This window comes from Saccostrea cucullata, unplaced genomic scaffold (genome assembly GCF_032062105.1).
Source record: "Saccostrea cucullata isolate Sc308-1 unplaced genomic scaffold, CSIRO_AGI_Scuc_v1 ctg1059, whole genome shotgun sequence".
Classification (NCBI taxonomy): Eukaryota; Metazoa; Mollusca; class Bivalvia; order Ostreida; family Ostreidae; genus Saccostrea; species Saccostrea cuccullata.
Genome location: NW_026933409.1, coordinates 456,210 through 574,720, shown reverse-complemented (window position 1 = coordinate 574,720; position 118,511 = coordinate 456,210). Strand labels below are relative to the sequence as shown.

The window sequence follows — 118,511 nt, the reverse complement described above, 5'->3', positions numbered from 1 at the left end:
TTATCTCATTATTGGTATTATTTGTACATAATTCGATCCTTCCAGTCAACCTATAAGAAATGTTGAAGAACAAAAGCAATGGATCTTTTGTTAAATCAATTGAATTATTTTCTATGTGTTAAAAAGAATGCAATTTTGTATCGAAAATCTTTTTTCTTAGACTTATTGAAATCAAAGCTTAAAGTTTGTCTTTGGAAATTTTATAATTATGTCCCATTAAAAAAATTGAATAAAAGTTATAAGTGATCACACAGATAATGATTTTCCTCTCTAGCTTATTGACTTTCATTCTCAATGACATAAATATATTGTAAAGTTACCGAATTTATTAAATTTCTTTTAAAATGAAGCAAAATAGTCCACCCCTCTCCCTTTGTTATAAGCATAAGAGTGTTTTAGTGATCACTGATCACATTTCATTCGATTGATTCAACAGCTGAACAATTAACACACAGTTAAAGAAATAACTTAATATACAAAATTGTCAAGAAATTTTTCCATTTGCCTGATCATGTCAAAGAACTTTAGAGATAACGGCGGGCGTGACTGGTCTACAGGAAATGCTTACTCCTCCATTGTACTTGATCCCAGCTCAGACGGTATTAGAGGTCTTTAAACTCTACATTAAATCTGTATTGATTTAGATTGACTACACTTTGTTATATCAAAAGTTCTTTGGAGGTACTTAAAGAAAGATATAGAGATAACGAACAGTATTCAATCTAAAAGTCCATAAAACAAATTAGAAGCAGAGCAAACATGGACCTCCGAAACATCAGAGGTGGGATCAGTTGCCATGGAGGAGTGAGCATCCCCTGCTTACCGGTCACACCCGCCGTGTGCTCCTTGTCATGAGCGGGAAGTAACGGAAAAATCCGTTGTCAGTTCAGAAATAAATTAATAATGGACTAACAATTAGTATATGAAAAAAAACACCAGTCAGCATTTGACTAAATGATTAATTGTTTTTGCTGACAGGGTCATTGTTTCGACTACGAAATGATGGTTTTAAACGAGACTGCTGATATTCATGTTTAATCAACTTGCTTGTCAATTAAATTTACTTGTCTTTAGTAATTTTTAATACGTAGAGCATTTGTACTTGTGTATCGAATCAACTGAGATATATACTCCGTATGCAGGTGATGACGCTACATTGCTGCATAAATAAATTCATAGATATTTTTTTTAATTTATAATCATGTTTCAACTACACATAGCTTAGGGTAACCACACACTTTGTTATTTCTGCATTTGGTGTCATCTGTAAAAAAAAAAAAGTATATAGAGTTGAAATCCTTGTGATTTTCAATCAAAAGCAGTATCCATGCTGAAAGATTAAACAAATCATTAATTAAAATATATTTGGAACTTTTGGGAGAAATTCGAATGTAAATATCTTAAATGTATTCGATAAATATATTCTTTGATATTTCTAGAATTCTAAAAAAGACATTTTTTTTTATTTCTTAAAACACAGAAAACGTACGAAGGCATCCATAGACCCTGTTGCAGTGTTCGTCACTTCCACAGGAACAGGCACTCCGACAGCCATGAAGGTAGAATCCCTCCAAACAAAGATTGGTACACTCTAATCCAAATGACCCAAAACATGCTGTTTTTAAAAGTACAATAGTGAATTAAACTTTTCACATATTTTTAAAGACATGCTATTGTTTCAAACACTGATGTTTAATTTCATTATCCCGACAAAGCATTGAAAAGTGAGGGTACATGTATATAGAGCTCGGGATGCCTAATAGGTTTTGAGGTACCCATCTCTTAACTACCGGTACTCCTCTTATAGCACTGACTTTAATTTTAATGAAATTTTCATAGAATTTTAGTTTCCCATGGGCACTGCCATTCTTTCTCTAATTTTGAAGGGTATCCATCTCTTAATCTATTATCCGCTACTCCTCCTATAGCATTGAATATTATAATATCTTTAAAGATACTTTATTACGCAATGCAATTGTGCACGTTCTATTTCATTTTTGGATCCGACACTTATTTCGTGTCTCTCAGAACAAAACAAGGATTTTGCCATTATAATGATATTGGAGGCGGGACCATTTAGTGGGCTAGGTTTGTGACCGGTAAGCAAGGGATACTCACTCTTCCTTGGCACGTCATCCCACCTCCGATGTTTTGGAGGTCTGTGTTTGCTTGCTTTACTCCAAATTTGTTTTGTTTAAAAAACTTTCAAGCTTGATTACTGTTCTTTATCCCCACTCATTTCATATTGCAATGAAAAAATCTTAATTAAATAACTTTAGTGGGTTAAAGTGTGTTCTAGACCTATCTTTTTTGAAAAGTAATTAATGGAGGAAATTTTGAATACGTTTTTTTCAGTAACAAGGCCGTGTCTTCAGAATATCTCTTAATTCTAAGCAAAACGAAATCTTCAAATTTTCATAATGTGACCATTTTTATATATATTTGCAAACAATTTGTAATATTAAAGCTGTTGAAGAGAAAATGGAAAAAAAATAATTATGATAATAAAAAGATAAAGAGAAAATAAAGTAAACCGTATTATAATTAGAACCCCATACATTTTTTGTAAGAATTATTTGAAATGCAAAAATGTTGAAAGTCTTTTGTCTGAGGGATTTTATTATGTGAACCACATATTTCAGGATATTATAACCAAGACAAAGTGACAGAACCAACAACAACAACAGCAACCAAGACTCCAGGTACAGTTATCTAGTAGCTCTGATTGCTCAATTGTAGTGCACTTTATTAAAACAAATATGATGAAACACGATTAGAAAATCATAACAGTGTGACCAAAAACAGAGGCTATTTTGAGAACAAATTTTATTAAAAACTGTATACTTTCTCAGCAAAAATCATTAGCTCGTTGAGAAACCAACAGATCCACATATTCGAAAAAAAATATTTAACAAAATCTAAGGAATAAGGAAACCCTGATATGAAATTTTAACAGCATTCAACTTTGATATATGTACATATAACACGTTTTATTAATAATTGAGTAAACATTAAATTTAACAACTTTCCATGGATATCAACAAGTATAATCCTTACATTGTACACACTTCAGGGCCTGTGTGGATGTTTATAACAACTGTACCGTATATAGCTCAGCCTGTTGACAATCCCAGTTTATGAATCAATATTGTCAAAAAATGTGTGGAAGTTGTACCCCAACACCAATAGCAGGTGAATAGTTTTATCGTTGTATTAATTCGCCTTCAATTCCACTTGATTAATCTGAACTTTTAATTATCATTAGAATAGGGTTTTGTAGATATATGGATGCATACATTTAACATCTGGTGCATCAAGTAAATATGGCACTTTATCATTGCCTTTCATTTAATATCTATTTAAATGAATGGCATGGTTCCATGATTGGCAATATAGAAGAATACATTCCTTAACAGAAAAGAATATTAAATGGCTGCCAGCATTTATTAATGTTATTTCCTTTTATTTCCTGGGGAAGGGAAGATCTTTTGGTGAAGATTAAAAATAAAACGTTTGAAATTGAACAATGTGTCTAATATATATTTTATATTAATCATGTTATAGGATAGGAATGTTAAACTTTTCTATTTTTTTTAATTTATAAATGTATTATCATTAAATTTTGTGCACCTCGCCTACACTAGATTTAAGTAAAAAGGTTCTCTGGATTAAAGTAAAACCATCTAGTAAGATTGTTTTATGCACATGTATAGACCATATCAGTTGTCAAATCAAAACTATTGGCAGAATATTGTAAAAAGGTCATTAATTCGTATGACAATCCTTCATGGAAAGATGACTGATTTGCTAATACGTTGCATTCACGGAATTACTACAGATCAATAATAAACCTTTAAAAGCTAATTCTACAGAGGTTATTGCTGACCAGAAACAAAACCAATCAGATTCTTTTAGCATATTTTATTGATTATAATAATGTTATGTGTGCATCTTATTTAAATTCCCAGCATAGTTATAGGTATAGTTCTAGTTATGAAATGAGTGCAATATTTCTTAAAGGATGGCTGGCCAGTTGTATATAAAGATATTTTATTATAAAAAGAAGAACTGAAAACACTGCGTGATAGGTGTCAAACTATTGGCGTACTTTTAATGGCATAAAAAGAAGAATAAGTGTAACAAGTCGAATCGGTAGACTAGAGCAAGTCTTACGCCGGTTTTCTTTTAAGTCATGTGGTATGGTTTTAAAAAATCTTAGAAAAGTATAAAAAATGATAATTTCCTATAATTGTGTAAAATTTTATTGAGAAGTCTGTGAGGGAAATCCAAGTTCCAGTATTTACAGCTCTGCTGCAAATACGCACATAGGGTTAATAGAATTTTATTTTGAGGAGAGACACGTTTCTAGAACTTTGCCATTCTCCGTGTTCGCAAGATCTCAGTCGATGTGAAATATTTCGTCAATGTAAATAATTATTACTCCGAATCCTATCACAGCAATATTATTTTATGCATTAGTAAGTATATGCAATTTCTTTTTAAAAAGTATTAAACTGTTATTTGAAGTCAACAATTACAAAGTTTCATTAACAAAAATTGAATCTATCATTTTAAATTTCATGGCTTCTCATACATTGTACTTTTTTCATATTGAATCCATAGACTTCATCAATATCTTTCACATTACTTCTTTTTTCAACTTCCATTTGTAATTCATCCGAAGCAAAATCAAGTGCATTTTCTTGTTTGTCTTCTCTTTTGTTTCTATTTTACTTAACGGAACTATATGGTCGCTGTTGTTCCAAACTATCCGGTTCCAATGCTTTTGAATCTGAGCCAAATTCTTGTATCACAGATACATTCCAGGAGAAAGACATTGTTTTGGATAAAAAGAAAAATTGTTAAGCAAATTATTACTGTTGCTACGTCCCATCATGCTTGAAGGTAACAACTTCTCGAAGAACTTACTTGAAACATTTGAATAAAATTTCTGCATTGGAATTCCTTACCTGTTAAGTTTCCATCTTTCTTTTCAGTGCAGTGTCTTCTTCTCTGCCTAAATAAACATTAATTTTAGACAAAGAAACTCGTTCATTGAGATTAGTTTTTCAAAAAGTAAATGTTCGTAAGACTACTTCACTTTTGAAATGTCCCATTCAAAAAGTGAGTGATTTAAACTTTTAAGGTGATTGTAGATGACATAATATAAGATAAAACTAGTGATATTTTGATTTCTTTACAATCATACTTTTAAATACAGATAAAATGCATAGCCCACCATTTGTACAGAATATACAGCATAATCCATAACCCAGAAGAAACACCTATAGACCCAGCTGCTGTTAAAACTAAATGGTGCGTTTGAAGTTCTCCTTTTGTGCCTATGATTTCTTTATCTTATCAAGGAAAAGAAATAAGTTTATGACATAATCAGAGGCACTAAGTCATCAGTCTCGCTTATTAAAATTAAATGTAAAACACTATTTTTCCTATGTTGTTAACTATAGTTTTCAATCTCCAAAGCTAAACGCTATGTTTAGCTACAACTCGCATTGTCAATTATCTTTTAGATACATCAGCAGTCTCGTTTGAAGTCATCATTTCGTAAATTCTATGATGGGTACAATAACCATGTCAGCAAATACAATTTATCATTGAGTCAAATGCTGACTGACGTTTTTCATACTAATTGTTAGTGCATTATTTATACACTGAATGGACGACGGATTTTTCCGTTATTTCCTGATCATGACAAGGAGCATACAACGGTTGTTACCGGTAAGCAGGAGATGCTTACTCCTCCATGGCACCTGATCCCACCTCTGATGTTTTGGAGGTCCCTGTTTGCTCTGCTCCTTTTTTGTATTGTTTAATGGACGTTTGATCTTGAATACCGTTCGTTATCTTCATATGTTTAATCTTCACTGTCTAAACGCATGGCTAAATAAAGACATGCTTCCCCAAGTCTGTTATAGCAGAATGCCGAAACTCCATACAATATGCCTTCGATACATTGTATTGAGAAATCTTATCTATATTTTTTGTGAAATAGGGAAGATACAGTTGAGCGTAAAATAATTTTAGCAATTAAATTATGCATAGAAAGATAGCAATAAATTTAAGGCCAGTGTCAGTGAAAATCTATTTCACCAAACAACCTCGATTAAAAGCCAAAATTAAATTCAACGTTAAAATTTGTACTAATACGGTAAGAATCGAAAATTATTATCATTGTTAAAATATTTATAAGTTCAATTTATATTATTTAATGAATGATACCATTGTTGTTTTAAATCTAACGAATAAAAAAGTATTAGTGTTTGTGTGTGTTTGTAATTAGTTTATTTGCAGATATGATCTCGATATACCGGGAATGTTTTTGCATCACCAGAAAAAAAAGTGCATGATAGTAAAAATTTCGATGAGCAATAAATATGTGTCTGCATATTGTTATAGAGAAAAATGTTATACTGACATGATAACTCATATTTACATTATCTTGCAAGTTAAATACAAGATATCATTATATATGTTTCCCGTGTCAGGATTCATTACATAAAATTAACAAGAAAGCAATTTAATTTTTCTATTGAAAAATACCAGAAATTAAAACATTTATAACTTTTTATACCAAATTTTTGTATACATCACACCAATGAGTATCACTACTGCAGTTACACTTCTCACGACAACCATGTCCAAAGAATCCAAACTCACAAGGTTTAGAACAGTTATATCCACTGAATCCAATACAAGCTGTAAATTAAATTGGATAAAAAACTTTTTAAAGTAAGGTCAATCTCATCGTTTTGATTTATTGCCGAAACAGATTTTTAATTTAAAAACTAATACTCACGTTCGCATGATCCCGGGTCATTTCTATAATAATCTCTACAACATTCATCCTCTGCAGTTATACTTAAACAAAAATACATTGTATTACAGTTTAGATAGTGATGCCTTATACCATTATATCAGGAAGTCTAATAAATGCCCTCTTTATATAAAAATATTGAAAAACTGCTTGTATTTCTTTCTATATACTCGTTTTCCCGTCTTTTTGTTTTCGAATGGTTTGTTACATGACTGTACAATTATTAGACAAAAGGTTAGGTAGTTGAAAAACATTTTACACAACTACATGTTTATATTTTAAAATTATTGCTATCTTAATATTTGGTACATGGCTATCTCTTTTGGAATAATGCATTAAAAACATTACTTACTTGCTTTTGCAAATGCTGATATTTTTCTCTGAAGAGTAAAGGAGAGAAATAAATAAAAATCTGTATGTTTATACATTTTGTTTACTCGAAATGCACCAATCAATAAAAGCGTAGATTTAAATTGATTTAGAGAGTTAGGTATTTGCTTTGTGGTCGGGAGCCAGGGAATCGATCTTTGTTGAAATCTAAATTCTCACTCTTCCGTTGCAAATGATCCAACCTCTGATGTTTTGTTCTGCTCCTTTTTTGTGTGGTCTTATTAAAAGATAAACCATTTTAAACCGAGGTCTCTTGTTACAGTAGGTGATGGTATGATAAAGAACACTCACTGCCCTGAGGTTGTGAATGCTTTTGTATAATAAGTCTAAATGTAAAACACTTTACCGGAACACTTTGACATCTCTCTATGATTAAAATAATTTGCATTTGATATAAAGCTGCATGTAATGAAACAATTTCCATCAATCTAGTTTTGACTTCGCTTTATTTCAACCTGTTATAAATATCAATTGCTGATCTTTGGGCTTATAAAAATTGGGGTTGATTATCAGAGAGCTTCCTTGACACACGTTGAAAAAATGTGTATATCTATTGCGCGCAAAAATGGCATTTACTCTCGATATTTTTTTTAAAGATAAATATTGTATGTTGTACATTTTTAAAAAAAACTATTTTAATCATGTTATATATTTTATAACCATGAACATTTCACTTAAAAATCCATAAAAAACTCCTAGTTACAAGTATGCATCTAAGCGCTTTGCAAAACAATCAGTCAGATTAAAAGTCCTTAGCATGCATTAATCTTCATTGATGACAAATGATAAATATTCATAATTTTAATAAACTCAATTTTCTTACCCGGAAGGGCTTAAACAACAGTTTTTTTTTATATGTTGTGTTTTGCAAGAATTAAAAGAATATAAAACATACAGGGAAGGTAGAATTTTGAGATAGCGGCAGAAATAAACCGAGGAAAAAAATGAGAAAACAGCACTAATTTTGCATGCAATAAATATTTTTAATGGTTTGTATGGTATTAAAATATTTGTCATCCTTCACCAATTTTTTTTCAAAACTTTTCGAGAACAACAAGCTATACAATCTCAAAATGTAGTGTTTTTTTATGGAAATGATACAGTAAGTATTTAACCCAAACTAAGTTTTTAGGGGAGCGATTGAATGCTCTACCGATTGAGCTACATTTTCACACTTGATAGAAAACTGATGTCCTTAATCTTTTATAATTAAAGGATGAAAATATAATTTTTTTAAAATACTTTAATTACGAAACTATGTTCGCGTAAACGTGTTTGTTTTAAACACCTTACGATGCTACTTGCCTGTATGACAGTGATTAAAGAATTCGTAAAATTTTGGTACTAATAAGATTTAATACCTGAAAACATATTATATCAATATTTAGATCTTAGGGACTCTATATCAGTTAAAGAAATAAAGTTTCTGAACATTTGGGAAATGGGGGAGAGGGAGGTCTATTTTGAAAATGTGCTTTGAACAAGGGCGCGTTGCAAAGATGCTTTTTATAAATTTTGTTAAAGATAAATATTATATGTTGTACAATGTTTTGAAGAGAAAAACTTGTATTTTATTCTCATGTTAAAATATTAAGGAATTTAATTTGTTCAGCACTAGAATTATCGATAAAAATTCCTAGGTTACGTGTATATCTAGTCCTGATGCAAAACAATCAGTCAGACAGCATTAAAAGTCCTGTAGCATGCATTCATCTTCATTGATGACAAATGAATAAACTGAACAGTGACTGAGTAAGCGGCTAAATAGGGGTCCTCAGATCCGAATATGGCGAATATATTCCTTTTGATAATGGTGTTCAGTTTTAAGATAAACATTTATTCGGCATTCAGATAAATTAAATAGTAAAGGATGTTTACCATGCAAACAATTCCCACAAAAGGGGGACTCTCATCTTATACGAGGGATGATCAAAAAGTTCGCGAACTATCTCTATATCTACAAAACCACAATTCAGATTAGAATGAAATTCGGTACACACATAACTATACACAAGGTCTATAAATGACATAATTATGCTGAATAAAGTTTTTCTCCTTGTTTGTGACGTTAGAATGTGAATATGACGTCACTATGTAGGTCAATTGTGACGAAAAATGGTTGTCTCAGTCAAACTCGTTCAACAAACGACTCCACAATTCATTGTATATCTTAGAAATCCCTCTACTGTATCATATAATAATCTGTACACGGTTTATTAAGATAATTAAGTTCCTATTAATTCAATTAATGATTAGATTGATCGTTTTAGTGAAGGAAGGCAGATGGTTAAAAATGATACTCGTCATCTTGCCCAGTGAAAGCAAGTTCGAAAAGATATATATATTTAATTAAGCAATTTGCTATCAAAGACCTCCAATTTACACTTTGAAAAATAGTTGAATATTTGAAGAATAATATAATTATTAAATACCTAAGATTTCGTTTACTTTATATTTTAAACATATTAGATATGATGAAAAGGAGGCACCAATTCTCTATCCATCTTAATTAAAGGCCTCTCCTGAGACAGATAATTTGTGTTTTAATGGTCGCCATGCTTATTTTTGGAAGGGATATTCTTATCAAATACATTCTGTTGCCGAGATTTGACCATTTCTGACAAATAAACTGTCTTGTCATAAAAATTAATTCACATGGAAAAAAAATAAAAAATCTTTCAACTTTTGTGACAGAACGCTACAGAGTGCGTCACGTGGCCGCCAATATCAATATTCTGTTGTAACAGAAGTGCAAACCCACAGCTTTTCACCTAGGAAGCGATTGAATGCTCTACCAATTGAGCTACATTTTCATTGATAGAAAGAAATGAAGAAATGATAATATAAAACAATTATAAGGATGTTTAAAAATATAATTTCTTTTAAATACTGTAAATCACTTTTTATCCACGAGAACTTTATTTTCGCGAACATAATAACGCGGGACAGTGTGTTCGCTAAAATTTTGTCTCGCTAAACAAGAGTCAATGACTATCTAGCGAAAATAAGGTGTCGCGAAAATTTAGTGATCTACAGGGACTGTACATGCAGATGGTAGATATTCAGATCACGAAGCATATTAACACATCCACTAACCCGGTCACACCACTGGAAGCTCAAACAATTACAAACAATTACATTCCATCTTACACCCATGGCCATAGAACCCATCACGACAAGGATTGGCACAATCTCTACCAAACGATCCATAGCATGCTAAACAATGGAAGAATTTGACATGAAATTTAATGACATTCTCTAAAAGTAGAAAATACATTTTGAATATTGTAGACCTATAATTGTAATGTTACGGAAGCCCATTTAGGACCTATAAAAAATTTTAGGTGTAGTGGTTGACTTTTGAGTTCTAATGCTTTATAATTTATACATATTACTTTTCCTACATACTTAACACCCAGGTCCGTGTTCTAAAGGAGGTGGGTATCCGTTTTCTAGGGGGTCCAAGGTCACTTTTTACTGATTTACTGCATCAATTTAATATCTCTGCAAATTCCATTGGGGGTGGGGGTGGGGTTCGAAAGATACACGCATGCCTTGTCATGATAGGGAAACAACGAAACATTTCTAGGCAATTCAATCTGTAGATGGTGGCCAAACAATTTGTATGAAAAACGTCTGTCAGGATTTTACATATTGACAGATTGAATTTTCTGACAATGTCATTATATCGATCATAAAACTTGCAAAGTGTAGGCTTCAAACGAAATAATTGATATTTTTGTTTCACCAATCTGTTTGTCAATAGAGTGTCTAATTTTAGAAATTGTCCATTTTAATGCCATTTTAATCCAAAATGTTTGCATAAATGCAATCACTACTTTTCTAGCCCCCGCCCAAAAGAAATTCTCGATGTTTTTTATCAGACATTATACACAAGATACCGGAAACATATCAAAGTACGCATTTACATTAGTAAACTCGAAATATCATTACGTCGATTATTTTGTTTTTAATTCTACTTTGACAGTTTTTTTAACTTTTCTTGCCACTTCATATTATAAATAATATTCTTTTGAGCATTAACTGGTTGCTGAAGTACCAGGTATATGTATAAATAAAATACACTGGTATAAATAACGTACGTTCACAAATACCGGATACATTTCTATAATCTGCACAGCATCTCATTTTCCCCGTAATTCTAGAAAAAAAATTTCAAAGATAATCATTTTAATTCAATTATTCTCCTTTTTTTAAAAATCTCTAACCTAGTGAAGTGAAATAAAAATGAGGAAATAAATGTATGTCCTTGAAAGCAATTTAAACATGAACATAAAACAAATTTTAAATATTGTTCCTTATTTTTGACTTTAAAAAGAATCTTTCAATATAAGAGTTAAATAACAAATACAATTAATATACTCAGTTACTATAAATATCAGAATATACAGTATTCATGTACAATTTCCAACCTTTCATTTCAATAGAGGTACAGGAATAGTAGCAGGAGCTTATTTCCAACAAAAACTTAAATGAAATCCAAGGACATGATAATACATGTACATGTATGTTCCAAGAAGAAGGTATGGTTTCCATACAAATTTTGCCCCGTGATTTTCTAAAAAATGAAACTGGAGTAAAAGTTGAAAACTCATGCTTTTTAAATAATTGAAATTCAATGGAGGAAAATCATACATGTCATTTTTCTCACATGTGTTTTTAAATGCTAATTATGACGTCATAAACATGTGCATTTTCCCGTATTTTCTTATAAAGTTGCAGAAGACACCAATTTTCAATGGAATTTTCTTTCAGATAACATTGTCCACAGGCATCGCCCACAAAGAACTAAAGATATATGATTTGGTATAGAATTTTGCACCAAATATCAAAAAATTAACGTGGGCGACGGCTGTGGAAACAGTTTTCTAAAGGTAAATCACCCTTGAAATGAGCCAATTTTGAGTTTTTTTCTGTTGAAAATAGAGAAATGCTTCACATTAATGACGTCATATTTGCAGAATGGTAAACCTTCATGCCATATTCTTTCCTGATTTATCAGAGTCATTTATTTAACTGATATTTAAGCCAGTTTCAAAAATTTTTGATGTCATTACATTTTAGGGCGCAATAAAGCTAAAACCATACCCTTTTCAATTCATGCAATTCAAATTTTGTACATTCTTTCAGCAGGAAAGGAAAAACCCTAATTATATCATTGTACATATCATATTTAATTTTGTTTACCATAAAAGGAATTAGGAAGTTTGTTTTTAAAATAAAGAATTCTTTTATATATATACCACAGAATCGCTTTTTTCGTAGTTTATTTATGTATTTTTATTAAAAAGGGAAGTCTTGCAGAGTTTATATCGAAGTTGAGGAAGTATGGAGTTTTATTATATAATGATTTTATCATTTTTGTCGCTATGATGTTTCGAATCTCTTAATGCATCGAAAAAAAATCTTCAATCAAAGAAATCGGTAAATTTTGAATGATTTGTAAACTTCATTGGCACATGCTTGGGATCATGTAGAGAGCAAGTAAAGTAATTTGTCTTTCGATTGATTGGATAACATACAAAAGTCGAATTATCATAAGACAAAAACATTTCATTACAATGTTGCTGCTACTTACGGATCTTCGCAGAACTTTTGCTTTGTTATCTGTGCTTGGAGACTAAATATTAAGACATAAATTAAATAGCCAGATAAGAATGCCATCTTGAATCTGTCGTATTAAATATGTAGTTTACACAGACATTGGATCTCATTTCCCTGTGATTTGTATTAATTTCCCTTTTTCGTGTGTTTAATATGTTCATATAGAAGAACAAAGTTTTTAAATGTTGGTTTTTTTTCCTGGAACGAGTGTAAAATAAATCCAAATTAATAGTTTTCTGTTAGACCGGAAAAAACACGCCGTTTAAACTAATAATAACATCAACAACTTTATCAACATTTCGGTTCGCCTGACAAATGTGTTCTTTCATTGATGGTTAGAATATCAAACTAATATCCCCGCTTTAATTGCTCCATTTCTTTTAATTGCAGGAGTCTCTCTTGAGAATTTTTCACTCATTTGGATACACCAACACTTGCAAATTTTTCCTAAACTCGGTACTTAGTAACACTGAGCAGTGAGGGATCTTTTTCGTTCCAATACCTAAACTGCGAGAGGGGACCTTAGTTTATAGGGTCTCATTCGAAGGACCGATCTCCCACATTGGGATTCAAACCCTCGACGTAAGAATCAACTCCTTACTCCGCGACTCTAAAGCAGACGCTTAAACCACTGCCCCATGTGGGCGACCAAATTAATAGACAGCACATAAATGAAGATACATGTAGAAGGGAATCCTTTTAGTCCACTAAGTGCTTATCTAGTTATGAGGGGGTATTGTACAAAACACTTAGCTATAAGTAATGACACTGTCATCTATCATACAATAAACAATAGAGTATAATTATACAACGTTTTGATGAAATTCCACCATACGATAATAAACAAAATATGGGGTTAATTATATTTCTACTTAAATTGAGAAATTCATCTTGAAATTTTTTAATCACTATTAATATTTTAAGAAGCTTCAGGTAATCCATATTTGGATACTTCTACAAAATAGGGCTAGTTTTAGTTATTTTGGATGTTTCACGGCTTTTAAAACCATCCCGAATGATAGAAGATAATAATTTGGTTTCAAATTGTTGGTTATTTTAACCTTGCCTATAATAACTAGATGCTGTGAATATTATATATATTCCAAATAAGAAAAAAACTGACAAGGCAAGAAAAAAAAATCACTGTCAAAAGGCGTTACAAAAATATTAAGGTGGGTACTCTAAGGAACTAAAAATTAAGTGCATATATAACCGTCATAAGTTACCTGTAGGTATGTTCCGCTATATATTTTCAGCATGTCATTGGTAAAGAAACCGCAATGCATGTATTCCTACGTTTTAACAAAAGTCGTTTCTCAACCCCTAATCGCCCTAAGGCTGAAAGTCAGAATTCTGAGACTGAAATGCAAATTTCCAGGACACACCCAAACTTATTCCTGAACATGAACTGGAAGCGTTCACAGAACATGATATGCTCCATAGGGTAATGTTCACATGATTGCGTCTATTTTCTAAATCTTCTGAAACAGGTTTTTTTTGTAATGAAAATAACAACTGTGGAATTACTTTAATTCGTTGTGTTCCATGTTCTAGGGTAAGCAAACTTTTCTTGGATCGTAGGGACGTAATTTCATGGGAAATTCGTATATTTAGAGATTATAAATAATACATATATTTACAAAACAATTTTTCGTTGGGTTTTTACTTCGAGGATAAGCGTAACACACGAGTATGTATGATTCCAGTTATTTATCAAAAGAAAAACCCATTCATCAATAGCATGGTGTTCATCACAACCCGGCTCCTTTTGTTTTAAGTCGTGTATCCACTATGGATCAAGCACTTTTTATCACTTCTGATCTATTAAAAGTCTAAAATGCCAGAATTCTTAAAGGATTAAGAATTATTTTATTGTTAGATATCCTTAATCAGCTTTTAGACAAAATAAAGCTGTGCGATGTAAACTATTCGGAAATCATTAATAGAGGATATATATATTGTGTAATTTGATATTGGCTCTATCCAACGAGTTGAAATGGTGTATATATTCGCGAGGCTTGCCGAGCGAATATACACCATTTCAACGAGTATGAGATAAAAGTCTTTCCTGGAAATGATAAATAAATAATCACACCTGCAGCGAAAAACTGTATGCATTATACCATCATATATCAAGGAAATATCTCTGCGGAACTATTCATTATTCATTATTCGTTTAAAGTGATCGTTTCGTAAATTCTATGGTCGATACAATGACCTTGTCAGCAAATACACTTTATCATAAAGTCAAATGCTGACTTTCGTTTTTCATACCAATTGTTAGTCCATTATTTATACACTGAATTGATGATGGATTTTTCCCGTTATTTCCTGATCATGACAACGAGCACACGGCGGGTGTGACCGGTCGGCAGGGGATGCTCACTCCTCCATGGCACCTGATCCCACCTCTGATGTTTCGGAGGTCCGTGTTTGCTCTGCTCTTATTTTGTATATTGTTTAATGGACGTTGAGATTGAATACTGTTCGTTATCTCCATATCCTTCCCATCAAAAGTAAAAAAAAAAGAAATCCCTCTAAGCTATCTTATATACTTGTAAATTATCTAGACAATCAAGGAAGTTTTAAGATTTTATTATTTTTTTAACATTTTATGATCTTTATTTGATAATTTTCATATTTATTAATTCTTTGGCTTCAACAACAAAGTACAAATCAGGTATTTATGATTGAAATGGTTCAGTTTTTCACATATTATCCTTGGCAAAATCTAATCTTTTTCATTCAACTCCAAGTTACAATCTGCAGAATCAAGTGAATCACTTTGTATGTCAATGTTACTTTTACTAGTGTCAGAACAAGTTTCATCTTTATTGGAGTATGTTGGTAGGTCTGTATTATTTTGATCTTCATTACTTATGCTTTCATTCTCACTCTTAATACAGTCTAGCTTCCTTTGTTTATCTTTATCATCCTGTCCTATGTGCATTGAGTTTGACCTTGCAACTAACAATGTATCCTCCAGAACAAGGGAAACATAGCTACTTTCTTCTTCAAAGTCCTCATGGCTGGTATTTGCGCATCGATGTGGTGCCATTATATTTAACTTGCTGTAGTTTTCATTGGTATCAAGCCTTTGGGGTGACTTGAACGTTTTATGAAAATCTAAATGATTGTAATCGTCTGAGTATCTGTCGCATCGGCCATTTCCATCCAAAAGCGACTGAGACCTTCGAAGCTTGATTCTTGAGTTTTGTTGTGACTTTGTTGATGGCTGAGTGTTTCTTTCTATTCGACTGAAGTCCGTGGACGTTGTAGGAAGTTGATTATCTGGCTCAATATACGATAGTTCCATGAAACTATAACCAGTATGCCCGTGTTCTGAATTATGAAATGTTTCTTAATAAATAAACACATCCATTTATTATATATTTTATTATTATTCCAGAGGATATTTATTATCAGTTTCTTTAAAATTATTAACAGATATAGTACATTAATGGATTGTTTTTGCATCCCTAAATTCAGAACTGTGGTCTTCACAATAGACACTTACATCTTTTAAACAAGCGTTGACTCTATTAATTGTGTTTTGTCTTTATTTTCTTATATTGAAAGCTAGATGCAGTTTTACTTTATTATTAAGAAAAATATTATGCCTAGGGTCACATAAAAGTAGCATATTTGAACAGATTTAATAATAAGCATACAAAGGCGGAAAGTAATCAGGTATAGCAAGCAAACTTTAAAAAATGATCGCACTAATAGATCAAGCTAAGTTCGAAGATATTACCACCCTTTACAGGTTTGTAAAATTCTTGTTATAAACCCATCTTGAGCCATTTTCCATCTTTGCAAATATTGAAATCTGTTTTAACAATTTATATTCTTTTAATTGGAGATGTTTTCATTTTTTTCGTCCACTATCTACTTTACCTTCAGCGTTCCTGTTTCCCTTGCCATTAACGTCTCGACATATATACCTAATAATTATGTAAATATGCGAATATCTTTTAATTCATTTATTTCCAAATAATAAAGGGACAAATAAATAATTCACTGAAACATTTCAATATTAAAGAAGGTAGGTTGTCGTTTTAAATAAATTTTGCATTTGACCATTACTTCATCCTTAGAATGTTTTTTTTTTTTTTTTTTTTTTTTTTTTTTTGTAAATTTAACATACATTTATACTTATTTTGCATTGTAAACTAAGCATTGATTTAAACCTAATGCACATTATCTATGGATGTACATATACCTTTTTGTAAACTGCTAACGTAGAATACAACATACCGTTTACACAAGAAACCCAAAATAATCCAAATAGCTGATGTCACGCCTATGGATCCGGCTCTATGAGAACTAATTGGTTCATTCCAAACGCGTAATTGTTTTCACATGTATCAATGTATCCAGCTTCCTGGTTATCTAGTTATTAATTACACTAGTTCTATTAACCGTGAAACATGATATGCTAGCTATTCAAAATTATTCCACAGTCTGTGTATGACAATGATATAGAGCATATCATATCATGATAAGTATTTTGTGAAAATGATACGAGGGGCGTTCAATAAATAATGTCATTGGGGCTCAGAAAGAAGCAAACGACGTTTTTCAATGATTTAGTCTTCACGATTTTACTTATTAATCTATTTTAATTCAAACACATGTCCGTAACATTTTTTATCCAATTTCTGATTGATTTTAGAACTCATTTTTGGGTATGACCCTTAGTATACTGGAAAATGGCAGATCCAATGATTTCCTGGACTTGTTTTATCCTTCTGAAAGGTGTTTTATTCAAGTTTGGAAATAGAAACAAGTCAAAAGGTCAAAGATCTGGCAAATATTGTTAATGTGAAAAAACATTAACTTACTGTTTATCCCGTAAACCCCTTTACTCTTAAGGGCTTGCGGGTTTAAACGCTGTCATGAAGAAATTCAATGTAGTGAATTCCTGAATCTGGGTCCTTTTTCTGATAAACCTTTCGATTTCTTTGCAAAGAAAACTGCTTTCTAGACACCTCCATATATCAAATTGTCTCCCCGAATACGAATTTGAACAATAATACCACTAATATTTAAGAAAATTGCATATAAATCTGTTTTTGTGATCTTGCATACCTTTGCTCTTGACAGACCTTCGTCGTTTTTATCAAGTACATCTTATGGTAAATTTTGTTTAAATGGTTTTAAGCAATAGATTCATGTTCCAATATCTGTTCGAATATAAAACAAACGTGGATTACTACAATTACTGATATTTTTAAATAATTGTTAAGACTTTTGTACACGCTGTCGTTTTAACTCATTTTTCAAAATACAGGGTGACCCAAGAGTACCAAGCTAAATTACTGTCAAACGTTTCTTAAAAACAGTGTAAACTACTCCCGATATGATGTCTATCAAATTTGCTATGCGTCTTAAAGTCAATCATACAACATAAAATATTATTTGTTGAAATTTGGCAAACAGTACATAAGTTGTTATAATTTTTGTTGGCAAGGAGGGTACCCATTTTTGATGCCCATTATATAATTTTTTATCTTTGAAATCCACCTGCTAATTTGTCTATAAAACAGGCATCGGTTGCTGTAAATGTCACATATTTCAGTGAACGTTTCTTTGGGATTTTTGACAAGTTTTACAGCAGCTTTAATGTAGCTTTTATTTTCACTCTAGTTTACTGATTCTTTACCATTCATTTATAATGCAGTGTCTCGAATAGCCCTCGTTTCCCAGCTTCTCACGATAAAACTATGTGATGAAAAGTGGTCACATAAACTGTTATAAATTCATTAAAGTTTCAATAATGAGAGAAAATCAAGCTTTATGTCATATGACTACTATGTTGTATGTCATCGAGCTATTGACATTACTTATTGAACGCCCCTCGTACATGCAGTTATATTTCACTATCAATGCTTAAAAGAGTTTTTTTTCTCAAACGTTATAGATAAATCTTTCATTTATTTTAGTGTTAAAGAGTCATTTCAGTGTCACTTACATGTATATCTTTTCCCTTAAATATTTGAAACCCTGGTGTTGTTTTCAATGATTATTTCAAGGTAAATTCTTTTCTTTTCCCTCTTTTAAATAAGATTGATGAAGTTTTGAGTCTGTCTTTTTCTCAGTTTTGAAAATTAAAATACATGTATTTTATTTTTGTATCAAAATTCGTTATCAGACTGTATTTGATACAGAGTTATATGATGAGTGATCTGAGATGCAACAGCCGTGAATAAAGGCTGAGCGTGCATGGTTCTTTCTATTTCAAAAACATTTTTATCATCATTTAGCCAAGACCATGTAGTTTCGAGGGTTGTTCGAAAAGTACGTGGTTGATGTCAGTCTTCGTAATACTACTTTAAGAAATTTACCAGCTGTACGACTCGCCTGTGAATTTTTTAATTGTTCCACTTAACCTTCTTAGAGTTTATTCAGGACTTTTTCCCCAAGTATATCATAAAATTGCGACACGAACTTCTGCTCCGTGGGGTTATACAACATCATCCTTTTGTTGTTAACTATGGGGGCTACCTATCTTCTCTAATTGATTTCCTTTTAATGAAGCAAAATATTAAGCCATAATTTTGAATATGAATAAATGCAACACTTCTTTTTTTAAAACTTGAGGGTTTTTTTGTTAAATTTTACATAGAATATGACTACAGACATTATTTAGAGTACTGTTTGTAAATTATTTGATTTGACCTGCATTGCGATCCCATTTTTGCAGACTTTAATTCTGGATAAGTTTGAAAATCATGAAATTGAAAAAAAAATAGTAAAAATAATTTCATTTTCTACAAATTTGGATAACATGTGACGTTTTATAAAATAAAAAATATGACAGAAAACGAACATCTTTCAGAAAAATCCACTTACGTATCTGATTACTATATCTTTCGATACATCCTAACTTGGCGTCACACAAATGTGTATCACTAGTGCAATTACACCTTTTGCGACAGCCATGACCATAAAATCCAATAAAACACGGTGTAGAACAGTTTTTTCCAAAGTATCCAATGCAAGCTGAAATTATACAACGAGTATTAGTTGAAAACGAAAATGTTTTGATCTATGGTCGATATAATGACTTGGTCAACAAATACAATTTATCATTGAGTCAAATGCTAACTAATGTTTTTTGATACTTATTTATACTATTGTTAGTCCATTATTTATACACTATATTGACAACGGATTCTTCTGTTGTTTTCCTGATGATGACAAGGAGCACACGGCAAGTGTGAACGGTCGTTAGGGGAAGCTTAGTAATCCATGGCACCTGATCCTACCGATCCGTTTTTGCTCTGCAACTATTTTTGTGTTGTTTAATGGACTTTGATATTGAATACTATTCGTTATCTCCATATCCTTCATTAAATAATTAAATTTAATAAGATGTAAAAGATATCTACTTACGTTTGCATAAACCTGATATTGTTCTATAAAAATCTGCACAGCACTCAGATATTCCAGTTGAACTAAAATTTAATAATTAACGAGATAATTATAAGCAATAACACGATTTTTTACGTTTCTGATAAAGTTATTTCTGTATCTGTAAAATTTCCATTGTTTATATGAAGTCAAACAATCAATCAAAACAAATCACTGATTTTTAGGAAAAATAAAAAATAATATAAATCGGTTTTCATTTACTGTGAAAAGAGGAAGTGGGAAACTGCACAGCATAACCTTTTGTAAAATTGTCATTCGATGTTAAGCAGGTTTCAGAAAGATAAATCAATAAAATCAAGAAAGATGAAGAACATACGGTAGTTGAAAAATCTTACTCGTTAATACATGTGTCCTCATTTGCATAAGAAAAAGAGATGAAGCACAAAACAAAAATGACAGCAACCCACATTGTGTTGGACAACATCTGCAAATATGCAAATAAATTCTAATGTTGAATCACACCGACTGTGTACTTAATTTATATATATGCGGAAATTCATAACTTTAAACCTTGGACGATAAATCCTCTTGAAATTTAAGCAACAAAAAGATATTGAAACATGAATTTAGATCACTATTCCATTATATTGAAATTTTTTATTTAATTATCAAAAATGAAAGAGGATGACTCCGTATTTATCATCATTTATAATCATTTAGTATAATATAACACATTTTGTGATCAAAAATGTAAACACACCTGCTACTGTTTTTCAAATCTGCGCTGCCACAAAGTTCATGAATAGAAGAATTGCACTTTGAATATCCACCATTAAATTAACAAATTATAAATTGATCAGGTAAACATGACATTCTGTGATATCATTTTTGTATTTAAAAAAATACAAAGGGTCTAGCATTTCGTATGTAGCCTTCAGTTTAACGACCAAATAAAAAATATATGAAATTCAGAAAACCCATCATTGTCTGTCAGAATTCTATCAATTTGTACGAAGACCTAGATACAATGAAGCGTTGTTTTGTTGTTTCATGGTCTTTTGGGCTCGAATTTTGTATTTTATCTTCCTACATGTTTCGTGAAAACGCCACCACTTGCCGTTGACCTATAATAGGTACTTAGGGCCATTGAGCAGTGAGAGATCTTTTTATACCAGCGTCTAATACGACAGAGGACCTCGGTTTTTACGGTATGTTCGAAGGAATGTCTTCCACGCTCCACGCACCGTAGTTGGATTCGATCCCAAGTCTTAAGAATTAACTCCATACACCTCAACTCTAGAGCAGACGCTCTCCCGATTCGCCAAACAGACGTCGACTCTATTTTGTCTCTTATTTCACTGGAATTGACATATGAAAGTTGGTATAATTGTTAAAGATAAAACACCGTCAATAAATCAACATGTCAAGATTAGGGTCACAGCAAGTGTTTTCTCCAGTTAGTCAGCATTTTACTTAATTTCTATTTCAAAAATATAAGCAACGGAATAAAATGATACCCAGGCTAGATATTTAAAATGTTTTATTATTTGGGTAGTTATAAATTTCATAGTTTTTTGTGAAGTCGATGTACAAATCATAAGATTGATTTATATGCTTTATTTTGAAACATCGGATTACTTTTTTTTAATTTGCATTCATATCACCATCTGTGGAATCAAGTGAATCACATTTTATATAAAGCAAACTATTACTAGTGTTGGTACAGATTTCATCCACATATGATATTTCCACACATTTTTGCTTGTGTGCGTGAAGTCAGACCATGAAACAAGCAATATCTCGTTCAAAACAAGTGAAACATACCTATTCTCTTTTATATTTTTTTTCAAACTTGGTGTTTTTGCAGGGATATGATGTCATTGCATTCAATTTGTTATAGTTTAATTGCTAAAATTCTAATTATATAAGTGATTACAGTCGTCTTCGTACCTTTCAAATCGTCTGCTTCCATCTAAAAGCGACTGAGACCTTGGAAGCTTGGTTCTCGAGGTCTGTTGTAATTTAGCGGAAGGTAAGATCTAGTCGGAATAGAACTTCTCTTGATTTGATCATTATCTAAAGAATTTATGGATGATTCTCTTTCTGGTCGGATGTGATGTGATTTAATTAAACTGTTTCCAGAATGCTCATTCTCTAAAACAAAACTGCGAAAGTACAAGATATCAGATTCTTATCATTGACAAACATACTGAACTGATCTGTTTCTTGAATCTAAAAAACTGAGGGCATTAGAAGTCATTAACCCAGGAACGTATAGTTCTGAAAGAAATTTTTGCATCATACTGAGGTCGTTAAAGAGAATGATAAACTAAAGATAATATTCATGAAAAATCCTTTTGCATTCTTTTACAATCTCGGTAAAGTTAATTGTAAACAGAATATTAATGTTTGAGTTAATTTTCCTTACTTCCGATGGTCGCATTAAGGCCAGATGAAACAAAAAATGGATGCCTGGATTGGTATACATTTTTGGCTTAATTCTATTGCAAATGATGCAAATAATAAATTTCTAGAATATAATAAATTGTAAACCTTCTGAAATGTTTTGAAGTATTCCATTCTGAAACCATCCTTATTTATCTACACAAACATGTTTCTCTTTAAAATTCATTTTTGTGAAAATTTGAACAAAGAATTAAAAACAGAATATATATATCTCAGTTGAATCCATTGTTGGAAATTCGAAATTATTTTCTGTGGGTCCAAAGGACCCACTGATAAAGGGTCTACGCAAGTTCCTCCAAGGCAGCATGGGCCCAAAAATAATACCATCAAATATTCTGGGAAAATAAACTTTTATTGACAATCTTTGTAAGTTTATCGATTCCTCACCAAAAATAAAGTTATTTCACCAAAAATGTTAATATTACTGTAAACATACTTTTTGTTTCCTGTAACACCCCCCTCCAAAAAAACAGGGTCTGTCTGTATACTGGTTTTTTTTTTGCCTAATGTACGATCTCACGTATTGAAGAATAATAAAGTTTCCATTTAAAACATTAATTTTCACTTTTCCCTAAGTACCTAAATAAATAGGGCCAAACATCCCAGGACATTTACATTACACACCCAACATGGCTGTCTTGCGATAGAAAACGAAGCTAAACAAATTGGGGGGGGGGGGGAAATGCTAGATGATATAAAATGATCATTGCTCTTCATACTTAAGTGAAGGTTGACTAGGATGACATATTTATATTTCAGCTAAAGCTATAATTAACATTTTTTATAAAAATTGCATCAGCTGATTGAAACCAACACACATATATAGGAATTTAAATGTGTCGGTCGGGTCATAGGAAAGAAAATTTTTCGGCCTTCTTTCTTGGCAAATTATCATCGGCCCAAAACCATTCCAAGGACCAATGTAGTAGGCCTTTCAACTGCCGCTAGGGGTCGGTGTAATGAACAATAACTCACTGTTGAAACTTGTTTAGAGCAGGCTCGGGGTATCCAACTGTTTACACGCAAGGCAGTTTTTAGCATTTCCCAAGTGTTTCTTTGCTCTCAGTAGAATCCAGTGGTTTTAAAATTTAGCACCAATGTATAACTTATTTACTGTAAAGTTGCAGACACCGGTTAACAGCATATAATAAAAATTTTTACTTAAAATAAAAGTGAAATCTACCCTCCTTCTTAGTTCTAACCTAATTTAACTTTTTTACTCGGTCGTTCCCCTTCGTGCTTAGCAACACAAATAAGATGATCAATTGTTGCATGTACTTGTAAATATATATATATATATTTACACAGGAAGCGAAAAAGCGCGAACACAAACAAGAGGCCCAGGGGCCACAGCGCTCACCTGAGCACATCAGCTAGGAAAAAACACATATCAGATCAGAACTGAAAGTTAATTTAAGTTGGGGGGGGGCTTGAATTTGAACCCCCAAGGGGATCATAATTTGAACGAACTAGAATCTACATTACCTGAGGGTGATTCCATACAAATATTACTAATCCTGGCTTTGAAGTATTTGAAAAGAAGATTTAAAAAGGTTTCCCTATATATTTCTATGTAAAACTTTAGTCGGCCATTTTGGCCACACCCTTACCCCGGGGTCATGACTTGAACAAACTTGAATCTACACTACCTGAGGATGATTCCACATGAGTTTCATCTTTCCTGGCCCAGTGGTTCTTGAGAAGAAGATTTTTAAAGATTTTTCCTATATATTCCTATGTAAAATTTTGATCGGCCATCTTGGCCCCGCCCTATCCCCGGGGGTCATGACTTGAACAAACTTGAATCTACACTACCTGAGGATGATTCCACATGAGTTTCATCTTTTCTGGCCCAGTGGTTCTTGAGAAGAAGATTTTTAAAGATTTTTCCTATATATTCCTATGTAAAACTTTGATCGGCCATTTTGGCCCCGCCCTACCCCCGGGGATCATGACTTGAACAAACTTGAATCTATTCTACCTGAGCATGATTCCACATGAGTTTCATCTTTCCTGGCCCAGTGGTTCTTGAGAAGAAGTTTTTTTAAAGATTTTTCCTATATATTCCTATGTAAAACTTTGATCGGCCATTTTGGCCCCGCACTACCCCCGGGGGTCATGACTTGAACAAACTTGAATCTACACTACCTGAGGATGATTCTACATGAGTTTCATCTTTCCTGGCCCAGTGGTTCTTGAGGAGAAGATTTTTTTTAAAATGCCAATAATTTTTCTCTAAATCATGATTATCTCCCCTTGGAAGAGGGCGTGGCCCTTCATTTGAACAAACTTGAATCCCCTTCACCCAAGGATACTTTGTGCCAAGTTTGGTTGAAATTGGCCCAGTGGTTCTTGAGAAGAAGATGAAAATGTGAAAAGTTTACGACGACAACGACGACGCCGACAACGACGACAACAGACAACGGACAAATTTTGATCAGAAAAGCTCACTTGAGCCTTCGGCTCAGGTGAGCTAAAAACATGACTTTAAATTTTCTTCATAATAATCGTCAAAGAGAGTTAAAACTATTGAATATAGTCTGTTCCCCATTCCTTTGACCCTGTTATTACAAGTAGAGTGAAGGCATTCTTCTTCTCTTGGTCAAAACTTGTGTGTACAAAACAATGTAAGGAACCCTTCTGTGTACATAACAATACCAATGCTGAAGCAGCCTATATGTGATTCCTATAAACGATAACTCATAAATTGGCACTAAGTTGGTCATTTTTCACACCTGAGTTACGTGTCCTTAAACACAACATCGGAAAAGTCAATTATAAATGATTAAACTAAAATGATGTAATTAAAAGTATGCATAAGTTATTATCTTTTTTGATAATTTCATGTACCTATGAATCTATCTATACAATTTTTTTTACCATATGTGCAACATGAAAAATTAATTGAAAGGCCTACATGTAGTCATGCTATACACGAGTCCTTCCGTTTGTACGTCGGCGCAGGACAGACGAACCGACGCTAATTTCGAACACTGGTTGATTCGATATGCAAGAGCATGCTCTACATAATAACAATTTTTAAAACGGGTAAATTATTGACAACTTAGTTGATGAAACAAGAATATCAGCAGTCCCGTTTAAAGTCATCATTTTGTAAGTTCTATGGTCTATACAATGACCTTGTCAGCAAATATACTCACCGTCAATAGAAACGCAACACCCTAAATTTAGGGTGAAAATTATTTCCTGTATTTCCTCAAAATTACCAAAAGCACGGATTTCATTGCTGATGCTGGAAATTCTCAAAATAAAGAAAACGTAGAGCTACAGATGCAAATATACGCTACATAACGACTTTTCGGACTCATGTGTTTCAAAAGCATGAATGACAGTTCATTTACCGGAAGTCTAGGGGTTACTACACTGCGCCTAGTTAGAGAAAATATCAGTATCTGAACAACAGGCAATTATAAATGCGCAAGAATACTTATTTTGCTTAGATAAAGACATTGAAAACCTAATGCAAGGTAGAAATCGGACTGCGTACACTGTATGTTGTACATGGCGGACTAGCATGGTTTGATTAAATGGTCGATCGTCATGTAATGCTTATTCCATCATGACACCTGATCCAATGATGATTTGGAGCCCATGTTTGCTATGGTTCTATAGAGAAATTGAAAATCAGTTATTAATAAAAACAAGTAAGTGGAACATACTGTAGTTTTACAGCCTTATATGATAAAACATTTGCCATCGTCTGCATAGGAAAAAGAGATGAAGCCCAGTACAAAAGTGACGACAGCACACATTTTAATGGACAAAGTATCCTAAATTAATATATAAATTATTATGTTGAACCACACCGACAAAATACTGCGAAATGCATGACTAGAACTTTCAACATTGAACGTTAGAATCCTCGCGAAATTAATTAACGAGAAATTGTGATTATTAATCAATTAATTTGAAATTTTATAGAATTATCAAAAAAGGAAAGAAAATAAGTGTATTTCTTATGCGTTATTGTATTTTTATAATTTTGTAGTCTAATTTCAAATACTATTTCCATGTACCCCTGAACTTTGCGGAAACGCTGATTTAATTAAAAGGAGCAGGTGTTTTATATTCATGACCGCAATATGTGTTATTGAAGGAATGAATCTAGTTCTTGGCCAAAATCATGCGAGTTAACCTGCTTTGGGTCTTTTTTTTTTACATTATAATCCGTGAATCTGATCATAAAACAGTGTTAAATGACTCAAACTAGTTTTTACTCGAATAATTTGGCAAGGTATTAGTCGTTCTTATGTTTTAATTTAATTTTAACTTATAAATCAAATTTATATATGTAATATTTCGTTGTTTTTAATTAATTCAAGTTTGATGCTCAATAATACAACCATTGTGATAGTGACAGAACTGATGGGAAGCAAAGGGAGATAAAAAAAAAAGGATACATTGTCCTAGCAGCCATGTTTATTTACATGTGGTAACATAGAGTTACTGTTTGAAGTTAAAATTACGAATTCTTGTTATGTTCCATTCTGGATATTAACCAATCAGAGGCTAGAATACAAAAACAATTTAAAAATGTATACATCTGCAGTTTATATGCGATTATTTTCACGCGTCATTTAAAAAAAACACACACATCATTAATATTGGTTGTTTGCAAGGTACTGAGAGACCCACAAATTCATGACCACCGCAAAATGTAAAATTAAATATTTGTGATTTTTCCTACTAAATCAAATTCCCCTATATGATTTTTTCCATTCACCTCGAAATTTTACCCCCACGAAAATATTTGATTTTACAGTATACCATATGTAATTTTGAGTAATCACTGTATACATATGTATACAAAAGGGAATAATGATTACTATATATAGATTTTCCATAACAAATTCCTCACTCCTCCAAATCACTTGATCTGACATCCGATGTGTAAGAGGCCCCTGCTTGCTCTGCTCCAAATTTTGCCGTGTTTTACTGGACCTTAAATCTCGAATACTACCCGTTATCTCAATATTTTCACCAAATAAATAGAATATTATATCATACAAAATATTGTAAGATTTAATGGACTTTTGAGCTCGAATATTCTTTATCTGCACATATTGCATGGTTGTCTGCATGCTTCAACGTGCCAAGCTGAAATTATATTTCAACTCTCATTTGCTTGATCTTTCAGGCAATATCCGATAAAGATTCTCACACAACCACTATTGTATTAATTTTGTTTGGCTGTGAACCATTGTAAACTAATATTGCTCAGTCAAATTCGGAATAGCTATAATATTCATCAAATTGAACATTTTCGGAATCTCATACACCTGACATCGTACTACGGAGAGCGGACTGCAAACAATAGGCGACTTTCGGGGAGCGTATAGAAATACATTTTAAAGCATGTGTATATACCGTACATAGAATTTATTCTCGTTATACGTTTTGACTAGCACTGCAAGACTTGTCTTAAGGAAAGGAGTGACACGATTATTTGGGCAAAAGTCACGAGTCTTTCCAATCAAACATCACCCGGTATTTTCCATAAAATTAAGATATTAAACAATTTTAATTCAATGACTGAAAACAATTATATTTCCATGAAATTAAATAAAGTAAACTTCGTTGTTTAACCTGATTCTCAAAAACACGAACCCCTATTTTGATAACACCAGAAGTGACGTATAATATGAAATGGTAACACGATTTTTTTTCATTTTTGTAAAATTTTGATTTGTTTGTTTGTTTGTTTGTTTTTTGGTTGGGGGGGTGGGGGGGCAGGGGGAATAGGTACATTTTGCACTAATCATCATGCACATCTATATGTCCTTACCTTTTATATTGGTCCATAGTACACCCCCCTCCTTTTCTAAGGAAAACAAATTAAAATACTGTAGGGTGAATTCACCATGCATCGGATACCCTTGTACTTCAACAAGTTCTAGCGGTATCGCTACCGACGGAAAATTATCAAAATGGAGTTTAACATTTAGATTGTGATTAAAATAACAATTTAGGACACAAATATATACCGTTTATTGAGAAAATATCCCCAAAAATCGAGTTTTTAGAAAAAATTGAAAATTCACCATGGATCGGACATTGTTCACCATGCATCGGACAGACGGTATGGAGACCGGAAAAATATCATACCTTTATCACAGTGCTTTAAAATCCTTGATATGGATATATTTTCATCTTTTATCTAAGAAATAACCCTCCACTTTAATTTATTCGACGATATTATTGCACAAATGTAGAACGATTCTCGAGACCTCACTCTGCATTAGAAATGCTTTAAAATGCTTATAATGCCGTAATTCGCGCCTTTTTCTCATGGTTTATCATACTCTGGTTTGTAGAAATAAATTGAGTAAAATTCCAGACGTCATATATCGATAACTTGTAATTTGACTGAAAATATAGAGTTTTTATTTTCTTTTTCCGCAAAAAACAGCTGTCAGCTGGGTTCTGTATGAAAATGGTAGTGCTTACCTTTGCATCGAAAAGTGTCCGATGCATGGTTAATTTGCGTCCGATGTACGGTGAAAATAGCATACTAGTAAAAACCAGCTCTAACAAGAATTAAACAAACATTGGAGTGAAATATAATTATAATTTATGTAAAATTACCAATCCCTGACAAAATTCACCAAAGTCCGACTCGTTCCGTGGAAGTCGAATTTAAAAGAACGATAACTCTAAAAATTACAAAATCATAAATTTCGGGTTATTCCCCTTTGATGATGTAAAATATGACGTAACTTCAAGGCCATTTGCGGGGTATTTTTATCACAATATGGTAAACACAATCGGTATCATTAAAAAAATTAAATCTCCGTCTTTATGACAAAAACAAATAAATACACAGAACTCTTAAGTTGAAAGAGAGTTTATTGCCTAAAGTTGTCCGAAGCAAGGTATGTGTCCGATGCATGGTGAACTCACCCTATACATTTTGGATTTTTTTTTCTAAAATGTGTCTTAAACAGCACTCTAGGAGTATCTTTTCTTATGCTATGAATATGTTAATGAGGAGAAAAGAAAGAGGCTTAGTAGAACATATACTAAAGCTCGTTATGTATCTTTGTGAGATTTTTTTTCCTGAAAATTAGTTATCACTATAAGTATGAAAATTCAAAATTAATCTTGTTCATTTGCAATGTGAACGAAATTTAAAACTTACATTTCTTGCAAAGACCAAGGAAAATGAGCATTAGGCGAATAAGATTGGCATTTAAAATGATAAAACTGACAATGAAGCTCAAAATAGCAAATGAATTTCATTATACTATGAACAATTATGACTTATCTACATTTTATAACGACAATCCAAAATTGTTCATCCATTCATTTGCTCATAAATATTTGGAGTGATTTTTTATTTATTTCATTCACAAGGAGCACACGGCGGATGTGACCGGTCCGCGGGGGATGCTTACTCCTCCATTGCACCTGATCTCCCCTCTGATGTTTCGGAGGTCTGTGTTTGCTCTGATCTTAATTTGAATTGCTTTATGGACTTTGAGATTAAATACTGTTCGTTATCTAAATATCCATCTCATTGCTTAATATTTAACATTCAAGGATTTGTGTTGTTTGTTTTTTCGTGCAAGTGATGATCATACACGGAGTGAACTAAGTTCAACAATCACTATTATTTCTGTCTAATTTTGGTTTCTCGCACGGAAATCCAATTAAGCTTTGTTCATCTGTTCTATTGAACCCATTTAATTACTTCGTCGACCTCCTCGACGTGAATTGGAAAACTTTTCCCCTTTAGATTATTACCCTTCTTCACTTGAAAATCCTTTTAACTGTAAAATGTCAAATCAGAATTTCCTGGTTTCTGAGTTTCTGTGTTCGTATTCCTTTGGTGCTCGTTGTACCTGTTTGGTCTTTTATCTATGGTTCGTTTTCCTCTTTCTGCTATATCCAAATCCCCAGAATTGAATTTTCACTGACATCAATGCAAAAATTCCTACTTTCTCCTGAATGTGATTCAAGATCATTTTCGTATATAAGCGGTGAATCTACAATAATCTTGCTGTAGTTGCTATCAGAAACAATTAAAGTGATTATAATTATCTGAGTACCTATTATATACTTCATTTTCAAATTGTCTCGGTGATCTGCCTTGTTATTATTTCCTTTGCCTCATTGCTATTATTTCCATGTCTCTCTCTATCAGGTAGTTCAGATAGAGGTATTTCATCTGAAAACATGCAGATCACATCTTGGTTGTTTACTAGACTAAAATGGTTTTTTTATTTTAAATGCATTGCAATGCAATATCATTATATCTTTATTTGTTTTATTTTGATAACATTCGTTTTACCATCGATATATTTCACATATTTTCTTCTTTCATAATACTTTACCTCTGGCGGTCCTGTTTGCCTTTCTATTCCAATTTTGCTGTCTGTGCCTAAATAATGCAATCGATGTTCTAAATTTAGACTCTATTTGCTATTTTTACTATAAAGACTAATCAACTTTAGATCTAACATACATTAAAATAAAACCGTGGTTACATTACATGTTAAATATCTATAAATTTAAAATATATTCTATGGATGATAAAATTCAAGATAAATGAACTTACCACTTGCCTTTGAAAAACAACATAATCCAAACTACAGAGTTAAGAGAGATTGATCCCAATCCTGTTAACACGACGAGGTTACCTTACAAACTTCCCTGGCTGTCTTTTTATGAGTAAATAAGTAATATCATTGTTAACATGTAAGAAAGAGGAATTCATATCCAACGTTTGCAGATTAAATACTGTAGTATATTTATTGAAATATCTAATTTTCACTACATGTTCTAATTATGTGCGTGAGGTGGATTGAGTTGGTAAACACTTCCTTTGTTTTCTTTTGGCTAACACTTGTCATTGGATATTTTCATAATGAACTATCAAATCAGAACGTTTCTTTTGTTTAAAAAAACGATTCAAATCTAAATACAAATTACTGCAGATCTGGCAGTTCTTGACTAGACTGTACCACTTCGCACAAGACATTTAGTTAATAACTTTGGTTTATATTTTTTCTAAATCAAGATAATCAGTAATAAAGTTTATCATGTTTTTACTTGTCATATGTAATTGCATTAATGTGTCAATTGCATATATTTTCATGTACTTAAATTTTTGTAGAATAACTTTGTTGATACGTGAATATGTTCACGAAGTTTTACACAAAGCTATAATTGCATAATAAACAAAGAAGTACTCGGGGTACATAATGTATACTTAGAGTCCATATGCCTCATATGGGATCAACTATAATTGAGAGCATTCACAATCACAAAATTCATAAGCAATGCAAGAGCTAATGAGAGAGAGAGAGCTTTTGTATTGCAAATTCAAACATAAAAAATCATACTTACCCTCGCTAAACGACCAATTTTCATTTATCTCATTATCAGTTTTATTTGCACACAATTCGATCCTTCCAGTCAAACTTAAAGAAATGTTGAACAACAAAGGCAAAGGATCTTTTCTTTAATAAATTGAATTCTTTTCTATGCGTAAAAAAGAACGCAATTTTGTGACGAAAATCTTTTTTTATTAAACTTATTGAATTCAATGCTTAAAGTTTTTCTTTTGAAATTCCAATTATAAAAAGTTAAATAAAAGTTATAAGTGAACACTCAGATAATGATTTTTTTCTAGCTAGTTGGCTTTTATTCTCCATTACATAAAAACATATTTTAAAGTTGCCGAATTTATTAAATTTCTTTTACAATGAAGCAAAATAGTCAATTCCTCGCCCTTTGTTATAAGCATATGAGTGTTATAGTGATCACTGACCACATTTCATTCGATTGATTCAACAAATGAACAAAAAGCTCACATTTAAAATAATAGTTTAATAAGTGACTGGTCGACAGGGAATGCTTACTCCTCCATGGCACTTGTTCCCAGCTCAGATGGTATAAGAAGTCTATTAACTCTACGTGAAATCTCTATTGATTTTGATAAACTACACTAGGTTATCTCCAAGGTTCTTTTGAGGTACTCAGAGAAAGATATAGAGATAACGAAGAGTATTCAATCTCAAAGTTCCTAAGACATTACAAATTAGAAGCAGAGCAAACACAGACCTCCGAAACATCAGAGGTGGGATCAGGTGCCATGGAGGAATGAGCATCCCCTGCTTACCGGTCACACCCGCCGTGTGCTCCTTGTTATGATCAAGAAATAACGGAAAAATCCGTCATCAATTCAGTATATAAATAATGGACTAATAATTAGTATAATTATGAGAAAACATAATACTGTTCGTTATCTCCATATCCTTCATCAGTCAGCATTTGACACATTGATAAATTGTTTTTGCTGAAAAGGTCAATGTTTCGACTACTAAATGATGAATTTAAACACTTACTTATTTCTGCATATGGTGTCATCTGTAAAAAAAAAAGTATAAAGAGCTGATATCCTTGTGATTTTCAATAAAAAGCAGTATTCATGCTGAAAGATCGAACAAATCATTAATTAAAATATATTTGGAACTTTTGGGAGAAATTCGAATGTAAGTATCTTAAATGTATTCGATAAATATATTCTTTGATATTTCTATAATTCTAAAAAAGTAGGGATGTCAATTTTACTCGGACAGCTTAGTCGAATAGTCGGATGCTTTAGTCGAATGATAGTCGAATATTCGTTTAATTTTAATTATTTTTTCATATCATTTTCATTGTTTGTCTTTTAAAGATTAGTTTATAATTAATATTTAACCTACGCTATCACAATTGTGCAAGGAATTTCTGAATTGTTAACATGTACGTAGTACAATTATAAAAACTGTTCATCAATATGTATCCAATGTATATAATTTCAAAATTAATATATTAGCTGCACATTTTATCTAAATGCAGGATATCAAACGCTCGTATTCGTCCTTTCTCACATGTGCCCCATAATTGAAGCCAATTTCTACGTGTCCGACAATGATCTTTGACAGGGAAACAATTAAAGCCGCTTAACCCGAAACAGGCACAAATTATCTTACACAATAAAAGTACGTCATTACATAGATAATATATGAAAATGAATTATAAGATTGATTTAATAGTTTATTACAACAATCCAAACCCGAGTATTTCTTTTCCATTAGTAGAAGCCTTAGTCATAATACATCTTTCAAAATTAAGAAATTAATTGAATATAATCCATAGTAATTTTTATATTAATATGCTTATTTAAAGAATAAAGGAAAATCAGATATTTTAAATGATTTTTGTAAAGGAGCTAAAATATTGTTCGTGTACAGGTAATATATGTACTTTGTAAAAAAAAATGCTCGGGTTTGTTTTTCATGAAATAAACATGTAAGCGATAAATTTAATTTTTCGAAGGTGATTTCATGCGATATCAACAATGATCAACATAGGATTATTTTTTGTGTGACCTAACAAAAATTATTTTTTTTACTTTTGAATTTTGATATCTTTTAAAGGAAAAAGACTTTGGGGATATAATTTGACAAAAGTTGAAACAATTTATGGACAATTATTTTTCAAGAAGGAAAACGAATATATATTTTTAGCGATTAGAATCGGACCAAGTGGCTTTAAAGCATGTCACTTACATAAACAAAGAGAGAGCGAGGGCTTGGGATAAATCTTAATTTTGAAATTTTGTGCAAACATTCAACGATTGTATGAAATTAATATCAGAAAAAGAAAACACGGTTTAATTACTCTCATAACTGACCCCAATTTATATATGTTTACTATTTTGTAATAGCCGTTTAATTGATATTCTTTCTGAATAGTTGAATCACGCCAGGATCTTAGCTTGAATCTACAAAACTTAACAAATGTTCTATCCATTTAAAACGGTAAGAGGTAGACAATCATTAATAATTGATAAACATGTTAATTGTTTGATTTTCTTTCTTTCCCAATCTGCTTTTTTGTCATTTTCGCGGAGAACTTTACTTTAAGAAAGTTTCACTTGAAGACTGTGTATATGTTTGACTGATTCGGTATATGATACATCATGTTTGATGTTACACTGCAGAATAAAAGTTCTGTTTCACATAACATTGATAACACTGTTTACGTGTTTTACTATACGGCCGGTATACCAAAACTGTAGATTTTGAAGACACGTTTGCCGAACATACATCGACGTACAAATAATTTCCTTTGAACAGTTATACCATGAACTTAATTTTACATATGAAAATATTGATCTGTAAATAAATGAAATGAGTAAATATAAGTTTATTGCCTTGAATTCAAAATTACTTTGATGAATCATATTTTAACGAATTACTGACTAAAGAAATTTTAGTCGATAGTCGGTATGGTCGAACGATAGTCGAGTACTCGAATATTCGTTGACATCCCTATAAAAAAGATATTTTTTTTATTTCTTAAAACACAGAATACGTACGAAGGCATCCATAGACCCTGTCGCAGTGTTCGTCACTTCTGCAGGAACAGGAACTCCGACAGCCATGACCGTAGTAGCCCTCCAAACAAAGATTGGTACAGTCTAATCCAAATGACCCAATACATGCTGTGTAAGTACAATAGTGAATTAAACTTCACAGATTTTTAAAGAGGATATGATAATATTTCTAACACCGATGTGAAATTTCATGATCCTGACAAATCATTGAAAAGTGAGAGGGTTTATAGAGCTCGGGATGACTAATAGGTTTTGGGGTACCCAGATATTTCATTCGACAGATTCAATTATGAGAATCCATAATTTTTCTCTTGCACATGGTTAAAAATGGTATGCCTTTCATGATTACTTTTGATAGTAAATACGCACGTTCACAAAATCCAGTTACATCCCTATAGTCTACGCAACATCTCCACGATACCTGTATCACTAATAATTAGAAGAAATCATGTTTTCGGCCTGATGTGTAAAGAAAAATAAGAATGAAAAAAAAAAACTTTGTTTTTATTAATTTAAATTTTCCTCGCGCATATTAATACCTGCTTTAAATTATTTCACACGTTAAGAAGAAATGACTTTTACTCACCCGTCATTGCAATATCCATTTTGTAATATAACACGATGAATTATTACAACAAAAATAAAGAAGCAACATTTTGTAGAATACATCATTTCTGAGGTCTGTTTTGAATCATTTGAAATATTCACAGGCTAGATAGAATAATTTCCTTGTACGATCTGAATTAGGTTCCTTATTAATTACATGCGGACACAAAACTAATCAAGAGTATTTTGTTTTTGTTTTGTTTTTTTATCCCTACATAATTCATTTTCTCAAACAATTCACTAATACTATAGCGCAGTTATGTATTTTGCTGGACATCACCGTGATGTTTCTCTTCAATCTACAACAAGGAGAAATTCCTGTAACATAAACCGATGCTCAAAGAGCCAACCTCATTTTTAAATGTTTATACAATCCTTAAATATTTATAATTTTGAAAAATTAACACATTCATATAATCGCTATTCCCATATTTAGTTGATATGTATACTCAACAAAAAAAGAAACGCATAATCAGATTAAACATGATAATCCAAGTTTTCAGTTTAATACTTAATTTTTTAAAAGTGAATTTAAAGGGTTTTTATAAAAATCCAACAAGTCCTGTGTTGCCAGTAGAAAAGTGAAGTTTATGTCAGTGTCGAAACCTGCAAATTCTGAGTCATACTGTCTAAAACAGTCCATATGTCCTTTGCGACGTCTAAGCGCTGGTTGATTTCCAATGTACGGATATTGTGCACGAATACCAGCTCCTATCAGTCTATTGCGAACAATTTATGGACTTATATGCTGATTTTTTCATCCAGCAATTATAGCAGCAGTTTTTACAGCAATTGTGAATCGCATGAGGTGCTTAAAAAAGGGGGGGGGGTCTGACGGTGCTGCCTGGGTGTGGTTACCTGCGGATGGCCAATTATTGGTCTTCTGACGTTAGTTTAACGGTTGCAAAGCCCATTGGTGTATTCCAAATGCAGTTGCAACTTCCTGTTGCGTAGCTCCGTTTGGTATCATCGTTAGTCTGGTTGTGTTCATCTTTGTTTCGGCGTGGCATTGCAGCATCTACACGGCAATCAAATCTTAAATATCGGTTTAATAGGGGTGTTAATAGTTTCTCTAAATCCAAAATATCAAAGAAAATAGACATCCGATTTAGAAGAAATCATGAAAAACACTACTTTCATAAACACATTTATTCAAGGGAGATAATTCAACCCAGGGGATTTAAAACCTAATGTTGTCCTATATATAAATAAACCATGGTTTTTACCAGTCTTACCATTTTAGTTTTTACGAGGACGATGTACCACCTAAAATAAAATCAATACATTTTCTTGCTACACAAAGTGTGAAAAAGATACAACAGATATGCCAGTTTAAGAATGATGATAGAAAACGAAAATAAATTTTATAGTGAGTTGATCTGTACGTGTTTCAACATATCATACATGTGCCAACCTGTAAGTGGCGTTGCTAGTTAAGGGTAATTTACCTAAGAGAGTAGAGATAACTCGACCCACATTTTGTTTATCCGACGGAACAAAGTTCTTCTATTCTACTGCAAGATTGTGTATATGTATGTTTGTAAGCAATGTAAAACTCAAGATATATAAGGAGAAAATGATGGATGGTATTTAATAGTAAACTCATCACAGATTGTTTTAAAGACATATAATTCTACAATATTAAGATAAGAAAAAAGTAAGAATTCCATTGAATCACTGAATTAAACCGCATTGGAGATAACAATGATGATTTTGAACATAATTATGCTCAAAACCTAATTTAAAATTTGAACTGGAAAACTGTCAACTTTTTATTCGCGGAATCAGGTCCCATGAAAGAGAAAACATTTTCTGTCATTCATTCACACAAGACTTTCATTTCATCTGGTAAACAAAGTAGAAAATCAGTATAAAAATGCAAAAATGATCAATATAAAAAAAATAAACATAGTGCTTACATCGTATGTGAAGAAGGCATAAAACACGGATAACTGGAAATTTCAGAGTAGATATCATGTGCCAGATTAAGTACGGCAAAGACCAAATATTATCAAAAACACGAATATTTGTAAGACTTTCAAAACGTCATTAACCTATTTGATTTCAGAAAACTTAACACCCAAAACACAATAAATTATAATAACCAAAATTATTTTCAACTTAGAATTTAAGAATTTATCAAAATTGACCAAGATACTTAAGGAACAATTTGACGGAAAACAAACTAACACAGTAATCCTGGCATTATTACCCAACAACTAATATACATAATCTATGTTGCCTGTTGTATAAAAAGATTTTATCAATATATGACAAACAATGATATATCAATCTAAAAAAATAAACTTGCAAAGAATACAAGTCAAGACCCAGTTAATATAAAAGCAAACTAATGATAGTTAGAGAATAACATATTTTGAATAAAAGAATATTTATAAATTTATCAGCCAAAGTACACAAAGTATAGAAGGTGTTAAGTTTATCCATATACATGTAGTTACATCTGCCGAATAGTAAACAAAAAACAAACAAACAAACAAAAACTATGAACAATGCTATAACTATGCTTGATGAAAGAAAGGGTTTGTGTTTCAAATGCAATAATTTACAAATATATATACTTAATATTTATACAGTAAAAATATGTATGAAAAAAGTCAGTCAGCATAAAACGAGTAAAGTTGTTTATTTGTATACAATTCTATTTTCTCCAAACAATCACTATAATTTATTTTGAATTGTTTTATTCACACCACAATTAGCATCCCCGTCATGCCCCCTTTCACTTTGCCGATAACGTACTATAGTAATTTAAAGTAAAATGTGAAACTAAAGAACGGTTGACGATCTCAAAAAAGATATAAGTCTATGAACTGGTCAATAACAAGTGCATGGACCCACCAAAATGTTCAGTTGAGGGGTCAGGTGTCTAGAAAGAATAAGGATCCCCTTCTGACAGGTCACTCAAGTTTTGAACCCTTTGTAAGCCTGCTTCATGGAACATTTCGTAATGAAATCATATTCAGCAAAACAAAGGCCTAATAATTATAATTGGTTGGAGACAAGTCAGTCAGAATAAAACATAGTGAAAGCCTCTTTTTGCTAACAAGGTCCAATATAACTTCCCTAATGGAATTCGTCGGAATATCTACTAAATACAGACTCATGATAGCTTGACATGTGGACAGGGTATGATCATGCTCTTCCTACGTACACGATCTCATCTCTGGTACCGTATAAGTGGAAATTTTAGCGAGACGCAAATTTAGTGATTTCTACCTAAAACTGGTGTTTTAATTTTAGCAAAAAGTAATTTTAGCGATTTTTAAAATGTTATCTAAAAAAGCTATTACAAATAATACTTAATTAATTTCTAGCGATGCTTAATTTTAGCGATGTCAGCACCCTCACTAATAATGCCAAAATTAAATCCTCGCTAAAAATTCTACTTATACTGTATTTTTACGGTCTCCATGCTTTAAACCATGATCACGGATTACTATTGTTGTGGATCACCTCGGTTTTCTTAAACTAAATCTTGATGAGATTGCACGGATATATGTTGGAAAGGGTATGCTTATAATATTGATTGAAAGGGTAAAGCTGAGAAATTGTATTTATATACCTTCATCACCTGCATGCGGCATTAATATATATTTCAGTTGATTCGACACGCAAGATCATGCTCTACGGATGAAATTTCTAAAACGAGGTAAATTATTGACAAAAAAGTCGACGAAAAGAGAATATCAGCAGTCTTGTTTATTAGATTACCATTAACGTCTTTTCAAGTGAAATATCCAAATATAAAACAGATGTGTGAGACTTGTGTGGTATCTTTTATCATCCATGAACCAAGCTATATGATAAACGTGATGACTTTAACTTTAGGATCGTCAACTTCCCATTCTTATGCAGCATAGCAATATACCTTCTCTCCTGCATACGGGGTTTATATATATATCAGTTGATTTGATACGGAAGAGCATGCTTTACGTACGAACATTTCTGAAATGCGGTTTAGAATTGACAAACAAGCTGGTGAAACAAGAATATCAGCGATCTCGGTAAAGTCATCATTTCGTAAATTCTGTGATCGATACAATGACCTTGTCAACAAATACAATTTATCGAGTGAAATGTTGACTGACGTTTTTCATACTAATTGTTGGTCCATTATTTATACACTGAATTGACGACGGATTTTTTTCGTTAATCCCCGATCATGTCCAGGAGCACACGGTAATCGATCAGCTAGGGATGCTCACTCCTCCATGGCCCCTGATCCCACCTCTGATGGTTTGGAGGTGCGTGCTTGCTCTGCAACTATTTTGTATTGTTTTATGGACGTGTGATCTTGAGTACTGTTTGTTATCTCCATATGTTTCATGCAGGCATGAATAAGTGAGAAGTGTACAGGAAGGCTGTTCCAATGTTTTGCACCTGTCTTTGTATTTACATAACCACTATTCATATCATAATAAAATTTGGCATATATACGAGGGTTGTTAGAAAAGTTCGCGGACACATTGAATTACGGAAAATCTATTGTGTGCTGTGAAGTATGACCTATGTCTGAATGAATTCCTACATTTTGTTTATTGGTATGTAAAAAATCAGGTCCATATAATAAAATCTTGAAATTTTACAACTATTTTTACTATTGGGTCATGGGATTCACGGAGCAATCACTTGACGTAAGCGACGTGACAACCATATTTCAACCCGTTAAGCTTTGTCGCAGTTATATTTATAAATCTTTCATTTCTTAGATTTTTCTCATTTTCTTTCTACTTTAAAATTGAATATCTACATGTTACTTTTCTACTATAATGTCTTTTGTACTGATTCGTATATTATTGAGATCTTAAAAAATAAAAAAAAAAGTCTATGCAGTTAATCGATCAGGTATGGAAACTATGCAAAACCATATAGACGAAACGCAACGTCCATGCCATAAGGGGGTATTGAAGTATCGATGGAGTTAATCATTCAAAATGTCCCTCCTTCCATTCTTATGAAGCTATAACTATTTGAAAACTTGTTCTTTGTATGTGTAGGAAATTCCCGGCGGCATCTTGAACATTTTAATCTCTTTTAGACATTTTCCTGTCTGCACACATAATTTCTACGTAGTGCAGTGCTCCATGACGCTCAATGACGTTCCGATTTTTGGCTGTCTTTTTACGCGTTGATCATTTATAAACGGCTATAAAACAGTAATATACCATCCAATTTAGTTCAAAATTTCCCCCAGTGACGTTTCCTGCATCCTTAAGCGGCAGATAAAATATCATAAATCTCTTTGCGCTACAATTGTACAATTCTTAATTTTAATAAAGAGTCTTTGTGATGTAAACGTGCCAAAATGTAGCATGCTCCGTGAAGCAAGTTTTATCAAAATAAAAATGCTGTATATTTTTCAATAATAACCGGAGAGCACCAAATTCTTGTATATTTATTGGAAAAAAGGTAAAGATTTTATCTGGAAAGTTTGACCGGTTTCGTGGAAATAGCGCGCTCACAATAGAACTTGTCCGCGAACTTTTCTAACACCCCTCGTATATATTTATATAAATGTTTTATAAAACGAATGTACAAAGAAAATTCTGCTTTATGTTCATGACGTCAAAATTTGGTTGGGTGTTGAATTCTGTATCAAAATATTTTCACTAAAATTATGTCTCCTTCACACTTGATTGTGAAGGACTGCAACTTTTTAGCTATTTGCGACACTCAAGGTCATTAAGCAGTGATTAATATTTTTGTGGCGGTACCTACTGCGATATATGGACCTTGGTTTTACAGTCTTATCTTAAGGAAATTTTTTCACGTCCCGATTTGGGAATCGAATTCAGAAAATAAAAAAAACTCTCTATCCCGCCACTCTCTAGACAACGCTTTACACCGTGTCAAGCGAGTGATATTCATCATTCTCCGAAACTCAGAAATCATAATCATTCATCGTAAAACTCGTAGCAAACATTTTCTTCTTTTTTAGAATTTTGTTTGTATGTCATTAAAGGTATATTTGTTTGATGAAATATAAAGATAAAATTAAACGCATTATTTCTTAAGTTTGTTTGTTTGTTTTTCGCTTTTGTTTAACGTCCCTCTCGAGAAATTTTCAGAAAAGCCAACACTCACCAGTGGCGAGTTGCAAAATTATGACCTACGCTCGATACTCAGGAGCATTGAGCAGTGAGGGATCTTTTTATAGTCAAGAATCTAAGAAACTGAATGACATAATCATATACAGTCTAAATATTGTTTTATGTTTGGAATAATTTTTTTAGCGACGATGTGCAAATCATATACATGTTTTATTGTGAAGTATCTCATCGCTTTTTTAATTTGAATTCATATCATCATCTGTGGAATCAAGTGAGTCACATTTCATTTTAAGCAAACTAGTACAAATGACTGAACAAATCCCATCCACATTGTGGTGTGTTGGTACGTCTGCATCATATCGGGCTTCCTTGTAAATTGTTACAGAAATATGTCCCTACTGCATATCCTTATCTTTCTTATTGGTGTGCATTAAATCTGACCCTGAAGCAAGCAATGTTTCACCCAAAACGAGAGAAACATAACTATCCTTTTCTTTATATTCTCCAAGTTTTTTGTTTTTGTAGGGTTATGATGTCATCGTATTCAATTTAGTGTAGATGCCATTGGTCACAGGTCTTTTAGGAATTGTAGACTTTCTATAATAAACTAAGTGGTTATAATCGTCAAAGCATCTTTCAAATCGTCTGTTTCCATCTAAAAGCGACTGAGACCTTCGAGGATTGATTCTCGGCGTCTGTTGTAACTTGGTGGAAGGTAAGGTTTTAGTCGAGTTCTGCTGTGAACACTTTTCGGAAATTGTTTTAGAAAGAAAAGTGCCTCTCTAGATTAGATCATAATCAGAGAAATTTCTGGATGATTCTCTGTCTGTACCGATGGATTGTGATTCTTATGATATCCAGAACGTTCATTTTCTGAAACATGAATTAATGCCATATACAAGTAAGAGACACTTATGCAGAGGAAGTACAAGATATATGCGATTCTTATCATTGACATAATTGGATTAATCTGTTCTTTAATCTTAAAAACCTAATTACCAGAGCCGTAGAGCTCTGAAGCAAACTTTTTTCCTCATTATGAGGTCATTAATGTCTTAAAACAATGATTAACTAAACAAATATATTTAAAATACTATATGCATTCTTTTAAAATGCATTCCCAATACATGTAATTTTTAAACATGATTCATAATGTTTATGCTCGGTGGCATTGAACACAACTAAACACAAAATGTAAGAATTGAATTGCTTAAGTAATTGACACGTTAATGTAATATGTGGAAATTCAGCCTAGCTACTACATTTCTATGCTAAAACTAAGTTACTCAACTGAACATTTTATTTGATATCTTTTGCACTTGTATATTCCTGTAGCTCTTTTCCTTCAATCTTCAATATTTCGAGTTCCCTTGCCACTTTCATGTCTACTTCTATACGTGTACCTGAAAGAGAACATCAACGTATTTATTTTACCCAGAATAAAATTAGTATTATGTATATTATCGCTTTTTCTCATTTCAAACTACTTTTTCTATCAAGATGTATTAAAATCCCTGAATATGATGTTCATCGTTTTCTATAAAACACGTAATTGATATACCTAGCATCATACAGTTATAAACGATAAAACATTTTCTGTAAAATGCTAATGTAAAATTAAACACACCATCGGAATCTGCAAAATAAACCAAAAGCTATCCAACATGTTGAAGTCACGCCTATGAATCCAACTGCTATAAGAACTAGCATATAGGTCTCCAAAGCGTTATTGATATCTTATATATCAATGTGTCCATCCTTCAGGTTATCTAGTTATTTATTACGCTAGTTCTATCAGCCATGAAATAAAATATGCTTTCTCTAAAAGATTATTCCACAGTCTGCGAATGACAATGATATAAAGCATATCATATCATTAGAATAATAGTACAGTGTATTTTGTGAAAATTTTACATTATTTCTTTCATCATTTTCCGAAATTAATGCAGATGTAATACTTTTAATTATATAATAAATATTTATGAATATTTATATTCATGTATACTTAAAAGAGGATTTCTTCAAAGTCTGGATGAACTTCATCGCCATTTTTTTTTATATTTGAGTGTTAATGGGTTTTTTTCAGTTTCGCTTATCCACTTCCTAAAATACCCGTACGTGTGTATTTGATACTCTGGTGTTGTTTTAAATGACTATTTTGATGAAAATTCTTTTTGCCCTTTTGTAAATAAGACCATGCACTTTTTGAAAGTTGTTTCTCATTTTTAAAAATAAAATACATTCTTTTGCAGTAACATAGGTTGTCAGACTGAATTTTATATGGAATTAAATGATGGGTGTAAGACGCGGCCGGGAATTTAGAGTAAACATGCATAGGTGTTACTTTTTCAACTCTTTTTTTACATAATTTGACCATGTAGCTACTTACGTTTTAGGCTTATATATCTTTTGATACACACTGATTTGGCGTCACACCAATGTGTATCACTACTGCCAATACACATATTGCGACAGCCATGACCATGAAATCCAATATAACACGATGTAGAACAGTTTCGTCCAAAGTATCCAATGCAAGCTGAAATTATAGAAGGAGACTTATTTGAAGAAGAAAATGTTTAGATAAGTTAGTTATGTTTATTATCAAAGAAGAAGGTACAGTTTCAATACAAACCTTGCCCTGTGATTTTCGCAACTCTCCATATTGAATTAAGTACTAACAACTAACTAATTCTAACAACTGTTTAGAAACAAGTCAGCTAATGATAGGTCATATTTGCTAACAAGGTCATTATAGTAACCGTAAAATTTTTACAATTCGGAATACAATCGAGGTTGAAAAAATCCCTGTAACAAAAGTGCTATAGTCAGTAAAACATTCATATATGGTACACTCTGTGGAAAGCTTGAATTTCAAGTTCCCGGTAAACTTGAAATAAAAGTATATCTCAGAACATATAGAAATATAAAATTACTTAATTAATTGTTCATTCATAAACCACCGTTGATTTTACTGAAAGTTAAATTGAAACTTTAGGTTTGATAATTCAAAGGTTGATTACTACATCTTATATCTGGATCTACATCTGGATATTTTTTTAATGCAAACCTTGCTGAAGGGTAGGTTAATAAAACAGGTACACGGAGGCCAAAATGAAAAAAAAAATCTTTGTAAATTTCCCCTAAAGCGACCGAACCAATCAAATCGCGCCGACTGAAAAGTTTTCTTAATAAGATTATTCTGATATTTTTTTAGGTTTATTAACCGTTATAAAATTTATTTCATCAAAATGCATTTTATTAGAACAGCCAATTTTGTTCTGTGAATTTCAATCGTTTGTTGGAAAGAAAATGACGCCCATAACATATGGTAACAGAGAGTTAATTTGTGTTGTAAAACAACGGCGACATATCAGCCTTATGCCTTTAGCTTTTGAAACATTCTGTAAATAATTTTTTTCAGGGCCAAATAAGAATTACAATCTTAAAATTAAAATTAAGATACATACATGTACGTACATGTACTAAGCATCGTCAACTGTTATGCAAATTATCCAACGTTTCCAGCTGTCGTTGATTCCCGGGCATACCCTACTAATTAGACAGTGATTCCTTAAATATCCGTTTTATCATAGTTCTAATTTCATTAACCTTAAATTTTGCTTTAAACCGGCATTTGCATGAAATTCTGCCAAGCAATTGCTCCAATTCATTTTGCATAATTCTTGTTTTAAAATATATTTTAAGTCTTCTATCAGATAAAAAAAAAATTCACCTACCTACCGACCAAGCTTGAAATTTAAGGGTCGGGTTATGGAAAACAAAGATATTTGTAATGGTTGCCACAGACAGTTTCTTTGGTGCTAATTAATTGCACTTTATATATTCCTAGCTCAAAAATAGCTACTTATTGGAGTGAACCTTTATATATACTTTTATAACCTCCCTAGAATTAGGCTTTTTCTACGAGATAAAGGCCTGAGTCTCATCCATTCGGCTAATCCGAGTTCTGAGGGAGGGATACAAAACACTTTGTATTCTGTAGACGATGCATACCATAAATTCGCTAATTGATCTTGGGCCATTCACCTTCCATTCACCTTCACCTTTAAAATATATATCTACTTCTTACATTATTATGATACATTAAGACAAAAAACTGACAAAAATCCTTGATAAAAGCACAGGAGGTCCGTGTTTGCTCCAATTCTATTTTGTAGGGTTTAATGTTTTGAGCATTTCAGCTCGAATATTCTCTATCTCCACATATTTCATGATTGTCTGAAAGCTTCTAGAAACCAAATTGAATTTAATATACAAATCTCCTCTGCTTGATTTTTCAAGCAATATCCGAGAAAAAATTCTCACAACCACACTTATAGTGATTTTGTTGTAATGTGAACCGATGTTCCTCAATCAGATTTGGAATAATTGTAATCTTTGTAAAATTACAAAAAAATCTATTTAAAAGGGTTTAAATGATGAATCCATGGGAACTCTTACCGACAGCTGGATTGATTGATTAATTGATTGATTGATTGTATACTGTTTAACGTCCCTCTCCAGAATATTTCACTGATATGGAGACGTCACCATTGCCGGTGAAGGGCTGCAAATTTAGGCCTATGCTCGGCACTTATGGCTTTTAAGCAGGGAGGGATCTTTATCATGCCACACCTGCTATGACACAGGGCCTCGGTTTATACGGTCTCATCCGAAGGACTGCCCAATTTAGTCGCCTTTTACGACAAGCAAAGGGGTACTGAGGACCTATTCTAACCCGGATCCCCACGGGGTATTGTCAATATCAACTCGTGTGTTTTTAAATATCAACATCAACACACCCAAGTCAAGTGTGTGTAGTATAAGAAAGTTTTCAACAAAATAAGATTGCAGATGACCAATGACAAAATTATGTAGATTCTTTATTCAATTTTTATTCAAGAATACCTTCTATATTTTTGAAAATTTCTTTAAATTATCATGGTTGCATATGTTTTCTGGCTAGCCTAAAGAACGTTGTTATTCCTATATCAAATAATTTGATAAAATTTTGAAACTTGCATTTATATAAATAAACCTTAAAATGATATATGTGGTGATAACACACAGTATTCGAGCTCTAAAGTCCAGTAAACATAAAATAGTACGAGCAAAGCACACACATACCTCCAAAACATGAGAGATGGAATCAAGTTTCATTGGGGAGTGAGCATCCCCTGCTGACCGATCATACCCGCCGTCACATACTTTTATTTCATATATTTTGGCAACGTTCAAAATGGCGAAAGAATTTCAATATACTATGAAGAAATATGACTTATCTAAATTTTAATAATGACAATCTAAAATCTGTCTATCATACATTTTTTAATATACATTTGAAGTAATTTTTATTCATTTAATATTGCTAAATATTTAATAATCAAGGATTTGTGTTGGGTGTTTTTCTTGCAAGTGATAATCATACACAGAGTGAAATAAGTTCAACAAACACTATTATTTCTGTCTAGTTTAGGTTTTTCACACGGAAATCCAATAAAGCTTTGTACATCTTTTCTATTGAACCCGTATACTTCGTCAACCTCTTCGACCTGAACTGGAATACTTCTCCCCTTTTGACTATCCCCAGTCTTCACTTGAAAATCACTTATACTGCAAAATTGTAAATCAGAATTCGCTGGTTTTTGAGATTCTGTGTCCGTATTTCTTTGGTGTTCGTTGGAAATGCCTTGTCTTTTATCTATGCCGCGTTTCACTCTTTTTGCCATTTCTGAGTCCCCGGAATGTAATTTTTCACTGACATCAATGCAAGCTTTGCTACTTTCCCATGAATGTGATTCAAGATCATTTTCGTATATACACGACGAATCTAAATTAATCTTGCTGTAATTGCTATTAGAAGCAATTTCCAAAGGAACAGTCTTTCCATTACGGAAATCTAAGTGATTATAGTTATCCGAGTACCTATTATATACTTCATTTTCATATTGTCTTTGTGGCCGGCTTTGTCGCAGTACTTCCCTTGCTTCACTTCTATTATTTCTTTTCTCTCTATCTGGAAACTCTGATAGAGGTATTTCATCTGAAAATATGCAGTTCATGGTCAACGCCTTGATAAAGGGCCTAAAATGTTAATTTTTTTAAAGCCTTGTTTTGCAATTTCATTACATCTGCATCCAAAGTTGTTGTATTTAAAAAAATAAAATTAATTTCACTATCGATTTATTTCTCATATTTTCTTCTTTCATAATACATGTAATACTTTACCTCTGGTGTTGCTGTTTGTCTTTTTACCCCAATTTTGCTCTCTGTACCTAAATAATGCAATTGCTATTCTTAATTATGACTCTATTTGCTGTATATTATACTATATATATTTACTATATATATTACAATAAAACCTTAGTTACATTATATATTAAATATTTATTATTTCAATCCATACTTTCTTCTACGGCTGATAGAATTCAATATAGTTACTTACCACTTGCATCTGAAAAACAGTATCCAAACTACAGAGGTAATAGAGATTGACCCAAATGCTGTTAACACGATGTGGTTACCTTGAAACCTTCCTTCTCTGTCTTCTTAAGGAGTAAATTAGTAATACATTGTTATATGTAATAAAATATTCATATATATTGTTTGATGATTTATATATATTAAATGTTTATCGAAATTTCGGATTTTTACTACATATTCTAATTAAGGTTAAGCTAGTTTGTGTATGCAGGTGGATTGAGTTGGTGACCTCTTTCTTTGCTTTACTTTTGGCTATGACTTTTCATTGGATATTGTCTTAACAAGGTTAGCTTTATGTAGTGTTCCTTAAAAAGCCATTGTAATATAAGTTAAATTATCCTATTTGTTTTCTTATACAATTGTTTTCTCAAATACAATTTATCATTGAGTCAAATGCTGACTGACGTTTTTCATACCAATTGTTAGTACATTACTTATACACTGAATCGACGACGGATTTTTCCGTTATTTCCTGATCATGACAACGAGCACACGGTGGGTGTGACCAGTTGGCAGGGATGCTCACTCCTCCATGGCACCTGAAATGTCCGTGTTTGCTCTGCTCTTATTTTGTATATTGTTTAATTGACTTTGAGATTGAATACTGTTCGTTATCTCCATATCCTTCTTGTAACATAATGCTGTACATGATAAATAATAAAGCATGGAATAAATGTTAGTTAGACTGTATCGTGATCATTATAATGACCTTCAATAAATTCTCTTCTGCGCGGACATCAGAAAAAATTGGTCTCAAAAAGGAACAAAGACACCATTGCAACTAAGATCCGTTAAATTCCACAAATATTATGCAGTTTTGAGACAATACATGATGTGGGGGTGAAATGGGGTGCCTATTGCATGTATATTTAAATCAATTTCTAAGTTTAAGCATCCGTTTTAGTGTAACTAGAAAAGAAAAGAATTGTTTCCAAAAAAGCAATTAAAGCCATGGAAAACAATTTGAAATGGAAATTAAAATATATTTTTTTATATACAGTGCGTATTCCTAAAATGTCTTTGATGATGTCTACCATCGAAGCAAAACATTCGATTAATATACTGAATTCAATCTATCTCACTCCTTTCATTATGAAGGGGAGGGGTGTTACCCTCTAATTAGCAGTTTTACAAACATAAATCTCTCACCTACAACAGTTGTACTGAAGAGCCTGAACCCCTGAATAATTCCATAAAGCATATATGTCTTATAGAAATGATTTTCATTTGTTAGAACATTAAAACACGGGTAATATTTGCATTTACACTCGGCTATTCCCATATCAATAACATGACAGTTGGAATAGATAATCACAATACATGAATAGAGAAGAATTTCTTTCACATTTGGCTTATCCATCTTATAGAAAAACCTAGGTTAGAATCTATGTTTTATCTTATATTGACTTAATTAATGTTAACTTTGACGAGTCTGATAAATTGGCAAATAATTCGATGTCATTTTAACCTTAGCATTAGCTTTCTTCAACCTCAGATCAGAGGGTCTAATTTTCAGCAATAAAATAATATGGACTTGAAACATCAAGTCTTCCACCTGGTAGCGTAGTGAACTTTTTCATCTGGCAATATGTGTTAATGAAGAGAATATAAAAAAGTACACACTCTACATTTCATTGCATACTACGAGCCTAACTGAGAAAATTATATAACATTTTTCAAATACATATTCTGGTACTCATATTTGTACGAGTAAAGTCAGAATTTTTTGTGTTATTTTAGAATCATGGGAAGCCCTGATAAGACTACAACTACTAGTGTAAACATAACATTGGTCCTGTGTAATTTTTTTTAAATTAATGTACATTGACTGACTTCATTTGAAATCTTATGGAACGGCGATTATCAGTGGGAACGTATTGAATAATTCAAGATCTTGAATTATAAATCAAGAGAATGAATTGATAATCCATGGGAGCGAATAGTGTAATTCGAGATCTCAAATTAATTTTTGCTTTTTTGAAAAATTGACGTGTCCCTTCCGTTCGTGGCTTTTATTTTCTTAATTTAAATGTCTAGATTTTCTTCGTTTTTGCTCTCGTTCACATAATAAATTAAAAATGGCATTATCTATGTTTTATTTGTAAATAACTAAATTTTGACCTGCCCCGCGATGCGACCTTTGCGGTTTTTAAATCAAGATATTTAATCTTTTTTTTTTAGTTGAATTAGTTGAAAAAATATGTCATATGCGGATAACATATGACATAAAATTAAAAAAAATATATGAAAGAAGTATACTTTCCGAACAACTCTCATACATGCTGGACTTTTGTGAAAAGCGCTGACTTATACAGTCGACAGTTGAACCTACGTTATGTACGGAAATAAGGAATTGACAAACATAAGAAAACCTTAGAAATGGTAATAAATATGGTGTTAGCGGCACTGACTTGATGCACATGTACACAATCCACAGACGATGCTGAGAGACAGAATAATATAATTCAAAATACCTGTATTTGAAAGTTTAATCATTCCCTCAATGATTCAAATAAAGAAAGGAAACATTTCAGAGAGAAAACGTCGCACATTTTGGTTAAAGTGAAGATAAAAGGGTTAAAGATAGGGTATTTGCCGTTTTTTGCTAAACAAAGCAATGTTTGTTATTAAGATCCTTTGCTATTAATGCTAAATGCATGAAGATAATGCTGGTTAGAACAGAATATGTTCACATAGATTTACATCAAACTAAAAGTGCATAGTAATAAAGTAGTCAAGGGCGTAATGTAAACGCGGAGTCCACATGCTTCGTGTAGAATCGACTGCGATTGAAAGCATTCACAATCACAAATACAAACAAAAATCATCAACATTGCAATAGCCACAACTGATGAGAGAGAGAGGGAGAGCGTATCGCAAATTCAAACATTAAAAAATGTATACTTACTCTTTTCAAACGAACAATTCTCATTTCTCTCATTATCAGTATCATTTGTGCACAATTCGATCCTTCCAGTAAAACTAAATGAAATTTTGAACAACAAAAGCATAGGATCTTTTCTTTATTAAATTGAATTCTTTTGTATCTGTAAAAAAAGAATGCCATTTTGCATCGAAAATCTTTATTTTAGTACATTTATTGAATTTAATGTTGAAGCTTGTTTTTTGAAATTGCTGCAAATCTAATCCTCTATGCCCCGTTGAAAATAAGAATTATATAAGAACTATAATCGAACACGCTTATAATGATTTGCCTTTATAGCGAAGTGGTTTTCCTTCTTCATAACATAAAAATATATTGTAAAATCAACGAATATAAAGAATTAATTTTAAGATAAAGCAAAATAGTACGTCCTTTGCGATTCGTTATAAACTTGTTTTTACTACATTTTGAATTATAAGTCTATGATGCATTATGTACGCAGTAATTGAGTGTTATGGTGGTAACATTTTTTTCACTTGATTCACCAACGGAACATTTACAAACACATTTAAAAAAATAGTTTGATACACAGAATTGTCTATAGATCTTTCATTTTGCCTGATCATGATAATGGGCTCCAGTACACGGCGGGTGTGACCGGTCGAAAGGGAATGCTTACTCATTCATGGCACCTGATCCCAGCTCAGATGGTTTTAGAGATTTATTGATTCTGCTTAAAATTTGTTTTGATTTAGATTGAATACTCTTCGTTATCGTCAAATTTCATAAAATTACTTTTTTTTTTTATTTCGTGTTATAACTACACTTACATTAGGGTAAACACACTTACTTATTTCTGCATATGGTGTCATCTGTAAAAATAAAAATCATATAGAAGAACTAAAATCATGATGATGTTCAATTAAAAGCAGTATTTATGCTGAGAGATCGAACAAATAATAAATTAGAGTATAAATGATTCGAACTTTGGGAGAAATCTTGAATGTATCGGATAAATATATTCTATGAAATTTGATAGTACATTTAAAAAACAACAACATTTTTTTCATTCCTTAAAAGACAAAAAACCTACGAATGCATCCATAGACCCTGTCGCAGTGTTCGTCACTGGCACAGGAACAGGCACTCCGACAGCCATGACCGTAGTAGTTCTCCAAACAAAGACTTAGGCATTCTACTCCAAATGACCCAATACATGCTGTTTAAGTATATTAGTGAGTTAAACTTTTTACAGATTTTCAAAGAGGGGATAGTACTGTTTTTAACTCTGATGTCTAATTTCATGATCCTGAAAATTCATTGAAAATGTTGAGGGTATATAGTGATCGGGATGTTTGTCCGTCTGTATGTCCGTCCGTCTGTCTCTTACGCTTTAGAGTACACATCTATTATATCTGCAACTCCTTGTATACCTTAATTAAACTTTCACAGATTCTTTATTACATAGTGCCATTGTGCACATTTTTTTGGTTTCCCACAAAAACATGGACACTGCCATAATATTGAAGGGTACTCATCTTTTATCCGCAACTCCTCCTATCTCATTGAATAAAATATAATACTTTCAATTCTTTTTAATTACATATTACCAATGTGCAACTCTTATGTCTCCCCGAACAAAACATGGGTTTTGTTATTATGATGGTATGGGAGGCAGAGGTCATTTAGTTAGGTCTGTGGTCACTGTGCCTTTAGTTTTGTTGGCTCTTATTGCACGTCAAATTCTTTCTGAAAATACCAAATATTCCCAATTTTCTATTTTATGTATTGAATACCCTTAAACAATTGTTTGCACCTTTCAGACATTGACAGGAATGCTCGTAGACTTTTGACAAACTTTAAACTTTTTTACCACCTTCTCCAATTGTATATAAAAATACCTTTTTTATAAAATATTACCTCTGAACAATTTCATACTTAACATATTCAAATTCAATGCAAAACTAAAGGCATATGATATTGTTTGAATGCTTGAATACTGTTTATCTCCATACATTTCATTCCACAGAACCAGCTATTAGAACACATCGATTTATTTCTTGCACATAGTTAGAAATTGTATGCCTTGCATGATTAAGTTTCAAGGTAAATACGCACGTTCACATTTTCCAGTTACATTCCTATAGTCTGTGCAACATCTCCAGACACCTTTGTCACTAATAATTAGAAGAAAACGTGTTATCTTGAAATTTAGAGTAATATTGATGGAACCGACTATGCTACCTCAAATTTAACCTTAGTTGCTTTAACTTTAATCACACGTTTAGGAAACAGTTTTTACTCACCCATCCTTGCAAAATCCTTCTTGTAATATAACGCGAGGGATTATTACAACAAAAATAAAAAAGCAACATTTTGGTGAATATATCATCTCTGAGGTTTGTTTTAAATTGTTTGTAATATTCACAGGCTAAATAGAATAATTTCCTTGTATGATCTAAATTTGTTTCCTATTAATTACATGCGGACACAAAACTAATCATGAGTAATTTTGTTTTGTTTTTTATCCTTTCACAATTCTCTATTCTCCAAACAAAACAATTCACTAATACTATGGCACAGAAATTTATTTTGATTTGTTTGCTGGTCATCTTTAGCGTCACTGTCATGTGTCACTTCAATCTAAAAATAAAATTCCAGAGCAATGACAGTTATAATTAAATAATAACTAATAACTAACAAAATGTTGACCCAAAACAAGACCGACGAAATCCCTGCAACAGAAACCCATGCGCAAACAGCCGGCTCATTTCAAAAATATTTTTTAAATCATTAAATATAAAACAGTTTACCTGTAAAAATAATCATATTCACATAATTAGTTGATCTGTATCAATAAAACATTGTTTTTTTCAGTCTTACTTTCTACGAGGAGCATATATCACCTAAAAAAATCAAGACATTCTCTTGCTTTGCAAAATGTGAAAAAAGTGACAATGGGTACTTCAATTTCAGCATGATGATAGAAAACGAAATAACATTTAATCGTATGTTGATCTGTACGTATTTCAACAAAACGTACCCACCTTTGAGTGACGTTGCTAGAAAACGTTGCAGAATCGATGTTGATTGTTGTATGAAAAAGTAAATTCACATATGACAAAAAATGATAAACTTGGGTAGTATTTTGAAGAAAAGGTAACACACAAACAGGTGAAGACATGTTGACGGCATACACGGTTAGTTAACGGATTTATTCTCTACATATTGCATTTTTTTTGCCGAGTTTCCCTCCAGTGTTTACTTTCCCACATAACCAATGCTTAAAATGGCTCCACGTGACGTTTCATAAAAATGAGATGTAAAACTGAAACCAAAACGGCGATTAAGATTTATGTACATTGACCTGTATCAAGCTCATTACACGAACTTTCGTAAATCTGTTAACTTATAGTGAACACGTTGGAATTCCCCGAAATACATTTCTACAGGAAAATAAACTCTCAATTGCCAGATATTGATCATCAGGCGATTGACTCTCCATTGTCACACTTCACAGCATAACTTTTTTTTTTAACAGCCCGACTTCTCTTGAAAAGCATAACAAAACACAATTAACTACTCTAGTCATTAAAAAATGTGTAAATACTGAAATGCAATAAAAATTACGTGTCTGAAAGAGGAACGAATGCATGCATGGGAAAATGTATATAACAACATGTGAAAAGTGTTGTTACACTTTGCATTTTATTACGAGTGTTTATATTTGATGGAGACAAGAACGAAAGTGTCAAAAGTGTAAAATTCCTGATCATTTAATAAAACGGTTATTGACTTTTGAATTCGGTCTACTCGTGACTATATATACGGACCTGCTCAAGTATTGGTTGACCGAGACCGATGGCCTTGGTCAACTAAAACCTGAGCAGGTCCGTATAATCACGAGTAGACCTCATCAAAAGTCAATAATTGTATTATGTTTTCTTTGCATTTTTCATTTGTCAAGCACTTTCTAAAAACGCAGCATAACAGTAAAAATCAAAGTTAATCTTTTTTTCTCGATTTGACTTGCATATTTTATTACTTTCTAAAACAAAGATGAGAAAATAAACTTCGTCCTTACGGGAAATGAACTCCTAGCATTAGAAGAACAATTTGAATTTATAAATCGTTTTACTGTATAAAGGTTTGCATCTCGAGGAAAAAGCAATCCAATGATAGGTAGAAGTTAAAATATTTAGAATCAAAGAATGATTTATACGAATCTATCGGTCATAGTACAAAAAGTAATGCATAGCGTTATGTTTGTGCATATACTAGTAGTTAACTCTGTCCGATGCCCCATGACAACGCACTTTGAAAAAATTACGCACTTTGACAATTATTTTCAAAGAGCGTTAAAATTGGGGCAAATTCGACGACTTTGAAAAATATTTTCATATTGCATTACATTTGAGACACAATCAACGCACTTTGAAAAAAAATTTAAAATGCGTTAAGAGCGTACATCTTCATTTTTACCATGCAGACATTTAACGCACTTTGAAAAAAAATATGTATAAAACAAAATTTCTACTCTTAGATTTCAGTAATTGAGAGAAGATTTTCAAGAATATTGACCAAGCCATACAAATTTTTTTCAAAGTGTGTTAATATGGTCGATATCAACGCACTTTATAGAGAAATTTTATTTTTTCAAAGTGCGTTGATTTGGTCCCAAATTTAACGCACTTTGAAAACGTTTTTCAAAGTGTGTTATTTTTGAAAGTGCGTTGTAACAAGCCCCATATTTAATTAATTACAATCGACCGAATGTCAATCAAAAGATGTCAAATCTATAAACAATGCTTTAGATATGCTTGATGAAAGAGGGAGAAGAGAATGGGAAAGAGACCTTTTGAGTCGCAAATTCAATAATTAACAAATACAGCTGTATATATACTTACTGTTTCTAAACGAGGATTTTTCATTTCTCTTATTATCAAGATTATCTACACACAATTCTATCTTTCCGGTAAAACTAAAAGAAATACAATGTATTAAATAACTAAATCATTGCATCTTATCTTTTTAAAATCAAATTCGTCTTTATGATAAATTCAATATAAAATCTTTATTTAAGTGGATATCTTGAATACAGTTACTCTTTAATTCAGTCATTTTTTGATTTTTTTTTATTAATTAAGGGCCCTCTTTACACCAGTGAAAAATATTTTTTAGACATATATATATTCTATAAAGGTTTTAATTTTGAGCTTCTTTCATTAATTTTCACTATATGGTACGTGAAGAATCCAACACAACACGTTATCAGTGAAAAGAAATCACTGTTTTTATTACGTAGTAAGTACATGTAAATAACATGATCAATCAATATATCTTGGCCTTTTAAAATGTTAAGAATACTTGAATTGATTACAAATTGTGTTACATATTGTGAATTTATATTTTTTAGAATCTAGACCTAAGGGAAGATCACTCTAAAAATCACGCAAAAAATACCATAGAATTTAATGTACAATGTATAGAGGGTTCTTAAACATACTAAAGATTTTGAAGTCCTTTTTCAATATTCCCGAATATTTTAAAATCCTGTGACAATTAGAATTTAATTAAATTTCAATGGACAGAGTACAAGGTAGGAAACGTGCCCCTTATTTGATATAAAAATCAGAACACTGGTGAAATCATGATAATTTATAATTAAGAATTTAAAAAATGCTTGCTTTAAAACCAGTACTAATTGCATTCAAATCTTATATGGAATTCACTAGCGGATTCAGAAGTTGGTCATTTCCCAAAATTTTCTCATTTTGTTTGAATTTCAACAAATACTTTTCTTTTCGGAAAACAGATCACAACAACAGATTTTATCAAATATTTTTTAAAAACAACATTTGTCAGATACATTTTTCTCCTTTTACAAATAAATTTATTTCAATAAAATACAGTGAATAGCCAAAGGAGAAAAATGTACTTACTTGGGCTCACATATTTTAAGAATGGGACGGGCCCAAAAATCAATGGAAATTGGATGTTAACATGGTGCCCCTACCAAAAGTAAAGATATATATCCTACATATTACCTTCCTTTTGTTTGGTAAAACTAGAATTCCATTAGGGTTCACATATTAGTGATTCAAATTAATGCATGCAAAAATTACAGTAAATTTATTTATTTATTTATTTATTTATTTATTTTTGTCAATCTACTGGGGGCCGTTTCACATCATCCTTAGAACACTTTTAATGAATGGGTAACCACACTTACTTATTTCTGCATATGGCATCAGCTGTAAAAAAGATTATGATATAGAAAATTAAATTGTATGATATTCAATAAAAAGCAACATTGATACTAAAATTTTTTTAGAAAGGCATTTTTTCATTACTTATGAAATAAATCTTACGAAGGCATCCATAGACCCTGTCGCAGTGTTCTCCGCTGTCACAGAAACAGAGAAGCCGACAACCATGACCGTAGTAGCCCTTGAAACAAAGATCGGAACACTCTACTCCAAATGACCCAATGCATGCTGTTTAAGTATAATGTATGAGAACAAATGTAATTTATATGATATGGAAAGAATAATCACATTTCACAGAATAATGCACTCTTATACAGCTTATACACAAGTATGATATTTAAGTATGTACAAACATGTCTTGGTTGGATTTCAGTTTTTCTTAGCTCTACTGGTCAGAGACCAAAAGAGCTTATGCGATAGTAAGGTGTCCGTCGTCCGTCCGTCTGTCTACCTGTCTAGCTGTCCGTCTGTCTGTAAACAATTTTTCAAAACGCTACTCTTCCTACAGTTTTGGTCTGATTTTAATATTACTTGGCACAAAAGTAGACTACACTAAAATACATTATAAATTGCAACGGTTTTTTATTTCGATAAACGGTGTTGCCATGGTTACTAAAAAAGAATTTCCTGTAAAACTCCTTTAAAATGCTACTCCTCCTACAGTTTTGATCTGATTTCAATATAACTTGGCACATAAGTACACTACACTGAGATACATAAAACAATGCATCGGTTTTTGATTTCGTTGAACGGTGTTGCCATGGTTACTAAAAATAAAATTTCTGTGAAAATCCTTGAAAACGCTACTCCTACAGCAGTTTTGGTCTGATTTCAATATTATTTGGCACACACGTAGACTACACTAACATACATAAAATAGTGCATCGGTTTAATATGAATTCGATGAACAGTATTGCCATGGTACTTAAAATAGAATTTTCTGTGAAAATCCTTTAAAACGCTACTCCTACAGTTTTGGTCTGATGGCAATGGCTTCTTTTCTCATCCTTTGTTATAAGTACAAACCAGTAGTGTTACAGTCTCGACAGAGACTTCTGGTTTGTTCTGTAATTGGTTTTCAAAGTCACTTATCACTCTAAATATAAAAAGCTAACTTAATTTGATCGACACTAGGGAATATATATGCTCTTATATGTTTTCAAAAAATCTGTTAGAATGATGAATATGAAAGGAAATGTCCGGAAATAGATTAACAGGAAGTGCAATTTCAGAAAAGATCACCACTTTAACAATAAATAGTGTTATTGGACAAAAATCATTAATGCATCTGATGTATAATATTTAAAAAATAACATGCTTTCTTTGGTTGTTAGTACAGGGATTAATGTCGCAACTGTTGCAGAAAAAAAACATAACCTGCGTAAGCGGGTCATATAATTTTTTTTTTCTGCACTAGCTGCGACGTTAATTCCCGTACAAGCAAACAAAGAGTGCCATTGTGCATCTCTTAATTTACTTTTTCATCAGACACATTTATATCTTTCCCATCACAAAACATTGGCACTGCCATAATATTGAAGGGTACTCATCTTTTATCCACAACTCCTCCTATCTCACTGAATACTTTAAAATGTGATAATTCTTTCAATTTATTTAATTACATATTACCATTGTGCCACTTTTATTTTATTATTTTTTTTATCTGACACTTATTCTGTGTCTCTCAGAACAAAACAAGGACTTTGGCATTAAAATGATGTGGGAAGCTGAGATCGTTTAGTATTCTCAGTGGTAACAGTACCTCTAGTTTTGTTTACTCTTATTGCACATCAAATTCATTCTGAAAATACCAAATATTCCTTACTCTCTGTTTGATGTATTGAATATTTTTAAGCAATTGCTTTACACCTTCTAGACATTGACAAGAATGCTCGTTGACTTTTGACAAACTTTAAATTTTTTTCACACCTTCTCCTATTGTATATAAAAAAATACCTCTGAACAATTTCATACTTAATATATTCAAATTTAATGCAAAAATAAAGGCATATAATATTGTTTGAATGCTCGAATACTGTGTATTTCCATACATTTCATTCCAAAGAATCAGCTATGAGATCCAATCTATTTTTTTCTTGCACAAGGTTAAAAATTTTATGTCTTGCATGATTACTTTTTATGGTAAATACGCACGTTTGCAATATCCAGTTACATTCCTATAGTCTGTGCAACATTTCCAGATACCTGTGTTACTAAATAGAAGAAAAACTGTGTTATCTTGAAATGTATAGTAATAATGATGGAACCCGACTATGCTACCTCAAATTTAACCTTAGTTGCTTTAACTTCGATCACACGTTTATGAAGCACTTTTAACTCACCCGTCCTTGCAATATCCTTCTTGTAATATAACACGAGGGATTATTACAACAAAAATAAAAAAGCAACATTTTGGTGAATATATCATCTCTGGGGTTTGTTTTAAATTGTTTGTAATTTTCACAGGCTAGATAGAATAATTTCCTTGTATGATCTAAATTTGTTTCCTATTAATTACATGAGGACACAAAACTAGTCACGAGTAATTTTGTTTTGTTTTTATCCTTTCACAATTCTCTATTCTCCAAACAAAACAATTCACTAATACTATAGCACAGTAATTTATTTTGATTTGTTTGCTGGTCATCTTTAGCATCACTGTCATGTGTCTCTTCAGTCTAAAAATAAAATTCTATAGCAATGAAAGTTAAATTATAACTAATAACTAACAAAATGTTGACCCAAAACAAGGCCGACGAAATCCCTGCAACAAAAACCCATGCGGAAACAGCCCGACTCATTTCAAAAATGTTTTTAAAATCATTAAATATAAAACAGTTTACATGTAAAAATAATCACATTCACATAATTTGTTGATCTGTATCAATAAAACATTGTTTTTGAGTCTTACCTTTTTACGAGGAGCATATACCACCTAAAATAAAATCAAGACATTCTCTTGCTTCGCAAAATGTGAAAAAATGACAATAGGTACTTCAGTTTCAGCTTGATGATAGAAAATGAACTAACATTATATCGTTTGTTGACCTGTACGTATTTCAACAAAACGTACCCACTTTTGAGTGACGTTGCTAGTTAAAGATAATTTACCTCAGAGAGGAGAGATAACTCCGTAAACTATATATATTAAATGTTTATCCAACATAACAAAATCTGTCTATTCTACTGCTAGATTAGGTATATGTATGTGTGTAAGCATTGTAACACTCAAGAAATTTGAGGAGACCTCATATTTAAATTTAAATTCCTCTAAAGACCTACGATTCTAGAATAGTAAGAGAAGAAAAAAAATAAGAACTCTGTAGAATCACTGAATTTAACCGCATTGGAAATAACTTTGAGGATTTAAAAAGTGCCTATTCTCAAAAACTCAGTAAAACATTTTAACTGAAAAACTGTAAAATCTTTTATTGATGGAATCAGGCCCCGTGAAAGAGAAAACATTCTCTGTCAATCACTATCACAAACCTTTCATTTAATCTGGTAAACGAAAAAGAAACATCAGTATAAAATGCAAAAAAGGAATAATAACAAAAAATAATGATTCATATGAAGTACCCATAAACGTAAGACATACATAATTTACGTATGAACTATTTCTAAAACGAGGTAAATTATTGACAAGCAAGTATATGAAACAAGAATACATTGTATCAGCAGTCTCATCATCATTTTGTATGTTCCATGGTCGTTACAATGACCTTGTCAGCAAATACAATTTAATATTGAGTCAAATGCTAACCAATACTAATTGTTAGTCCATTATTTATACACTGAATTGGCGACGGATTTTTTCCGTTATTTCCTGATCATGACAAGGAGCACACGGCGGGTGTGACCGGTCGGCAGGGGATGCTCACTCCTCCATGGCACCTGATCCCACCTCTGATGTTTCGGGGGTCCTTGTTTGCTCTGCTCTTATTTTGTATTGTTTCATGGACTTTGAGATTGATTAACTTAACAGTTCTTGACAAAGATGACCCAAAGGACCAAGCTACTTCATAACTTTACATTCGGAACTCTCTGGATTTCTTTACACAACATACACTTCGAGTTATTTCTATATTCCTTCTAACTCCCCTGTATTTTCTTAGCTACATTGCCCCGAAATTCTATTCTTAAACCAGCTCATGCAATGCCTCAATCGGCATCTTCACCATATTGTATAGAGTCTCCCCTCTCCAGTAAAGGTCATAAATGTTCCGTTGCGCCAAAACTCCAGTAGGTCAACACAACCCCAACACCCACCCCCTACCCCCGTTTCTTTACCTATATGTGTATAAAATACACTTCACAAAACAATTGCAACTTTATCACACTCCAGCCTCGATAAAAAAAATTTAAGAATTTAGCAAAATAAATCACTCGACCTTCCTTTCAGTGTTTAAAAATTGCTACGGCGCTAGCTCACCTATCTTTTTTAAAAGCTAAACTTTTTAACTTAAAGTGGGCAAGTTGTAAGATACCCGAAATACATTTATACAGGAAAATAAACTCTCAAGATATTGATCATCAGCCAATTGACTGTGCATATGTGATGTGTCAAGCACTTTCTAAAAACTGAACATAGCAGTAAAAATCAAAGCTTATCTATTTTCGATTTGACTTGCATATTTTTATTGCAGCCCGGGGGACCGGGCTGCTCTATACATAAAAGTTTAAGTGTTGGTGTATGGGGATTGGGGTGGGAGTAGTTATTTAGAATTAAAGGTTTTCTAAACATTGAAAAGATTGTCCATCAGAATTTCATTTCCCTTTATAAATTAAGAAATACATAATATATTTACTTCCAGAAAGTGAATCTGTAAAAATATGTATGTTTTTCATATTTAATATATAAAGTTGCTTATCATTTACTATCGAAAAAACGACAGGTCCCTTTTTTTTAGAACATCGAATTTGTACTTCTCGAATAAAAACGTACTCTGCACAGTTAGCGTTTTATATTCTAAAACAAAATTAATACATTTTTGAATATAGGTGATGCATGTGTCTAACTTCAATTTATATTTTATGCAGCCAACATTTACTTGAGGAATTGATCAAGTTTAAATGGGTTTCATTTCTGTTTGATTTTTATCCGACTATAAGTTTTCAAAATATTCGCAACTATCGTTTCCATCAATGAGACGCATGCCTTTTCACACATATCGAAGTGGTTCGATAATCAAGACTCATTTCTATTGTTTACTTTATATATTTCCCGGGAGACATTTGATGGTTACATCAATGTTTTCTTGTTGTTTTCTGAAACAAAAATGAGCAAATAAACTTCATTCCTACGGGAAGTGAACTTCCAAATAGAACCCCTAGCATTAGCAGAACAATTTGAATTTATAAATCGTTTTACTGTATAAATGTTTGCATATCGAGGTAATTTATATAAAAGCAAACTTAATTAGAGATTAACATATTTAGAATAAAAGAATGATTTATACGAATCTACGTACATGTATCTGTCATAGTACACAAAGTATTGCAGAGTGTTATGTTTGTGGAGATTGATAAATCTGCCGGATCCTCATAACAATTAAAATCTACCAAAGTCGATCAAAAATCAAACAAAAATTGTAAACAATGCTAAAGCTATACTTGATGAGAGAAAAGAGAATGAGAAAGAGAAAGTTGCCTTATTTATGCAGCAATATACCTTCATCACCTGCATACGGAGTATATATATCTCAGTTGATTGCGCAAGAGCATGCTCTACGTATGAATAATTCCTAAAACGAGGTAAATTATTGACAAGCAAGTTGATGAAACAATAGTATCAGCATTGTTGTTTGGAGTCATCATTTCGTAAGTTCTATGGTCGATACAATGACTTTGTCGGCAAATATAATTTATCATTGAGTCAAATGCTGACTGACGTTTTTCATAACAATTGTTAGTCAATTATTTTTACACTGAATTGACGTCGGATTTTTTCCGTTATTTCACGATCATGACAATGAGCACACAGTGGGTGTGACCGGTCAGCAGGGGATGCTCACGCCTCCATGGCACCTTATCCCACCTCTGATGCATCGAAGGTCCATGTTTGCTCTGCTCTTGTTTTGTATTGTTTTATGGACTTTGTAATGAAGTTCTTTTGGATTTTGTGCAGGCAGTAGAGAAAACGATAAGCCGTAGAATAAACAACTTTGAGACTGAATGCTTCTCAAGCTCTCCTTGATATATCGTAATGACGTATGAATGGAAATTACCATTGTTAATTGACAATACGCGTCGACACTAAGGAGCATTAAGCAGTGAGAGTTCTTTTTTGCCCAGAATCTAAGCATCTAATTGACATAAACATATTTAGTCTAAATATTACATGTTGATTATTTGATTAATTGCATGTATATATTTTATATATCTTTTTAGCGAGGATGTACAAATCACAGATTAAGATTGATTTATATGCTTTATTGTGAAATATCTTATATTTTTTTCAATTTGAATTCATATCAACATCTGTGGAATCAAGTGAGTCACATTTCATGTTAAGCAAACTAGTGTTTGAACAAATCTCATCCACTGTGTGGTCTGTTGCAATGTATGCGTCAGATTGAACATTATCACTGCTGGCTTCCTTTTTATTTGTTGTAGAACTGTGTCCCTTTTGCATATCTTTCGTATTTATGTTCATGAAGTCTGACCCTGAAACCAGCAAAGTTTCGTCAATACCAAGTGAAATATAGCTATCCCTTTCTTTATATTCTCCAAGCTTGAGGTTTTTGTAAGGATGTGATGTCATTGCTTTCAATTTGTTGTAGTTTTCATCGGTCACAGGTCTTTTAGGAATGGTAGACTTTCTATAAAAATCTAAGTGGTTATAATCGTCAGAGTATCTATCAAATCGTCTGTTTCCATCTAAAAGCGACTGAGACCTTCGAAGCTTGGTTCTCGAGTTCTGTTGAAACTTTGCAGAAGGAAGGGTTTTAGTCGAGTTCTGTTGAGAATTAGTGGAAAGTGTTTTAGTAGGAAAAGTGCTTCTCTCGATTCGATCATAATCAGATGAATTTCTTGATGATTCTCTGTCTGGGTCTATGAATTGTGACTCACTATATCTATATCCAGAATGTTCATTTACTGAAATATGAATTTAAAAATATACAAGAGACATTTATATAGAGGAATTACAAGATATGAGATTCTTATCATTGACATAATTGAATTGCTCTGTTCTTTGAATATAAGAAACCTAAATACAAGATCCGTAGAATTCTGAAACAAAGTTTTGTCTCATTATGAGGTCATTATATCCTAAAACAATGATTAATTTAAACATATATATCTACATATATATATTTAATACTTTCTACATTCTTTTAAAATATCAGTAATTTATTAAATGCTAATTCTAAACAGGATATATAATGTTTGTGTAGATGTTCTGGCTGTCCGATGGTGGCATTGAATGCAACTAAACACAAAATGGAAGAATTTAATCGCGTAAGTAATTGAAACGTTGTTGTAATATACATGGATTTGTATTGCTATAAAAAAATAAAATTGTGCTTAATAATATGAATTAGTCTAGCTACTACATTTTTATGCTTAAACTGAGTTACTGAATTGTTATAGGAATTTAAATATGCAGGACATCATTTGGTTTTTCTTCAAACATATTTGTCAATTTCTGTATCCATGTGATTATTTTAGTAATTGAAAACGAAAAAAACCGCGTGCGTTTCTAAACATTTTATTTGAGATATTTTGTACATGTATATTCCTACAGCAGTTTTTACCTTCAATAATTTGGTTCCCCTTGTCACTTTCATGTCCACTTCTATCCGTATACCTGAAAGAGAACATCAAGGTATCTATTTCACTTCAAAGAAATTTGGCATTGGATATTTTTTCTTTTTTTTTTTTTTTTTTTTTTTTGCTAAGTTTAAATTACTTTGGTTTAAAAAGATGTATTTAAATCCCTGAATATGATGTTCAACGTTTTCCGTATAACAAACAATTAGTATACCTAGCATCATAGGATGATATACACTCATAAAATTTCGGTAAAAAGCTTTAGTAAAATTTAACATACCATTGGAATCTGCAAAATAAACCCAACATTATCCAAAATACTGATGCCACGCATATGGATCCAACTGCTGTAAGAACTAACGTGTAGCTTTCCAACGCGTTATTATTTTCACATGTATCAATCTCTCCATCTTCCAGGTTATCTAATTATTAATTACGCTAGTTCTATCATCCATGCAATATATGCCTGGTACTACATGTTAATGGCAATGTTATAATATATCGCGTAAAATGTAAAAATATGAGAAATTTAAACAGCATTGCAGTTGTTGACTAGTGGACGACTCGACGATTTTTTCCAGTCGTGTTAATTAATAAAAATAATAACAAAGTTAACATTCTTTGTCAAAAATGCCATGATCATATGTAAAATGTCCAAGGAAATATGAAAAATAAACAATTATTGAAGAATAAATCATGAGCAATTTATATAGAGACTGAATCTTGACTTATGTTTTTTGTACATTATTTTTAGAATGATTACTTTCTGCAAAGCTGCTGAAACAGCTTGATAATTTTTTCTTATTAGTTTTATTTTATTTTTTTATTATTATCAAATTGTATTGTAAAACATATAATAAAGTTACGCACATATTTGATCATGGTATTGCAGTCTATCTTTTTTCACGCAACCTGACTTGGAATCACACCAATGTGTGTCACTACTACAATTACACGTCTTTCGACAACCATGGCCATAATATCCGAAGAAGCAAGGTCTAGTACATTTTTGTCCAAAAAACCCAATACAAGCTGAAAAAAACATAGAATCAAAGTTGATTTATTTAATCTTTTTTTTAAATACGAATTTTTACCATAGACTAAAAAGCCAATGATGCAAAATGAACGTACGTTTGCATGAACCTGAGTTTGTTCTATAGTAATCTGCACAGCACCCATTCTTTCCAGTAACACTAAAATATATAAACAGCTCAAATAAAGATAAGAATGGTATTTTAACGTAGCTTTGTAGATATTTACAGTTCTGTTTTGATAAATTTCCTTTAATTTTAATTATGACTGGGATTATTCACAGTCTGTCATGCTGTATTCTCCATTGTTCTCTCCGGGTATGCCCTATTCAGTCTGCGTTTGCGCGGGGTCAAATTTAATGTCATATTTTAAAAAAAATGTGTTTTATAATAGCTATTGACCAACAATTTTTTTTTGTAATTGTAGCTATTTTTCAGAAGTTTTTAAAATTATAGCTCATTCATGGTTTCCCTAAGGAGGATGAGAAGAAATATAAAACAATATTCCAATGTGTTTACAAACAAAATCCTGATAAATCAGATATAAATGCAAAAATCATTTTGACAAAATTATATTCAATGTTCATGATAATTTATCCAAAGTAACAAAGTGTCAAAAGAAGTAAGGATTACTATACATTAAAAAAAACTTACTTATTTTTGCATATGGTCTCATCTGCATAGGAATAAAAGATGAAAAGCAGTACATAAACGATAAAACCAAACATGATCGTGGGAGCAGTTCTGTCAATATATCAAAAATATATTGCTTTTATATTTGTATTAAAATTGACCACCTATTACACTTCATGCGGAAATACATAAACACATTGAACTTTATTCATTTAATACGTTAAATCGACATTTAAACATAATTCCAAGAAGTAATAAGCCTGTTAAATTGACTGTTATTAGCTGTGCGAGCTTTTTGTTACGTGAGAGGAAAGATATTGTTCATTTAAGTTTTTTACCGTCTTTATCACTATGTATTGCATAAAGTAGCTATTGAATGTAGGTTTTATAAGATAAGCAGGGCTATTCTACTTACTCCCTTCAAAATTTTTAGCTAAACACTATTCGTTAAAGAATGTGTCCGCCATATTCGATCAGAATCTTGCTATATCTGAGATCCCCTATATAACGCGGTTGACTTAGTGTTCACTCAGTAGCAACAAAAAAAACTGTATACTTCTTCTAATGCAGCAAAGTCAGATAGCAAAAAAGACTTAGAACAGTTGTACAGATCAATGCAGTGTACAGACAAACACAAATTCCCCTAACTACAATAAAATGTAAACAAAGGTAATGCTAGATAACCAGCACTAACATGGGTCGCCATTCCACGCCGATACCCAGGACAGTAAAGCAATTAGGTGTAACAAATGCGAAAGGTATCCCCTGGTGCTAATATCGTAGATAGTATTATCGGCAATGATGTTTGCCTATTTACATCGAAAGTTATCCTGCAACATTCACGAAAACGCTGAATTTATTTCTTGTTAACTAACAGTCAGTTTAAACAATCAGATTAGAAGTTTAAACAATACTTTTTTTGGTGTGAATACGAAAATATTTTACCAATGCATCCATGAATCCTATCGCAATACTGATCTGGAGAACTGCAGCAGGTCTTTTAACAGCATTGACCATAATATCATTCCAAATGTTGATGTGTGCAGTCTATTCCATACATGTACCATCCATAGCATGCTTCATAGAAATATGATTATTGTATGTACACTCCTTATGGTCAATTAAAACAGATAATTTCGGCTGACTTATCGTTCTTAGATAGATTTTTACAGTCTAGTAATTGAAATATAAAAATTTTTATTGTGTAGAGTAATTCCTAGAAAATTATAATAATTTCTATTGTTGATCACTGATATTTTAATATGTATGGACAGTTTTACAATTATGAAATTAATTGAAAGAACTATATGCGGTATACTGCACATCTTTGCCCCCAAGAATATATCTTTTAATAAAGAACTTTATTCGGTAATAATCAATATTTGCCCCCCCCCCCCCCCCCGAATCAAACTTTGACGGAGAAATATTTCATTCTTATCTTAAACAGGGGGTTATATGCTGACTTCAAAGCACTGAATATTTTCACAGGCAATGACTTCATATGTTTGAAATGACGTCACAAAAATGACGTAAATTTAAAATTTCCATGATTTCTACAGAATATATATATTTATTAAATAGTCTATTTATAGTCCCTATATAATCTATACAAACGCAAACAGTTCATAACACTACATAGTCACCTGATTTGAGGCCGTATTTACAGGAGGGTCAATGCGCGTGCAACGGCATTATGACGTCACAATCAAAATATCAAACAACGTTGTAAACGATGGTTGCAACGGCCGCAGCGAGCTACGTATCTGTGCAGGAAAACAATTATTCAAACCTATTTCAGGACTATTTTTTAACATCTGGACGTCTTACACATAGCGAAACTTGGAAAGGAAAACACTGAGGCTACAAACAGTAATCTGGAGATTTTTTTTTATTTTCAACAATGGAAGATCGCAAATGAAAATGGCGTCGTCAATCAGCCTTCAATGTCTTATCTATTGAAATCCCGACTATATAATAAAACAATTATGGACTCTTTTGGTGCAATATGGTTTGTTATACACCAGAAAAATATCCATATTGACCTCGACTTCGCCTCGGTCAATATGAATATTTTTCTGGTGAATAACAAACCATATTCAACACCAAAAGAGTCCATAATTGTATAATATTACGTCGATATTTTGAGTAAAAATCATTGAGCGCAGGTCTGATCAGGCTCAATATTTTGATATGATGTGTTGTATGATAATTATGGAATAAGCAAATTAACAGCGTCCCGATACATTTCTATAGTCGACGCAGCATCTCGATACCCCGATATATTTTGTATTACCGGTATACACGTACAAAAAGATAACTATTTATTACCTTCTATGATATCTATCAGTCATTTTTAGGTTTGAATCGATGACACATCTGTCATGCACGATGCATTTGAATAGCATATTTTTTTTAGAAAGAATTTACTATAACAGTTTAATTTCGTACAATACCATACACAACTTCGCACAATAATTTAAACAAAGATATATTGGTTTTAGCGATCTAATATATGTTCATTTGAAACGTCATTTAACAAATCAAATGCATATTTCTGTTCTTCCAGACTTAGTTAATAGAATGACAAAACGAATACAGAAATAATGAAAGAAAACAAAAAAATTAATTATCGTCAATGATTGATTGATTGTATACTGTTTAACCCTTTCGACGCCAAAACGACAAAAATGTCGTTTACTGTGTCAACGCCAAACCGACAAAAATGTCGTTTTCCAAAAAAATATTTACTTTATCTTTTATTTGCCATTTATCTTTTGTGTAATTAAACAAAGTCATATCTAAATTTTGACACAAGTATAGGCCTTTATTTTTGTATATGTACTGGTCTTTATATGACGTCATTTTGTTACGTTGACGTTGAATTGTGAAGTCAAGTTATGAGTGAGTACGCTAGCGTTGAAAAAAACAAAGTATGGCGCACCATTCGGACATTACTTCTGACATAGATTCGGACGTGTTCGATTCCGATGATGATGATAATGAAGAATTTACTACATTTCGAGGTCCGTGGTTTAATGTAGTGGATCCTAGCTCGTTTATCATGCCGGACCCTGATTTCCAAGAAGAAACAGGGCCCGTCAATTTTGATCCAGGTATGTCAAGTTTGGAGTTTTTCATGAAGTTTCTCCAGCATGATCAACACGACATTGTTGATATTCTTGTAAGGGAGACAAACCGTTATGCAGATCAGGAGATATCAAGAAGAAGCAGGCCCCCCATGATTTTAGGTCCACATTCACGGTTCCGTGATTGGTATCCCGTAACCCGAGAGGAGATGTTGGCTTTTATGGGCATTGTGTTGAGCATGGGGGTAGTGAAGAAACCAACATATGAATCTTACTGGGAGAGTAATACACGTGCTTGGTCAATGGAAACTCCAAATTTTTCCCAAATCATGGCTAGAAATCGATTTCAAGCCATACTGCAGTTTCTCCATTGCAATGATAACACAACGGCAGCAGAACCTGGGGAAATTGGGTATGATCCACTTCACAAAATTTCTCCAATCATTGAGTTTTTCAACGAAACCTTCAGCCGAAATTACAAGTATGTTTTCAATATAATACATATATACACATAGATACATGTATCTTAATTTTTTCCTCACGAGGAAAATGAGCAAATCGAAGTTAAAAATTATAATGTGAACAAAATTTTATACATATCTCAGTATTCAGCCCTTTTTGTGCTGCCATTATTGTTGTAATTTTCTATATGTGGATCCAAAGATATTTGACGTTCGAACATTTCGTACATGTTACAAAACCTGTATTTTTCACGAATATCTTACTTGTTGTATTGTACATCTTTGATTTGTACCTCTATGGTAGAAATCCTTCATATTCTGTCATGGTATGATATTTATATATTATTTAAATGTGAAATAACTGAATATCCTCCTGGGGTCGGTGAATAAATATACTAAGTACTCGTATATAAAGTTTTGAACGACAGAATGTTGATGCTAAACGCAGTCAGGTTATTGTCTTTAATACCCCCCCCCCCTTTTTATGTGTCAATTTTTTTTTTAATTTCTTTTTAAGAATTCAGTAAAAATCTGCAAATGAGAGCTTCCTGTTAACACATATTTTTTAATCATAAACTTATTTATCTGTCAGGATTTTATTTTGTTTTTCAAATAAAGGCTTAACCGGGATGTTTGTGTAGATGAAAGAATAGTAGGTTTTAAAGGAAGGCATCAACTCAAACAATACATCTCAAATAAGAAGGCACACAGATGGGGGATCAAACTTTGGGTGCTGTCCGACTCCACTTCTGGGTACACTCATCACATTAACGTATACAAAGGCAGGAGAAATGAGCGACGCAGTCCGAACGGACAAGTAAGTGCTTTTGACAGAATAATAATAACTGTAACTGTTAAGAAAGTATTTGACACGATATTTCATTAAAAAAGTATATTCTCACTGCGATGATGCAGTATCCTGCAAGTAGAGCTATTTGTTAAGTCACGTGCTCTGATCTTGACTTATGGGTGTGGTCCTGCTTTTCTGTATTTTTGTTTTCAAATCTCAAGCATCATGCATTTACGTGAGTACTCTGGCATGCTTTTTCCGCGAGAACTTGAAACTGATTTTCCGCTATTTGATTTACACGGGCTTATGTAGATTTGAAATGTCTTTTCCATAAAAAAAAAAAAAAAAACAAGTCGAAATATTCTGTTCCGCGTCTTTTCTACTATTTGTATATCTTGCTAAACTATGATTTTATTTCGAGGAATTTAACAAACAGCGGCAATTTTTTATTTGTCAATTAATTCAATGCTTAGAAGACTTTGTGATTTTAAAAAATAACTAAAAGATCTTTTTAGCAGATTGCACATTTACAAGCTAAAGAGTATAAGATCAATTAATACCATAGTACATTAATTACATAGCATTTTTTTTTATCAAAACGTGGGAGTGCAACACCCCCCCCCCCCTCACACACACACCGAAAAAAGAACACTAAGTGAAAATCACGCGAACTCGTATATGTTGTAGGGTTATCAGGCAGTAATGGACTTGATGGAACCCCATTTCTACAAAGAGCATCATGTCACTTTCGACAGTTTTTTCACCAGCCCCAGACTGGTATACGATCTCTTGGACAAGGACACCCATAGTACAGGAACAGTTATCAAGTCTCGAAAGGATATGCCTTCCAGTTTTAAGAACCCAGCAATGCAGAGAGGAGATGTGAATGTTAAGACACGTGCTGGAGTGATGGCTGTACAGTGGGCGGACAGGAGAGTTGTATCTTTGTTGACCACTACTGGTTCTGCAAGGTATTGAATTTAATGAATCTCTTGAGACTGTAGCTCTGTTGGTTTGTAATGAAATTAAATAGTGATGAAAACATTTTTTTTCATAGGGTTTGTAATAGCTTTTTATATTACCTTTACCTCTTAGAATTTGGTATCTGTATTCAAATGTTAGTGAAATTAAACGAAAACTATGACTAGTTGCCAGCCTTTCGATAGTATTTTACACCAAGTTATATTTATCATCATGTAATGGCTTCTCATCATAAATTGAAACATATGCATGTACATGTAATTCACTTGCTTTTCTACATATATACCGGTTGTACACTTTTATTTTTAGTTTATTAAAATATTTTAAAAATATCAAAACTATAGGATGAGTCAAGTTTAAAAGCGCTACATATTTATAGGCAAATACAAACAACAAATGGACAGGGTCGCGAAGTTTCTATTCCTGCCATAATAGATACCTACAATCTTACGATGGGAGGGGTCGATCTCGGAGATCAACTAATTCTCCAATTTGAGCCACAGTTCAAGAGTTTAAAGATGTGGAGAAAACTCCTATTTCACTGTCTTGTAACCGCAGCAGGTATATGCTTTAACATACACTTCCATGTATATAAAACATATTTGATTAAAGCTGTTCGGAATGTAAATTGTTATAAAATATTTTTGTGAAGTCGGAATGATTTTATCTGATAATATCTTTGTAGTAAATGCCTATATTTGCTACCGAGATTCCTTCATTGTACAACACAAAATGGATCATCTGAAGTTTCACCAGCAGCTTTGCCAAGAACTTATTGGAGGGTTTCGACAGGGTAGCAGGAACAGACAGCTGCGTTTGATACCAGTCCAACACAGAACCTTGGCAAGATTGTCCAAGAGGCACTTTCCGTCCAAAATACCAGATGGTAAGCGTAAGAGATGTGCTGTTTGTGCGGGACATGGAGGCGAATTCAGGAAGACAAGAATTCAGTGGTGGTGTGAGGACTGCAGGGTCGGACTCTGTGTAGAGGGATGCTTTAGGAAATTTCACACGAGGATCAATTTTGAGGCGTAGTTGGAACACACAAACGATTACTCTACTCACTATGAAACTACCTTGCATTTAATCTAATTATGGTGTGTATGTTTGACAGAGAGAGAGAGCGGGATTTATTTATTACCTATATTTATATTCTTATTACAGATAAATTCGAACCTATTTATAGCAGGGCTTGCGTCTGTCATAATGCTGTCTTAACTAAAACGAATGGGACTAGGAGCTACATCTTTTTATGTTCGTAAAAATTAGAGAGTACGAGTATTATAGCAATTTAGCTAAACACATTGATTAACTTTGTTGACGGTGGCAAAATCAAATATACATGTATATTAAGTAAATTATTTAACAATATCTGTCAATCAAATGTTACGCACTTATTGAGTTTACAGAGAGGATATGTTATCAGTTTGTTATTTAAAAAAAAGTTTTAACAACTTAAACACTAGTGACTACATATATTGTAATTGTATATTGATTGATATTCTTATTTCAAATTATAAATATGTGACAGTGTACACTGTAGTATACACTTATAACAATTATCAGAATTTCAATATATTATTTGAAAATATGAAAAAGTTTTTAAAGACTTATCTTGAGTATGCTAGCTACAGACATAAATATTTTTTTAAATTTTATTTTACGCCAATTAAAAAAAATTACTGGTATAAAAAATGTATAAATTAATATAACATAAATATATAGCATACATTTTCCAAGACAACATGGAACATCCTATTATCTTGGTTATACAGGTGCTCGTTTTATAACCAATTTGATGCTTTTTTGTGAAGCAATTGTTTGACGTCCAGATTGACGTCATAGTATGGCATTCATGACGTTATAGACGTAACGTTATTCGGCGTCGAAAGGGTTAACGTCCCTCTCCAGAATATTTCACTGATATGGAGACGTCACCATTGCCGGTGAAGGGCTGCAAATTTGGGCCTATGCTCGGCACTTATGGCTTTTGAGCAGGGAGGGATCTTTATCGTGCCACACATGACACCTTCTGTGACACGGGGCCTCGGTTTATACGGTCTCATCCGAAGGACCGCCCCATTCAGTCGCCTTTTACGACAAGCAAGGGGGTACTGAAGACATATTCTAACCCGGATCCCCACGCGTCAATGAAGTGTATTTATTTAAATTCTATCTTTTAAAAAGGACATGATCTAGAGTAATAGACACCTGCTTTCATCTGCATAAGAATGAAGGATGAAAAACATTTAACGTATACTATTCATAATAACAAGCATTTTATTGAGCACTCAGGTCACGTATTGAATGTTATGATGAAATACATTGATATTGAACTTTGAACATATTATAAAGCAACACCCAAAGTAGTTGAAAGTAAATGGCATAACAACCACTTATGAACTACATGTATACATGATTAATTTTATGTATTAACATAAGTCCCTAATCACATCACGATTCCAAACAAAAACTTGTTTAGTCTAATTATTTTGCTGCATTCTCCATAAAACCAAATTTTAAGTGTTATATCTCTTAAAACAAACTACCACAGAGTCTAAAGCATTTGTTTCTTTCATATTTAGACATTTTACTAGAATGATTTGTATGGTAACTTTACAAGATTTATGATAGAGTGATGCCTTTATTAACATTGCATCATCAATTTCCCTTATTTATGTAGCAATTCAGGCGTATACCATTATAATTTGCATTTTGAGTTGATGCCTCAAAGCATTCTCTACGACTGAAAAAATTCTAAAACGAGACAAGCATTCGACAAACAAGTTGATGAAACAATACTAGTAATATCAACAGTTTTGTTTGCGGTCTTCATTTTGCATTTTTCGTAGTTTGGACAAGATGCCAATTTACATTCTTTAAGTATTTAAAACAAAGTCTTGACATTTTGTATAAAACTTATCAATGAAAATGGTGGGCTATATTTGTACTAAAAAATTAATATTCTTCTTGCTGCTTGAAGGGATGTGTTTGGTCACCATTGAAACCTAACCCCTACTCTGTTTTCATGGGTATGACTTATATTTGCTCATAATCGGGTTTCTTTAATGAACTTTGTTAACATGATCACTGTTTGCTATTTATATCTCTTACTGTGTGCATCGTAAATATCCTCATACTTTCTTCGCACACGAAACGTGGGAAAAACAATCTTTACTATAAGGGAAAGCCTTTTCTCTCCTTCATAGCACCAGACTCTACCACTGTTTGTTTTATTCCTGATTTGTATTGTACAAATAGACTTTTAAACTTGAATACAATAGGTTTATACTTCTCAACGCAATCAGTCGAATTCAAAACATCTACGAAGGGAAAATATGAAAAGGCTATTAAAACTGTTTAAAACTTTTAAGTAGTTTTTAAACTATGACAAGGAGGTATTTAACCTTATAACTTTTAATTTCTCTCTTCCTGAGGATCTTAAATGAGTGCTTGTACAGTAAAATGCCAAAATGTTTTTCCTTGAAAAATATCTATATCTCATTACATGTTATTGGCTCAGATATAAACTTTTGAATAGTTTGCTAAGTCAGGGATGCGGAAACAAATCATGACTATTTCCGCATACTATGAATAATCTCTTAAGTTTTAATCAAATAACACTATGCACAAAATACATGTATGCTTATGTGAATTTAATTTATAAATAAAGATTTAGCAAATATACCAATGCTCCTTGTCCACAAGTTATTGAAACGAGCAAAGTTCAGAAGTCATACTAAAACCTCGGAATGTTTTTTCTTGCATAACTATATTATACTTGCAATATCCTCTGTTAATTTATTTTCAAAGAATTTGAAGTTCCTAAATGAAAAATATTTGCCAAGGCACATTATGATGTGAATAATTCATTATAACATGTGAATAGACATTTTCTTAGCACTTATTACTTGCACCAAGAAATACATTGTACATGATTGAACTATGATACTATTTTTTTTTCAAATCTAGAACGTTACGGAAATTGGCTTCACTACCATGAAGAATAGCTTCTAAATTAAAATCTTTTTAAATCTAAAACGTTAAAAACAAATGTTTAAATTGAAATCTCTTCAACAGTTTTGGCACTATAACGAGAGGTGTGGATATATAATAGTACAGTACATGTATATTGATAATAATGTCAGAGGCCGTAATAACAAAGTAAAAAAAATAATAAAAGCATTGGTGGAAAATTGTACCATAGTATTGTATACTTTTTCTTTAGTTACTCAATGATATCATTATAAAAATGAAGTTTTTTCGATAGATTAATATTTTATATAACTATATTTTTTAAAACATTAGAAGTATTACTCGAACATTATGAAATGAATAACACGTTTAAAATCATTTGAATGAATCTAAAAGAGATTTTGAGCATCCTCATATAAAAAATTCTGAAGTAAAGTTTTAATCTATATTAAAGTACCAATAGATTTGATATGAATTTGATATGCCTGCATTATTGAAAGAATTGCTTCAGTAGTTATAAACACTTCTGTCTTTTGTTCTAATATCGGACTGTCTCAGGTAAATCAAAAGCAATATTTTAAGTACGATATATGCCTCATACAATTCTGTATTAAAAATATCAGACAGTGCATGTTCGGCCCAAACTCTTTTTCAAACACCAGAGAAAGGGGTTGAAATACTTCTCCAATTTTAATAAGTTTATTAGAAGTTTACCCGTTTTTTGTGGGTTTTTTTTTTATTTGCAATATTTGGTCTGCCACATGTTCTTCTTCCTGTTACAGTAAATTCGGTGTAATTGAAAATTTAATATTTTTTTTTTAATTTTGCAATTCTTCAATGTGAGAAATTTAAACTGCTGTTTGTTAAATTATCACTCCTTTTATTTCTTTTGTTCAGTAGCAGTCCAATTTTGAAGGATATCAGTACTGAGACAGTCTGATATTACGATTAATATCAGACTGCTCACTAATATCGGACTGCCACAGGTAAAATTTTAGACTGCAAGATCAAAGGAATGACATGACAGCAATGTTTTAAATTAAAAATAATAATCATTGATAATTCTTCTCAAAATGAAACAAAAATATCAACAGTTTCGTTTAAAGTCATCATTTCGTAAGTTCTTTGGTCGATACGATAACCTTTTAGCACATACAGTTTATTATTAAGTCATCAAATGCTCACTAACGTTTTCAAACTTATTTTTTTCTGTCTGAATTGTCGATGGATTTTTCCGTTATTTTCCATAAACAAGGAGCACAAGGCGGTGTGATCGGCAGGGATGTTCACTCCTCCATGGCCCCTGATCCCACATGAATATGATGTTTTAGAGATCCGTGTTTACTCTGCTCCATAATTTGTATTGTTAAATGGACTTTTTAGCTCAATTATTGTTCGTTATCTCCATATATATTATCAAAATGGCCAGCCGATAAAAAAAATGAAATGACGTTTATTGACTTAAATGAAGATTTAGCATAGCTCTAATGAAAAGGTTGATACCGACCTCTTAAATCCTTTAAACAAATAGAAATCGCGAAAAGGGCAAAATCGCGGACTCCTTATTGACCTAGAAACATCAAGTAGCTGAAGGACTAGGCAGCTCCTCTCAATTGTTCACACTCACCGTCATCTCCCTGTATTGACAGTTTAAACGGAAAAATCCGTAATAAGTGTAAAACAATGGCCAAGCAATTAATATTAGTATGTATTAATAAATTAACGATAATTCTAAGAAATTTTGATATAAAATTGAACTAACAGTTGTGTACAAAAGTTTGGGTTTTTTTTGTATGAATTTTTTAAAATACTATTTGATTTTCCAAACAAACTACAATCTTGCTGGCTTTTTGAAGAATAGATACTAAAAAAGAAAGTTTTTAGCAAAAAATCAGTAGAAATAAAGTGTTTATGTCTCTTAGTATATTGCCCAAACGTTGTATTTATATACTATAAGACTGCTTTCAGCTATCTGAATATTTTAAAAAAAAAATGAAGGGATTTTTTTTTAATTGTATTAAAAAATTAATGATTTTTTCACAGATTCTAGAAGAGAGTATCAGTAAGTGATGGTTTCAAGTAAATTGAATTTGGCCGTTTTGTTTTAGATACATGGTCAGCTTGATATTGAGATTTAAACGTTAATGCTGCCAATCATTTGATGCCAAATTCAAGTTCAAAAGAGTAAAAGTTGTAAAATAATAAAAAAAAAAAAAAAGTAAAATTTCCTAAAATCATAAAAGGGTTTTATAACGCAAGGTTTATCAAATAATACTATCAAATGAAATAAATATTTCAAAGTAATCTAGATGTTTTTATGTATTTCATATGTTGTATATTTAATGTCATTTTTATTTTTTCCAGATGTTGAAGTAGTCATAAGATGATACAAAATGATTCAAAAACAAAACATTTTGACCATTAGATGAGAGAGTGAAACACTTTTTACGTATCAGATTTTTTTATTAGACCGAAAGCCATTAATAGATAATAAGGCTGTTGTTTCTTTAGAAGATTAAATTTATTACATTTATTTTTAAATGTTAGTTATTTATTTTTTCACTTCTAAACTCACGTTTATCCTTTGTTGAAATCTTTTCAATTTAATTAAATATTTAGATAAGGAGATAACGATCATAGGCACTTATGTCTGCTGTTCAATCCAATAATACAAATATTCCGAAAATTAAATGAAATTTGGAATAGCCAACATCGATATCTGATGTTGAATGTCTGGTTATATTTTTCACCAAATCTCTTTTTGATCCATGGATAAAAAAGAGAAGAATGTTTTCCCCTTAATAAGTCATCTTCAAAGTGTCAATATTTAGACTGACGAGACAATAATCATTTGAAACAAAATTTAAAAATAAATTTTTAAAAAGGATAGCAAATGATTTAATTTGGATGGGTAGGAAATAAAACTAATAAAAATGTTTCTCCTAATCTTAATGTGAATAAAAAATAAAAACAAATAAAACTTCAGATCATTTGAATATTTTCATTAACTTTGATCTTTCACATAATATAAACAAACTAAATGTAACAGGTAGGATGCATATGTTTTGAAGTAACAATAGTGCTCTGGAAAATGGAAAACAGGAATTTATGTTTCACTTTGAAAATTAAAGCTTATGGTATACAGTATAATTTACCATGCATTTATATATAAACTTTTAATTCTGTGTAATAAATGAAAATGGTGGATAAGCACTTATGCTGTCACAAACATTTAATTTACAAAAGTAATTCCCCTCTCTCACTTTCTCTCTCTCTCTCTCTCTCTCTCTCTCTTGCATTGATGAGAGTTCTACTGCAATTATTTTCCATTATCTTTTGCTCTGCTGTCTGTCTCACTTTATTTTTCTTTGAATAATTTGTCTCCTCCAGTACCCTGGTTTTATATATTGAAGTGAATGTTTCTCAACACTTTCCTCAATGTTTTTCTTCTTCGAGAGATTCCACATTCTTGAGCTTCCCTTAAGGGTAAGTTATGCTGAGTTTTATGTGAAATATCCATGTTTTTGGACTGTGTCCTCAGAACAGGTTTGGCATAATGCTGTGAATATTGTCCCCTGCATTCTGAGAGGCTTGATATGATCACACTACTTTAACACTGATGTTATTCATGTTTGTATCATCACTACTTTCCTTTTCTTTATCTGCAGTAACTTTAACTTCTACCTATTTAAATATGAAATATACAAACTTTTAACAAGCACTATTACGTCAAAAAAACAGTGTGACAAAAGTAGATTCGCTAGTTCATGAAAAGGTAATGATTGCATCAATGTTAGTATAAAGCAAATGTGCAGATAAGAGATGTTCACTACAAAATTCAAACTTGGATTTTTCAAGATGAATGGTAAAATGGTTTGGAAATCTGTCGTTTTATGGAAATTTGACAATTCCATTTTCATTTTTTTCCCAACATATTTCCATTCAAACTATTCAATTGCCAAAGATTTTCTTAAATGGAAAATAATTCATTTTAAAGAAGTTGAACTTATTTTAAATTCAGTTGCATTATCGTTTCGTTGTTGAACCTTGCATGTAAATTGCAGATTTAATTATTCCTTTAAGTTATGTCTTTCTGATTTTTGAATTCCCTTTGCAGTTAAATATAAGAAGTCCTGTAAGTTCCAAGGTAAAACTGTGTACCTTAATTGAATATTTACAGTGGCCTTTGGGAATATGTAGGTCTGCCCATTTTTTCTATTAACTGATTATTAATACTATTGTAAGGAGAAGGTCCAAAATATACAGTCTGTCTGTCTTAAATGATAGCATGTATGTATTCAATACTAAATAAAGATCATTTATGTATAAAAGAAACTTTACTACTACAAATAATTTCAACCATATCATACATGATAAATTCATATTTCTTTTGCACATAGTGTGTATGTCAAATTGAATATTAACCAACAAACCTCAATCATGTTGAAATTGACGTTGACACGAGGCGTTTCCATGACGAGGGCCCGGAAGTCCCACATAAAGGTGAGGGCGAACGTGAGGACAGATGTCGCCACTAGCCATTCTGAGATCGTCGACGCTAGATACACTCCTCGTAGAGATGTCTGTATGAAATGAAGAGATCTTGATTCAGTGTAATTATGTAATCTTACTAGCATATCTGTAATGTATATATGATCTTTCTCGACATTGTTTTCTATTATAGAAGCCTTTGTATGTTTTGTTCAGCACATGTCAGGGTATCTTACCATTTCTGTGGTCTAATCATCTTGATATTGATAAATACTTGATTAAATACTAAATTCAAGTCTTTGAGAAGAGAAGACCAAGAATTCAAGCAATTTTCTAGAGATTAATTTTTGAAAAAAAGATGTTTTGATTTGAAAGACCAAGATGAAATTTATAAAATAACATGAGATAGAAGTCAAGTCAAACCAATTAACTTGTTTACGTTCTACAAGTTTTACGATTCTTAGTAGAAATGTTAAATTGATAAAGTATCACAGAGCATTCTGACAGAATAGAAGTTGTTTCAAATCAATTCATTAGTCACATAAACAGTTTTTGCAATTTTTTACAATAAAGAGATATTCCTCATTTTACTGTTCATGGGTGGAAAATTCCCAAAAGGACAACATTCAATCAATTAATCAAGATTGGCTCAAGCTCAGTTCAGATTTCGCATTATATCTCCCTTTCACAGATATTGTATGTTCTATGTTGATTAATATATAACTTACAAATTTTGTGTCCACCAGTCCTTTCTGTAAGTCTTTGGCTTCGTTGACCTTGTAGATTATTTTTGTAATAGAAACTGTTGACATGTTAAGGATATCGGTATCTACTTGTGACTTAATTGGGTCGATCTTACAAATCATTTGGCATACATGTTGACATCTATAATTGATGGGTCAAATTAAGACTCGGAATATCTTTATTGATGACATAATCGTTTTCTTTATAAAATGATCAAGAATAGATATCTACCAGCTTCCATGAGGAAATATATATACTGTATAACTGGCGATTTTTTAATAAAAATTTCTCACCACTATTTGTGTATTGATGATTTAGATATTTTTGACACTGTATGAAATGTTATTCTAAACTGATCTAAACTTATCGTAAGACTTTCACGTAACATGAAACAATCAAAAAGTAGGATAAAGGACTGACCAAGTTATCTTAAAGCCAAGTATAAGGATACATAAAAGTAAGAACACGGAGAGTGCTATGCTGTTGACTAGCTGATACATCGCTACAGTTCGGTTCCCGTACTTTTCACTGCGTAGCTTCCACGACAATCGAGTTTGCAACCAACAGTAGGCTAGACCGAGGCCAAAGGCGAGGCCAGCCCCCACGTAGTGTGGTCCTCTTTGAACAACAGTCTGTATTAAAACAAAAAATCTACGAGTTATTTCACATAAAAAACGTAAAAAAAAAGTAAATTACTTAGGATCCTTAAAAAATCCAAATTACCTGGAAGTTGGCAACCATGCTGATTCCCAAGGCAGACAGAAATCCTAGGATGATTCCAGCGATGTTCACTTTCTGCCATCTTGCAGCATCCTGGACCTTCCTTTTCAGAAAGATTTCCTTCACGAAGAGGTACCTCACCCACACATTCATACCCACTGTAACAGATGTCCATCATTCAGAGAGAAAAACAGTCATTAAGTTTGTTTAATAAAATTAATCGGGAAATATAATGGGACAAGATTTAACAATTCATTCAAAAACAGCATGGTATGATTTTATTAAACCACAGTGATTACACATAAAATGACTTTTATGTTTGCGCAACAATGTGAATTTTAGGCTGGACGAAGCTTTGAAATACATTCTAATATTTTTTTCCATACGGCAATGGCCATGATGATGTTGAAATTGAAGGGAGACGGCATAGGAGACGGGGTACGTCAATACGTATGACTGACACTTAATACATTTTTTTTTAATTCTGGATAAATTTTAAATAAATCCTGATACTTTTAATTTTTTAAAATCAAATCAATAGAATTTATTGTTAGAATATTTATTTCTACCAAAGGACATGAACTTTTCGAACAACCCTCGTACAACAATTCTTCACCATTGATTAAAGAAATGTGCTTTTTTGATATCAGTAACAACTGTCACTTTAATGAAAATGCAACTTGGAAAATGTCTTATCTTTTGATTTGTTATCCAGTGGATTATTGATTCCACAAAATTCACTTTGAATTTTTACGAAAGTGGGTTGATATTGAATGGATAATGGAATTCCTCATTGACAACACTGTAATCTTTTTCAACCCTTTCTAAATCTACCTCAATAATTTTGAACACAGTCTTTTTCCTCATGCTTTGTTTTGCTTCTTCATAATTATGGCTACATTAATTTATTAACTGGAGCTGATGTTTTGAATTCTGCAGATTTTGAAATACACTTGCCTGCAGTTTCTCGGGGATAACCTTAAAGGTTATCAAATAAATCACATTAATAACTGAAAATAATATCAAGTTTTGCATCTTAAGAGATATTTTGAAATTCCTAAATCTCCCTGACCTGTAGAATTGTACGTTGTTACTTACATAGAACGGCGCCTATGTTGATGAGTTGTCCGAAAACACATCGTTCAGGTGCCTCTATTGCAGTATAGCTGGAAATATAATGATAAAGTAACAGACATTTAAGATAACACAGGGATCGATCTCAACATACCTACACACAATACAAATATTGAAAAAGGGCATAGCATATGGACCCTGAATATTCCAGAGGTGGAATCAAGTGAGTATCACCTGTTGACCGGTTGACCGGTCTCACCTGCCGTGTGTCTTATGTATTGATCATAAGTAGAATGAACAATTCAGTAGTCAAATTCAGTTTTTTTAAAAGAACAAAGGCATTACAATTGGTATGAAACAAGTCAGCCAAATTACGACCCAAGGACAGGTTATATTTGTTAACAAGGTCAATATTACGACCACAGAATTACCAAATACAGACTTTATTCGAGATTGTGAAAATGCTGCAACATTTAGGAAAATATTATATTCTTATTTTCTACTAAGTTTGTGTCACGAATATTGAACAATTCAAGATTTCAAGCCTAATTTTTAGATAATTTTATGTCTTTTCGCCAGTAAGTGTTAATATTTCGGACGGGGGTGTTATTTCGGACAGTCAATAAAGAGCTTTACAACTTTTTCTCTTTTGTTATTTATTATGATATTAAAACTTACTTCTGTAGATAATACATTTACAAAATGGTTTATAAAAAAAATCTTTGCGTGTTGTCAACTCAGGTCCGACTTGTTGCCATAAATAAATGACCTTCACCGACATTGCTGTGGATGACGCTACTATCCGTCTACTTTCAGTTTGACAGGCAAAATGGTGCACGGTTGAGATAATTGGTTTTCTGCTAAAAATTATTTATATAAATTATAAATGTGAATAAATTCCATTTAAATAATTATTTCCATTTACAAGATAATTCTTTATGAAATATTGAAGAAAATAATTAACCGAAATTGAGGTGTCCGGAATTACAACACCTCGCTGAGAGACGGAAAACATGACTAAAATTTGACCCATTACTGGCATTAGGCCTTTTATATATTTTGATAAACTTGCATTACTGACCATAGCTTGGGTTTTTTTTTTATTTAAAAATATTCAAAACGAACTTTTAAAATGATTGTGTTATTTTTTCATTTTTTTTAAAGTGGGGGGGGGGATGATTATGAGAGAGAGAGAGAGAGAGAGAGAAAGAGAGGGAAGATCGACTCTAAATCTGCCAGTGTAACATACCTGTACAGGTGTTCAGTGCTTAATATTTTTAAAGCCTTCTACTTACAAAGTTCACATCATTTAATATAAACAAAAAAATAAATAAATGAAAGTATCCTCTTTAATTATGCCATTCAATTTATTGTTTTAAAAAAATAAACAAACATGCAACGTAACGTCATTTAGATGTTCATTTGCAATGGGTTTCTCAGACACTATACATTTTTTTTTATGTATTACAGTTCCACAAAAATAAAAATGCCCCCCACCCCCAAATTAAATTTGAAAAAAAGTCGTTTGGAATTAAATATAAATTGAAAACGTACTTTGACCCATGGTTATACATGTATAAATTTACCTAACCACAAGGTTCTGTAGATGTTATATACACATGTACTTGGTAGGGCTAGTCTACCTGGCAAAAGATATTCAGATGGGTTTTTTTCTTTTCAAACACTTTATTATCATTTTTTATTCCCCAATATCAAGCAATATCTGACATTGAGAATATACATACTTAGCATCTGAAGCATGATTTATATCATTCATTTAAATGTCTTTTTTTTATTTTAAAACCTTAGAATTTTTTTTTTACCAGACTACGATATACGAAGTCTAGTACTTTGATGTAAAAAAAAAAAAATCAGTGTTCATTTCGGGTTTTTTTTTTTTTTTTAATAAATTTATTTTGGTTAAATAGAAAATCAATTGAAAAAAAAAATTAAAAGAAAAACCCAAGAAACAAATGTGAAGAAAGTAATAAATGAAATAATTTTATTATATATCTGCATATCATATATGTGTTTGCTACACATATTTATCCTACATATTGTTCATGCTACTTATAATTTTTGCGGCAAATACAATATTTTCTACTGAAAAGTGTTTATATTTTATTTCATACATCCCGACAAAAGCTAGTCAAAGTTCCCTGCTGTAATTAGCACGACCATCGTGTAATCTGTGTGACACAGCAGCAAGTAATACCTCTTTTACCCACTGTCCGACTTTGTAACACCGTGTGTCTGAAGTTACAACACCACTGTCCGAAGTTACAACCTCCTACCTGGTACTGTTTAAATGCGTTTACTAATGATATTATCTCAAGAAAAGAGCTGATGTACCACGAAAATAAGTAGCGGAACCTTTTCTGCATCGAACGGTGTATAGCATGCCTATATTTAGCGTTAAAACATTGCTGTGACGTCATGCCTTTGTTCTTGCGGTCTAAAAATTTACCTGTAGCCGTCCGATAATAATAATTACCAGTCTGATAATATATTATCGGATGGCAATGATAACAAAATCGGACGGTATTTAAAAACCAAAAGAAGAGTGGAATAAACTAAATATGTCCACCCTCCTAACCCCCATCCCCACCCCCACCAAAAAAAAAGGAAAAAAATCAGGGAAAGCAATCGCAAGGAAATTTAGTTGCTACAAAGTAGCAAATCCATGAAAAAATCGAGTTTAAACCATCCTCAAAATTAATACTTCCCATCTTAAAGTGTTTTTGATACAGCACTTTGAATAAGCGAATTTAAATCCATTTCTGAGAAATAATCGGCAAATCTATTTATTTTATAAGGATGTTTCTAAATGGCTGCACTTGTAAAACCTGAGAATTTCCATTATATAAACTAAAACTCTAGGATGAAAATCCGCATTTTTACTTTCCATGGTGACGGTAATAATTCCACCAAAAAAAAATCTGTATCAGGTCAATTTAATGCACAAAATAATAAAAATGTTCCAAAATAAAAAGGAAATCCTTCCCCACCGGACCCCTGTCTTGCTTATCTAAACGACTGCCATTGAATGAATGGAATGAAACAAGAGTTCACCCACTGTTTTTACTGTCTCTTTTCTTTTGTCTACTTATTAGACGGGTAAAAAACAATTGATGCCTAAACTCCCATTGTGTTATTATCGGACTCCTCCAGGTAACTTTTGGACATTTAAATGGCAATGTTTTAAGTAAGATATATGCCTCATACTATTCTATATGTAAAATTATCAGACAGTTTTCGGCCCTAACGGGCCTCAAACAGTCTGATAATTTTACATATAGAACAGTATTCGGCATATATCCATTACGTAAATGCCAAGTATATCCGAAAAAGCATTCTGAAGTGTCCGAAATATCAACACTTTCCCCTATTTTTTATATTATACATAAAGTCGTTACAACTGGAAAAACAAAATTGCTTCAAAATTTTTGATTAACTTCATCTCTCTGTGATAGAAATCGCAGAAAAAAATTGATTCTATTTGTAATTGAAAATATAATTTATATCATTAAATTACAGATGTTTTACAGTAAATTCAAGAACAGTTTTTATTACTAAGTAAAAAATCTTATTATATATTACATAAGAAAATAGTCTATTATAATATCCTTTTCAAGAAAAAAAATTTAACCATAATTTATCCCCCCCCCCCCAATGAAACTGTGATAAGCTACAAAAACTTTGAATGAGATATTGTTTGTTCAGTAAAAGCATATCAAATATCAGGGGTGCAACAAAGTAAGAGGGAAAAAAATATGATCATTTCAAAATCTTTTTTTTTTTTTTGGTATAAAAACAAAACTTGTTATTTAAATGTTTCAGACCACAACTTAAATAATTAGAAAAAAACAAATACAACCAAAAATCCAATTTCTTTCCCATACATTTATACATGTTATACATACAAGGCTTAGATTTAATTATTTATATCCCTAACACAATTTTGGTTTAAAAAAAAATATAATACATGTAATTTTATTATATATTTTTTAAAATGTTTGAGAACGAAGTGAAATTTCCTATAATTTAAACAAAATTCTATTTAAAAATATTCTGAAACCTCATGCATTTCTCTTTTCTATTGTTACTTCAGAAATTTTAACTACATGTAGAAATGTATGCACAGTTTGGGGTTCTGACTGAAAAATATGTTATGGTTAATTGAAATGTTGTTGAAAATCAATTTGCTGGTTATTATGTTAAAATTCACTTATTTACAGGACAAAACAAGCTTTAAAAAAAAAAAAAGGTAAAGTCAGATATTTCTACACACGAAATGAACCTTGTCCAGTCGTCACCTAGGGATTAATTAAAGAATAAAGCAAGAACCATGTGTTTTAATTTAGAATTGTTTGATTGATACTAAGACACCTACATTTTCACATTTAATTAACCTACACAATCGGAAGGTGGTAATTCGATGCATCATTAACTTGTTGGTTCTGTGTTAAAACATGAACGACCGAACTTAGTGTACAGGTTCAGAAAGTACAGATTCAAGAAATTCAACTTCAAGTTTGATTGACTAACCTAATTTATTTGATTTTTCTCAAACCATAACTTTACTCATAATCATATCTAACAAATACACAAATACTACACAGTGCTTGGAGGAAAAAATATGATAACTATCTCAGATTTATTTATTCCCTCTTGCATCGTTTGTTAAGGTTCCTACCTGATGTAGGGGAAATCATTTGGTTTCACAGAGCCGCTCTTAATGGAGATGCCGTACCTTTAAATTATAAAAGATACCAAAGATGTAATAAAATACTCTGGTCGTGTATCAATCTACTCATGTGCAATATTTGGAGTAAAATTCCTCCTAAACTTTAACAGAGAATTTCAAACAACAAGATGCTATTGTCAGGGTTAACTGAAGATATCAATAAAATTCAAAATGTCAGCTTCTCCTTGATGGTTTATATAAGAGTAATTTGGCAGAAGCACGTTTAGGTTGTAAAATACTTGAATTAAACAATTGAACTTTGTTAACATCTGCCTTACGATATGAAGAAAGCCATGATGATCCAGAGTGCGGTGATTAGAGGCAGCAGATATAGGCGGCGCCTAAGGAAGACCAGGCACGCGAGACTCATCACGCCGGGTAGCCGAGGGGGGTCAGGCGCGGACGTGTCGGGAGTGGAGCTCTCCTCCGTGGCTCTGAAAACAGAAATTATTTCTTAGTTTGTTAAATCGGCGAAAAGCGCCCTTGCCCCCTAGCCATACAATACATACACATACAAAATATTTAAAATGCAAAGGCTTTCTCTCAAACTTTTTATTGCTCTTGCTGACAATAGTAAAGTGATTAAGAAACCATTTATTTGTCTGATAATATAAAAATATTTATTTCCTTTATATGACCTAATTCTTATTCTCTATGCTTTTTTCTTATTTTCATGATGAAAAATGAAACCCTTTAGCAGAATAAAGTGCACTTCAAACAATTTTACATTCACGCGTTAAAAACTCGTTTTACTTTGCTAAGTACCCCTGTATTTTAGCAAGACAAAGCTAAAAATGGTCTTCATTGCAAAATATTTGCATAATGCTGTTAAATAAAATCTTTTTAAAAACATATACATGTATATTTCAACTTTAGGAACCAGACAAATCTATTGTGATATAAAATCCGTCAGAACCCCCAAAATATTGATCTCTCTCATGGTGAATTTTTACCACTATGTACACCATATATAAATATTGAAAATATCATTATTATTTATTTTATAAAATCAATTTGTGCTTAAGAATACATTCATCGATTGAAATTCAAAAACACGGCCAATAAGACGTGAACGTTGTCGCGTCTGGCAGTATACCTGACGATCACGTGTCCCGTTTTTTCCGAGCCACCGGCAAGAAAAGACAGCAATAATTACCAATAAGTGTCCAATTTATTCTGCCCTACTAAAAGGAATATTTTATTCTGCATATAGAACCCATCAACAGTTTCCGTTACGGTAAAAATATCCATAAAACGGAACTCTGTACACTAAAGTGACCAATACAAATTCGGAAACTGAACATATTGAAAACACAACAATTTGAAATTCAATTAGAAAAGAAATCAACTATACTATTATCAATAAATAAATGGAACACATGTACAATCCATGATTTTCTAGCTCATCGAACATATATAGTGTAATGGTTTATGAAGTTTACAGGCCAGCTGTTCTCTCGATCTGACACCGCGGCAGACCATTAGAAGTCAGGACACAGCTTCTGGGAGGAGCACCAAATTAACCCCAGAGTCTGTCAGTGCCCCCAGAACAAAGGAAAATTCAACTTAATGGACGCTCGATCATATGTACCAAGATCGTCAATTCTATATTACATTTCATCTTCAATCCTGCAGCGAGTATTTTCTTAAAGCAGGAAAAAAGAGTTTGGGAGCACAGGAACTTGTTTCTGAAATAACTTTTTGACCCATAGTATAATAATAAAACACTAATTGGTCAAAAATATATTACAGAAACGAGTGCTTGTGTTTGGGAGTGCAGTATTTGTGCTTTTGTTAATGCCAATTATAAAATATAACAATAAATTCTATTCATTATTTGATTTTTTTTTTTTTGTGATACATCTTAATGCAATATGGTTTATTTTTCCTTTCCTCTAAGATTTTTTTGTAAAACTTAATCATGTATGAATTTGATTTTTTGAAAGATTATTTGAAAATTGCATACACTTAATAATGTTTTTAACATAATTATGTAAATCATTAATAAGACTACAACAATTTTAAGATATTTAAGACTCCGTCGAAAGCTTACCTCCCTTAAGCAGTTAAATCCTAAGTGAAATTTAGATTTTAAGATTTCATAAGACATACACAAACTTAGGTTCATTCATTCATCTCCAGCCCACGGACAAAGAATCCTCTCATTGTCAGTCAATCACACAGACACGAGTTCGATCTTTCATCCGATAAATCACTGAAAGTCAATAATCATTAAATGACAAGTGTTAATGACTTTAGCACATCTGAATAGACAGTTCGGTTGTCAGAACTAAAGACTTGGCACACAGTCCGACCATGGAAGTGACCGTTTAACACACAGATGACGAAACTGGTTACTTCTTTCCCGGAATGTCTACCAAGCACAGTCCTTAATTACAAAGAGGCACCGGACTGTTTATGGAAAGCTTTCAGGTATGGCTGCTGCTTATATATCAACGCTTCGAATCCTAATGCTGGGAAGCGCAGGCTCTTGGGAAAATTAGAGGCACAGAGGAAAAAATCAGAAACGTTGCCTCCCTAACCTGATGGCGTTTTCGTGGGGGTCTGGTGTAAAAGAGGTGTATCATCAGCAGATGTAGCCAGCAGAAAATTCTCACGGACTCGACACGCCCCTCTTTAACGAGTTTAATAAAATCAGCTATCGTGTTCATACTGGCAAACTAAGGGAGATAAATGGCTGGACTCGGTAAGAATAGATATTCTACAGAAACTTTCGTTGTACTCACTTTGGTATCAAAAGAGAGATTATACGAAAAATAAATCTGAATGTCAGGACGTTTTCTCGTCAGAATAAATTGTACTTCTACACACCAATGTTAACTATGGAGCGAGTGTTGTGTGTAAAAAATGAATAAAAAATGCCTTAGCGACAAGATGACAGTCACCGCAGGAGATAAAAATTACAAATTTATATATAAACAATAACAGAATCTACCAAAGTAACACAGGGATTGATCCCAGAGAAGATGCCATGCGGTTTGCACACTTGAAATTAATTGAGCTCACAAGTGGCGCATATACTGACACGATAAGAGAAAAGTAGTCACTCAGCAATCAAATCGATCATCAGATTTTGATAAATATTAAATATTTCATTGAGCTTGATGTTTAAAAAATAAATCTTCAAATGTAAATTGTCGGGTTCACCATCCTAATCCCACCTCCTTCCCTGGTCATTGCGGGTTACAGGGGCAAGATGAATTTAGTGCAGAGTATCTGAACATTTATTGCATTTCCATGCTTTGTGTGAATTAACATTACAATTATTATATATATAAGTTTATCTTTTTTTCCGTTTCATTGATAAAATCTGAACTGTATGTTTCCTTCTTTCATGGACAAATTGTGAAGAAAAAATTCAATTAATTTGATACTAAGTACATATATTTTACAATAATTTATTCACACAGTATACGTGTAGAATTGGCATATAGATAGATAGTGATTTCCCACTCTTTTTAAGCACTGTATCTTGTTGCGGTAAACTTTCTGCACATCACTTCAAAATCTTGTGTGGTATTATCGAAGTTTAATGTCGTGGAATGAACTTCCACCCATCCATAGCTGGAAACCCTGTTCCCCCATGAAGCGAGCATGAGGGGGACAGGTGAAAACATGGGAGTCAGATTCTGGTCGTACGGCGAAATTAATCGACCAGAAACAATTCACACGCTGCAGTGTTAAATATTCATTGATAAACATATCTGAAGAAAATACAATTATACAGGTGGGAACTGAATTAATCTTAAAATTTTAAAATAATTCATTTTACTAAAAAATGTGAGCTAGGAGGGTTCCTTTCTTTATCGACTCTACATTTTTTTTAATTTGTAAATCTTTTATTCACTGTATTATGGAACATGTAACACTTCGCTAAAAGTGAAATTACCTGTTTATTTAATTTTTATTTTCGAAAAACACAAAATCATCATACATCTTGAAGTTTATTTTCCGACTGTAATTTTGAACTCTTCAACCAATTCACAAATTCAACACTTCTTTGAAACTCAAGACAGTAATTAACATATACAAATAAAATGGGTCAGGTAAACAGAGAACTAGAGAGATCCTATAGAAAACTCACCCGCCGCAGAAAACTCCATGAATTGACCAAGGTAGCTTCATTTAAAATTGTTCTTCTCTCTGGAGTTGCTTATCAATGCAACTACTATTTCAATTTTGTAAACAGTTTTTAAATCGACGTATTTCAAAGAGTGAATAAGACACAAGAATGGGACACATTCCGTGACAAAATAAGACAAAGGATAGGATATGTTTTTGTAAATACATATCATATCAATGGAATTTTACATATGTGTTAGAACATAATAAAACAACATTATCAAAACATGAATCTAATGTTTTTATTAACGAACGCATGAGTAATGATGGAATGAGTGGTCAGTTACTGGTCAATTACTTGTCAGTTAATGGTCAGCGGACAGAGGAGGAGATCCTCCAGGTATTATTGCATTCTTACAGGATTTATAAACTTCATCGCATTAACCTTAAAATAACTAAGACGCAACCCTATGAACGTTTAAACAAGATTAAATGGACAAAAGTTCACACATTGATTACAAACGATCGATCTGTAACCTTTACATTATTTGTTTTTACTGCGCCCGTTCCGGGATTGTTCGGATATTCCGGACAGATGCCCGCGGACAGGTGCCCCCTGACTTACGAGTTTTACGTACCGTAAAGGCTTAGCTTCCTCTCCTTCCGACATGTCTGTTTTCATATCTCACAGTTATTACACCTGGTTCTGAAGTTTAAATGTTACAAGGTATTTCCCATGAGAATAAATAAAAGTATGTCACTGTTTGGGGCCCTTTGTTTGGGGCCACCCAGCGGGGTATTTGTTTAGCTCCCGATTGAAGTGCTCCGGAACCTCCTTATCCCTAAATAAAAGGCAGAGGAGGACGAAAAGTGAGCCCTCTTATCCTAACCATCAGTGTAAGCTTACATTTATCGTGTTAACTTAAAAAAATCTTACTTGAACCTTTAGATGTTTCGACAGATATTCAGATATACAGTGTATGAAGGGATGAAAATATATTGCAAAAGCTTTAAGTAAGCTTTATTCAGGATTTTTTCCTCAATGCAAATGACTCCTTAAATGCTATAGGGTTACATTTTCTTTTTAAATGGCAATCTGTTTTACGAAAAACGATATGGCTACAAAAAACGTCATATTGTTCAGTTGTATAATATGACTATGGTACATATCTATGAAATACGATAAGCAATTTTTACAGCGTCGCAGCATTGTTAAGGCTTGAATAAGGGGGCGGGGCCTAATTTATACAGGAAAAGTTTACTATAACGTCACACAAAAATATGACTTTTATGTATTTCTCATTATACATGAAAATGAAATAGTTTGTAATTTTTAACTTTATTTGCATAATAAACAACAATAATTCTTATCAATGCGTTTAAAAAACTTGCAAATTAAATCTCATGTAGCTAGTTATAGAGAAAGCACTGATCGCTCTGAACTTGTAAACATGACGTCATTTTGGTAAAAATGACGTATTTCATGTGCTGTGAGAGGCAGATTGAGGAATTTTTTAACAATGAAAGATGCGTTTTATTATTAAACGGAATATTATTTACAGGTTTTATATAGTCAATTAATACCAATTCATATGCTTTGTATAGTGCGATTATTAATTAACTGTCAAGAGAATGCATTTTATTAATTATGTCGTGTTTTTATGTACGGGTTACGTATATTTTACATCGAAATGCCTCATAAAATCGTACTTTCGCACGGGCATACACTAAATAGATCTAAACCATTTTTTGAATATAGACAAAGGATCTTTTCCTTAACTTGAAAAGTGATGCTGCTTTCTTTAACTCGAGGGCGTGATTTTATAAGTACACAAAATATTTGGTAAAAGTCAAACATATTTCGACATTTGCTTATTTGCCTGAAAATTTAACTATTAAAACGCGAATTCTATTCAAAGCAGCAGCACTTTTCAGAAACTACAAAGTATGCAGAAACAATTAATAGCTTGAATTTTTAATTTCAAGTAGGGTATGCCCTTGCGATATTGAAATTTGTTCATGACCTACATTCAGTACACGAACTATGCATTCATCACGTGACTGTCCATCGATAGGACCAAACTTCATACAGTACAGAGTGGGTTATGCTATGCTATTTCCATAAGTATTTGTGTTCTGTGATAATAAAAGAGCTTAATTAAAATAAATTCAGTTTTAAAAAGGTCCCCCTTTTTTGCACGTCTATTTTCCGTTGATTTCTCATAGTAGGCCTTAACAGTGCTGCGGTAGAAAAAATGAATGATTTTACTTTTCAATTTGTGAAAAATATATCAGTTGAAGGAACTTGTTATCTTTATCAGATAAGCCAGTAGAGGCGAGCAATAAAACTGTATTAAACTGCCTGCAGGGCAATAACTACATATCAACCTGTCTCAAAGGCTACTATACGTTCACTGAAACACTGCAGCTATTATTCTATGATAAAACAGTAATATAGGATCACTTAGAACATATGACTCTTGTTTAGGTTAATTATACATGTACGTTAAATTGCAAATGCTATAGTTTTAAGTGTCATTAAATGTTTATTTATTATTTGTTGTCTCCCTTGTAAACTCTCTTGTCGTTAAGAGGGCGGATATTCCGGATTATTTGAAGTGAGAATAAACAGAAATAACCGGGAAGCAGAAAGTGATGACAAGTGTCTCAAGAATTTATTACATATTCTACATTTTACTTCAAGTTCATCAGACGACAAAGGCATGTTGCATACATCTTGTTCATGATATTTTTATTCATATGTATATGCATCCTCAAAATTAAATTTTCATCTATTCTAATACTTATTAAACTGTATATGTTTTTGAAAAAAAAGTTTACTACAAAAAATTGTTCCCAACTGAAATGCTCTCCAATTAAATCAAACAGTACTCATATCTAAAAATCAAGTCTTTGTGTGAACGCTAGAGCTATTAAAATGAATATAAAACTGAACTCAGTTTATGCTGAGAACGGACGGTTCCTGATCAATTTATCATGAGATTAACTTGTATCAGAAATGCAGGCTTTTACATTCAAGATTCCGTCAAGTTACCAAAATGAGAAATTCATGCCATAAATATTTGACAATCGTCACATCACAACTGTTTCTGCATACTGAAACCTTACATGTATGTATAATATTAAGGTTTCGTCAAGTTTCCGCAATGCGGTAATCTCAGTAAGGCTACTACTTGTATATCCGATTTAACGGTTAAGGCAAACCAGGACCTTACAAATTCTTCATCCTTTTGATCAAGTTTAAACTATGGAAATTATTTGGATTTTTCGACATCCTTAACAGTAACATTTTGCACTTCACATTCTTGATAAAGTAGAGCTGAAATTTGGACGGTATCTGCAGAGTGTCAGCAGTGTTTTATCCTCACAGAAACAATGATTTGTCAGCAGTCGCATGTACATAATACTGGTACATGTAGTTTTCTTTTCTATTAAACATTTTTATTTTGTTTTATTGTCAGCAAAATAACCTTCGTTCACTACATGAACAAAGATTATTTTACTAACTTAGTCCTACCTCATCACTGACTATGTCATTCAAGGAGGAATATGACGTCATAATTTTACAGCTACGGAGTTGTTCGAAAGTATGGCATTAGATTACTTTGGTTTGTATAAAAATAATAAATGTAACATGAAAACAGTTTATACAACATTTTATCAGCCGCCATCTTAACATTTACGACTGCTTCCTTATGTTATGACAGGAAAAAAATTATCCCTAAAATTTCATAAAAAATCAATAAAGAATATAATACAGACAAAAAAATGGCCTCCTTATTTTCCCTAATACGCCGTTTTTAATGAAAACGATTGTTTATAACAGGAACCTACCTGATGTATTTTGACATGTTGAACTCGTGTCTTAGACACTGGTCCTCAGAAAATCAATATTGTAGTCCAACTGTTTGTATATATACTATAAGGCCTACTGTTAATCAGTTACAGCTCTGTATGTATTACACTGTATGTACTACAATTAATATTCACTTTTAATATAGTTGATGACACATTTTATGTATAGGATATAACAGCAAGTATAACTTCCTTCTTTAATTGTATGATTTTAAGTATATCTTGCAAAAGCGTCAAGTTTTATTATATAAATACGGTATGAGAATATCATTTTATATGCCTATTTAAAGCTGCTTTAAATAGCAGACTTGGCCCATTAAACTGACATTGGGTGAAGATTTGGCGCATTACTCCAATGGAGAATGGATTGATTGATTGATTGATTGTATTTTGTTTTACTTCCCATTCGAGAATTCTTCACTCATAAGCTGGTTTTACAAATTGTTCATAAGAAGAGCATGCACTTACGCATCGAATCAATTGAGAGATATAGACCCATATGCAGGGTATATTGCTTCATAGGTAAGGGAAGTTGACTATTTGAAAGTTAATAGTCATGTATATAAATATCATTTGTATTTGCAATTCGTTGACCATGAAATACTATTTTGTGTATTTAATGCATTTTGTGTGAAAACATTGTTGAAGTATGCATTCAAACTCTTTAAATATAATACTGTTTTCATGACTATTTGACACAAAGAAATCTCGATTTTCCCTTTTTTTGGATTTCGGTGTTCTACAGGAAATAGGAGCTATCTTGTCTGAGGTGAAATATATATTTATTAAGCATTTTGATTTTATTAAATGTACGACTGAATTGTTTATTTGATGTTCTTCTAATGACTTTCTTGAACAAGGACAATTTTTTTTTTTCGTTTATGAATATTTTAATAGCACTGAAATTAATGTTTCAAAAGCATCACAGTACAAAACTAATAATCCCCCTAGATGTCTATATCTAAAGATACAGATCTTGAAAGTTGTCCATAATTCGAAAATTAAGCATTTATAAATCATTATGAAAGAAATCTTATTACTTCTAAGATATAGGCAAGGACAAATTGTTTTGATTAGAATAAATATTCGATTACCTAGCATAGTACTCGTATGGTCTTTCATGAAAAAAACGGACACTTCCATCATATATATTTATTCAATGCTAACTATGACTTCAGCTTCGGTGATTGTCTATATCACATTTTTAACAAACTGACGGATAAGTGTTTAAAAAAACTTAAAATATATATTTTAAATCTGCTAAAAGAGACGATAATACTAGTAATAAAATTGTGGATATGAAAAAGGTTGAACATAAGGAAAACTGATTGAGCTCATAAAAATCTATCAACAATAAGAATATGTGAACAGGACAGAAACCCGAACCTTTTGAATTTCAGTGGTGGAGTCAGGTACGCAGGAGAAGTAAGCAGCCCCTGTTGATCGGTAATACCTGCATTGATTGACCAGTTGATATATATGTATATTTGCTAAAAAGCTCAATAGAACGACTTTAGGAATAACTGAGGTAAATTTCAGGTTTATGAAATATTACATATAGGCCTAGAAATTAAAAATTTTCAAGAAACAAAGTGATGTTAAGGAGAAGCGTGTTAGAGAAGCACGTAAATCTACGATTAATCATATCCCTCAACAGAGCTGTAAAACTGTCACTAAAAATTAAACTGTTAATTGATAAAGAGGATAAAAATTCAAGTAACCCCTGACAATTAATTCAGAAAATTCTAAGAATCATTAGAGAAATCCCCAATGGTATGAAAGAAAATTATCTAACAAAGAGAAATCAACGAAACAATATCCCCCCCCCTCCCCAAAAAAAATCGCAGGGTTTCAAAAACTTCCTTATTAATTAAATACCGGTATATAGAAAGTACATTCGTTGTTTTTACATTGCAAGCAAAAGCAACATCTCTAGATCCGTTCCCAATGAGTTATATTTTAATGTCCAATTTGTTTTATTCCCTAAGTCTTGGTCTAGTTCATTGAGAGCAAGGAACAAAAATCTAGGTTTATGAATGGGCAATGCACAGGAAGGAAATTTTCATATTCTAATTATTTCCGGAGTTTAAGCTGTTTAGTATTAATTACAATTTTAAGAAAAATTGTGGTGGAATTTATTAAAAACTCAGTATTATATATATTTTTAAAAAATACTTAACTTGAATCAATGCAATGTTTACACGTGTATATATGCACTAAATACTGAAAATCTACTCACCTTGGTACAATCAGACGGCGTTCAACCCGTGTTGACTGAAAAATCAAAATATTGTGTACATAGACCTCCCTGTTGATCTGGTACAAGGAGGCAAAAAAACTGGAATTGTTAAACGATAACGATGAGAAATAAATGTGACATGTTGGAGTTTTATGAATTAGAGATCGTCTGGTGAGCGTCAGAAGAAAAGCCACTCAAACACGAGCAGATCACCGTCAATGTTATCAGGGAGTCTATTTCTGAAAAGGGCGAGAAAAGCCTTCATTATTTACCCACAGACCCGATCGTGATGAGAAACAGTCGACTTAACTTAAATTTGTTTACATTCTATCTGATATTTTAAAGGAGACAGAACGCAAACATGTGATCTACAATTATGTTTTTCTTTTGAGAAATTGAAAAATTAGCATCTCCGAAAGTGTTCATGTAATTCAGCTATAAATGACTGGTGTGAGATAAAAGAGAGAGAATATTTGTTCAACGGATCAAGAAGCTCATCTCTTAACAAAAATTAGAAATTCTGAACATTACTAAGGATAAAAATTATGCATGTATTCCTATAATTTTGTCAGTCAAAACGTGCATTTGAAGTACATGATGATAATCAAGCTCGACGAACTCGGATTTAAATGAATTTTTTTTAGATATAAAAATAAATCAAGTGCTTCTGAAAAAATTGGGGGAAAACTCATCGTCGGGACCACGTTAAGCGTCCTGTGTAATTCACACCAGCGAACTGGTTTCCTGTCGTGCTGTAGATGGTAATTAACTGGGTATAAATACTTATAAAATAGACATCCATGATGAATAAAATTTAGTGTTACGATCCCTAGGGAAATTTAAGACTCTCACATTTTCAATTCCAAAGATTGCAGCACTATCTATAAAGTGAGGTATCACTCAATTAAAATGGTTTCTAAGCTCTCTACGGAATCAGTGAAATGCGAAAGATAAAGATTAGTCCTGTTATAAAATTATTGATTTATTATATAATAACTGATTTATTTTAAATATATCATAGGTTAAACTGAAACTCAAGAAATAGACCATATGTGCATTGTAAACAGAATTTGAAAATCTGTATACTTTAGCTTTATTAGCTCACTGAAAGAAAAACCAAGTGAATTTAACTAGTGTGTTTCGTAAAGCGTTGGTCGGAGCGGGGGTCGTATAGATACATAGATACCTAGTGAAAGTTATTCATCAATTCTAAATTTACTAATCTTATCTAGTAAATATATACCAATATCTGGTAAAGCTACTAATAAGGTAGTGATTGTATGGACAGTGAATCTACTAGTTTTCTTCGTGACATTAACTAGTTATTTTTTTTACAGTGCTGGATTGAGTTAACCCTCTTGAAACGTTCTTAACTCTTAGCAATTTTCTTTGACATGTACATCTATCTCATTGTACCTTGCAAAATAAAACAAACGTATTATAATTTTAACCACTGATCCAGAATTGAAAAATAACAGCTATTCATTTAGACATCACCTTCTAGTTTTCTAAATCTAGAGGCATCTAAATCTAGAGGCATCTAAATCTAGAGGCATTCAAATGCTCATGACATTTCTCTTCTAATACTATGTATAACCCTAAAGAATAATGAGCCGGGAATATTTTTAGACAAATCTTTCTGGGTAAAAATTAAAAATACCATAACCATTGCCCTAAAATCTTTATTATAAGATACTTTTTCTTAAACTAGTATATTTTCGTGAAAGCTCTGATTTTTTTTTAATATAGACTACCACAAGCCCGGGGTCAATTTCACTAAAAGGTGCTGGCATTCGTTTATCTTCGGCCTGGAAAGCATTTTTGGAGCTTGAATAAATGAACTTAAATCACCTTTTAAAGAGTAATTGTTCGTTTTCGCACTTGCAAAGAACGATTCTCTTTTTAGAATGCCAAGAACCGAGATTGAGAATTAAACAAGTTGACTATCTTAAATAATCTTTTTCTTTAAAGAAAAAGTTGTAAATTAAGAATCTTTCATTCATAGAGGGAAACTTACAGTATCAGGTTCATTATGGAAGATTCGCGTATTTATGAATCAAAATAATCCAAACATGGAGTTTGTCTGGAGTTCTGACAAACACATTTTATTGTTTTTAAGAAAAACATTCAGCAAATCTGAAAATTTCGACATTAAAGCCTAGGATATATTGAATTGAAAGGTAAAGTAAAAAATAAAATATGTTAGAAGATTGAGGGGCAATAGGAAAACCAACTATCCTGAAAAACGAATTATAAAGATTACATGATCGGTACGTACTGGTCCCTGCTGACAAAGCAGGTAACAACATTGTCTCTGTTTGTAAGGCTCATTATTTGAATTGTATTTTAAAAAACTTGGATTAAATTCTACAAGCGGTTATCAAACTTAAACTCATATGAATTCCCCTTTCTAATGACATTCTTCAAAATCATACGTCAGTTTTGAATATTTTTTATATCCCAAAGATAAAATGAATTTGAACTTCTATATAATTATATATTAGATTCCGAAACTTTATAAGAATCCTCATAAACAAAGATACATAGTGGGTTCCAGTAAATGTTCAACCATTTTTTTACATCCTCACTAAGATATTGATAAAAAAACTTCAAGAGCACTGTGCAACAATATACAGTATTCAAGAAGAGGTGAAAATCAGATGTGGATATTTAAAAATTCCAAGGAACTTTTGGACAATTTGAAATCACAGAATTTCACCACCATCAACAGCTTAAAAACGTACGAGTTTTCAACTTTATACACACCCATTCCCCACGAAAAATAAAATTCAGGGTTTTTTTATCATCATTAACAGAAGTTTTTCAATAAAAATGGAACCCGTAAATTTTCTTACCTTATCACTGGTCATTTTCATAATTATTTTGTTAAAATCATTGTAATTGTACACACAAGCACTCTGAAGTTGACACCAAAAAGATGTTTGAGTTTCTGATTGACAATATCTATGTGGTATTTGGAGACCAGGCCCCAAGACCATAAACTGAGAATAGACTTAAGTCAAAATTTTGATTTTGAATAGCTTGTGATTTATAATACATACAATATAAAAAAGAAGTAGGTTTGTAGAATATTCCAATTTAAACATATGGTAAAAATTTTTTTTTTTGTTATCAAAATTATCTTAAAAGCTATATAGATTTAAAATTTTGACTTAAGTCTGCTCTCAGTTTATGGTCTTGGGGTCAGGTCTTCTAACAATCTATTGGAATTTCCATGATGACCAATTGCGCCGCGCCATTAGTACACCTATTTTTATATTCATATGAAGCAGAATATGTCCAAAATCTTATGCGTGGAAAGAAGAAAACACTTGCTGTGGCCTTGAACTCGACATTTAGATATATCAACGACGTATTGTAAATTAACAAAAGTAATTTCCTTTTAAATGTCGATACGATATATCCTGGTGGGCTTGAGATAAAAGATAGCACAGGGTTAGACTACGGAAGCCCATTTAGGACCTATCAAAAATATTTTTAAATTCGTTATAACGATTTTTAGAATTTGTTATAACGAATTTAATTTGTTATAACAGATTTTTAGTTTTTTTTTTTAAAATTCATTATAACAATTTTTAAAATTCATTATGTTTTTGTTATAACAGATTTATTGAATTCGCTCTAACGAATTTAATTAGTTATAACAGATTTATTGAATTCGTTATAACCAGTTCAAGAATTTGGTTATAACGAATTCGACAAATCTTATCATTAAATTCGTTATAACGTCATCTGTAATAACAGATTAAATTCGTTATAATGAATTCAATGAATCTGTTATAACAAATTAAATTCGTTATAACGAATTCTAAGTATCTGTAATAACAGATTAAATTTGTGATAGCGAATTCCATAAATCTGTAATAACAAATTAAATTCGTTATTACGAATTCAATAAATCTGTTATAACAAATTAAATTCGTTATAACGAATAACGAATTCAAAAATATTTTTTGATAGGTCCTAAATGACATCCTATCAAAAAAAATTTTGATGTTATAACGATTTTTTAGAATTTTATAACGAATTAAATTTGTTACAATAATTCGTTATAACGAATTTAATTTATTTTAACAGATTTATTTAATTCGTAATAACGAATTTAATTTGTTATAACAGATTCATTGAATTCGTTATAACGAATTTAATTTGTTATTACAGATTTATTGAATTCGTTATAACGAATTTAATCTGTTATTACAGATTTGTTGAATTCGTTATAACTAATTCAACGAATTTGGTTATAACGAATTCAACAAATCTGTAATAACAGATTAAATTCGTTATAACGAATTCAATGAATCTGTAATAACAAATTTAATTCGTTATAACGTATTTTAAAAGGCTGTAATAACAAATTAAATTCGTTATAACGAATTCTAAAAGGCTGTTAAAACAAATTAAATTCGTTATAACGAATTCTAAAAATTTGTTATAACAAATTAAATTCGTTATAACGAATTCTAAAAATCGTTATAACGAATTCAAAAATATTTTTGATAGGTCCTAAATGGGCTTCCGTAGGAAATCTGTTATAACAAATTATATTCGTTATAACGAATTCTAAAAATCATTATAACGAATTCAAAAATATTTTTTGATAGGTCCTAAATGGGCTTCCGTATAAATGGGCTTCCGTAGTTGGACACATCTGTTTCATGTTTGGATATTTCACTTGAAGAAGAAGATAATGGTAATCTTACAACCAAGCTTTATGATACATGAATTCAACAAATCTGTAATAACAGATTGAATTCGTTATAACGAATTCAATATATCTGTAATAACAAATTAAATTCGTTATAACAAATTAGTGAATCTGTTATAACAAATTAAATTCGTTATAACAAATTTAATGAATCTGCTATAACAAATTATATTCGTTATAACGAATTCAATAAATCTGTTATAACAAATTAAGTTCGTTATAACGAATTCAATAAATCTGTTATAACAAATTATATTCGTTATAACGAATTCTAAAAATCATTATAACGAATTCAAAAATATTTTTTGATAGGTCCTAAATGGACTTCCGTATAAATGGGCTTCCGTAGTTGGACACATCTGTTTCATATATGGATATTTCACTTGAAGAAGAAGATAATGGTAATCTTACAACCAAGCTCTATGATACACGTTTAACTTTTTTATCTTCAACTTCCCTTACTTATGCAACAATAGACCTTCATCACCTGCATACAGAGTTTATATATCTCAGTTGATTCGATACGCAAGAGCATGTTCTACATATAAACAATTTCTAAAACGATTTAAATCATTGACAAACAAGTTGATAAAACAGCAATTTCAGCAGTCTCTTTAAAAGTCATCATTTCTTAAGTTCTATGGTCGATACAATGACCTTGTCAGCAAATATAATTCATCATTGAGTCAAATGCTGACAGATATTTTCATACTTATTGTTAGTCCATTATTTATTCATTAAATTGGCGACGGATTTTACCGTTATTTTCCGATCATGACAAGGAGCACACGGCGGTGTGACTGGTCAGCAGGAGATGTTCACTCCTCCATGACACCTGATCCTAACTCTGATGTTTTGGAGATCCGTGTTTTCTCTGCTCCTATTTTGTATTGTTTTATGGACTTTTGATCTTGAATAATGTTCGTTATCTCTATATGTTTCATTCAAAGACTGACCGATTTTTAGTTTTGTTTTACGACGTAGAATAAAAGGGATTGGAGTAGAAAGCACGGACTGCTCTTAAAGTCCCGAGATATATGTCTGATAACGACTCGCAATACAGGGGTTTTTATCCTCTTGCTGATGTCGTCACATCATAAATCAATACACTCTTTGAATGTACGATTTCATTTAGATATTTTGTTGAATGGCTGGCAATAAAGAACATATAATTGGTTTGGCTACTGAAAAAAATAAAATAATGACAAAAATAATAAATGTTTTATTCCACAAAGACACACTAGTCAAATCTGAACAAAATTTGATGAGATTCAAATTCTGTTAATATACTTTTCCATTCCGCTGAATTTACACAGCGCATGCATGCTTAATTTTCTACCTGCAAACTGCACAGAAAATTGGAATACCGAAAAAAAAAGTACGTATACATTAAACACAATAAACATCAGAATTTAATAACAAAAACAGTGTCAAAAAATTAACGATTGTACAAATGTTCTCATTTTTAACAAAATTAAAAAAAAATTAAGCAAAAAGACAATTTTGTCTTGAAAATTAAACAAGTGAGACAATGACTCAACCCCCTCCCAATAAAATCATAACCATGATCAGATGTGGATATGAATATTAGTGTCAGTTGAACGACACTAACCAAACATCAAGGACCTGAAAACGATGCAGAATTTGTAAATAAGCAAAGAAATTTGCAATATTTCTATGAATTTTTATGGCTTCAAACCATATTTTAGTTTTCTACTCGTTTTGACTCAAGCATCAATATCCTTTTCATGCAAATGCAAGAGCACCCAAGTAATTAACATAAGAACAATATCTCTGTCAAAACATTGAAAAAAAGGAGGTTAATTATTCATTTGTAAGTTTGTTGGTATGAAAAATTAAAAAAAAATGTACAACATTATGAAGTAATTTGCACCAGAAGCTCATTTGAGATCACTTAAACTCTTCCACTTGAATATGTTTTATCATCGGAAGAATGTTTCTTTTTCTATATCTGAAAACGAGAATGTCTTATCCGTGATAATATGTATCTTTTGCGTGCATCTTTGTCTGAATTCATTATTATCTCTGTTACAAGTTGACAGGAAACGTCCCTATTCTTCAAGCACAACAATCACAAAACCTCAGGCAAAAGCTCTGCAGAAAAAAATAATACATTTAATGTGTTTAAAAACGAAGACTAGAGAAAGTTTAACTTTCCAGATTAGGGAGAGTTTAGCTGTCTTATTGCTTATACAAACTTATAATTTTAAATGTTGTTGGATACTATAGGTAGTCTTATTGTTCAAACAAACTCACCGTTTTACTATTTGTAGCTGGTGGTTTGAATTTTACGCTGAATCCGTCGAACTCTATCGTTCGGAAGCCTGGTATAAAAGTAAGTACAAAGGATATTGTTGTAATGGCTAGCACCCATTCTGAACCCGAGGCAGACTGAAATATGTCCCGTAACTCATTCTGAAAAAAAGATTAAAGGTTACTTTTATATCAAAAATTAAGTTTTTTTATAAAACTGAATATGGAGGAAACAAATAACAATCAAACTCAAAAGAATACGGAAACAAGAAATCTTAGTCAACGCAAACAAATCAGAGGTGGCATCATCAGGAGCCATTGGGAAGTAAACATCTCCTTTTAACTGGTTTCTCCCGCCGTTTGCTCCTTGTCATGGTCGAGCAAATGGAAAACTCAGTAAACAATTCAGTGTGCGGATAATTACTAAAAATACCAGTCATGCAGCATTTGGCTCCAAAATATCAATATGAAAATGCGATTCGCAATTGGCTTCCTGATAATTTTTTTTGCTTATAAAGATCATTGCATCGAGCATAAAGCATGCAATGGTGATTTTGAACGATATTGTTGCTACCCTGGATTCAAAATTCTTTTTTGTTACTATAGCTTGCTTTGTGTAAACAAAATTGTTCTTACGTAGAGTATACTCTTGAGTACCAAGTTAAATGGGAGAAGCATAAAACCCTATATGCAAGTGATAAGAGTATATTGCTATCATTCTACACACTGAGATTGAGCAGTTGTGTTGGGGGATTTACACTCAAATATCGACGTGGTATTTTATTTTATATAAATCATGGAGTTTTTAATTGGCATAACTTTTTCTTAGGTCACGTCCACATATGGCGTCATGACTATGCAAATATAATGAAACTATTTAATTTGCTTTGACATTATCAGATGACCCCCTTTGTTTAAAAACATTTTTATAGATTTCTCCAACGAAATTTGATTTTTTGGGGGACTTTTGCCGGCAATTAGGGAATATACTCTTTTCTGTTCTGTCAGAAAGGCCAGAAGCTAGATGTTAATCTTTTAATTGACAGCGAGAGTGTTTGGGGAAACCTGTGGCATGTACGTATTTCAATTCCACGTAGTGCACTTTGTATTAAATATTACCTCTTTTGTGCCTTTTCCTTTGCTCTTCTGATATCTATAAGAAGCAAAACTGATGATAACTGTCTTTTATTAAGGATGTTTATAACAGAAAAGAATTGGTGTAAAAAGAATATGCATAGGTGAAAGTAAACAAACACAAATGCCATAACCTTTGCTTAACCAAAAAAATGATGTGATAAACAGAACTCCATAATGCAATTTTGAAATGAAGAAAAAGGGATTAGTTTTTACCGAAACGAAATCCTCACGATAATGTTCTATCCCTCTTCTTACGAAAAAATTCATTAATTAAATTTATCTCTCTAAATCTTAGTTTATCGATGGGCTAATAGAGCATGAATGTGTCGGACAAATTCCACTATAAGGCTTCCCAAAGTAGCTGTAAAGTCGCTTAGAATGAAATCATTTTAATTAATAAAACCGAAGGCCGTTCATTATCACAGCGAGGAGAAAATCACTCTCAATTGCACACAATCACGATTTGCAATCAACTTGGCAAGTTGAACGGTGTATCAAAGTTCAATGGTCTCCGAGATGTCACTGTAAGAAGATTTGGTTGTTAAAATTAAAAGTTTCATTAGACCTTGAAGCAAAATCTGTCATCAGTAGGTCGTTCGTAGTTTATTTGTAGCCTCATCCTTCAGAAGAACAACTCTCTCAACAAAAGAAATATCTGATTTTAACTCGGAGCATTTATAAATGAAATACTAAAAGTGATAATTCGTAGCTTTTATTTAACAATTTCTTTAAGATATTTGGCGCACTTTACTTTTCTTTAAGAAAACCAATTTTTCATAAAGCTTTTAGTTTTGAAAAAAAATTTATAACTAATGCTTTATGGAAAAGAAAAGTTTTTCAATACGATCTCTGCATAACATTTGATTCCTCCCTAAGATCAATTTTTGTATTAAAATAAATATGAGATACTGCTTTTATCGTTGTTTTTTCTTCTTCTTTTTGTCCACGTCGCCCGCCTGGCGCAGTTGTTAAAGCGTCTGCTCTACAGTCCCAAAGTAAGGAGTCAATCCTCTCGTCGCGGGTTCAAATCCCACCGTGGGACGTGGAGACCGGTCCTTCGGATGAGACCGTATAAACCGAGGTTCCGTGTCGTAGTAGGTGCTGTCACGAAAAAGATCCCTTACTGCTCAGTAGCCCTGAGTGACCAGCGCAGGACGAAATTTGTAGCTCTCCACCGGCAAGTGGTGGCGTCTCGATATGATTGAAACATTCTCGAGAGGAACGTTAAACAATATACAATCAATAAATCTTTTTTGTCCGAAGTCCCTTTTAGAAATTTTCACTCATCTTGAGATGCTACTACTTTTCTGTGAAGAGCTGGAGATTTAGAACAGTACTCAGTACCTACGGCTTTTGAGCAATGTGAGATCTTTTTAATTTGTCACTATCCTCTGCTGCATGGAAAATCGCTTTCTGTGGTCTCATTAAAATAACCAGTCTAAAAGTCTCACAATGGATTAGCACCTGCGACGTAAGGATAGCGCCTAACTATATAAAGTGCGAAAGTTCTAACCACGGAGCAACACAGGCGAGTCGTACGACATTGAAGTCACTGATGAACGAACGTCATTGTAAAAAAAGGGAAAAAATTGACATTAATTTGTTTAGGAGAGGGTTGAATGGCGATAAATATCCATAGTAATGAATTTCTCAATTGCATAATCCTGAATGAATTTGTATTAGTAAAGGTTTGTTTCACAGTCTGAGCTTGCAGTGAAGGACGCTTGCATATCAGTTACATTTACTGATGTTACTACTGATTATATATTGAATCACAAGTAAATATTATGTTCTCGATATATATACAAATACCTATGGTAATCACACTGTAACCGAACTTAATCATACTTAACAACGGGGACATATCTGAAGAATTGTTGATAATCTAAAGAAATTTCTTTTTTCAGATATGATTTTCATATGTTACTGTATAAAGTTATCCTTGCTTGTTAAATGGCGACCTTTTATATTCAAATTAATGAATATTATCAAGAGTATTAACAGATGATATATATGGAGAAAATGAACATCATTCAAGCTCAAAAGTCCATCAAACAGTACAAAATAGGAGCGGAGCAAACACGATCAATAAATCATTAGAGGTAGGATCAGGTGCCATGGAGAAGTGAGCATCCCGGCTGATCGGTCACACCCGCAGTGTGCTCCTTAAACTTTCATGATCATAAAATACTTATATTCGTCTGGTAAGCTTGTACACATGATATTTATCAGGTGAAATTTTAGACATGATATCTAATGAACCCTACACATCATATTTAAGTGGTGAGCTTTTACACATGATATTTATCTGGTGAGATTTTACACATGATATTTATCTGGTGAGATTTTACACATCATATTTATCTAGTGAGGAGAGTGTGGACGAAACATAAGGGATAAGTATTCAAGCTCAAATGGTCATTAAACAATATAAAATAGGAGCAGAGCAAACGAGAAGGGTGACAAACTATTGAATATGATCACAGGTAGTGGCCTTTCCAGTCAGGTACACGTGTTGTTAAAGGATACAGGTAAGAAAACTGATGGTGATGGCAAGACTAACTATAATCTGTACAATAAATGTGTATCTAAGCCCCGACTTTCTCTCCTCTTTGTAGAGTTTGTATGTAATGGCAGCATGGATCCAACAACAAACGAGCGAGAGACCAAAGGTCGCAAAGGCTCCCATATAATGAGGCACCGGAAGTGTATCTACCTGGAAAAAGATGTGTGTCATTATTGGTTAGGATATCTAATTGCATTAGTACATTAGCAATTAGTACATTACATAATCAAACATGTGATTAAATGCATAATTTTTATACATTATGCAGTCACAAGGTTTACATTAATTATATCTTCATACGTCGAATCGATATATCCAAAAGAATTCGAAAATAAATACATCGCAATGTCTGTCACATCTACTGATTCATATTTGAATATTTTACGGACTATGGACAAAAAGGGCCAATTAACAATTAAAGTAGACGTCAACTTTCCCATCGTTAAATTTCCTTATTTATTTTGTTATAAGCCCCTAACACCTGCATATGGTCTGTACATCATAACTATGAATACTCAATAGAGTATTAAAATTTTAAGTTCTCATTGGCCGAAAAATTTTGTTATGTCATTTCATTTCAAATCCTGAAGGTTTTGTCCAAACATAATATAGCGAAAGACAACCATTTAAGCTAGTACCATTGTAAAATTTAACTGAAGTGAATGAAAACATATGCACCACCAAGGATAAAAGAATATATATATAAAAAGAGCTATCAGTTTTAATGCACAACAAATGATTATATAAATATATATATATATATATATATATATATATATATATATATATATATATATATATATATATATATATATATATATATATATATATATATCGGTGATTTCTTTTCAAGGTGTGTCCATTTTGCTAACTCCATTCTTTGTATTAGATTAATATTTATAATTAAACCTAGACATTGCTTTTCTTCCTTAGTCATATATAATGATAAGCCGTTTTAGGGCCTCGTTAAACAGTACTTTCTCGTTACGTCTACATCTAATGACAGACTGTGATGTAAAAGTGTCCCCAGTGAGAATTAATTATTTCATGGCTTAGATATTCAGTATTAATTCAATCTTCCTTGACTACAGAAACCAGTAGTGATGGCGTTATAAAGAAAAAATCAGACACAAAAATAGTGTCACATTTGAAATACATGTACAGTGATACCTCAGCATTTCTTTCATTTACATCTATTAGTTCAACATAATGTGAACACAAAAAATGAAGGAAAAAAATGATTTTTCAGTTGCAGAATATTTTATGTTTTGGTATGCCGTAGAACAACGTTCTTCTTTATTTTCAATATACATGTAGTAAAATCTTTTATCCAGTGTTTACCCCTTTATCCCGTGGATATTGTCTCAATGGACATTTTTTTCATACACTACAGTAACTGTTGTGAGGTCACAATGGGTTTTGCGTCAGAGTGATGTGATGAAAATTGAAGTGGAGATTTACAAAAAAAGATAGTGTAAAACATTGAAAGTGATGTATAAAACAAAATATTAAAAAATCTCCGATGATTTGTAGTTGGAAATGATTTTTATCTAATTCGTTGTGTGTTATTATACCCTCGCAAAGGCTCGGGGATAAAAATCACAAAACTTGTTGGATAAAAATTATATTCAACTACAAATCGTGGGAGATTCTATATATGTATGCGTTAAAAACATAAAATAGCTTTGAAAAAAATGAAGCAATGCATTCCTTCTTTTTAAGTAAACTTAGATAGTTGTAAAATATTGTCGCTGACAAAAAGCTTTTTGCGTCTCCCTCAATATAAAAACCTATGAAAATTGTATCTTAACACATAAATCTCTCAAATATATATATCGAAGCTCATTATATCAACCATAAAACCTGCAAAATTAAGACTTTAAATGAGTCTGTTGATATCCTTGTCTCATCAACTTGTTTGTCAAAGACTAACATCGTTTCAGATATTGTTCGTACGTACAGCATACTCTTGTGTATCGAATCAACTGAGAGAGGTGATATGAGTGTATTGCTTCATAAGTAAGGGGAGACGATGATTGAAAAGTTGAAGAAATCAGATTTATCAAAAAAAATCTTAGGGTTAACGTCCTTTTCTTGTAAAATATGAAATAATATTTTTCAGATGTTATACTATCATTTTTTTTTTCAAGCTCACATGTATACATTGAGTCGACATATGAATAGAAGTAACTATATCGCTAATTAATAATACGAATACAATTAGGGCCAACTCGACATTTAAATAAATGGACAACGCATTCTTATTATGATTAAAACAAATTTTCCCTTCTCATATAACAGATTTTGAATAAATTCTTGTTCATATGAATACAGAAAGAATAAAGGGAAGTAAGTGGTACCCACTGCATATTCCGATATATTGTTGGAAGATATCATCTCTTAATACATGACAATTGTCAATCAAAAACTCAAGCAATTTAGATATCACGTTATAGTAGTTATGTTTACAATAATAATCTAGAATGTTTTAACAACATAATTATATACTAATTAACAGTGACAGCGTAATAAATTGACGATTTCAACTTTATTAATGAGAGAAGCCTGAATTTAAGGTCAGATGACACGTTCCTAAAAATTATAATTTTTCCCAAGAATTTGTCAATGAAGAATATGTACTAAAAGAAGTTTCCTCACAAAAAATTAAGGTACCTTACAAGGCATTTGGACAAGATACCACAGGGTCTTATTTCTTATATAACCCTTATGCGTAATCTTGTGAATGGCCTATATCACAATTTTTGGTTTACTTATATTTAAAACATTTTGAAAACAGTGTAGATATCAGAAGAGAATGACAAATATGAATAATTTTTTATTTAATGCCAAGAGATACAAAACATACATTTGAGGAACGTGTCTTCTGACCTTAAACTTATCTTGCGTAATAAAGTGTTAAAAAGTCCTATGTTTTGAAATTTTGTTTTTAAGGTAAAATTTTGTGATTTCAAACTTTCTTAAATTTAATTGGAATTCTTGAGTTTTCCGTTTCTTGTTTATCTGATTTAAACCATTTCTTGAATAAATTGTTGTACAGTGTGTTTCCCCGTGTGAATATTTGAGTAAGGAGTAAAGAAACAGGCTTGCTAGAACATTTAATATAACATACAATGCCTTTTTGTTTGTCATGAACGGATTTTTTTTAAGTTAAGGAATCCAGCATAAGTATGGAAAATTCAAATTCAAGTTTTATAAGTTTTATAAAAGTAACTGATGAAAGTCTCTAGTGATACATTTCACTTAAGCTGTGTCTATTACCTGAAAACTAGCCACAAACACTAGCCCAAAGCATGCCACGAGGCCCATGGCTAAGGACAATTTATTAAGAGTGATCCAGCGTGATTTCTCCGCCGGGGTCAAGGACATCTGTGTCATCATAAGGCGGACATATTGGAATCGTATCTCTGCATTAAGGGCCACTGAAACAGAAAATTAATATCAGAACGGAAGCTCTCTAGATAGGAGTGTTATTAATGTAAATCTATAAGAGCAGGTGAGCGCAATCCATGCTGTAATGAAACCGGTGATATACGGGATATAGAATTATAAATTCTAAACGAAATGATAATCAAAATAACGTCAAGTAAACGTAAATTTCACAGTCATTGTGTAAAGAACATGAGGCACTTCACCTTTTCTCCTTTAAAAAGGTAGTCATTTGTCTGTAATATAAGCAGGGTGATGCTCCTATTTCAAAAATAATTTTAGTAATTAACAGAATAGGAAAAAACAAAGATAATAATCTAATCTTCATTAGTTGCAACATGGCATGTTTGCTACAGAACAATGAAACTCAAAGTGATTGAAAAAAACTGTCTTCAAAGCAATTTTTAAGGTATAATAATTACTTAGTGACTGTAAATCAATCAAAATCATTCCTTTCTTTTTTTATTATATAGCTTTAGGTATACAAGGAGAGCAAGGAAAGGACAGGTAGCCTGCAAAGAAATATAAACAGAAAAATGAATTATTATCTATTAATATCTACTAGTATATCAATTTTGATATTTACACAGAAACCTATCTATCTAGAGGTGAGGAATCTATTATTTTGCTGGTACATCTTGTAAATCATTGTGAATCAGCGGCGGAAAAAAAACCAAGGCTTGATAGAAAACATTTACTGAGCGTGTGAATATTAATCACACAACATAAATTTTATGTTGCACCAGAATATTTTTTTCCAATTTGTATTACACCAAACTAATTATTGTGTAGCACGAAATATAAAGATTGTTTTGCAAGGGCCTTGGTAATTTGTTTAGATAGTATAGGTACTATGTGCTGAATCATTTTCGCCATTCGACAATTGCGACAAAAAATCATACACTTTTTTTCGCCCAATATTTAAAAGATGTATAACTTTTATTCTGTTGAATTCACTACGTTTTCAATTTTCCCTTGTATTAGGCGAAAAAAGCAAAACATCAGACATGTTACACGGGAAGCTTTTCTTCCAGTATGCTTTGTCAATAAGCTAAGGCTGCACCCTGCCACACTTTTGTTGATCTGACAATTAATCATTGCTGATGTCAGAAGACTTAGTCTAACCCTTATGTAGTCTTACCTAGACTAAGTGATACCCAACCATCATACTACCGAAGTATTCAGTACTACTAGTACTTACGAGCAATACTGCAGACAAAGATTGCCAAAGAGAACAGCCCTTTCTCTGGAACTTCTGTTCCTGTTTTACTGAAATAACAAAATGTACATACGATTTAGTGAATAGTGTCTGGCAAGATCTTTTCAGTTTTGATTGTTTCCCTATGTCTTTTCAAATTCTACTTCAAGGTAAAGGGATGTGTTTTTTAAAAATTCTTTTAAATCATTAAAAACACATTTTGCATTATAAATATCTGTAGGGATCTTATATAGTATTGAATAATTGAAATAATTGAGATATGTCATTTTTAGGGAAGGGGGTTATTAGCATTCATTTAATTTTAGATGATGTTAAATTGCCCTTTCTTCTAGATGGTAAGCGGATTGAATGTTATAGTTTACTGTCATTTTAGGCTTAAAATGCAATCATCTGAACTTTAATCTTAAATTGAAAAAAGAGGGCTGCAAATTTTAACCTGTGCTCGATACTTATAGCCTTCCGCAGTTTGGAATCTTTTTCGAGTGACTAAGAAACACACGTGACACCGTGGATTCAAACTGGCAACGTAAAGATCGAGATCTTATTCCGCGACTCGTTAACAAACGCTCTGACACCTCAGTAATGGAGACAACCCAATCCATGTCTGTATTATAGGAGAAACGGGTCCTTTATTAACTAGGGAAAGGTAAGGGGACAATGAGCAAACCTCGAGTCTGCTTCATTTAAAAAATAATTAGCCTTTGAGATCGAGATAAGCCTCATAGCTACCTCGCACTGGTTATTGAATCTTAACGTATCACAACTCAAAATTGTTCGTTGATTTTTTTTAAATTTTAACAGCATCAGTGTTAAATAATGAATGTGACTGTTTAAGTGCAATTGTGTTTCAATTAAACATTTTACGAATGTCAGTGCAACTTCTTATCAATGTAATCATAAATGAGATTTCATCTTTCTATGAAATGTGATACACGTACCTTATGTATGGAAAAACGTTGGACGTGTGGTTTAACGCCTGTGAAATACCATATCTGTAATAAAACGTACATTATTAGATACATGGAGAATTCTCCTTTCAGATCCTAGCTGGAGTCGATCATTAATGCAACTTCCGGCCGGTAATTCAGCATCTCTTAATTACCATAGCCACTCAATCGGACTAGTTTACAGGGATAAATTTCCATATTTCCTAGACCTTGCCGATGTCAGTTTCAATATATTAATGATCGGGTCCAGCAGAGACAAACTAGGGCTAAATCTCATCTGTTTTTGTCAGACATGATAAAGAAGCCGAGAACGCAGTGTCCCCAGCACACATTAACGTGCAGAGCATAAAAACGATTGTTAATATCGCTGCTTTCTTCACATCAACATCTGTTTCAGAAATGCTTTTTATAGAAGAAATTATATGTTTTCAGATTTGTAACAATTTTTGTACTGAGTGTCAAGGCCTTGAAGGAAAACAATGTTACTGAAAACATAGGTGTATTATTCTAAAACTGAGCATAACATGATAAATTTAGAATTGTTTGTGGTTTAAAAGGCAGATATAATTGAAGAGACTGTACTTAGTCATCTTTATCATTTCTTATGTTGAATTGTATATAATGTAGAAATAATCCTGTCGTCTATGAATTCGTCTTCAACAAATACAGCTTGCGGACAATCCAGTTGATGCCCAATAAAAAGATTAGTTCAACACAGTAATTAAGACCTAACTGATGGAATTGATGATGTAATTGATGCATATTTCATATTTTATATTAAACACATTTTGTTTCCAAAGGATTCGCATATGGAGGCTTTTCTCAAATATTAAATAAAAATAGTACTTGATGAACACATGTAGCAAAATTGCCTTCTTGAAACTTTTTTTGTAATACAGTATAAATAATACAAGCGCATGTAATGTGGCATCTGTATTTTTTAGTGTCAGTGATTTCTAAAGTATTTGAAAAAAAAAATAAAATGTTCGAAAAGTCATTTAGAAAATAAAACATATTCTTGACATTAATCATAGGAGGTAAATCTGAATTGTGTTTGAAACATGCAGATTCTAAATGACATCCCAGAGGGAGGTGACCGAAAAGGATTCTAAATGACATCCCAGAGGGAGGTGACCGAAAAGGATTCTAAATGACATCCCAGAGGGAGGTGACCGAAAAGGATTCTAAATGACATCCCAGAGGGAGGTGACCGAAAAGGATTCTAAACCTAGCTTATTATCTTTATGTTTTTCATAAAGAAAAAATGGAATTAGTTTTCTCTATTCTAGTCTTGAATGACCTTTGTTCTTTAGTTTAAGCCTCGTGGATATGTTGGGTATAATCATTATTGTAAATTAATAATTTCCCCCACGTTGATTATTGATCATGGCCAGCGATACATTGTCTCCTATTCAAAAAGAACTACTTTTTTCTCTCTTGCCACTAAATCTTACATTACATTTATTTTTTATTAACCATAATACTCAAACCTCAGCTTTCTCTTATTGTGTCTTCGAAGACAAATTACTTTATCAGAAAAATCATGTTTGTGAGATTAACGTAACAAAGAAAATGCCATGATTAAACTCTGTAATAGCAAGTCCATTTCATCTTGTGCCAAATCCGGATATTTTAGATGGATAACTGCCACTGAGTCTGTGCCTCGCTGCTAGGGAAAATGGTTTATAAGGGATAAAGTACCTGTTGTGCCTTAATAGAAAAAGTTCTTGAACTCCAAGCAAAAGAGGAGTCGCTAATTTCCTGATTATGAGGAACATTCACAAATGCAAGACGACATCTGCAGACAACGGCACCAGCAGCAGGCGACTCATGCCAAGAGCAGACGACATAGACAGGCAGCAGACGACACCAGCTATCAGAAAGAAACTCAAGTCTAGCCACAGGATCATAAAGCAGTCTTAAACTCCAGGTTAAATTTCGACCTTAAAGTTAAGTTTTATCAATGAAAATACAGAATATCTGTATTATTATTCTAAATTGTTTACCTTTAATGTCGTCAATTTTAATTTTCAAGCTTTAATTTACTCTTTATCTTCACTTCTGAAATTAATGAATTTTTTTTTTCTGACAGATCATGTTCCTCGGAACTAGTATAATTTTGATTACCACGTTTTTGAATGTTTGTCTGAGTGCAGACATACAGACTATAGAAACATTGCACAAGAAATAACTGTACGAAGTTACTTTCACTTGTTACGTCTCTAGTGGAGTGAATGTGTCCAAATAATTCATACAGCAGTTTTATGTTTATCATTTTATTACAGAGTGGGGTGAATTTTATTTTTTTTTACCTTGCACAGTCACAACAAGAATAAATAAACCCTGTTATAAAGAGATCAACCTTAATACAAAAATAATCCGAGAATACTGGAAACTAGGCACATTTTACCTCACAATGTACCTCTGGTAAGAACAGAACATCAGAGAAATATGCTTTAAGATATTAACAAATTATAATATTTTAAAGAACCTATCAAGCCCTAACTATGTATAATTAATCAAAATTATTCTTGTAGGTAATATTATGAGTGATATAAAGATAGATGAATTTAATATTTGTATTTAATATAATCAAGCCTTAATTCCGTATTAAATGAATCTGAGTGCAATCTTCAAGATGGATTATCAATACAGAGAATTGCAAATTTACTCTATCATAAACAATAATGAAAAACACAAACAAATAGTTTGAAATCTGTAAAGAATTTATATAAGAAAAAATGAATAATCGTTCTAAAAATTTGAAATAAAATTAATACAGATATTTCGATATATTTTCTTTAAGTTAAAATTTTGAATAATATATAACTCTTCACAAGCCGAAGAAATACTTCCCAGTAAACATAATCAATTAGCAAACATTTGCGATTGGAAATTTTTCCTTTATCAACGCTCAAATGTTTAATCATTTCAATTTTTATTTACTTTATTATGTAGGAAATAATACACACCAGCAGACGAGAATAGGGATTTAACATGAAGTTCCTACCAAAGATTTAACCTTCGTTATTATGTACTACAATCAATGAAATCATGCCATTTGTGCACTTGTCTCCAGATTTTCAGTAACGTGCTTGGAATACGGACGATGGACTGAGTCAACGGTTAATAACTTACGTGATGAAGAAAGCAGGCACAGACCACAAGAAGGTAAACACCGGAATCGTCCAGAGACAGGCCCGCAGAAGGTGGTAGACTGTCAACATGTCTGTCCGTTAGCCTCAACCTGAAAACAGAGACGTCACAATGTATATTCCACAATTAGCACATAAGTAGATACTTCAGGAAAGGAGAATCATTCTTCAGCGTCACTTTAGAAAAACTTAGCTGAAGTAAATGTCTCAATTAGAAAAGTAGACCACTTACTATAGCGTTGTTTCGTTTCTCACAATGTATGTGTAATTCCTTTGACAATTAATGAATCAATAAATAATCACAATCATATTCCTAGAGAAAGTCCTATCATTAAGAAGAAAAACAAGGAAATCTAACTTATGTAAAATATCCACCTTTTAGTAAATAATAAACCCGGAAATATTTTCATTTTGATGTGAAGATATCTCGTGGCACGTGATACATGTGAAATCTGTTATCGCTGTTAAAAACTCTGGGAGAGCGCCAAGCTGTAGGGCATAGATTGAAATCTGGCTCGACTGGATGTCCTTATAGTATCACTAATGATATCTAATCAAGCCTCTTAAAACTGTTTTCAGTAATGCTGTGGTCTCCGCTCTTCTTTACTGACTTTTTGTATGTACTCAAGTACTCATTAAAATGTTTCTTTACCACCTGATGTATAATTTGTTAAGGCAGAAGTATGTTATCGTTGTCAATATTTGCATTTTTTCCTCCTAACTGGACTTTAGCAGATCAGCAACTGTCAAGATCCTATGTTTTTTTTCCTGGACGTTACTAACTATTTTTTGATAATTTTTACAGATTATCCGTTTCCTCATACATTTGCTGCGCATCTGATAGTCTATCATTTAAACATTAAAATGCTTTCTTTGTTAGTACGGAAATATATGTCGCAGCTGTTGCTGAAA

The 118,511-nt window shown here is 32.1% G+C and overlaps 6 protein-coding genes and 2 long non-coding RNA genes across 15 annotated transcripts; all 8 read right to left on the bottom strand.

Moving 5' to 3' along the window:
• Positions 1 to 6,522: 6,522 nt before the first annotated feature.
• On the bottom strand, positions 6,523 to 6,875 carry LOC134238283 (uncharacterized). The gene is made up of 2 exons (XR_009985965.1): positions 6,818 to 6,875; positions 6,523 to 6,717 (listed from the first exon to the last, which is right to left on the bottom strand). It is a non-coding gene; the product is annotated as an uncharacterized LOC134238283 (long non-coding RNA).
• Positions 6,876 to 15,473: 8,598 nt separating this feature from the next.
• Positions 15,474 to 17,201, bottom strand: LOC134238282 (uncharacterized). Its single transcript, XM_062720411.1, has 3 exons — positions 17,108 to 17,201; positions 16,748 to 16,794; positions 15,474 to 16,192 (listed from the first exon to the last, which is right to left on the bottom strand). Exon 3 carries the CDS (start codon positions 16,164 to 16,166, stop codon positions 15,582 to 15,584), a length of 585 nt encoding a protein of 194 aa, XP_062576395.1. The 5' UTR covers positions 16,167 to 16,192; positions 16,748 to 16,794; positions 17,108 to 17,201; the 3' UTR covers positions 15,474 to 15,581.
• Positions 17,202 to 19,744: 2,543 nt separating this feature from the next.
• LOC134238281 (uncharacterized) lies at positions 19,745 to 20,735 on the bottom strand. Its single transcript, XR_009985964.1, has 3 exons — positions 20,623 to 20,735; positions 20,249 to 20,310; positions 19,745 to 19,855 (listed from the first exon to the last, which is right to left on the bottom strand). It is a non-coding gene; the product is annotated as an uncharacterized LOC134238281 (long non-coding RNA).
• Positions 20,736 to 43,127: 22,392 nt separating this feature from the next.
• LOC134238289 (uncharacterized) lies at positions 43,128 to 66,976 on the bottom strand. The gene is made up of 5 exons (XM_062720417.1): positions 66,880 to 66,976; positions 66,326 to 66,387; positions 66,065 to 66,226; positions 65,475 to 65,616; positions 43,128 to 43,185 (listed from the first exon to the last, which is right to left on the bottom strand). The coding sequence occupies exons 1-5, from the start codon at positions 66,951 to 66,953 to the stop codon at positions 43,128 to 43,130; spliced, it is 498 nt and encodes a 165-aa protein (XP_062576401.1). The 5' UTR covers positions 66,954 to 66,976.
• On the bottom strand, positions 47,189 to 60,116 carry LOC134238271 (uncharacterized). 5 transcript variants are annotated; one of them, XM_062720396.1, is made up of 8 exons: positions 59,764 to 60,116; positions 59,576 to 59,634; positions 57,524 to 57,649; positions 52,003 to 52,024; positions 51,177 to 51,250; positions 48,231 to 48,333; positions 48,014 to 48,060; positions 47,189 to 47,828 (listed from the first exon to the last, which is right to left on the bottom strand). In XM_062720396.1, the coding sequence occupies exons 1-8, from the start codon at positions 59,847 to 59,849 to the stop codon at positions 47,230 to 47,232; spliced, it is 1,116 nt and encodes a 371-aa protein (XP_062576380.1). In that variant the 5' UTR covers positions 59,850 to 60,116; the 3' UTR covers positions 47,189 to 47,229. The 5 variants fall into 5 exon arrangements, with proteins under 5 accessions (XP_062576380.1, XP_062576382.1, XP_062576379.1 ...); XM_062720398.1 differs by having other exon boundaries at positions 48,231 to 48,330; XM_062720395.1 differs by lacking the exons at positions 57,524 to 57,649; positions 59,576 to 59,634 and adding exons at positions 52,246 to 52,371; positions 53,271 to 53,329.
• Positions 63,853 to 65,245, bottom strand: LOC134238284 (uncharacterized). Its single transcript, XM_062720413.1, has 2 exons — positions 65,179 to 65,245; positions 63,853 to 64,519 (listed from the first exon to the last, which is right to left on the bottom strand). Exons 1-2 carry the CDS (start codon positions 65,243 to 65,245, stop codon positions 63,879 to 63,881), a joined length of 708 nt encoding a protein of 235 aa, XP_062576397.1. The 3' UTR covers positions 63,853 to 63,878.
• A 12,297-nt stretch (positions 66,977 to 79,273) lies between the features above and the next one.
• On the bottom strand, positions 79,274 to 96,069 carry LOC134238270 (DNA damage-regulated autophagy modulator protein 2-like). Of its 4 annotated transcripts, none has more exons than XM_062720391.1 (9): positions 95,866 to 96,069; positions 88,206 to 88,361; positions 87,877 to 87,933; positions 83,205 to 83,272; positions 82,110 to 82,264; positions 81,838 to 82,018; positions 81,371 to 81,444; positions 80,585 to 80,734; positions 79,274 to 79,835 (listed from the first exon to the last, which is right to left on the bottom strand). In XM_062720391.1, exons 1-9 carry the CDS (start codon positions 95,880 to 95,882, stop codon positions 79,752 to 79,754), a joined length of 942 nt encoding a protein of 313 aa, XP_062576375.1. In that variant the 5' UTR covers positions 95,883 to 96,069; the 3' UTR covers positions 79,274 to 79,751. The 4 variants fall into 4 exon arrangements, with proteins under 4 accessions (XP_062576375.1, XP_062576376.1, XP_062576374.1 ...); XM_062720392.1 differs by lacking the exon at positions 95,866 to 96,069 and adding an exon at positions 95,549 to 95,693; XM_062720390.1 differs by lacking the exon at positions 95,866 to 96,069 and adding an exon at positions 92,649 to 92,813.
• A 7,987-nt stretch (positions 96,070 to 104,056) lies between these two features.
• LOC134238269 (DNA damage-regulated autophagy modulator protein 2-like) lies at positions 104,057 to 118,288 on the bottom strand. Its single transcript, XM_062720389.1, has 9 exons — positions 117,832 to 118,288; positions 117,583 to 117,691; positions 114,436 to 114,489; positions 113,480 to 113,547; positions 112,111 to 112,271; positions 108,795 to 108,981; positions 106,248 to 106,306; positions 105,132 to 105,290; positions 104,057 to 104,969 (listed from the first exon to the last, which is right to left on the bottom strand). Exons 2-9 carry the CDS (start codon positions 117,669 to 117,671, stop codon positions 104,934 to 104,936), a joined length of 813 nt encoding a protein of 270 aa, XP_062576373.1. The 5' UTR covers positions 117,672 to 117,691; positions 117,832 to 118,288; the 3' UTR covers positions 104,057 to 104,933.
• Positions 118,289 to 118,511: the final 223 nt, after the last annotated feature.

Bases quoted from the DNA above. Each gene is read 5' to 3' on its own strand.
- LOC134238284 (XM_062720413.1), bottom strand. From the start codon at position 65,245: ATGTTCTCTTTCAGGTATACGGATAGAAGTGGACATGAAAGTGACAAG. The intron at 64,520-65,178 runs GTAAAAACTGCT...TTCATATTTCAG, and splicing joins GGGGAACCAAATTATTGAAG to TAAATGAACATTCTGGATAT.
- LOC134238289 (XM_062720417.1), bottom strand. From the start codon at position 66,953: ATGTTTGGTTTTATCGTTTATGTACTGCTTTTCATCTTTTATTCCTAT. The intron at 66,227-66,325 runs GTACGTTCATTT...TGTTTTTTTCAG, and splicing joins AAACTCAGGTTCATGCAAAC to CTTGTATTGGGTTTTTTGGA. The intron at 65,617-66,064 runs GTGCGTAACTTT...ATTAATAATTAG, and splicing joins GCAATACCATGATCAAATAT to ATAACCTGGAAGATGGAGAG.
- LOC134238270 (XM_062720390.1), bottom strand. From the start codon at position 92,692: ATGAAAACAGACATGTCGGAAGGAGAGGAAGCTAAGCCTTTACG. The intron at 82,019-82,109 runs GTAATTTGGATT...GTTTTAATACAG, and splicing joins GCATGGTTGCCAACTTCCAG to ACTGTTGTTCAAAGAGGACC. The intron at 79,836-80,584 runs GTTTGTTGGTTA...ATATTTAAATAG, and splicing joins TCAATTTCAACATGATTGAG to GTAGAAGTTAAAGTTACTGC.
- LOC134238282 (XM_062720411.1), bottom strand. From the start codon at position 16,166: ATGGAACTATCGTATATTGAGCCAGATAATCAACTTCCTACAACGTCC.
- LOC134238269 (XM_062720389.1), bottom strand. From the start codon at position 117,671: ATGTTGACAGTCTACCACCTTCTGCGGGCCTGTCTCTGGACGATTCCG. The intron at 108,982-112,110 runs GTAATAGACACA...ATCTTTTTCCAG, and splicing joins TGTTTGTGGCTAGTTTTCAG to GTAGATACACTTCCGGTGCC. The intron at 104,970-105,131 runs GTGAGTTTGTTT...TTTTTTCTGCAG, and splicing joins CAGCTACAAATAGTAAAACG to AGCTTTTGCCTGAGGTTTTG.
- LOC134238271 (XM_062720396.1), bottom strand. From the start codon at position 59,849: ATGATATATTCACCAAAATGTTGCTTTTTTATTTTTGTTGTAATAATC. The intron at 51,251-52,002 runs GTAAGTGTGTTT...AATTTCATTTAG, and splicing joins GACACCATATGCAGAAATAA to TTTTACTGGAAGGATCGAAT. The intron at 47,829-48,013 runs GTAAAGTATTAC...GCATATTTTCAG, and splicing joins GACAAACAGCAACACCAGAG to ATGAAATACCTCTATCAGAG.